Raw genomic sequence first — 144,179 nt, 5'->3', positions numbered from 1 at the left:
GCTTCCCACAATGCTACTTACCACCAGAGAACGAGCCTCTTTAGGTATTAAGTGGAGTATTTTCCGTAGCATGCAAATTAAGGCAAAGCAGACCCTGGCGTTCTTGATTGCCTGTGATTCCATCTGGAGGTCGTCATCAAACATCACCCCCAGATTGCGAACCTTCCTGACCGGTGTTAAAGGTGCCTCCTCTGGTGTGAGTCTAAAGTCAGATGGAAATTGTCTAGACATCCTACCTGCAGAGCAATATACTACTTCGGTCTTTCCGCTGTTAAATTGCAATGAGTTCCTCCTGAGCCATTCAGTCGTCTGCTGCATGCATTGTTGGAACGAGTCTAGAGATAGTGCATGGTCCCCTTCCAAAGAGAAGGCTAATTGTGTGTCATCGGCATAATTGACTAAACAGACCCCAGAAGACTTTATGATGGAGAGCAGGGGTTGCAGGTAGACATTAAATAGGATTGAGCTGATTGCAGATTCCTGCGGCACCCCATGGGTGACTAAAGATTTACCAGAGGAGAATGGTGCTAGGGTGACCACCTGCTGTCGACCTTCTAGATAGGATTGAAGCCATTGCAACGCCCGGCCTTTCACTCCTATCCTCTTCAGTCTTTCCACTAGTATGAGATGGTTCACCGTGTCGAATGCGGCCGACATATCGAGAAGTACTACAACGGTAACATTCCCGTTGTCGGCTCGCCTATGCAGATTGTCCATCACGGTGGCCAGAGCCGACTCGGTCCCGTGCCCGGGGCGAAAGTCAAACTGGTCTATGTCCAGTAGATTGTTCTCCTCCAGGAAACGCAAGAAGGACCTACTGACTGCCTACTCAAGTATCTTCACCGGATAGGGGAGGAGAGAGATGGATCTAAAATTTGCCAGTATTGACGGGTCCAGAGAAGGTTTTTTAATCAGTGGAGACACCACCGCCAGTTTCCAGCACTCCGGGACTATTGCTTCTTCCAGAGACTGATTGCATATCTGCCTCAGCCATGGAAAGGTATTGCGCCCAAGAGATTTCCACATTTTATGAGGGAGAGGATCGAGGGGGGAGCCAGAGGATACATTATCTCCCAACAAGACAAACTCCGCTTCTGTTAGAGCCTGGAAATTATCTAAATATACAGGCTGTTGTGAAACTACCTCAATCCCTTGTTCAGGATTAAGTTGTTCACCCTTGTCATTGACATGCAGGTTGCTCACAATTTTTGCAATCTTATCCTGAAAATGTATATCTATTATATCACATAATTTTTGGGAGGCTACCACTTTATTTTCCATGCATATAGGGGAGGAGAGGTCCTTGATAATTTTAAAGAGTGCTTTAGTACTATTCGGCGCCTGTGTAATAGAGCTGGCATAGAAATCTGCCTTGGCCCTGAGGATTTCCTATTTGTTTTGCAGTTGTATCTGTCTAAGATCTTTCTTGTCATCCTCATCAATGCTTTTCCTCCATTTTCTTTCCGCCTTCTTGCGGGCGCGCACGGAGCTGTTTGAGCTCCTCATTGAACCACGGAGCCGACATTTTGCTTCTGTTTTTTATATCCTTTATGGGGATTACCTGGTCCAGGATGTCATCTATGTGTTTGGTAAACACATTATAGTTTTCTTCTACGGTCAGCGTTTGTTCAAATTAGGTAACGTCCAGGTCAGATATTGGAGTTCCAGACTTGGTTAGTTTACCCCATTCCCTGCCCTTCCTATAACACCTTTGCTGAGCAGCACTATCCCCGGAGTTTTCCAGCCTAATGCTAAAATGGATAAAATAATGGTCAGAACAGGTCTGAGGTGCTATATTTAGTATCCTAGTAGTTGACTGGTTGGAGAATAGCAAGTCTAGGATATGACCCCCCGATGTGTAGAACGTTCCACCAATTGGGAAAGATTCAAGTTTGTGCATGTTTGCCTCATTTTTATTTTTTATTTTTTTAATTTTATTTTTTTTTAAATATTTTTTTATTGAGATGGATCAGAATATAAAACAAAGTTACAAATACAAACTGGATACCATGTGATACAATCAGACATTTACACATATATACTTAAACTAGATAGCATGTAATAAAATCCGACAGTTAATATATACCAATTTCTGTATCTTCATAAAAATCATGAAATATGCAAGAATGTTACAGTCCTGACAGTGTAGGAGGATCGTTCTCCCTTCAGCTCAAAAAAGTCTATTCATCTCAGCTCTCTCCAGTTCCTAAGAGGAGCCCAGATCTTTTTACCATAATCTTTCCTCCTTTTACCCTTAAAACTGTATAGGCATTCCTCTATGTTATGGATCCCTAGCAGCCTAGTTAACCACATCTGAAAAGAGGGCGCAGTCGGGTCTTTCCAGGCCGCTGCAATTAAGATTCTAAAAACAGCCACTGATAGAAAAATAAAAGCTTCAGCTCCATGTTCAATTAATAAGTTTTCATCCCTGCCGAGCAAGACAGTGGTTGGGGATAGAGATATTTGGTGCTCTAGCAGCCCCGATAAAATTTTTTCCATTTCTGTTAAAACAGGTGTAAGATTCTGACAAGAATAAAAAATATGCAGTAAATCCGCCGGGCCTTGATTACACCTGGGGCATTTATCGTTGTCTCTTAAACCCCATTGAAACAACTTTGCGGGGGTATAATACAGGTTAAAAACCATCTTGTAATGCTGCGCTTTTAAATTAGTTGCTCTTAATACCCTTTTATTCAATGCAAGAACGTAATCTACATCTATGTTTGGATCCCCTATTCTTTGAGCCCAGGCAGACTCTATTTGTCCAATATCGTCCCCCAGCCCCTTCAAGAGATAGCTATACCCTATTTTGATCCTCTTGCCACCATTTATTACATACTTCATAAGAGGATTTAACTCCTGTATTGCTAATCTCGGTCTAAATGAACTGATCGTTTGCTTGACTTGATTATATAAAAACCAATGACTGGCCGGAATACCAAATTTCTGTTGTAGGAGATCAAACCCTAGTAATTCATCCCTACACATGACATCCCCCAGACATCTGATACCCAGCATCTTCCATGTACTGCTATTTCTATTCTGTCCAAGATGAGAAAAGGGTTTTGAGCTCCATAAGTCAATCGTACCATTGATCTTCGGGATTTTCAGAAATTTCAATATTGCCTTCCAAGTGCCCCATGCGCTTAGCATTACTTTGCTTTTACTCCTTTTAAAGTATAAAATGTTAATTTCTCGTGTTAAGAGCCCCCGAGCCCTTTCTCCTACTATTAGTTCATATATTGACGGAATTCTATAAGAGCCAGGTGTGCATGTTTGCCTCAAATCACGCAGATGGCTGTTAACATTCCCATCTTCCCAGAGATTGAAGTATCCTAAGATGATCATGTTGGAATGTGCCAGTGCCAGATTGGTGATGGTTTCAAGAAAATGTTGATAGTGTACGGTCCCACCTGGAGGTCTATAGCACAGCAGTCCTGTGAGGAGGCTCCCACTGGAAGAGTGTAGAGAGAACCCCAACATTTCTAACCCCTCCACTTCATCTACCTGCAGGAGTCTAAGGTCCAGCTCCTCCTTGAATATCACCCCCACACCTCCTCCTCTGCCCGTACAGATGTGTGTGCTGGCTCGTCCTCTGGTCAAGATGATTCTGCCTTCGTATCCGAGATTTGTGCATCTGTTGTTGTTGTGTTTGATGTATGTGTGTTGGCTCTGGTATTGCTTCACTTCCTGGGTGTGCTGTTGTGTTTGTGCTGTGATGATTTGTGTAGTGTGGGTTGATGTTGTGTCACTGATGTCTGTGTGTGACTGTTATGCTTGGTAGGCACACACTGCTTGTTGTGCGTGTAGTGCTGTGTGTGTGTTGCCTTGTCATTGCCTGGTGTGCATCCCCTGATGTCTTGCAGTGTTTGCTCTGTTCTTTTGTCTGTGCATCTGTTGTTTGTTTGATGTGGCTGTGTTGTTCTGTGATAGTGAATTATTGTGTGTGGTGTGGTATGTTGTCTGTGCATTGTTCCTGAGTGGTTAGGTTGTGCACTCCTGTTGGTGTGTCCTCCCAATGCCTTTCCACAGTTTGGCTGCATGTGTGTTTCTGTTGTGGTTATGTGTGTTTTCATGTTTGGTTCTGTGTTTGTCGGTAGTTATGTTGCAGATATTTGTTCTGTCATGCCAGTGTGTGATGTTGGTGGCTAAACCCAGAGTGTGTGTTTGTTTGTGGGTGTATGGACTGGCAAGTATTGCTAGCCTTCAGTGTGTTTGGCAATGGTGTTATGTGTTGCAGGTGTGAGGGGGGTATGTGTGTACATTCCTCCTGGTGTTTGGCAGTTATGGATTGTGTCAATGGGCCCCTTCTGTTGTGCTGCTGGTGGACTCCTGTGAGGTGGTTGTGTGCACGGGTGTCTGCTCCCAGTTTGACTTCTGGGCTTTCCTTTCATCCTTGTGGCTACACATGGTTTGCCTTGTTATCTCCCTATGTTGTTGCACTGTGATGTCTGTGGTTTGACTTCACTGACTGTACCAGCCATGTGTGGTTTGATGGTCTGGGGTTGTTTGTCCCTTGTTTTACATGTGATGTACACATGCTTCTTGTGTGTCTCCATGGCCTTCCATATGTGTGCATCCGACTTTGGCTTTCCTATTGTTGTGCTCCATTGCTGTTGGCATTTGGGGTGTGTATGTGTCTGTGTGTCAGTGTGTGGTATGTGTGTGTGATTATGCAGGCTGTGTGTCCATTTGTATGTTTGTTCCTTGTATGTGTTCATTTGGTACTTGTACTCATTTTTGTTTCCATGTGAGTGATGTTGTTGTGGTGTGTGTGTGTTTCCCTGGCCCTGTGCTACTGTGCTGTGTGTTGTGTGTTCATGTGCAGCCACTCCTGCTGTGGCTGTCTCCCTTGTTGTTTGTTGTGTGGTGCAGGGTGTGGTTTGACCTGGCTTGTTGTTGTGCATGTGCCTTCATGGGGTGTGCTAATGTGTGGTGGGAGGAGGTGTGGCCCTGGGGTCTTTGTGCCCTGCCCATTATTTGGAATCAGAAAAAAGGGTGCCTCTCCACAACTCAGTTACAACCATATTCATGGAACATTGAAAACGCAAGCTGTCGTTTCCAACCAGGTACTTTTATTTATACCACTTAATTGGACAGTTATACTTCATTTGTCAAACAAAACATATTATGAGCAGACAAGACCTATGTATAGCATAAGATCAAACCAAAGTAAGACTTTTAAATACACCACAGTGTCAAAACTGAATGTGAGCAAAACTCAATATACTCATTAATTAAACAGACAATATATGGAAGACAGACAATAACATTTAAACATACATTACAATCAATGGTAAATACATTTAGGCATTTGATTAAAGCAAAAGAAAAGTAAAGAAAAAGGAAAATTAGAAAAGAGACGCGAAGTGAATTCGAGAATCTTGTGTCACCAGTGGTAGCTGGTGTATGAATTATCCTTTCCTAATTAGCCGACGCGTTTCGAATCCAGAGAATTACTTTCCAGATTCTCATCAGGGCATGGTTATTCTGTCTGTAAGTTTGCCAAAGAGAAGAAAAAATTGTATAAGCATCATGAAAAAGAGACAGTCTCCCTAAATTGTGACACTCAGCTGGGGGGACCTACCGCTTTTAGAGGAGGCTAATTCATTGGAAGTGTGGCAGTGCAGATTGAAGAGAGGGTTCAAGAATTGGAACTACCTACAACAAAGTGAGTTGGCATTAGACCGATTAAAAGGCTGGTAACTAGAAAGTGCAAAATAATTTGTTTGAAAATGCACATACCGTCAATTGTTCCCAGATTAGTATTGACGGTTTTTTCTACGATGAATGCCCATTATTTGGACTGGCCTTGCCTTCTGTGCATGTTTTCCCTTGTGTGCTCCGCGTCGGTGACGTGACCGGGACATTGCTGCAAGATCGCGGTAGATGTGTGTCCACTTTCTATCATTCACCTTTCTGCTCTTTTCTGCATCTCTGCTCTTTTGTGCCTTATTTCTGCCTATTTTCCCTTTTTTCTTTATCCCTTCTTTCCTCCCTTTACCTTTCCCCGCCGCTGCTGCCCCCGCGGCCCCTCCCCCCCAGCACGACCGGCCCAATGCAGCTCCCCTGCCCGTTCCCGCCTCCCAGCTGTCCAGCCCTCCCCGACCCCTACTTAATGGCGGCCACTGCGGGGACAGGCGAGCAAGACCACTGACTCATTGTCAGTGAAATTGCTCTCCCACCCTCGCAGCTCCACCATTAAGTGAGGTGCCCCTGCCCCTGCACTCTTGAGTGTTGGTGATCGAGGCCCTCCTCCACCCGCAGGTTTCCCTGCGCCTCATCCCTGGTGGTCCAGTGGACCTCTGTCTCCTTTCTTTCTTTCTGCTCCTTCACTCGTTTTTCTCCCCTTTCTATCTTTCCCCTTTCTGCACCTCTGTTCTTTTACGCCTTATTTCTGCCCATTTCCCTTTCTCTCCCTCTGCTCCTTCACTCGTTTTCACTCGTTTTTTCCCCTTTCTATCTTTCACCTTTCTGCACCTCTGCTCTTTTGTGCCTTATTCTTGCCCATTTTCCCTTTCTCTCCCTCTGCTCCTTCTCTCGTTTTCACTCGTTTTTTTTTACACTTTCTATCATTCACCTTTCTGCTCTTTTCTGCATCTCTGCTCTTTTGTGCCTTATTTCTGCCTATTTTCCCTTTTTTCTTCATCCAGCTCCCCTCCCCGCTCCCGCCTCCCAGCTGTCCAGCCCTCCCTGACCCCTACTTAATGCGCGGCCGCGGGCTGCGGGCGCGCCGCTGGTGCACCGAAGATGCATCAAAGGCAAGCACGTCTGCGCCCGTCTGCGACCCGTCCGCGACCAGCACCAGGAACCCTGGACCTCCGCCCCGCCAACGCTACGAGCCAGCAGCACTCCACGCACTCAACCCAGGCTGCAACAACAACTGCAAGCTAGCATCACGAGCCGACACCCATGGACCCTTCAGCTGTCACCGCTGCCGGCACACCTGCAGCACCGCCAAGAACACGGATCCAGCACAACCCGCCCACAAGAACACAACCGAACTGAAGACCCTGCAATGCATCCTCCTCAACGTCCGATCCCTCCACAAACACGCCACAGAAATCTGGGACCTCCTCGACAGCACAACCCCAGACGTAGCATTCTTCACCGAAACCTGGACCAACACCACCTCGGGACCGAACATCGCCATCGCCATCCCCCAAGGATACAAGATCTCCAGGAAGGACCGCCCCATCCACCCAGGAGGAGGAATCGCCATCGTCCACAAATCCAGCCTCCGCCTGAGCACACTCCCTGACGAGTCCACAGAACTGATGGAACACCTTCACTTCAAGATACTGGCCAGCCCCACCGCCGCCCTTCGAGGAACCCTCATCTACCGACCCCCTGGACCCCGCGGACCCTTCGCCAACTCCATCACGGACATTATCTCCCCGCAGGCCATCGCATCCATCAACTACACCCTGCTGGGAGACCTCAACTTCCACCTCGACAATCAACTGGACCCCAACACCACATCCCTCCTGGACAACCTCCACAACATTGGACTCCGCCAGATCGTGACCGAGCCCACGCACTCAGCAGGACACACCCTCGACCCCCTCTTCACTACAGGAAACTCCATCACCTTCAGCCACACCACCGAACTCCCATGGACCGACCATCGTTGCGTCCACTTCACCTTCAGAACACCCACCATCCACAGACACCAGCACCTGCTTCCACAAAGAAACTGGACCAAAATCACCGATGACCAGCTCACCTCCTCACTCAACAACTCCACCCCAACCATCGTGGAAAACGACGACCCCAACACCGCAGCCCGAACCCTGCATAGATGGATCTCGGACAGCACCAGCACCATAGCCCCCCTCAAGAAAAACAACAATACCCGTGCCAAGAAAGCCAGATGGTTTACCACCGAACTTCGAGAGTCCAGGCGCACATGCCGCCGCCTCGAAAAGGCCTGGAGAAACACCAAATCCACAGAAGCCCACAACAACTTCAGAGCCGCCACCAACGCCCACCATCAACTCATCAGAGAAACGAGGAAAAAAGCGATTGAAGACAGAATCTCCACCCACGCACACAACAGCAAGGAACTCTTCAGCATCATCAAGGAGTTCGCCCAACCCACCAGCGAGTCTACCGACATCCCTCCCTCACAAGACCTCTGCGACAAACTCAGCATCTTTTTCCACCACAAAATCAAGAGCATCTACGACAACTTCGACGAAGACAACCAACACACTGAACCCTCACAAACCACCCCCGACACCCGGAAACCAGCGATTGATGACTGGACAGCCCTCACCACCGAAGACACACTGAAGACAATGAAGTCAATCCAATCAGGGGCCCCCACGGACCCCTGCCCCCACCACATCTTCAACAGAGCCGCCAACACCATCGCACCCATGCTCCGCCAAACCATCAACCGCTCCCTGGCGACCGCCTCATTCCCCGACGACTGGAAACACGCCGAGGTCAACCCCCTCCTAAAGAAACCCTCAGTGGACCCCACCGACCTCAAAAACTACAGACCCATCTCCCTGCTCCCGTTCCCAGCGAAAGTCATCGAGAAAGCCATCAACAGCCAACTCGCCACATTCATTGAAGAACACAACATCCTCGACTCCTCCCAATCCGGCTTCAGAAAAAACCACAGTACGGAAACCGCCCTCCTCGCCGCAACAGACGACATCCGCACCTTACTGGACAAAGGAGAAACAGTAGCCCTCATCCTCCTCGACCTATCAGCGGCGTTCGACACAGTCTCCCACCGCACCCTAATACGCAGACTCTACGATGCAGGAATCCAGGACAAGGCCCTCGACTGGATCTGCTCCTTCCTCTCCAGCAGGACGCAGCGGGTCAGACTCCCCCCTTTCCTCTCGGACCCCACACCTATCACCTGCGGAGTCCCCCAGGGCTCCTCCCTCAGCCCGACGCTCTTCAACGTCTACATGGCTCCACTTGCCCCCATCGTCAGAACCTACGGACTCAACATCGTGTCATATGCAGACGACACCCAGCTCATCCTCTCCCTATCCAACGAGCCCAACACCGCCAGACGCAACTTTCGAGAAGGCATGGAAGCCGTCGCCAAATGGATGAAAAACAGCTGCCTACAACTAAACACCAACAAAACAGAAGTACTCATCATGGGCCCAAACCCCGACGCCTGGAGTGACACCTGGTGGCCCACCGCCCTCGGAAACCCGCCAACTCCCACAGACCACGCACGCAACCTGGGAATCATCCTGGACTCCGAGCTCAAAATGGACCGCCAGATCAACTCTGTCTCATCTTCCTGCTTCCACACCCTCCGCCTCCTTCGTAAGACCTTCAAATGGATCCCCCTCGAACACCGAAAGACAGTCACTCACGCCCTGGTCACCAGCAGACTCGACTACGGCAACGCACTCTACGCCGGAATAAACAAAAACCTCATCCGCAAGCTACAGAACATCCAGAACGCTGCCGCAAGACTGGTCCTCAACCTGCCAAAACACTGCCACATCTCCCAGCACCTGCGCACACTCCACTGGCTTCCCGTTGAGGCGAGAATCACCTTTAAGATGCTCACCCACGCACACAAGGCCCTCGACGGCACCGGACCAGCATACCTGAACAGCCGACTCAAATTCCACGCACCCCAAAGGACCCTACGATCAGCCCAGCTTTCCTACGCTGTGGTCCCCCGCACCAGAAAGACCAGATCGGGAGGCCGCTCCTTCTCCTTCCTCGCGGCCAAAGCATGGAACGCCCTTCCGCTCCACCTCAGACAGACAACATCGCTCCCCATCTTCGCAAGAAACCTCAAAACCTGGCTCTTCGACAGACCCCCTCCTTGATGGAATGGAACCTGCACCCCCCCAACCCCCCCCACCCCTAGCGCCTTGAGACCCTTACGGGTGAGTAGTCGCGCTTTAACAAACTCCTGATTGATTGATTGATTGAGGATGCAGAGGGGTGACTTGTTGGAAGGTGGGTTGTGCGTGGGTGCCCTTGTGGATGTGTTCCTGTCCCCAGCAGGGTGCCTGATGTGGATTTGGACCCTGTGCCAGCCTGTGTGTTGTGTTTGTGTAATTGCGTACCAGCGGTGGCGTCCGCCCATGAGTTGCTGGTGATGTAGCAGGTACAGTACCATAAAAACGTGTATAACTGGGTCCATGGCAATGTTGACTGGGTGGTGTGGACCAGGACTGGTATTGCGCTCTACTGTCAAGCTTACGCCGCCTCTGTTTGGGTGGTGTCTCCGCTGCAATGCGTCTGCTAGTTTGGAGCATTCTAATCTGTGTAGCGGGGCGGACGTCATTCCGCACTGCGGTGAGTCTCCATTGGCTCCCACCGCCGCCGCGGGTGTACTTTAATGGCGGTGCGCGTCGCACCACAGCGGACGGGAATAGGTCTATGTTTGCCAATACTAATATGGCGGACGAGAGTACCGCTGCTCACGGGCGGAAAAAAGCATTTTTCTGCACTGCCGGCACCGCAGTGGTGCCACCGCCCAACATCCTAATGGACCCCTAAGTCTTTTATTGCTCTGAAGTACAATTCCTAAAGTGTATACTCTCATTTTTATCCGGTACAATATAGAAAACGAATATATAAACTATTGCTTTTAAAAACAACTTTCCAAATCCAATATCAATTAGCACAAATAATAACCTAAACACTAACTATAAATACTGTTTGTTTCAATCCTGTCCACATTCTGTTCACATCTTCCCAAGAGGTGAAATAATGTATTCAAAACTTTTCCTTGGTGAAAATCCAATATAAACTTGTTAATTTGTGTTCACATTTTCCCAAATAGGCCGAATATTGTATTCAAAACTTTCACTTAAAGAAAAACTAATATAAATGTGATAATTCATGTTGACATCTTCCAAATAGGCTGAATAATGTATTCAAAACTTTGGCTTAAAAAATATCAAATATGAATCTTGTAAATCGAAAGGCAACCTAGATTTAAATTGCAAGTTGAAATCATTGCAAACTGTCCATCCTTTATTACACTTTAAATACACGGTATAGTGTCAAGATGTTGTAGCAGGTCCATCAAATGCGCATGCGCGGAAGCCCGCGCATGCGCATTTGGATGGAAGACGCGGTGCGAAATAGACTAGGGAGCCCCAGGATGCCGCGGACCAGGTAAGTCCCTTTAATTTACTTTTCAAGTATTTTTAAGCAGAAATTAGTTAAGTAGAAGAGGGCGGGAGGGAGGCGGGTGGCGGGCAACTATGCTCCGTCCACAGAGCGTGCGTAGTGTTGCCTACTACGCCTACTTTGCAAAATGCAAAGTAGGCAACACTATGTACACTCCGTGGGCAGATCGTAGTCATGCGCCCAGGGTTAGTCAGAGCCCGGGTGAAGCAGAAGGTACAGAACCAAGGTGGTGACCAAAAGAAGCAAGATCAAAAAGGTGGAGAGAAGGGTAAAGACCAGAAGTCTTCACAAGGCCCTCAAAAAAGCTTCTAATGGTGGGGATCCCCAATCTTCTAAGAAAGGAAAAGGACAATCAAAACCATGGTGTAAAGTATTTAAACAGAATAGCCATTGGACACGTAACTGCACCAAGAAGGATGCAGCTCCAGCCACCATTGCCCCTAAGGCAACTGTTCCCCCTAGTTTAGCTTCAAATGGTGGTTCACAACAGAAGGGTGTAGGAGGGTTGACACTGGGAACTGAGATGGGCTCTGGCCTAGTCAGAGTTCCAACTCAGGCTGTGTTAGTCTGTGATGGAGGCATGGATATGTCCTCCTCTGTGAGTCCCAGTAACCTGGGCAAGTACAGACAACGGCCTTTGATAAATGAAAAAGAGGCTTTGGCCTACAGGGACACAGGGGCAAGTGTCACAATGGTAACGCTAATAATATTTATTGGGATGATGGACTCCTGTACTCAGAGAGTAGAGACCCCAAGCCTGGTACTGCCAGGAGGTTGGTTATACCTCTAAAGTTCAGGGGCTTCCCATTGACACAAGCCCACGATATTCCTTTAGCAAGACACCTGGGCCAGAACAAGACTTGGGACAGAATTATCCCTCACTTTCACTGGCCCCACATGTCTGAAGACGCAAAGGAGTTTTGTCGCTCCTGTGTAACCTCTCAAGCCAGTGGTACGGCAGGTGGCACTGCAAAGGCCCCCCTGATACCACTACCTGTGATGGGGGTTCGCTTTGAAAGAGTGGGGATTGGCATTGTTGGATCAATGGATCCTCAGACAGCATCTGTACACAGGTTTATCATAGTGGTGGTGGACCACGCCACAAGGTACCCAGAAGCTATTCCCCTTAGGACCACTACAGCACCTGTTGTTTCAAAAGCCCTCTTTGGGAGTATTCTCAAGAGTGGATTTCCCTAAGGCTCTAGTATCTGACAAAGGTGCAAACTTTATGTTCAGCTACTTGAATGCAATGTGGAAGGAGTGTGGAGTGAACTACAAATTCACCACACCCTATCACCCACAGTGCAATGGTTTAGTTGAAAGATTCAACAAAACCTTTAAGGGTATGATTAAGGGTCTCCCAGAAAGCTCATGCGGAGATGGGACATCCTGCTACCCTGCCTTTTGTTTGCATACAGGGAGGTTCCTCCGAAGGGGCTTGGGTACGGCCCATTTGAACTTCTGTTTGGATACCCGGTCAGAGGACCAATATGTCTGGTGAAGGTGGGATGGGAGTTACCTCTCAAACCCCCTAAACTGGATATTGTAGACTATGTACTTGGTCTCCGCTCCAGGATGGCTGAGTACATGAAAAAGGCAACTAAAAAACGTGAGCCTAGCCAGGAATTACAGACAGCTAAGCATGACCAAAAGGCTGTACTGACTATTTACCAGCCAGGACAGAAAGTGTGGGTGTTGGAGCCTGTGGCCCCAGCAGCTCTCCAAGACAAGTGGAGTGGACCCCACACTATTGTTGATCAGAAGGGAGAGGTTGCCTATTTGGTAGATCTTGGAACTCCCAGGAGCTCCCATAGGGTGTTTCATGTCAACAGACTGAAACCATATGTTGACAGGGCAGACATGGGCTTGCTCATTGCTAGTGATGAAGGACAGGAGGAAGAGAGTAACCCTCTCCCAGACATGCTCTCTCAGAACCCTGATGATGGATCAGTCGATAGAGTAGCCTTGACAGGCAGCCTCACTGATCAGCAGCAAACTGATTGCAGACAAGTTCTCCAACAGTTCACAAATATGTTTTCTCTGACTCCAAGTCGGACTACCTGGTGCCTGCACGAAGTGGACACTGGGGACAGTCTACCTGTTAAAAATACGATTTACAGGCAACCTGATCATTTCAGAGACTTTATAGGGACTGAAGTACAGAAAATGTTGGATTTGGGAGAGATTAAACCCTCAGATAGCCCTTGGACTAGTCCAGTAGTCTTGGTACCCAAACCTCACACCCAGGGTGGTAAGAGAGAGATGAGGTTTTATGTAGACTACAGGGGTCTCACTGCAGTCACTAGGACTGATGCCCATCCAATCTCAAGAGAAGATGAGCTCACAGATATGTTGGCCTCTGCCAAATTTCTGAGCACATTTGATCTTACAGCTGGCTACTGGCAGATCAGATTAGCTGATGATGCAAAGCCAAAGACAGAATTCTCAACCCCTAGTGGACATTATCAATTTGTGGTAATGCCTTTTGGTCTGAAGAATGCACCACCACTTCTCAATGATTGGTGAGCAAAGTCCTAACAGGCCTGGAAGACTATAGTGCAGCATATCTAGATGATATTGCTTTCTTTAGCTCCACCTGGGAGGATCACCTGGTCCACCTGAGAAATGTTTTGGAGGCACTGCAGAAGGCAGGCCTAACTATCAAGGCTACTAATTACCAGATAGGGCAGAGTCAGGTTGTGTACCTGGGCCACCTTTTAGGTGGAGGCCAGGTTCAACCATTGCAGAGCAAAATCCAAACCATCATGGAATCGGTTGCTCCAACTACCTAGACTCAGGTCAGAGCTGTCTTGGGCCTGACTGGGTACTACAGGAGATTTGTCAAGGGGTATGGTTCCATTGTGACACCCCAGAGTGACTTAACTTCTAAAAGAATGCATAAGAAAGTTCCGTGGACAGTCAGCTGTCAAAAGGCATTTGATGACCTGAAGCAGGCCATGTGCACTGCACCAATTATGCAAAGTCCTAACTACTCCAGAGAATTCCTTGTCCAAACAGATGCATCTGAGTTGGGGGTAGGGCCTGTGTTGTCACAATTGAATGATGAAGGTCAGGACCAGTCAGTAGCTTTTATTAGCAGAAGGCTGACCCCTAGAGAGAAACGTTAGTCAGCTATTGAGAGGGAGAGCTTTGCTGTAGTTTGAGCTCTATAGAAGCAGAGGCCATACTTGTTTGGCACTCAATTAACTGTTCAGACTGACCATAAGCCCCTCTTATGGCTAAAACAGGTGAAGGGTGAAAACCCCAAACTTTTAAGGTGGTCCATTTCCCTACAGAGGATGGAATTTACAGTAAAACATAGACCTGGGAGTAACCATGCCAATGCAGATGGACTTTCCAGATATTTCCACTTAGAACATGAAGACTCAACTGGTCAAGGTTAGTTTAATGTCCCTGCGGTTGGGGGGGGGGGATTGTGTAGGAAAGTAGGATCTGCTTACTATGGTCACCCCCACTTTTTGCTGGTGTCTAGTCTGGATGGGGCCCTGCTAACCAGGAACCCAGCCTAGCTGCTTCCTCTCGAAATGGATTGCATGTACTTTAGCTACAAACCAGATTGGTTACTGGGTTACCCTTGTGAGTCCCTAGTATATGGTACCTTAGGTACCAAGGGCATAGGTACCCCAGATGCCTACCAGGGGCTGCAGCATGTATTATGCCGCCCCTGGGAAGCCTTCCAAAATGGCACCACAGGTCTGCTACTGCAGCCTGGGTAAGGTGATGCTTGAACACTTACTAAGATATAGGCTACCTATATCTACCGTTAAATACAGACACATATAAGTCACTCCTATGGCAGGCCTTAACAATCCTGAAGGCAGAGTGCTTGTTTTTGTGTGAGAAGGTGCCCAAGCATGAGCTGAGCACCTCTGCAGCTTCCGGAATCACTTCTTTGTAACTGTTCTGTGATACAGCCATACCATATACTCTTATGTGCATTGTAACCTCGCGGTAAATGCTAATTTTGGAATGGCTGCATCAAAACATGTCGTGATTGGTGTCAAACACTTTGGAATCCTACCTACCGCCAATTCTGGCGGCGGGGGTAGAATTCTACCCTTCTAGAGGGAGAAGACATGTACACACTTACCTGACTGGCAATAGTTTAGCCCCAGCATCCCAAAATGGATGCTGCTGCCACAGACACGAGTCTGACCTCCTGCTGCTGGATGAAACTCCAGCAGGGGAGGCCTGGACAATAGGTTTCCTGTCACAGGGAGGTGCAACCACCTCCCCAGACATGCTTTAGTGTATTGGGGCTGGGCAGGGGCATTCAGTGAATGCTTATCTGACAGTGCTGAGGGCACACTTGGTGTCCCTGTGCATACCCCAGTTCAAACCAGTTGCAGGGGCACTCAGCCCCTGCTCTGGCGCAAAACTGGACAAAACTGGACAAAGGGGAAGGGGTGTAACCACCCCTTCCCCAGGTCCTGCCATAGGTGGGACCCTAGAGTAAGTCCAACCCCTAAACTGAGTATAAGTGTAGGAACCCAGTCCATAAGACTTTAGATTACCCTGGACGAAACTCTGCAACATATATCCTGGAACTTCGACATTCTATTTCGACTAGAAGACAGAAGATTCTCCCTTGGGGGTCAAGGACTGAGTCATCTGTGCAAACAGGCACCAATGAAGCATCTTGCTAGTCTGCATTTCCAAGGTTACTGCTGGAACCTGAAGGTTTTACGACACAGGGCATGGACTTCCAGATATCTCTGAGGCCGACAGGAGATCCATGCAAAGCTGATACCTGTAGCCATCACGAGAGATGTGGGACCAGAACCCCTGTACACCATGCACATTTGCAATTGCATCTACTTCCAGAGCTTTCCTGAAGTTGTGAATTGGGCTACTCGTAGTCCAAGCCCTGAGCACTATCTGCATCGAAGATTGTGGGCCTACACTCCACAAGTGTTCTGTGGGCCCACTTCTAGCATTTCTGCTTGAGGCCCCTTTGCGATCCCTGGTCTGTCAACTGGGGGGTCTCCACGAAGGTAACTCTTTTGTTTCTTGGGCTTCCCTGGTTGCTCCAGAAGGGCCATGACTCCCCTCCAAAGGGTGAGTCCCTCAGACGTTGCTGGTCTGCTCCAAAGCCAATCTTTGCATTCTGTGTGGGTTGCTTTTGCCAAGGATTGTTGGGTCCAATCCGGAAAACGACATCGCAGAACTCGACATCCAACATGGGACAGCTCAAGTCCAGCTCCTGGTTGTCGTCATCACCTCCTGGTCCTCGTGGCTGAAGAGTCAAACTTCACCTTCTGCACCTGAAATCACCCAACATCGGTGGGCATCTTCTCATCGCCTTGTCACTGGCAAGTGACCCAGACTCTGTCCCCTCTGCTTTCAGTTACTTCAGATCTCTGATCCACCCTTGGATCCATACGGACACTTTCCACTTGGTCGCCTGCAGCACTTTTCTGCAGCTCGTCATAGAAAACAATGACGAAACCCGACATGAAAAGACATCTATGCACCCGGATTTCCTGGTTGAGGTACACAAGTACTTTGGTGCTCCCGTGGGTCTTGACTCTCGAACTGTCTACTTCTAAAAGGGTTTGCTTCAAGTCCACTCCTAAGTGTCCCTAATCTTTAAAATTCGAATCGGAATTTTCTCCATAAAAGCCAATGGTGATTCGCGGCTGTGTTTAGACACTGCACGCGTCCCCCGTGGGTCTCCTGCATCACAACTTGGGTGGTTCCTGGTTGCCCCAGCGGTTCTACAAGCCCTATGTCTGTTGTGGTCCTTATACCACTCACTAAGTATATGGTTTGTGACGCTCTTAGGGCTAAACGTATACTGTGCTAATTTACTGTGTGCTAAATATGTTAACTGTACTTTTGCCTCTAGCCTCATTAAGAGACTAGAGAGATGTGTTTAGATTAAATACATATTATATATATATATATATATATATATATATATATATATATATATATATATATATATATACCTGGTGTTGTTCTCCTTTCATGTGGTCATTCACAAGATTATAGACTGGTAAAACAAGCTGCTTTACATTCCTTCAAGACTTTGCCTGAAGGCTGCTCTCCACAGCTACCACTAGGATAGCTTTCTATATAGGTTGTCTTTAAACCTACCATCAATAAGGGTCGTTTGGACTGGTGCAAGGTGCCCACTAGAATAGTGAACAGCATATGCCAGGCCAACTTCTCACACCTCCCTTCCCCAAGTTACCTGTCATGGTTTGCGCCTCGGTGAGCTATATTCTGGTAGTGTGGTGCCGTTGGATATGCGGGTGTGGAGTGTCTGTTGCAGCTGCAGGTATCTATACAACTGAGTGGAATGTAGTGAATATCGGGCTAGTAGGTCTTGGAAAGTGCACATGTGATACCCTCCCCATATGTCACCATGTTGAGAGATACCAATAAGATCCCAGGCTTTAAATCCTTTTAAGATGCTGACTTCCTGTAGCCAGGAACCCTGCCAGAGCAGTGTGTATTGGGTTAGTTTATTCGACCATTGGGTGTGGTGCTGAGAGGCGTGCCAGGCCAAGAGAACTCCCCGTATCACCATAGGTAAGAGTCTGGAGCTAGGTCCCCCAAACATTATCTCCTGGTTCTTGGGTAGGCCCAAGATATTCAGTTTTAACCTGTATGCAGGGTCTGACCTGCCACCGTTGAACCAGTCATGTATTGTGAGTAGGCGGGTTGCCAAATAGTACAGGTATAGATAAGTCATGCCAATTCCACCATCGAAGGAGAGAACCCGGCATTCGGACAGGGCCAATCTAGGTTTTCGGCCTCTCCAAAGGAATTTAGTGGTCAGGCTAACTAATTTCTTGAACCAGGTTCATGGGATATGAAATGGTGTGTTTTGAATTATGTATAAAAATCTGGAGAATGTCATCATTTTGAACAGAGCAACGACTCAGGCTTTCTTCATCGATGGGGCCATATTAGGCGACCATTTTAAATTGGGTAACAGGGCCACCCAGATTCCGAGGAAACATCATATTAGTTTTAACAATATCTGTACTTTCAGGTTCATTCAGTGCTAAATATTTGAGTTCTTATAATGTTTTCAATACTCTATTTCATCTGCAGGCAAGGCCTAAACTTATCCAAATGATTCCTCTTAACTGTGAATATAAACTGGCAGAGCTCAACCGCTCCAAACATTCATAGGATGCAATCTCTCGGTGGGAAAGCATGTTCAAGCTAAAGCTGTACAATTTCTTGCTCAGAAGCATTTCCTGTGAAATTTCTTCCCACATTTCTTTCATCTCTGTCTTTTCAGATTTCGTTATATATGATGTAACATAACAAGCTACAGCAATTGAATTACCTGCAAAATATTGAATATCCATGTTTGCCTTCCACATTGTCAAAATTACTGGATTGTAGTCACTAATATACTTTGAATCTTCAGTTCTTTTTAAGTTGAATGTATTCTTTGGAGATTTCCGAGTTATTATATGTCGTACTGCTGACATAAAACTATTTGCTCTTCCTTTTGAAACTATTGGACGTGGGAATCCAAATTGAAACTTTGTATAACATTTTTCCTTAGACTTGTATTTTCTTCAACAGTATTTGCCACATTGATGACTTTGAGACCGTAAACTTTTTGTCTCAAAGTATTTTCTCCTCCTTCCGTTGGAATAGCACAGGTAACATACTATTCAATGAAAGACAAAACTCTTTTATCAATATCAGTTCCAAATGTTCGTACATTTTTGATCCATAGTAGCATGTGTATATGAGGAGCACCTCTGTATTGGTACTACTTTCTCCAGAAGAATTCAGTAACTTCTCCAAGAGGTAGATTATTTTTATTGCGGATAAAAGACATCATAGCTTGAAACATATCATTAAAATATCTGCACACATTTACAGAATCCAAGGAACATAGGGGCTCATTATGATGGTGGGCGGAGGCACGTCCGCGGTGCTGGCGGTGGCGGAAAATGTAATTTTCTGCACACCAGCAGCGGTCCTCATGCCTGCCATATTACATTGGCCAAACATAACCCATTTCCTGTCCGCCACGGTGCGACGTGAACAGCCATAAAAATGAGCCTGCCACAATGGCGGTGTGAGCCAACAGAGACTCACTGTCATGCGGAATGACATCCCGACCACCGTACAAAACATGATGCCCCAAACAGCCTGTCACACCGCAGCGGAGAAATCACCCAACCGGAGATGGCAGAAGCATGACAGAGGAGAGCCAAACCGGACTCCCAGTCCCCTCCACCCGGTCCCGAACACAATGGATCCAGCTTTACACTCCTTTCCGGTGCTGTACCTGATCCACTACCAGCAAGTAATGCACCGTCGCGGGCAACTGCACTGGTACGCAATAACACAACTCGGCACACAACCACAACACACAACTCCTGGGGTGAAATACGGTTCCTGTCCACACCAGACACTCTGGTGGGGACAGAAACACATTCACAAGTGTACCCATACATGTCCTACCTGTCACTAAATCACCCCTCCACATTCAGGTCACCCATGCACCACAAAATCACTGCAATCTCCTGGTCACCCATTAGGGAACATGCTGTCTGCCCCTCCTTTGCCGCTCCTGCACAATTAACCAGCCTGGTGTACCCAGACTCTGCACCACACACACCAAACAACCAGGGAACCTGTCTCAGAAGGTGGGGGTGAAGAGTAGACCCTGCTCAGAAGCATAGGGGCAGGAAACCCCTCCTCCCCACACCTACAATCCACTCATGTCAAGTAAACTGCTTCCAATCACAAAATTAACACTCACACTGAATATGAACAACCACTTAACTGTACACACTGCCTGTCAAGTCACCCAGACACACCCCACACTGACATACAGCCACATAGTACACATACCAGATGTCAGCAGCAATGAAGGACAATAAATGGGATAGACAAAAGTGACATGGACAGTGCTGGAAATCCATGGAGCAAGCCACAAAGCTTGTAAACATCACATGCAAGTGAAGGATCATATCACAACACCCTTAGGCCATCAAATCAGACATGGCTGGCACAGTGAGTGAAATTAAACCACAGTGACCTCTGTGCAACAAATCAGGGAGATAGCAAGGCAAGCCGTGCATTGGCACAGGGATGATCGGAAGTATCTGAAGTCAAACAGTGAGCAGCCACACATCTGTCTCAACTTACTTGACAAGTGTATGTTATCAGCACAAAACACATGGCTCATTGTCACACTCCCTGACTGTCAAAGACAAGCTGGATCCTTCACACATTCCCCTCCTCCACCCACCTCACACCTGCACAACTCAAAACCAGTGTCAAACGCACAGAATGGTGCAAATAATGTCCTCTGAGTACACTGACAAACCATCACACTCCCTGGGGTGGATCCACAAACATCACACACACACTCAGGGAAGCCTGAACCAATGCTGCCACAAAAACAATAGCCAAACACAAACTTCACAAACAACATACACAGAAGTACAACAGGCCCACATATGGCCAGCCAAACAGGCAAGGGGAACCCAGACAGAACAGGAGCACACAACATTGTCAATCAGGACCGACCAATGCAGACACACCATACCCCAACACAAACAAGAAGTTCATCATCTCAAAACAATCATGGACACAAACTGGTAGCAATGGGACAATAAGCTAACACAGACATACATATCACCCAAACCATCAAGTAAACATGGTGTTATACTGTAACAACTGCAAGCACAATCCTGACAAGTCAAAAATAGGTGTACAAACCACAAATGTGCACTCAAATCAAGCTCAGGAACAAGAATCCACCTTGCTGCATGTGACAGACACACAAGTAATGCACACTACACCTGCAACACACATCTGAATGTATCATAATGCATAAACAACTCACATACACTGTCATGAAATACATCACACACAGAGCATATGTCAGCTGAAAGAGCCAACACAGCCAAACACTGCATACATCCACAACAAAAACACAACAGATGCACATGCCAATCCATGAGATTGCAAACTCAGCTGGACATCAGGGTATGCGCACCAGGCAAGTACTTGGCAACATACACTCACAGCACTGTATGCACAACAAGCAGTGTGTGTACAACAACTACATCAGTAGCACACACATCTAAGTGTCACAACAAGTACTCCCACAACACAAATCAGCACCGCACACAGACAATACCACACTCAGGAAGGGTAGCAGTACCTCAGCAAACACACATACAGCTAACCAGTGCTTAATTTGTGCCGGTGCTTTCTGGTGCTCCGTACCAGCACTTATTGCCAACACAGGGGCTTATGACTGTCTCCCACATGGTAGTGGTGTCTGCAAATTTACATATGAGCACAACAACTTCTGTTTATTATTTCCATTTCACGTTCCAATTAATAGTATTTGACTCCAAAGCCAATCTTATAGCTTTGGGGGCCTGTAATAGTATGAATGGTCAAACCTTTAAGAGTCTGATTATTAATAAAGGGTTGGTGCTGTCATTGGCAGTGCTGCAAGGTGCAACGGATGGTGCAAGCTCCAGTGTCCTCCTGTCGAGAGCCCTGGCTCTATGTTTTTTTACACATTAAGCATTGCAGCTAACCCAACACACAGGTGCTCAACTGAGGGACACCCAGGTGCAAACACCATGCCCAGAGGACTGTGCAGCACAAACAGTTGCAGTGTACCTGAGCAGTGTGCACCTGTGTTGTTAGTTATTGGTCAGTGGCTTGGCCTTGCTGTTGGGAGCCCAACCCAGTGGTGGTTTTTCCTTCCACATCATTTAGAGGTCGTCGATATACCAACGCCACATGTGTCCATGTAGATAATGGCTATATCCGGGGCGAAGCATGCCCCCATCGCCACGCCCTTCGCTTGCACATTGTGCTCTCCCTCAAAATAAAAAATAGGTGCATAAACGATTAACCAACCAACCCGGGAAACCCATCATCTCAGGGTGCGGTTCGGTTTTAGAACCTCTCTGTAAATATATTGATGTCTTTCTAAAACCGATCGCAGGGAACACTACAGACTATTTACGTGACACTATGCAAGCCATACAATTGGTAGATGAACGTCCTTTCAACCCTAGAGAGAACCTTTTAGTAATAATGGACATAACATAGCTTTATACAAGCGTCCCCCAACTAGTAGCACTGAATACCATCAGAGTAGCACTTGATAAACGCCCCAGACCATGGCAGTTCCCCACTGAATTTTTAATTCAGCTACTGGAGATCGCCATGACGAGGCACTTTTTCTATTTTTAGGGAGAGCATTATGTGCAAACGAAGGCGGTGGCGATGGGGGCAAGCCTCGCCCCGGATTTAGCCATTATCTACATGGACACATATGAGCACACGCATGTCTTCAGTGAAGCAAACCCCTACAGAGATCATGTCTCTCTGTGGCACGGGTATATTGATGAGGTCTTAATGATGTGGAAGGGCGATGAACAACAGCTGTTGGAGTTTCACACCAGGTTAAACACTCAATTGCAGGATATCCAGTTCTCTTTGGACTCAGACAAAAGGGTGATAAACTTTCTTGACATTTCGATTAAGGAGGAGGATGGTAAACTCCATACTACTCTCTATTGAAAACCCAGTAAGAGGAACACACTCCTGTGCTACGCCAGCCACCATCCGTGCAACCTCAGGGACAATTTACCATTCGGCCAGTTCCTAAGGTTGCGTAGGAATTGTAGCAAAAAAAAGGATTTCTTTGAGGAATCAGCTGACCTCATGGAACGCCTCAGTGATTGAGGTACCCTAGAAGTCTGCTCAAGAATGCCCAGAAAGGTGCTAGGTTTTGTCACCTGGAGTTTCTTTTAGAACCCAAATCACAAAATCGATCTGCGCCCCCACGTTCTGCACCAGAAGCAGTGAGGTAAGGAAGATTGTCAACCAACATTGGCATCTGGTGTCAGACAAAATTGGCATTCCTGAACCTCCGCTGCATGCATTCAAGAAAGGCCCAAATGTGAGGGACTTTGTGGTGAAATCACTGCTATCCATAAAACCCAGAGAAAACCAGTCGATCCTGTGGAATATTCCACAGGTGCCTTACATGTCCCACACTACAAATGTGGGACATGTAAGGCATGCCCCTTAACCAAGGAACTCAAACAATGTACGTATAACACCTACACACATACAATGAGGCAGCACGCTAACTGTAACTCTGCTGGAGTCATCTATGCCATAGCATGCCCATGTGATTACTTATACATAGGACAAACTGTGCGGAAAGTGATCCACATTTTTGACACAGTGCGGAAAAGGCCTCAATGAGTACGAGGAAATTTCCAGACAAATATGCACCCTCAACAATGGGTAGTTGGACATGTTCAGAAAGCTTCAGTTTTCCAATTATCTATATAGCACTCATGTTTGCTTGATGTACCTATGATGGATCGGTTCTGTTGTATCTAGATATATAAATTTCTGTATAAGTCATGTGTTGCATTTCCAGATTTGCCGTATGAATTGCCTATATCTATATAACACTCTTTTTTGCCTGATAAACCCATGATATATCTGTTAGATATATAACATTTCTGTATATGTCATGTTTTGCATTCACAGAATTGTGTTACAAATTGCCTTGAATATTGAGACTTTGCCGCATGTGGTCCAACATATGAAGCTGTGATTTATTTTGTTTTGTATTTATTGTTTTCCAAATATGTTTGTATGTGGAATATGTTTGTACGTGAACTGTGTTTTTGCAATAGGCATTGAGAATAACCCCACTGGGCTCAGGATCCCACATGCTAATTATTTACACCCTAGGTCCAGCATCTCTCATATTGTTTTGCTAAGCCCCGCTCTATTTTTGTCCAATCTGTTTTTAATCAATAACGTGTCCCCTTTTTAATCACCTTTCCGCTTCCATGACCTGACATTTCTGTGTCATTTGGAAATAGACATCGCTCGCTGCCCAGTCTTTTTAAGCTGTAACTAGTTTCAGCGCATCACACCACTGTCAGAGCTCCTGGTTTTCACGTGCACGCCGTTACTTAAGCCGGCTGCAACCGACGATCACTCTTGCATGACTCAGTGAGGCCGATGGATGCGGCGTGCTGGCACTCAAGGAAACAACTTACGGAGAAATCTTTCACTTTCAAGGTAATTTCATACCCACTGCGAGCCCACTCTTCATTAGTTCAGCATTTTCAGGCTACCAGCCTTCGTTGTTTGGCACAGGGTGATTGATTATTTTATCATTCCCACAGATAAACAAACCTTTTCACTATAGCCCAGACGCTCTCACGCCGCTCCTCAACACAGTGGGCGAGTCTGTTTACACGTTTCTCTCCTGCCTAACTTAAACATACGATTACATGTTGTCCTAATACCCCCACTTGTATGTTTATTATTTGTAGTGCTGTGAAAACGTTCCCATAACTTGATAAACCTACAGGATTGATACTTGTTGAACCAGGGAGCCAACCCTTGGTTACTCACCAGACTATGTGCATTGGTGAGCCACACCTTATTTTATATGTTGAGGCACATTCTTCATTATATGTTTAGGCACAAACTCTTATAGAACTGCACCTTATGTTGCACAGCCACGTTTTCTGAAACAATACGGTTACTTTAAAATACCTCCTGGCCCCGTCCTGAGGAAGACTGCAGCAGAGGACCCTACTCACCCTTTTGCGCTAAAGTCGAAACATCGACACCCCTGAATAGGCCTACACCCTACATTGACTCCCTAAACCCGAAACATAGATGATGTTACACTGTGAGGAAACTAATTAAGAAAATGTACTGTTCTTGACAGTGTATACAGGGGTAGGCCTGAATGTGTAAAGGGAGACCTTCCAATTCATGCTGGATCCCTCGTGTTATAATTTATTTGAATTACCCTCTTGATGTAACCCAATTGTTTCCTTTCTTTTCTCTTCTTCGCATGAGCACTAACTTTCACACACTCCCTTCTTCTTGATGATAACCATGTGGACATAACAAATTGGGCATCCTAAGTGATGAACAGCAAGGCCATTGGCCAGTACACAGTGCAAAGTAGGCTCATGAGAACCTGTACAGGGAATGGGCATCAACAGTGATGAACAGCAAGGCCATTGGACAGTACAAAGTGCATAGTAGGTACCTGAGAACCTGCACAGGGAATGGGCATCCTAAGTGATAAACAGCAAGGCCACTGGACAGTACAAAGTAGAACAAAGTACTCTTGTGCATGAGAAATTGCCCAGGAAATGGGCATCCTAAGTGATGAACAGCAAGGCCATTGGCCAGTACAAAGTGCAAAGCAGGTACATGAGAACCTGCAGAGGGAGTGGGCATCAACAGTGATGAACAGCAAGGCCAGTGGCCATTCCACAGTTCCAAGTAGGCACATGTCTGCATGAGAGGCTGGACAGGGAATGGGCATCAACAGTGATGAACAGAAAGGCCCTTGGCCAGTCCAGAGTTCCAAGTAGGCACATGTGTGCATGAGAGGCTGCACAGGGAGTGGGCATCAACAGTGATAAACAGCAAGGCCAGTGGCCGGTCCACAGTTCCAAGTAGGCACATGTGTGCATGAGAGCCTCACAGGGAGTGGGCATCAATAGTGATGAACAGTAAGGCCAGTGGCCAGTCCACAGTTCCAAGTAGGCATATGTGTACATGAGAGGCTGCACAGGGAGTGGGCATCAACAGTGATGAACAGCAAGTCAAGTGGCCAGTCCACAGTTCCAAGTAGTCACATGTGTGCAAAAGAGGCTGCACAGGGAGTGGGCATCAACAGTGATGAACTGCAAGACGAGTGGCCAGTCCACAGTTCCAAGTAGGCACATGTGTCCATGAGAGGATGCACAGGGAATGGGTGAGACTGTGCATTGCCATGGTCAGCAACACAGCTAAAGGGATAACAATGGGCAGTCCAGCCACCGCCTGGGAAGAGACAGGTGTGTGAGGGAGACTTAGACTCATACTTGGCTGTCAGTCAGTGGGAGGTGGCTGGGTGTCGGGCCAGTTGGAAGACTGGACCTGGGAGAGAGAGGACCAGCTGAGGTAGCGGCATCAGTGGATTTGGGGGCCAGAGGCCTGCTTGGACTGGGAGGTGTAGTGGCACATGGCGGTGGCGTCATGCTGCCGTGAGACAGTGTGGGAGGCAGAATGTGGAGGGTGCCTTTCCACTTGTTGGGGACTCGATAGGAAATTATTGTCTTGGGTGGAGTGGTAAGTGGGGCGGGCACAACAGAGTCAATCTCCACCACTGTTGTATCAGGTGCAGGTGGTGACCCTCCCTCCGGGGATCTGCTGCTTTGGGTGGTACGCTTAGCTTGGCCTTGCCTTTTCCCCTCCATTCCCTGTTGACCAGGTAAACCCCTTACAGTACTCTCCTTTCCCAACTTCATAGGGGTGTGGATGGGAGTTTAGGTTGTGGGTGAGTCTGCCTTGGAGGGCTTTTTCTTCGAACTCTTAGCAGGCACCAGCTTCACAGCAGGCATAGCTACTGTCTGCTTGTCTTTGAGAGACGCTTTTGGGACATGAGTGCCCTTGGATGGGGATGCTTTCGAGGCATGTGAGCCTGAGGTCTGCTTCTTGGCTTGATGCCCCTGAGGGTCACCATAAGGGCTTTTGCCTTTGTGCTCTGGGGTGACTTTAGTTTTTTGGGGTGATGGTGTCTGTGCTCTGGCCCGCTTGGGGTGCTGCTGTTGTGTGCTGCATGTGGTGTATCTTGAGCCTGGGGTCTGAGGTGTGTTCTCATTCTCGTCAGAAGTAGCCACTGGCAGGGGGGTGGCCGAAGGAACTGGAGCTGGACTCTGAACCTGTGAGAGCTGAATGGCTGCAGTCACTGTGGAGGGCAAAGACTGTACAGTCCTGTGTAGCCCATCCATGTCTGAATGAATGTCCACCATGAAGGCAACTACCTGTGCCAACTTCTTGTCATGGTCTAGGAAGGCATTCAGGAGAGTTGTCTGACCTACAAACAGCTGGCGCAAAAGCTCCACTTCCTCAACACTGAGGGCAGCAGGGGAGACAGGGGCTGGGGCAGCTGTGCCTGGGGGAAAGACTCTCTTCCCTTCTTACTGTTGCAAGCACGTGCAGCACCAGTGGAAGTAGCTGGGAGTGTAGGCACTGGATGATGTGTGGAGGAAGAGGAGTCAGATTTCCCACTCTCTGTGCCCACTAACATAGAGGAGTCACTGCTGGCATCAGATGAAGGTGGGGTTGGTGTCTCTGGCTGTGATTCATTAAGCAAACTCCTGTCCCCCTCCGAGGTGCTGGTCACATCAGTGTCAGTGTGCTCATGTGTAGCAGTCATACCTGATGCCTCACCACTGCTGTCTGTCCCCTGTCCTTCTGTGCCCTCGGTAGTTGCTGAAAGAGACAGAGACGTAGGTTCAGTTTAGTGACATTCACACAAACATCATATGCAAGCAAAATACAAAACAATATGATGATACCCCCATGTTGCACACCACCCTGTGCAGTCACATTGTGTAACCTTAATTCCAAAGTCAAAAATTGCATTGTATCATGCAAACTTGGCATAATTGACCCATGGGATGACCATACAGCCAAATAGCTTGCCTGTGCCTCCTTGTTACCAGACATACAGATCCCTCTGAGCATACCTAGGTCTCTGTGGCTGAAAAAGATGTACCTCCCAACATGTCACAGTCACATATGGAGTCACATAGGGGACAACACAGATTCAGACTCCTAAATAATAGTTTGCAATGGCTATGAGCCCATGCTACTTTGGGGGACAACTACAGTTGCACATTGGTGTCAGATGTGTAGTTCTCACAATTTTGAGGTCAGGCACTGCACACAATGATAAAAGCACACTCAGATGAGGCTCACTGCCATGGGATGTCCTTGACTCCACCAATGAAGCTGATGCGATAAGGCCACAACTCAGAATGCAACATCAAGAGCCATTACATTAATGACACGAGACAGTACATGTAGCGAAAATGCATGACAGCTGCACCCAACACAGAGGCCACTTACAAGCCATTGCATCACACTAGCAACATCACAGAGCTCAGCACTGGCTCAGGCTTGACATACATGCAGTCACTCACAATCAAAGTCACTCTTCCCAGATTACTCACCGCCAGCATGCTGCTGATGGTTCTTTAAACGTGCATCCAGCTCTGGCTGTGTCACAGCCAAGATGCGGGCATTAGTGGTGTCATGCTCCGGCATGCCAACCTGCCAGTCCAAGGGAGCAGCCCCAGTAGCATCTCTGCCACATTTTTGCTCAGCCGGCAGATGTCATCCCGCCTTTTGTGGCAGTATGTGTGCCATCGGTTGGAAATACCCAGAGCCCACACTGTGTGTGCAATGGCCCTCCATACGACCTTCCGCTGGTGGGGTTTGAGCTGCAATCATGGGAGACAAGAAGAGGAAATCTCAGTGACACTGGGTTATGTACCACAGGAGCATGCACACACTCAGCACTACTTCACAGATATGTTTAGCAGAAACAATACAGCATAACATGTAGTACATAAGGATGGGATAATCATACCAAAATGCATGCAGCTATGAAGATGGAGACAGTACCTGCCAATCTAATTCACATTCAGAATGCCAGCACAGAAAGCAATGTGAAGGAGACCCACAACTGCTATACAGTTTGTGGGTGAGCAAGAAATACATTACATTGGAAATCCAACACTCTACACCCCTCAATGCCCTTGCCCTGTGAATGGCTCACTGTGTCATGGACGTCACATTTAGGGACATGATCTTACAATCTCACACCCTTCTGCAATTCACAGGCCTGTGTGGTAAATAAAATATTACCCTGGCATAATTTCTAGGCATTAACAATTAGCATGTATCAAATGAGAGGCAGAGAGTCCGTGGTGTCCAAGTTAAAAGGGCTTTATTCCAATAACTCGAGTTAAGGGAGAATCTGTTCCATCTCCACTGAGGATCAGGAAGGGTCTTCTAACATTTAATAACAAAGAACAGTATATATACTTTTTTTTCCTTGTACATAGGGAGCTCGAGGCAGAGCAAGACAGAAAATGAGATAAGAGCATGTAGGCGTGCATGAGGGTGTACACTTGATGAGTCATAGGTAGGTGATAGGTAGGTGTCATAGGTGGGTGGTACACAGAGGAGGAGTTTGCATGGCAGGCTGGAACTTTGCCCTACTTGTGCACGCAACTGGATCATGACGTGCAATTGACGTGTAACTGGGAGGAGAGCTGACTTTCAGTCTAGTAGAGAGATCTTTAGTGTCAAGGCGACCAGCACATCTGGTACTATCTGATATCTTGAGTCAGGGATGTATTATCTGAAGCAAAGGTTGCTCATCTCTAAAAGACAGAAAGGGCATATATTTCTTCGTTCATTACATGGGGGCTGTGAGCTTTCTGCAGGCACAAGCACTGTGATTTATTTCAATGGAGACAGAGAGGCTAGGCCCTATCTTCCGTGGACGGGTTCTGTTTACCTTCCTCACTGGGCATGCAGATAACTGTTATTCATAATACTGTCTTGGCAACCCTTCGCTCGGCTGGGCCAGAAGCATGCGAGGTCAGAGATACGTAACTGCAGCCTTCAGTGTGTCAGGAGTTATGAAAACACTATTTCAGGGACTGGTGATTCAGACTGAACCACAAAAAGGGTTCAGTACGATATTTATTTAAAAGTGCACAATGCAAAATACATGGGCCTTCATGTTAGCTTAACTTTTGGGAAACTTGATGACAGGCACATTAATGCAGGACATGATTGCAGAGGCCTTGTGATTCAGGCCACTACGGGAAAATATGCATGGATGACATGCACATACATGTAACATAGGGTATACGTAGGGGACATCTTGGTCAGGCAAAATTTCATTTTCCTCATTCCCTCCTTGTCCCCTACATTACCCTTCAGGATACATCTATATTCATGAGACCGTATATTTGATCATACAGCATCATTTGTTCGTCCTTAACCCTTTGTATACTTGGATGTGGAACACATGCAGTTGCACACAGGCCGCAAATGGCTGGGCCACACTGCAGACAGAGACAGCAACCAAATATCATGAGTAGGATCAGTCCTAGGAAGGACAACACTTTCCATCCCCAAGCAGATATCACACCCCAGAGCCAACTGGACCAAGTCCATGTGCCTGGGTCTTGATGTATATCATGACCAATCTTGTGGAGTCTTGTTATTGCTGCGTACATAGATGGTGCGTTATTTGGGATGAACAACAAGTCTCATGGCAGACTGCTCCTGGGTCAAGTTCGCCAGGGCAGATGCAGTCACATTCACTACTGCTTCCAGGATTCTTGTTAACTTGCGAATCAGTTTACTATTTTGAACGGGACCTATGAAGAAAAAGAATCCTTTGTTGAAATCTGTATATTGCTCCCAAGCTGTTTCAGTCTGATCAATCCCTGCGGAATCTGTCTCTCTTTTTTGTCTAACATGTTCTAGTCGTGAATCTCTATGATAATTGGATGGGGCCAAGAATACAGGTGGCAATAAGAATGCTATATAACAAGTCCCACCCCAGTCTAAGGGCAGATGTACATAGGCTGTCTGACCGCAAATGAAATAGGTATGGCGGGATGTTTTGAAAGAAGAGAGTCCTTTATCATTAAACTGTACTACAACTGTACACTCGCTGTGTCCCATATGTACTGAGCCTTTCTTATTAACACATAAATCACCTTTTGCTGGTAGAACTGAAATAAACGGTGGACCTGTATTTTGCTTGGGCTGAACATTTAACATTATAAAATTAACGGATGCATTTCCCTGCTCACACTCTTCATTTTCTAGATCAGTTCCTTTCCTTTGGGGAAACCCTTTTTCGTCTGGGAAACATGCTTCATTCATTACTTTATTCAGGTTTCCATATATCCAGCCACCTGGATAAGCTATGTACTTTCTATCTATTGAGGTCATTAAAGCAAACCATGCTCCACATGAACCATTGTGTGAGAACGGTAAAGGATAGAATGGCAGAACTCCCTTCGTTTTCTGATAAGGGGGCAGTTGGCCACATACCCAGCAGTCAGTTGCATTGCTGGTCTGGTGAGAATGGTGTAACATACGAATGAATGTATTGTTACGTAGTGCAAGTCGATATGACAGTTCATGAGGTGGCAGTTCACTAAATGTATGCTCTATGGTGCTGTTACTGGAAGAGTGTATATGTGAGGAAATAGGAAAGAAAACATGTAGTAATAAACTGATACATATTATAACAATGCACAGGATAAAAAGAATGATCAAAGTAACTATACATCTACTGTGTAATAACTTGCAGTATTTTGCTTTCATTTTGTTTCTCTTACTATTCTCGTCTGTGATCTTATACATGTCAGAAATCTAGTCTAACCGATTCACCACCGAGTGGACTTAGACAATTAAACTACATCTGACTTACTAGATCGCAACTTAGATTTATACTCCTGCTGTGGAGTCTTTTCTAGCAAAGGCGGCGCAAGCGGCGCAAAGTCTGTATTGTCTATAGTTTTTAATGTTCCAGATATTCCAAGATATTTTTCTCAATGCTGCGTGTCCCCTTGCGTCCTTCCACTTTCACTCCGGTCCTCGTGGTTAGTAGCGCCAACTTCGGTGTCTTCCAGCGCGGCTCAAGGGGGCTTGATCGGTCAAAATTCCTGATGAGAATATAGTCTCCTGGTGATATGGCGTGCTCCTTGACTTGGGTGTTGTCAGGGAAGGCGGCAGCAACCTGTGAACGACAAGAGAGTAGTGCAGACATCAAGGAAGCCAGGTAATCTGTCAGCATGTTACTGTCAACATCAGTTATTTTCTTTTAGCAAGTTTTTGTTTTGATTGTCTGATTATGTCTTTCTACATGGCCTGTTGCTTCAGGGTGTCTTACACAATGGAATTTCCAAGTATATCGTAACAGAAGAGACACTTGTTTCATTAATTCAGAGGAGAATGGCTGACCGTTATCAGAATATACGACCCGAGGCAACTCATACCTGGGGAAGTACTCGCGCACTAATTGCCTGGCTGTTGTCACAGCAGTATAATCTGGAATTGGATATGCTTCTGTCCATCTAGATAGTGCACACACTACTACTAAGACATACTTGTAACCTTTACATCTGTCCATTTGGATATAATCCATCTGGAGAACCTCAAAAGGGTGGTCAGGAGGATGAAATCCGCCTTGTTCCACCGGAATGCCTTTACCTGGATTGAACTGGCAACAGATCATACATGTTCGTACTTTCTGTACATCTTGAGTGGGATCCCTGACTGTCATACATGTTGTCAGTAATGGTACCTCTGTCCTTGTCGTGTCTGTTGGTGTCTGGGCTGTCTGGGCTGTCTGGGCTGTAAGTTTAGCTGTTCGGTCTGCCAGGTCATTACCCTGGGAAATGGTGTCTGTAACTTTGGTGTGAGCTTTGCACTTCAGGATAGAAATGGCTGTAGGTAAATGTATTGCTTCTAACAGGGCTTGAATAAGCGGACCATGCTGAATCTTGGTCCCATGGGAGGTCAAGAAACCTCTCTCCCTCCAAAGTACCCCGAAATCATGAACAACGCCAAAAGCATATTGTGAATCTGTATAAATGTTTACTTTCAAGTCCCTAGCTCTTATGCAGGCTTGTGTCAGAGCGATGAGCTCTGCTGCTTGTGCTGATAGTGTGTCTATTCTTTGTGTCTCTATGACCTCAGTAACTGTGGTCATGGCTACTAACTCTCCTGCACTCGTTCTCATGCATGATCCATCTACATAGAGCGTCAAGTCTGGGTCTGGTAGTGGAATATCTGTCAGGTCTTGTCTTGGTTTCGTCACTATATTCATAACTTCCACACAGTCATGTGGTGGTGCATTTACTGTACTTGAGGGCAAAAGTGTTGCAGGATTCAGAATATTACAACGTCTGATCTCTATGTGTGGTTGAAATAATGTCAGTTCATATCCTGTCAGTCTCGCTACAGTCAAATGTTGTGTCTGTGTCCTGTTTAAGAGAACCTCCACTGCATGTGGAATCTGTACTGTCAGAGGGTGTCCTAGCACTATCGAGTCACTTTGTCTTATGGCTAGGGCTGTTGCTGCAACTGATTTCAGGCACGCAGGCAGAGCCTGGGCCACTGGATCTAGGGTACTAGAAAAATAAGCGCAAGGCTTGTGTTTTCCTGCTTGATCTTGTGTGAGGACAGATAACGCTGTTCCGTCCAGTTCAGTTACGAAAAGCATAAAAGGTTTACTGTAACATGGAGTCGCTAAAAACTGGAGCTTGACATAATGCTCTTTTTAATTCCTCAAATGCCAAGGTATGTTCTTGTGTCCAAGGGAGTACAGTCGGAGTGCTGCTTCCTGAGTTGTCAATTGTATGAGTGGTTTGGCTAGAAAGGCATACTGGGGAATCCATTGCCTATAGTATGAAGTGAGGCCTATGAAGGCCCGTACTTCCTTCTGTGTTTTGGGCTGTGAAAGGTTAGCAATTAACTGTATACGATCTTGTGTTAGCTGTCTCCCCTCTTTGGAAAGTAAGTGTCCAAGGTACACCACTTGCTTTTCACAGAATTGCAACTTTGGGGACCTTGCACCTTGTGCCCCTTGTCAGCCAGAAAGTGTAAAACTGTCAGTGATGCATTTTCGCATTCTTTTTCTGAACGTGCTGTAATCAGGATGTCGTCTACATACTGTATCAGTGCTGTGTTGGGAGGCATATAAATACTGTCCAGCTGTCTTTTCAATGCTTGACTGTAAAGTGGAGAAGTGTGGCTCACTGGTTAGAGGAGGCAGACCTGGAAGCAGAGGTCAGCCCAGGACCAGGGTTCAATTCCCGGCTCGGTGGGGTCTTGAGTCCTAAAATGTCCATGGACTCGACAATTCTCGCTCCGGTGCCTACTCGATTCACGGGTTCACACTCTGCGACTCTGGGCAATAGCTTGCTTAATCTCCACAACGGCCCCTCGCGGCGGGATGCCTGGCTTTCACCTTGCGGATACCCTGCCGGGGTTATCTCACAGGGGAATACCAGGACGGGTTCCCTAAGCAAGCGCTTAGAAACCGCTTGGTGATTTGCGCTATATAAATTCCTGTACATTTACATTTACATAAATGCTAGGGCTCTCTGTCATCAATCTAGCAAAAATAAATTTCCAATTCAAAAGCACGATTTTTATTTTGGGGAAACCTCTTTCCAAAAGCTCTGTAGTTTAGAAAAAAATCCTACTCTAAAACTTGGGAATAGTATGACCATACTACCTACAATATGTTCCCTAAATGTATTTGAATAAAATCTAGATTTTTCTTGCATAGACAGAAGGGCTGGGGCCTAGCTACTCCTCGCTCCTTTGAGAAGCAGCCCCTCCCTCTAAAAAGATGTTCGCGCTCAGAGTCTTGAATCAACTCCAAGCATAACAAGTAGAAGCCGAGCTCCATTGTGATCTAAAATTGAATGACTGCCAAATGCTGAACTCATTGCAAGGGCAAAACTCCTGCCAATTATTCTGTTTACACTACGAGGGAAAAACTATTCATTTGCAAGCATACTTCATCTGAAGCCAATGAAGCTTTCAGTGCTGGCTGTAAGGAAGAGCAACTGACCCCCACCTAATATAAACATTTCTTTCGCGGACAGGAATTGGAGTATGGCCAATCATAACAAGACAGGCACTGCTGGGAGCTCCAAGAGTGAAAAGCCCTCCCTTTACATAATATCTTTCCCTGGGAGTCAGGCTACTTCAAGGTCGAAAAACACATTCTCTGTAATTCAAAACATATCTGTACCCAGGCAAGACAGCTAACCAACATTCTCTAACTTAACTGATGCAAATTTAAAACGTGATAAAAAGCATCCTAAAATCAGTAATTAATAAGGACATATTTTCTATTTAGTAACTTAGACACATGCTAGCATTTTAAAATAATTATATCATAAAATATTGATTCTAGCTGCAAAGGAAAAAAAGAAACAGAACAATATGGCATGGAAACACACCACATTTTACTTTTTGAAAATAACATGTGAAACACCATAATTTTGCATTGCATAACCAAGATTTTCATAATTAAGTGTGCAAGCTCTTCTATTCTACCTATTAAAAAGGGCCATATTGAGGGGTCCAGATTCATCATATTTCAATAGACCGTGTTTTCTAATTGACTGTATTAACTGTCACACGCTATTCTAAAGGGCAGCTTGCATTGGGAAAAATATTAATGTATATTTTGCAGAACTAATTTCTTATTTAAAAAAAAAACACTCTGTTGCATTACACTAATTAAAAGCACATTCTATGATGGGTCTGTTTTACATTTTCTTCTCAACCGTGAAAACAGTAAAGCACCCTCCGTGCAAACCCTTATCTCAATTCGACTGCTTTATTTACAGCTTACCGACCTCTGAGTCAAACACATTAAATCAAGGTTCCAAGGCAAACCCATACAAATACACGGATAGAATGTTAAATGAACACTTCTTTACTCTCCATGCAAGATGTTACCAATTCAGTCTGCAAGCTGACAAAGCACATAGGCAGACCCAGCAACCAATGAAAAAGTTAAATCAAACCATCATTCATCTCAATACTCACTGACTTTTAGTGTCAGCTCACATAACCATGCATGTGAGCTACACAGCCACGAAATCGTGCTAAAACGCACTTCCAAACTACGCCAAAAAGACACCTTCCCCTCCACCAATTTCCTTCAAACTACTTTGCCGCAAAACTAGACACTCCCAAGTTTCAGCCGATCCCGCAGACTCAGTTAAGAACTATTTAGCACACCACGAAATCTCGGCCTAAAGGCACGCACAAATCAAAAATGCGTGCACAAATCAAAACAGCTCCATTATCCAAAAATACACATTAGCCAAACACACCCTTCGGCCCAAGCCAAAAATCCCCAAAATTCAGCACATCTGGCCATCCACCTCCTCTACCGTTGATCCAACCCCCGGGCCTCTAGCGCACCTGGAACACCCCCAAAATAATTTCTCAATTTTCAGAAATACGCCCATTGGATAACATGGCAAATCGCACCTCCGCACAAAACATGCTTTTTCCACCACTTCCACAGCTCAGATCCCTTTCAAATTTGGCATCACAGTAGTCCAAGCTATTCCCTAAATTCTCACAAAAAAGCAACCAAATCCCTCCACTGGAACGGGTACGAATTTCCGCTCAAAACACACGCCCCCCGCAAACAGCAAAAAACGCCAAAATCCCTCAACACCTTGTCAAACAGCATGTTAAAACAAATACTGCCTTCTCAATACAAGATATTAACTCTTTGGCAGCTGAAGCACAATCTTTCCCCAATGACTGCAGTACATGGGAAAGTCATGAACTCATTTCTCCACGTTATCACATAACACGTACGCACATCTTCAAAACGTTTTCTCCAAGCACTTGAAAGAGATCCAGCTCTCTCCTGCCTAACGTAATGATAACAGGCTCTGCACAAACCATAACCACATGGCGCTATTCACAAGCCATATTCACAAGAAACTCAACAAATCGTAATAATGACATGCTCTTCATAAACCATATTTACAAGGAGCTATTTACAAAGAACTCCACAGTAAACTTATCTGGTCGATGGGGGCAGAGGGAAATCTGCGTTTACGTAGTCCGGTGCGGGCTCTTCTAGATAGGAGGAAATAAAAGCCTCTGATGCTGTCTGCTTTATTCTACATACTCTAAATGGTACAGGTGGTGGCGTTCGTGACCTACTGGGACTTACTGAGGTGGTCACTCTAGCTAGTTCTTCCGAGAGGACGGGATAAATACCAGTAATGACGGCATTTCTTTCTCTGTCAGTCTGTTCTGTTTTGACCCGTTCCCCCTCCTCCCGTAGTTCTTTTTCTTTGGCTTTTTCCCCTGCTTGTCTAGTTCTATCTGCTTTATTCAATTCTTTCTCTATTCTCCTATGTGACTCTTTGCGCCACAATTCAATGGCATCTTTCTGAGAGGGTCTTGACTTCCTTTTCCATAGCGCTTCTTCCACTCCCATAGTGCATTCAGAATCCCATGTTCCCGAGATTGGCCATCTATATTTCTCCTCTAGATCCTTCGTGCAGTTTACCCATAAATCTAAAAACAAGATAGCGTCTAATCCATGCTTATTATACATATAACGACCAGGTGTGTCTCTAGGCGGGATGTTAACTGACTCTTCTAGTATACCTTTTCTGGTCCCTATCTGACGCAATTTTGAAAACAGTGGCATGTTGAAACCAACACAATGGAAATACAATACACAAAAATAGACTGAAACAATCAACAATCATTCACACTAAAACATCATAACATTAAAACAAACATGATCTAAACTAATACAGAGAAATTAAACATGTACTTGAAAAACTTTGTGCACTGGAATACAGTACAACCATACCGGTCTCAGAAATGAGACACGTCTTTACCGTGCCCACGTTTACCATGGGCCCGTCTTGACCGTTTTCACGAATAACGTGAACCCGTCTTGACCGTTTCCACGAATAACGTGGACCCGTCTTGACCGTTTCCACGAATAACGTGGACCCGTCTTGACCGTTTTCATATAAAATGAACCCGTCTTGACACTTTATGCATTCCCCACATTGGTACTCACCGGGAAGCAAAAGTTGAAACTTGAAGGCCTCGGAAACTCGATACTACGCTTGCGCCTTGGAACTCTGGAAACCTCGGACCTTGCTCTCTCACGGGTGGGCTCTGGTTGGGATGATCCGCGATCCTCACCGCCTCGTGTGGACGCCTGGTCACAGTCCGTCTCCTCCGTGGGCCTGAGGGAGTAAGCAGGAAATCCCGCTGCGTGCACTTCGGAGTCCGTCACGGCTGTAGAAGGGGGCAAAAGCTGTACCTATGTCACCGGCGCATGGGGAAAGGGATAGTCCCTATTCGGGCGCCAGATTAATGTGGTAAATAAAATATTACCCTGGCATAATTTCTAGGCATTAACAATTAGCATGTATAAAATGAGAGGCAGAGAGTCCGTGATGTCCAAGTTAAAAGGGCTTTATTCCAATGACTCGAGTTAAGGGAGAATCTGTTCCATCTCCACTGAGGATCAGGAAGGGTCTTCTAACATTTAATAACAAAAAACAGTATATATACTTTTTTTTCCTTGTACATAGGGAGCTCGAGGCAGAGCAAGACAGAAAATGAGATAAGAGCATGTAGGCGTGCATGAGGGTGTACACTTGATGAGTCATAGGTAGGTGATAGGTAGGTGTCATAGGTGGGTGGTACACAGAGGAGGAGTTTGCATGGCAGGCTGGAACTTTGCCCTACTTGTGCACGCAACTGGATCATGACGTGCAATTGTCGTGTAACTGGGAGGAGAGCTGACTTTCAGTCTAGTAGAGAGATCTTTAGTGTCAAGGCGACCAGCACATCTGGTACTATCTGATATCTTGAGTCAGGGATGTATTATCTGAAGCAAAGGTTGCTCATCTCTAAAAGACAGAAAGGGCATATATTTCTTCGTTCATTACATGGGGGCTGTGAGCTTTCTGCAGGCACAAGTACTGTGATTTATTTCAATGGAGACAGAGAGGCTAGGCCCTATCTTCCGTGGACGGGTTCTGTTTACCTTCCTCACTGGGCATGCAGATAACTGTTATTCATAATACTGTCTTGGCAACCCTTCGCTCGGCTGGGCCAGAAGCATGCGAGGTCAGAGATACGTAACTGCAGCCTTCAGTGTGTCAGGAGTTATGAAAACACTAATTCAGGGACTGATGATTCAGACTGAACCACAAAAAGGGTTCAGTACGATATTTATTTAAAAGTGCACAATGCAAAATACATGGGCCTTCATGTTAGCTTAACTTTTGGGAAACTTGATGACAGGCACCTTAATGCAGGACATTATTGCAGAGGCCTTGTGATTCAGGCCGCTACGGGAAAATATGCATGGATGACATGCACATACATGTAACATAGGGTGTACGTAGGGGACATCTTGGTCAGGCAAAATTTCATTTTCCTCACCTGAGATAGCTCTTTGATTGATGGGGTATCAGACAACCCATATGTCTCACTCTGTCAATTCAGTGATGCGTCCTTGTCAAATTGGGCAGTGACTGCGCAGGCCAGGGGGGCTCACACTGAGGTTCAAAGTGGGGCATCAGAAATTTCACATCCAGGGACAATATGACAGGGAAAACAGTGCCTACACATGCGAGTCAGTACACATAATGATGAAAAGGGAAGGGGGACATTTCAAAAGTGCAACAATCTGCTGTGTCATAGGTAAATTTCCACCAAGAGTGTCAGTCAGTCAGTCAGAATACTTTATTTCGATAAATCAATATCATAAAAAGACAATGGTACAAAACAACACTTACAGTAAATACATTATTTACACATAATAAAAGAAAAAAATATTAAGCCAATTAAGAAGAGTTCTCAGCAATTTCATAGGTTAAAATATCACAATAAATAGGATAAAAACAAATTGGGTGCCCTAGCAATCAGTTTAACATCCTTATAAATTACACCCATGAACAATTATGTGCAATTAATCATCCTCCTGTTCTTGATTCTGACTGCACTCACTAAGAAGCTAGCGACATGAAAAGTGATCCGAGGAGTCTTTAGTAATTGCAAGTACAAGAGAGCGGGCTTAACTTGCAGGAACCCCGCCTCCCTAAGTATTGGGATCAAAAATTTCATTCTAGGTTCCGTAAAGTGACCACAGAACATCACAAAATGCAATGTGTTCTGGGTGGAAAAATTATCACAGGAGCACGGCAATGCATTTTCAGGTGTGCTCCATTTTGGAAAATGACCAAGATTCAAGTGGATCAGGTTAAAACGGAAGCGAGTTAAAAGAAACCTATGGTAAGGACGGTTCACCATATTGAGATACATTTCTGGGCCTAGTGAACTGGCAACAATGAGATTAGCCCTTACAGTGGGTTTTCTGAGCTCTATTTCCTCTCTTTCCAGAGACATCAGCTGTGCCATGGCTCCCTTAATTTGTGTAATGTCCCTGGAAGTTATTATCTCTGGGGAGGAGAAAAGCTCCGGTCTCCCTAGTTAAAAAAACTATTTTTAATATAAGTCAGCCACTGAATCTTGCTGGAATTTTCTAGTAGGAGACAGTCTTTCATGATAATATGGTTCAAGGATATTTCCTGGTTCATCCAGGTCTTCATCCAGCATATCACGGGAGCCATTCTTATCATGTCAGAGATGAACCCTACCCCCAACTCAGAATGGATAGTATATGAGGGAACAGAGTGTGGGACTGATAAAACTGATTTCAAAAATGTATTTTCTGTTACCTGTAGGCACTCTGTATAGACCCATATTGAACTGCCATAGGTCGCTGCTGCAATGCATTTCGCTTTATATATCTTCATCAGAGCAGCTATGGGTCTTGTACCCAGTTTTTTTGAGAATCCCTGGAGTGCAGGAGTAGTTCTAGCAAGAGAGATATTTCAGTTTTTAAGTCGCGGGCCCCAATTCCCCCTCTCGTCAAAAGTCATCCCAAGTTAGGGGAATGTGGGCACTCTGCAAAGTTCTTCTTCGCAACAGTAAAAAGGTTTTGATTGCTTCTTCCTGCTGCACCTCCCTATAATCATGATTTTAGACTTCTTTGCATTTATTTTAAGATCCAGGGATCCCATAAAGTGTCCAAAAGCATCTAGCAGCCTTTGGAGTCCGATCCCCGTCCTTGAAAGTAGGACAGCGTCGTCCGCGTAGAGGAGAACTGGAATGTCAAGTTCCACTATACGCGGAATATCAAGGGTTGCCTCCTTTAATGCTGATTCTAGGGCATTGATATATACCGTAAAAAGAAGGGGGGCCAAGATACACCCTTGCCTGACCCCCCGTTCTGAGTTAAAATGACTAGAGCATCGCCCCTCAGTGGTAACCCGGACAGATGCCAATAGTACCAAGTGTAAATCCGCCAAGAGTTTAACTAAGGCTCGATCTAGTCCCATGTCAAGTAGGATTTGCCATAGCTTGGACCTATTTACAAGGTCAAATGCCGATGAGAGGTCCATGAACCCCAGATACATTGACCCCTCTTTAGCCTTGGTGTATTTATCTAAAAGTAATTGCAAGTTGAGACACTGGTCTAAGGTACTTTTTTTTATCTAAACCCGTATTGCAGGTTCGACAGAACCCCTCTATCGTTGAACCAGACCGTTAGTTTGTGCAGAATAACACGTCCTAAGATTTTTAGTGAGGAATCTATTAGGGAGATAGGTCTATAACAGGAGGGGTCCTGCCTGTCTCCCTTCTTAAAGACTGGAATAATTATAGATTTTTTTCAAGACTCCGGTATATTATTTTGATTTAGGGCGTTAAAAACACTGCACAGGATTTTAGACCAAAATTTTGGGCCACATTTAAAAACATCTGAAGGAACCCCATCGTGGCCTGGGGCCTTATTTTTTAAGGTCTGTTCAATCGCTCTTTCTACCTCTGTTTCTTCAAAGATCACATGTAAACCCTCAGAGCCAGGAAATATATTAATCTGCTGTTTTTCCAAATCTGGGGTTGAGTAAATTTTCCCAAAATGTGAGATCCAGCCCTCATCCGGGATATTTGTCTCTAGAAGAGAGTTATCCTCGGCCGAAAATAGTGGTTGATTAACGATTTTCCAGAACTGCCCACTATTTTTTAAAGTCTCAGGGACAAGTAATTGCAACCAGGCCTCTTCTTTCAACTCATTTTTTCGATCCAAGATAGCTTTCTTATATGCAGATCTCAAATTTGCTATTTGAACTCTATCTTTAGGGGTAGCCTTCAGAGCCTTAAGTAAACGTGCATGTGCCCCAGAGCATATTTTATTGAACCATCTTTTCCCATGATGTCTTGTCTGTCTGGGGCCAGCAAGTAGGCTTTGGTTAATTTGTTTACAAATATTATTAAAGGCGATGACCACATGAGTATTTTGAGCCTGCTTCTCTAAGCATATGAAAAACTAAGCAGGGGGAACCTACTTGTAGTGTGCACTGTTCCTACGGGAAAAGAGACCCTTTTCCAAAACTTTTTATACAAATTCCAATGAATCAATGCTATAAAACTATGTGGACTTACACATTCTGTTTTTTTATTTTACTTCGTACTTTTGTTATTCAACCATTTTTACAGAAAAAACATCATAGATATAAATCTTTTTGTACATAGAAGTAGAGCTATATGAGAATAAACATTCGTTTATGCTTTCAAATTCGGTAAGTTGCAAACCAGATATGTTAATAACTCATATCTTTGTAAGTTGGGAAACCATAATCCATAGTAACTTATAGTTCAGTTGACTCAATTTTCTGACGACATGGTGCCCAATGCATTTCGGGACCTGAAGGTACCCTTCTTCAGGGGTAAAATCCTACAAAATATACAAACAACTAATCAATGAATAAAGTTAAAACGAACTATATACAATATGTTATCAAGCAAATTACATCAAAAACTGTAGTTGTCAGACACTTCAGGGGGAAAAAAACAATACATACGATGGTAACATCATGTTCTTAATCATGCACAAGATAGACATACATAGCGTGAATCCTCACATGTTTACACCTCAATACAGTATAACTGGATACTTCTATGTCATTTATTACTAAAAATCCATGAGGAAAAAAGGGAAAAAAAGGGAGGAAACCCTGAACACACATTTGAATGAATCAGTTTTGATCAGCATTAAACTGAATATAGATATAACACAATTCACAACAGAATACAAATAATATCCCTATGGTTTTCACTAATATCATAAATGCTGTGAACACATACCTCTGCAATTATATGTGGCTTGTGGAGTGGGTTCCTATGTTCAGGTATGAAAGACTAAACTCTCCTAGAAACGTGATGACTGCGAGGCTAAAAATATAAAATACTTCTGTAAGCTAAGTATTCCAAGTTGTTGGGGAGAAAAAATTAAATGGTGAGCCAAAATTACCTAAATCGCTGTAAATCTTAGGAGTACTGTCAAAATTCTGGCATTAGCCCTTGTGTGTTCAAAATTGATGGACCGCCGAGCCATTCAGCTCAAACTAAAAAAGTTGTAAAAGTGACATAATATAACGTTCAGTGATGCATAACTAATTAGCACTTGCGGCTGGCATGTGGATCAAAGATTACAAATACCGCATACCTGCAACTATCTCACTAGTATGGCGGACGGGGTCTTTGATATCGGTAGGTTATGAGCAAACATGCGTCCAGACTTCTGTGACTGCGGGATAACAAATCTAAGTACACCAATAAAATATCGAAATATTAGGGAAATAAAGAAACTCGACAATATTGCATGTTTCTCTGGTCAAATGAGAAACTAGTATTAAAATGAATTAATGTACCTCCGTAATTTCTGGCAGAAAGCCCATAGAGTGTGTCCGTATTGCAGAACCCGTGCTATGTGCGGTTGCAGGATAATTTCGAGCCACAGTCTGCTAAAAACAAAACAACGAGCATGTCTCAAACAAATGCTCTTTAATATTGCTGCAAAATGTTAAGAAAAGTGCACCTGAACAAGAAATAGTTCAGGCAAAAAATAATAATATAGCGGTACTAAAAAATCAAGTTTACCTTAGTGGTCGAATGATATACGGAGCCCCGCTGTGTGTTGAGTGTGCGAAACCAACTGAACGCGCAAGGTTACCTTACAGGTATATAAAGAGTTCCTTCGACCACACTCATCAGGGGATGCCTATCGGAAATGTAGTCCAAAAAATGTGTACTAAAGATGATAGTCGACACCTATCTATGGCAGGAAGGGTATGAGATCTAAGTGATGGTGTTAATCACGAGGTGTAAATAAACATAACGTGACAAGTCTCTAATTTGTAAACATACGGGCGACTGGGAGACCATTGTGTTATTACCTCGTGTTGCCATGTATTCACAAAATGTACCAATAAAGTATAGTTTGTAGATCCTTCCTCAAACAGGGGTACTTCCGAGTAGAAAAACGAAGTGGTTACTAAACATACTTCCTGTTCTGTATGTTAAATACACTAATATATAAAACTCATACATAACACTAGTTGCTAGTAGTAAGTATAGCTGACATTATACCCTGTCTTCAGTGGCATGATTAATAACCAACCTTCATAACACTAGTTGCTAGTAATAAGCACAGCTGACATTATACCCTGTCTTCAGTGGCATAATTGAAAACCAACCTTCAATACACTTTATGCATATATATTCACCAATCTAAATTATAATGTAATTACATCACAATTATTCATGCTCAGGAAAATATATACTGTTGTGCCTATATCAGTTCCCAACAGAAACATCACTATATCTTACATGATTTTGTATCCTGAAATATATCATTCACTACAAGTGAATAAAACATGAACAGGTAACGCTACTTTAACCCAATTGTCGTGGAACTAATGTTTGAAAAAGTAAATCAAAATCTCTCATGGAGTATCGACAATATATAACGATATATCATAGGTGTGTAAAAGGATTAAAGTGTCATATGCTCAAAAAAACTTGACACTGTGTTTATAGAAAACATCCCAAATCTATCCGATCATTAAGACCATTGGGGATTCCTGTGCACAGAAAGTGTATCCAGTATGTTTCGCGCTGCAATATTCTGGCGGAGTTATCTTGGACATCTTTTTTGGGTACTACCTCTAAAATCTGAGCACGTAATTGTGATATATTGTGGTGATTCTCATCCCAATGAGTGGCTATAGGGGTACTTTTCTTCTTAGCCCTGATGTTACTCTTATGTTCTGTGAGCCTAATTTTTAGTTTACGTTCTGTTTTCCCCACATAAAATTTACCGCATGGGCATTTAAGACAGTAAACTATATTGGTGCTATTGCAATCTGATGTATGCTTAAGTTTGATGTTTTTGCCTGTCATCGGATGAGTCACAGTATTTCCAGTAATAATGTTATTACAATGTACGCAATTTTTGCATTTCATTGTGCCTTTATATACAGGTTGAATTTGTGGACCCTTTGGTGACCGTATTATATCCATCAAATTCCGTCCTCGGGTGTAGGCAAATATGGGTCTCTCCTGGAATATACCATTGAATTCACTCTCGTTTTGAAGTAGTTGCCATCTCTTCAATATACTCCGTTTAATTTGTCTAGCAGATGTTGAATATTTAGACACAAATGTAAATGTGCTTTTAAGTGCTTTGTTGACCGGAGTCAACAATGTTTGACGATCAATTATCGCAAGTCTGTCAATACTTTGGTTTAAGATTTCACAAGGGTATCCACGCTGTTCAAATCTCCTACACTGAACTTGTATTTGATTCTCAAATAATGTCTGTGTTGCACAAATTCTTTTCATTCTCAGGAGGTGAGAATATGGCAGATTCGTGATGAGACTTCTTGGATGAAAACTGGTGTACATCAGTGTGTTGTTTCTGTCGGTGGGTTTGGTATAAATGTCAGTCATGAGTTTTTTGTTAATCTGATCATTGGTGACAAGGACATCCAAGTAATGTACAGAAGTAGAACTTATGGAATGGGTGAGCTGAATTCTTGGATTCTTCGTATTTATATCTGCAATGAGATGTTCAAGTACTGACTGAGTTTTGGACCATACCAAGTAGATATAGTCGATATATCGACCATAAATGACCAAACCTTCATTCCATTGATGTATCACAAGAAAGTGTTCATGCTCAAAAAGAGACATGAAATATTAGCATAAGCTGGGGCCCCTGAAAATCCCATGCTGGTACCTGTCATCTGTCCAAAAAATTGATCTTGCCACTGAAAGTAACTGTTATGCAAACAGAAATGTAACAGTTTCAGAATGAACAAACTTTTTTCTTGGGGAAAGTTCATTTGCAATAAAGCCCATTCAACAGCTTCCATCCCTTGTTGGTGATTGATGGATGTATATAGCGCTGTCACATCGATTGTACATAGTATCCAATCTTCTTGCCAGTATTCTTGAATAGATTCTAGTTTAGTCAAAAAATGAGTTGTGTCCTTAATATACGTGCACCAAGATTTCACAAATTGTTGCAGGAAGTGATCTAAGTATTTCCCGATGGGATCAAAAATAGAGCTGCACCCAGACACAATTGGACGAAATGGTGGGTCTGTGGGGTGTTTATGTATCTTAGGTGTCATGTAGAGAGATGGTCTTTGTGGATTCTGTGTGGTAAGGAACATTTTTTGTGACTCAGAAATAATCCCCGCTTGGCAAGCTTCTTGAAGTAATCCAGCTAAAACTGTTTGTAGAAAGGTAGTTGGGTCACTTTCAAGTGGTAAGTAGGTATTATGATCTTGCACATGTTCGTTGACTTTTCTGTTTTCTGTAATATTCTGTATCCATAATGACCAAGGCGCCACCCTTGTCTGCTGGTTTAAGGGTGAGATGAGAATGCTGAGTGATGGATTGTACTGTATGGTAGTCATGAACCGTGAAATTTTTTTGTTTCATTGATCTATACCTGATCTTAGACAGATCTCTTTTGACAGTGTCCTCAAAATAATCAAGAATCTTATGGGATGTTGGAGCCATGTATTTACTTTTTGGTTTGCATTTTAACTCTTCTAATGATTGATCTTGATCAGACTGACATTCCATAACATTCTTAAAGTAATGTCGCAATCTCAGTTTGCGCATAAATTTGAAAAATGCCACGTTTGTTTCCAATGGTGTGGTATCGGTGGTTGGAACAAAAGACATGCCTTTATTCAAAGTCATAATTTGCTTTTTTGATAATTCACAGGAGGAGATGTTTATGATGAGGGTAGATTTTTCCCACTGCGTAGTATCTTTCCCTCTCCCTCTCCTGGTGGGACGCTTGTTGGTCCTGGTAAGGCTTCTATGGTTGGTGGAGGTGGTTGTCCTTCCGTCATGGCCTGTAATAAAAAAGAACCCGATGTAGTTTTCTCAGACATCTGTACCGTTGTGGCAGACCTTGCTGGAGCGGAACTAGTTGCTGATGTGGATGGTAAACCTATTTTTGCCAAAGGTTGTCGGGATGCAGAAACATCCTGATCGGTGGTGATACTCTCTTCACTAGAAGTCATGGTTTTACGTGGGGTAGCGCGTCTCTTGGCATATAGCTCTGCCCACGTATAGACCTCGTTTAATTTATAATCTATAGTATCTCTACGATACTTCCTGATCTTTCCTTCCTGCAATTCATGATTATAGCGGTCAAGTTTTGCGTTTAATTCTTCCAATGTAGTTTCCCAGATGGTCGGGTCAATGACTGATGATAGGTCTTATTTTAGATTGAAGATTTCTTCATCCAAATCTTTGATAGTGCGAGATAATTCTTCTATAATTAGGAGAATCAAATCTAGGGAGCATTTATTCAAAATGGAGAACCATTTATCCATGAATTGTGGATTTAGATGGAATCTAAATAGCATAGGTCTTAATGCTATCCTAAGTCCCCTCGGTATTCTTTTTGCTCGGTGGTATTGAACGAGTTTTGATGCATGAAGACGCTGGTTAAGTTGTCTCCTGGTTACATATTCTAATTGTTTTAGGCGTTGGATGGTTGAACCCCCTTTGATGTCTACCAGTTTAATTTCATTGATCAGAGCATATATATCTGTGGCTTCTTCTGCTGTATATGCAAGAGTGCTAGCTCTATTTTCAGTAATATGTGTTATGCTATCAAAAGATGCCATAATTCCTCTAACAAAAAGCTGGAATTCTTTTCAGTGGTGCTTCCTCAAAACGCCAAAAGTGAAATTACAAGAATTAGAGATTGAGGAGCACTCATGTAATTTTGACAAAAATAATCTAATTTTATCCAAGGGTGCTACACTACGATATTGAGTTTGGCTTACACAAACTGATGCTAAACAAGAAAAACTAAGCAGGGGAAACCTACTTGTAGTGTGCACTGTTCCTACGGGAAAAGAGACCCTTTTCCAAAACTTTTTATACAAATTCCAATGAATCAATGCTATAAAACTATGTGGACTTACACATTCTGTTTTTTATTTTACTTCATACTTTTGTTATTCAACCATTTTTACAGAAAAAACATCATAGATATAAATCTTTTTGTACATAGAAGTAGAGCTATATGAGAATAAACATTCGTTATTTTTTTGTTTCATTGATCTATACCTGATCTTAGACAGATCTCTTTTGACAGTATCCTTAAAATAATCAATCAATATCGTAGTGTAGCACCCTTGGATAAAATTTGATTATTTTTGTCAAAATTACATGAGTGCTCCTCAATCTCTAATTCTCTAAGCATATGGCCACATCATCTTCAACCTTGCCCAGTACATCTTGCAGGAAAATTTCAGGAACTATATTGGACCATTTTAACCTGCGTCCTTGATCTTTAGCAATCACATTTAGACAGCCCTTATGCGTCACATTTTTAAAAGTTAATAAATCTGCAGATATTATGTCTACTGACACCGGGTTATGGTCACTGAAAACCGAGACCTCAGTTTTATACAATAAAACCTTACATAATACAAAAGAAGACATAAAAATATAATCAATAATGGTACCATCGACTGACCCTTTAAAAGTGGGGGTCCTAGAACCACCTACCCCGCAACCAGACTCATAAAGGTTACATCTTGCCAAAAAGTTTTCTAGGGCCTCACCCCGTTTCGAATGTTCAAGATGAATAGGAGAAGAATAAGGGGGGCCCTCCTCTTCTATATTGGCACATGGTTCATTGCAGGGATGGATGTTAAAGTCCCCTAAAAGGATTATTTCAAAAGTATTCACATTGCTTCTGTAGACTGACAAAAATTTCTCCAGAAAATCTAGGTTTAAGCTAGTTAACTCATTAGCACGTGCATTATAAAAATGAATAAATACAATTTTAGGAATGTCAGGAGAGGATAATTCAACAATTAAACAATATTGACATCCAGAGTTACACAGAGTAGGTGTGCCCTTTAGATCAAGATTAAATAAGCTCACTAAACCACCCTTAGCTCTGCCTGCCGTACTGCAGGTTGCTGGAATGCAAAAGTGACTGTACCCATCCAAAGAAAAGCTATCCGTCAGATCCCAGGTCTCTTGAAACGCTATAATGTCATAAGTTTTTAAATAGTTGATCCAAGTGTCATTCCCTGCTTTGGCCTTAATTCCTGCAATGTTCCATGTCAAGATCCTACAAGAGGAATGTAGGTGCTGTACATTGTTCCTTGGAGTGTTTGGCAGTCAATCATTTTCCTCCAGAGATGATAGAGGGGAATGTCGATTGGCCAGTGGGAGAGGATGATCAAGATGACTATTTGGCCTGGGCAGCCTGTAATGAAATGGGTCCAGCCTATACGCAGGCTAATTTCCAGTTTGCGCGGGTATATCGCAGCCGCGCCTAAGCAAAGATGGGACTAACTTAGGCAAATTAGTATGTAAGAGTGGTGTATTGCCATGGTGGTTATAGAAAAAACCAAGGGGGCGAGCACATACAGTATTGTCAACAATTGGCAGAGAGGCCGCTCTAAGCAAGACTGTGGCGACATGCTGCGGATGCCTAAAATTAACAATAATGCAATCCCCCCTGGTGGTTTTCCTCGAGGTTCCTATCCAGCTAACTCTCCGAGTAGATATTATATCATCTGAGAAGGATAGAGGGAACCCACAGTTTCTATTCAGCCACGACACTGATTTGTTTTTCAACGAATCATGAGATTCTTTCCCCGACTCAGTAAGATGAGAATCCACCCCAGGTACGTTAGTTAAAACCACTATATATGGTGCGCAATCTGGGGGAGATTAACTGAGGGTCTTCTCTTTATCTCCCTATTCCCCTCACTGTTGTGCTCCCCTGTCGGAATAGGTTGGTTTCTCGAAGTCGTTAGGGGTGGTTGAGTGACTAGGGGGGGGTGGTATAGCGGCTGGTACAATTACAGGGGGAAGTTGGGAGACTAGTGCAGATTGTATAGTTGGTACAGGTTGTGTGATCCTGTTGCCCCCATTACAAGTAGCAGCTGCGACTTTATTAGTATTATTCCCACCCTGATTGCTCTTATTTAACATACATAATTGAGAATTCAATAGGCCATCTAGTCTGGATACTTCTTTTGAGACCTGGTCTATTTTGGCCATAAGAGGTTTAATCAGAAGATGTAATTTAGATTCAATGAGGCTGGCCAACAGGTCAATTTGTTCGGAATTCAGCTTAGCCACCTCAGTCTTATTTGAGGGCTCATTTACTCCCCCTTCAATTATGGGTGGCGTGCTGGCTCTCTTAGTTTTCCTGTTCCCCCCACGCTTAGCAGGTAGCTTCCTGCAAGCCCTTACTACTCTTCGTACCGGAGATGGTACTAGAGAAGTTATCGGGGAAAGTTGTAGTGAGGTGTCCTGGGAGTTATCTAGAACTATTTGACTCAGCACTAGGGGGGCATCTATTTCATTTCCGGTTAGTAATTGGGAGCCTTGGGTGCAGCTAAAATCGGGAACAGAAATATCTGTGGGATCGCACAAGAAAGTAGGTGAAGCCGGAGGGCTTATCCGGTTTAATGAAAGACACCTTTCTTTTTTGATTTTACTTACTACTTTAACCAAGTAGTTATCCATTGTACTCGTCACCAAGGGAGTTTTTGCCGATCTAAGTTTAGACATAATTATACCAGGTCTCTGCTAAAAATACACGTGCTTAAAAACAGAAGTCGAAACATAAACAAATGTCTCACAGTTTTAAGATGAAGGAAGATGAGCCAAAGTCCGTGGCCCAGCCCAGCCTCGATCGGCCCCGGACGGCCACAGACGGTCCCGCCCTTGTCCCGGGCTTCTCCCGGTCGCTCCCGCGTGCGACTCATGTGGGCGAGAGGTGTTCCCGCAGATAAGGCGCCTCCTGTCGCGTGACCAGCGTCAGTCCTGCCGCGCGAGCCCCGGGGCAGCTGGGTGTTGTAGTTCCCCAGCTGCGTGAGGCACCGGGCGACTGGTGGCAAGCGCTGGAGCCGTTCCCCTCACGGCGGGACCAGAAGGTGAGGAGCTGGTGTGCAACGCTGTTTCCCTCACGGCTGGAATGGTACTCTGGTTTGGTTCCCCCACGAGCGCTTCGGCGCTCCCGCAGATAAGGCGCCTCCTGGCACGTGACCAGCGTCAGTCCTGCCGCGCGAGCCCCGGGGCAGCTGGGTGTTGTAGTTCCCCAGCTGCGTGAGGCACCAGGCGACTGGTAGCAAGCGCTGGAGCCGTTCCCCTCACGGCTGGACCAGAAGGTGAGAAGCTGGTGTGCAACGCCGTTTCCCTCACGGCTGGAATGGTACTCCGGTTTGGTTCCCCCACGAGCGCTTCGGCGCTCCCGCAGATAAGGCGCCTCCTGGTGCGTGACCAGCATCAGTCCTGCCGCGCGAGCCCCGGGGCAGCTGGGTGTTGTAGTTCCCCAGCTGCATGAGGCACCGGGCGACTGGTGGCAAGCGCTTGAGCCGTTCCCCTCACGGCGGGACCAGAAGGTGAAGAGCTGGTGTGCAACGCCTTTTCCCTCACGGCTGGAATGGTACTCCGGTTTGGTTCCCCCCAAGAGTGTCAACCTCTGGCATTTCACTCTTGTGCATAATGCTGACACATCCATGTTGGCAATATTAGGTCAGACACACAGTACCCTCTGGACGTAAACTCTAGGTAATGTCACAGATGAGCCTGTGATGAACCTCATGGACCCAAACATCCATTTAGTACAGGCAATTGCTGTCCTGACACCAGCTTACCAAACTTGCAGTGTCAATGTATGGCTCAAAAAAACACTGCATGTCCCTCCCATCTTGATATGCAGCCAGGGAAATGTGGCAAATAGGCAACAACCCCCTTTCCCCTGAAGTCAGCATACTAGGCAGTGTATCACACAAAGCCACACTATCAGGCACATACTGCAGCAGATCAACTTCATGTGGGCACTCCCTGCACTCCCCTACTTTCACCCTGAAACACAAACCATAACATCAGGAGCACCATATAGCCTCCCATACTGTGTGAGCACCTCGTCAACCAGGACCTTCAGCTCCTCTGTGGTGAAGGGACAGGCCCTGATGTTTTCAGTCCTTGACATCATTGGTTCCAGGAGACAGTAGCAGCAGCAGTTGGTGGTGAGGAGTGTCAGGCAGCAGTGTCTGGGTCCAGGAGACAGGAGAAGCAACAGTTGGTGGTGAGGAGTGTCAGGCAGCAATGTCTGGGTAAAGGAGACAGGAGCAGCAGCAGTTGGTGGTGAGGAGGGTCAGGCAGCAGTGTCTGGGTCCAGGAGACAGGAGCAGCAGCAGTTGGTGGTGAAGAGTGTCAGGGAGCAGTAGAAATGTGAGGCTCTCTCCCACACATATATAGCCCCCTGAGTTAGTGGCAGTGGTTCTAAGCTGCTGCAATTGGTGTTCCAGGTCTCCTTTTTTCAAATGTATCCAATGACCGGCCCCATGGTTGCAGAGCACGCCTATCCCGATTTTCACAATTGCAGTAGGTTACCGCAATTGCAGTTCCCATTGGCTGTAAGTGCTTTGGCATTGGCTATGACACACCGCAGGGCCAAGAGGTCTCTACGACGATCATTTATCTTACAATTGCATCCAATGACTGGCCCAGCGTTGACAGGGCAAACCTACCGCTATTTTCAAAAATGCATTAGGCTACCGTGATTACGGTTCCCGTTGGCTGTAAGGGCTTTGGCATTGGCGGTGACACACTGCAGGGGCCAGGCGGTCACTACCCCGATGGTACATCTTTCAATTGCATCCAATGACCAGCCCCGCGGTGGCAGAGCATGCCTACCGCTATTTTAAAAAACGCATTGGGCTACCCCGATTGTGGTTCCCATTGGCTGTAAGGGCCTTGGCATTGGTGGTGATGGTACACAGTCAAAATATCGAGTATTAAATTTCGACCTACCAAAATATCGTGTTTGAAATTTCGAAGGTACAGAATATCATTGTCAAGAATATCATAGGACAGAATATCGACCCTAAGGTAAGTAATATCGAATTTATTTATATCGATGTAAGTAATATCGATGTCACAAATATCGATATTTTTATTATTTTTATGTTTTTTATTATGTTTGTGTTATATGTTTCTGTTAAATATTCAAATTAATTTATATTATATGTGTATTATTTATATATATTAATAAATGTATTTTTAAGTAAATTATATGTTTTAGTACCGGAGCGGGTTGTGGGTTTATAGGGGAATAGGGTGGGAAGTAATTTAATTGTAAATAATTCATTATTTTTTTTACGTATAATTATTTTTTATTTAATTATTCATTGGCAATTAATTATTTTAATTGATAAATTAATTATTTAATTGGTAATTAATGTTAATTTGTATTAAATGTTATGTTTTAGTACCGGAGCGGGTTGTGGGTTTATGGGGGAATAGGATGGGAAGTAATTTATTTGTAATTAATTAATTTTTTTGTATGCATAATTTATTTTGTAATTAGTTATTAATTGGCAATTAAATATTTTAATTGATAAATTAATTATTTAATTGGTAAATAATGTTAATTTTTATTAAATGTTATGTTTTAGTACCGGAGCGTGTTGTGGGTTTATAGGGGTATTGGGTGGGAAGTAATTTAATTGTAAATATTTAATTATTTATACATTTTTTGTTATGGATAATTAATGTATTAATTAATAATTAATTGGCAATTAATTATTTTAATACATAATTAATTTATTTAATTGGCAATTAATATTTGTAATTTGTCATTATTTTTTATTCAGTAGAAACATTCATTACTTAATTGGTAAACATTTTTTTAAAATGTATTGTATTTTGTATATTGTTTCTTTATTGTTTTTTAATTGTGATTTAAATTTAAAAAATATATATTATTTTATGATAGTTAATTTTTTTATATTTATTATTTGGTGAGTAATATTTAATAATTATTTTGTATTGGTATTTGTTGTTAATTTATTGTCAATTAATTATTCAAATGTTATTGGTTTTATTAATTATTAATAGTTTTTTATTGATGTTGATGTATTAAAAAAATGTATTATACTTTATTTCAAATATAAACATTATTTATAAGTATGTTAAAATAAAATTCTACGCTATTAAACGCTTTCCCTACTGTTGCACCCTTTGGAGTTGGAACAGTAATTTTCCCCCCTACGCTATCCAAAGCTTTTCCTACTGTTGCACCCTCTGGAGTTGGAATAGTAATTTTTCCCCCTACGCTATCCAACACTTTCCCTACTGTTGTACCCTCTGGAGTTGGAATATTAATTTTTACCCGTACCCTATCCAACGCTTTCCCTACTGTTGCACTCACTTGAGTGGGAATAGTAATTATTCCCCCTACGCTATCTAACGTTCTCCCTACTGTTGCACCCTCTGGAGTTGGAATAGTATTTTTTCCACCTACGCTATCCAAGGCTGTCCCTACTGTTGCACCCTTTGGAGTTTGAATAGTAAATTTTCCCCCTACGCTATCCAACGCTTTCCTTACTGTTGCACCCTCTGGAGTTGGAATAATAATTTTTACCCGTACGCTATTCAACGCTTTCCCTACTGTTGCACTCACTGGAGTGGGAATAGTAATTTTTACCCAACCGCTATCCAACGCTCTCCCTACTGTTGCACTCTCTGGAGTGGGAATAGTAATGTTCCCCCCTACGCTATCCAACTCTTTCCCTACTGTTGCACTCTTTGGAGTTGGAATAGTAATTTTACCCATACACTATCCAATGATTTCCCTACTGTTGCACCCTCTGGAGTTGGAATAGTAATTTTTACCTGTATGCTATCCAATGATTTCCCTACTGTTGCACTCACTGGAGTGGGAATAGTAATTTTTACCCACCCGCTATCCAAGGCTTTCCCTACTGTTGCACTCTCTGGTATGGGAATAGTAATTTTCCCCCCTACGCTATCCAACTCTTTCCCTACTGTTGCACCCTTTGGACTTGGAATAGTAATTTTTACCCTTACGCTATCCAACCTTTTCCCTAATGTTGCACTCATTGGAGTGGGAATAGTAAATTTTCTCCCTACGCTATCCAACGCTTTCCCTACTGTTGCACTCTCTGGAGTGGGAATAGTAATTTTCCCCCCTACGCTATCCAACGTTTTCCCTACTGTTGCACCCTCTGGAGTTGGAATAGTAATTTTTCCACCTCATTATCCAACGCTTTCCCTACTGTTGCACCTTTTGGAGTTGGAATAGTAATTTTTCTTTTTACGCTATCCAACGCTTTTCTTACTGTTGCACCCTCTGGAGTTGGAATAGTAATTTTTACCCATACGCTATCCAACACTTACCCTACTGTTGCACTCACTGGAGTGGGAATAGTAATTTTTACCCACCCGCTATCCAACGCTTTCCCTACTGTTGCACTCTCTGGAGAGGGACTAGTAATTTTTCCCCCTACACTATCCAACGCTTGCCCTACTGTTGAATCCTTTGGAGTTGGAATAGTAATTTTTACTCTTACGCTATCCAACGCTTTCCCTAATGTTGCACCCTCTGGAGTTTGAATAGTAATTTTTACCGTTACGCTATCCAATATTATTTATATTTATTTATGTATTTAATATGTTACATAATGTTATATTTAATTAATTTTTAAAATATTGAAAGTATATTTAATTGTTTTTATTTATTAAACATAATTAATTATTATTATTTATGTTATTATTTTATGAGTGTTGATGTATTTGTAATTTATAGTATTTGTTAATATTTTTTAATTAATTAAAAAAAATATATATATATTATTAAGTATATATTATATATTGTATGTTTAATTTTAATTAAATGTTTAATATTAAATATGTATTATTTATTCATTTTAAACATTATAACATATTTTTAAATAAGTTTAAATTATATATACGTATTATTTACTTAGTTTCACTTTTTTTATTTTACAAAAAAAACCGATATTTTTAATTATGATATTTTTAACATCGATATTTTAGTTTCGATATTTTTGTACTTACCATGTTGTAGATAGGGTGTCGATATACTTGCCTTCGATATTCCAGCGTCGATATTTTGTCTGTCGATATTCTGACCCTCGATATTCTGTCATAGATTCGGTGGTGACACACCGCAGGGGCCAGGCGATCGCTACCGTAATATGGCTGCTATCCATTGGTGCCAATGACCGTGATTGTGTTTGCGGAGAACACCAACCGCAATTTTACAATATGTGTATCATTACGACAATTGCGGTGGGGTTTGGCGGTGGCACACCGCTGGGGCCAGGCAGTCGCTACCGTGATTTTGCTGCTATCCATTGGTGCCAATGATCGTGATTGTGTTGGTGAAGCAAACCAACTGCCGTTTTACAATATTTATTTCATTACCGCGATTGCGGTGGGCATTAACGGTGGCACACCGCTGGGGCCATGCGGTTTCTACCACGATATGGCTGCTAGGTATTACTATTTTGAATAATAATGCTCTCCATTTGTGCCAATGACCGTGGTCATGTTGGCGGAGCACACCAACCGCCATTTTACAATATGTTTATCACTACCATGATTGCGGTGGCACACAGGTGGGGCCAGACGGTTGATACCGCGATATGGCTGCTATCCATTGGTGCCAATGACCTTGATTTGGGTGGCGGAGCACGTTGACAGCACCTATGGACACATCATGTGATTCATGGCACCAGATAGTGCACACAATGCCAATGTAACATTTAGCCCACTGCTGACTACACATGCCATGTTGGTGTATATGATTGAAAACCTTTGCATATACTCCCTCACATGCCACTTGTGATATTGCTGAGCATGTACACAGATCAGTGTTGTGATGGACTCTCCAATGGGTACATATGTCAATGTGTGATATGGCTAAGCAACTCAAAGTGATGAATGTCTGACTACACAATGTGCATATTTGACTGTCTAGTTTGCTTTGCTCATGTACATAGTTGATCTTAATTCACAGACTGTCCTCATTGTTTTGTTGATGTGTGCCCTTTTTGACTTACGCAAGAAGGTGTGGCAAATACAGCAGATAGATAGGAGCCATTAGTGTTGCTGTTTCACACATATGCTGTGCGAACTACTGGCAGTTGTTGTTATGCAAGATGTGGACATATACCTTTGGGCATTCACATAGTCAGATTTTGTTTTGGAGGTACTCACTGTGTGGACAGTGGACATGTGTACGACTAGTATAGCTGAAGGTGTCCCTACATGTAAGTTGTGATGTAAGCTTAACTGTGATGCCAGTCATTGTTGGCTTTGTGTCAGTCAAAACGTAAGATCTTAGACACATCACATTGTGGATTGCAATGACATGTGTCCCCTTTAATCTCACCTAGGAGGCAACTAAATGTGCATCGTTCCTTTTGTGCTAGCGGACATGGCGGATGAGGATGTCATACGGAAATTCTGTCGGGATCGACCCACCCGACAAGACCTATGTGTTCTGTTTGAGCCCCACCTGCAGCCTTGCAGAACGTATCCGACTGCTTTGACACCCACGTGTAAGGTGATGGCGGCCCTGCATTTCTTTGCTACTGATTCATTCCAGTATACGGTGTCCAACGCAGGTGGGATGTCGCAACCTATGTTCAGAATGGTGCACCATGATGTCCTGTTTGCTTTGGTGACCTACAAATACAGATACATCCATTTCCCCAAGAGGCATGAATTGGCGGCTTTTGAAGGATGATTTTTATGCCCTTGGGCACATCCCTAATTTTGCTGGTGCCATTGACTGCACACATGTTGGCCTGGTTCCACCACAGGCATGTGAACACATCTACAGGAACAGGAATCTTCTATTCCATCAATGTGCAAATGGCGTGACAGGCGGATATGATCATCTTACATGTCTGTTCCAAATTTGTCCGCTCTGCCCATGACTCGTACATCCTGCGTAACAGCATTGTGCCACAGCTGATGGCTAATCTGCTTCTGGCGTGTGCATGCATTGTGGGTGAGTAAGCAGAGTCAAGTAGCGTGCTGTATGTGTGACGTGCTGTCCTCTGCCACAGTTATATCACCTAATCAGTATGTGTATCTCACACCTAGGGGACTCTGCATATCACAACCGGCTTTGGTTGCTGAGCCCACTGCGGAATCCCCGGACCCAGGCTGAAGTCTGCTACAATGAAGCCCATGAGAGGACACATTGTGTGGTGGAGCATACATTTGGTCTCCTGAAGTCACGATTTTGCTGCCTGGACAAGACCCGAGGTACACTGATGTATTCGCCCAAAAAGGTGTGTTAGATTGTAGTTGCATGATGCATGCTCCACAACCTGGCCTTGCGCAAGGAGATCCCCCTGCTCCTGGACACTGATGAGCAGCCGAGGGTCCCGCCTGCAAACCCACACCTGTCCAGTGACAATGATAGTGGAGAGGAGGAAGGTGTTGACCTGAGAGGAGGAAGGTGTTGACATGCGTCAACAGCTCATTAATCGCGTCTTCCCTTGAAGGTGAGTGAAAACGTACAACGGGCCCATTGTCTTCTGATGTTGTTGTTAGTGAAAAGGCCTAGGATAGCTTTGTGACTGCTGCCTGTTGTTGGCTCTGTGCTGGCTGCTAATGTTTCTGGGACAGGGTCGTTATGCACAGCTACAGGATGTCTATGTCGGTAGTGTTGCTCATTGTAATGTGTTCAGATAGGAGTACCTTGATGACAAGTGTTGTGTAATGGCTGTGATGCCACCGCCTGACAAGTGAATATTGTTGTGCTGTGTTTTCCTAGGTCCCTTAAGCCACTCCTTGCCTACAAACAATCCGTACTCCTGGTACATTGTAATCATGGTCAACATTGTACATCCTGTGATAAACATGGAGCAGACATGAATATATAGTTGTGTAAGGAGTGTTTATTTACAATGGGTATATGTGACAGGGAAGTGAATATTTACAAAAAGGTGACAAGTGAATGAATGAGTTGTCAGTGATGGACGATGAGACAATCGAATAGTCACCACATTAATATGGTGACCCAGTCCAACAGACTCCTGCCAACAACGTGGCAGTGTGGATAAGGACAATCAACAAAGTGAATGGCAAGGTGAAAAGGGGTGCCATCATGGCTGGCTCCTTGACTGGAGTTTGGCAGGTGCTTTGATACTGGATCCTCACTAGGATTTCTTTGGACCTCCCCTTGTTCGTTTGGCAGGGGTGGCCTCCACTGCGGGCTCAATGGGGTCTGAGGACTCCCACCTCTCTGTGGCCGCAGGGGAAGTTGGGGAACTGTCATCTTGCGGGCCACTGGAGGGAGGTGGAAGTGTTGTTTGTGCCGCAGGCCTGTCCCACAGAAGCGCCACTAGCTGGCCCAAGAGCTCCACAATTTGGCCCATGCTGGTGTCTATGGACCTCAGCAGCAGGCAGAGCTCACTGGAATTTTCCAGCATCTGGCCCGTTTGTCCCTGGGCTCGTTCATAGGCCCCAAGGACTCTGGTGATGTTGGCCAGGGCTTCAGTCTAAGTGTCCGGTTGTGTTTGACTCCCACTTGCCCTCCTACCTGCCTTGCTGTCATTGACCCGTTGCCTCACCGCTCTACGCACCTGCCTACTCTCCCTGCCCTGCTAAGTTGGTGGGCTGGGGTGGTCATCCTCTGGGGCAGGTAGAGTGTTGCAGGCAGCACTGGTGGTGGTGGAGGCCGTGCAGGTTGTTACAGCAGGGGTCAGTGCAGTTGTTGTTGCTGATGTGGTCGAAGGAGGATAGTGGGGTCCTGGGACCTGTTGCCTGATAGGTCGGCTTCTTTCTTCGCATCCTCGAAATCCAGGGAGTCATCATCAGGGAGCCCATGTTCTGTGGGTGGAGACTGGTTCTGCAGGTTAGTGCCATCTTCTTCTGCTGTCAGTTCTTGGTCACCTGTGGGAAAGAGGGGAAATGGTCATTGACTGCACCCCTCAAGCTTGGTGTTAGATGTATCTTATTTACAGGTTATGCACCACAGAGTTTACTAGTTCTCACATTTTATGTCTGCACAATACTGTGCATCGTGACATGATGTGGAGGTACATACATTACTTGTCCATGGTGTGACATGTCAATGGATATAATGCGCCACATGCAGATTTTGTGATTACGAGGACATGTTGTCATCTAACGACTAGCAGCACAACGACTTTATGTGAAGCATCTTTGTTGATTACTCTGCCTGGCAGACATTACTGCTGAGCATGAACTAGCCATTATTAACTCATGCATACCTTTTTCAAGTCATGTGCATTGCTTTATTTGTTCTAAAGACCATGCTTGCTTTGTTTTCATATGGTCCTTCATGCTCTGCCCCCATGGAACTTACAGATGGCATTCAGTGCTGTGCATGATTGTACCCTGAATTTATTCTACTTGTGATTTGGTGAGTCACACATTGGTTGCTGTGACAGATACATACGCTTATCTGTCTGAACACTGTAAGTGGCTATTGGATCTGTGTCAATTTTGGTGGGATGTGAGGGCTGGAGTTATCATGTGGCTCCATGCTTTTTTAGAAGAATGGTGGGGTGCATGCACTGTCTACTTACCGGTTCTGTTGTCCCATTTGGGTGGAATTTCAGACACATCTCACTGGATGTGTGGTGGAGTGCTACATCCTGCTCATGGGTGAGACAGGGGTCCCTGGCTGGAGTTATAGTTCAGGCCTCCCACCCCAAACACCCCTCCCTGGACGGATGGCTACCTACCTACTAGGTGAAGGTGAACAATACAATGGCTGCCATATGCTTATGTGTGTGTTTGAGTGCTACATCCTGCTAAGGGGTGGGACAGGGGTGCCTGGTGTTAGTTGTAGTGCAGGCCTCCCACCCCCAAATACTCATCCCTTTGAATATGGCTACCAACCTGTTAGGTGAAGGTGAACAGTACAACGGCTGCCACATGCTTCTGGGTGTGTTTGAGTGCTACATCCTGCTTAGGGGTGGGACAGGGGTGCCTGGTGCTAGTTGTAGTGCAGGCCTCCCACCCCCAAATACTCATGCCTGTGAATATGGCTACCAACCTGTTAGGTGAAGGTGAACAGTACAACGGCTGTCACATGCTTCTGGGTGTGTTTGAGTGCTACATCCTGCTTAGGGGTGGGACAGGGGTGCCTGGTAGGAGTTGTAGTGCAGGCCTCCCACCTCCAAACACCCCTCTCTGGGAATATGGCTACCTACCTGTTAGGTGAAGGTGAACAATACAATGGCTGCTACATGCTTCTGGGTGGGGGGAGTGTTCCATCTTGCTGAGCTGTGGCACAAGGGGACCTGGTAGGAGTTTTGATGCTGGATGCCTGTACGCATGCAACCCTGGGAATGTTGCTGGCAACCTTTGGGGAGATTCAGATGGAGTGAATGTTACATTTGTGAGACCTGTGTTGGGTATTGTCATGCAGATGAATGGAATTGGGCCTAGGAGGTGTAGTTTTGTAGTTGTGCAAGACATTACATAGCAGTGTAATGGTATATATTTATTTGTATTTACCAGCCTGCACTCCCCGGGAATTGCTGTGAGACTCTCTGGATGCAATATGGCAAGCACCTTCTCCTCCCATGCAGTGAATGTTCTGGGTGGAATGGGAGGGCCACCTCCAATCATCTGAGCCAGCTGATGGTTTTATATGTTCTTTTCTTTCACCTTGCTCTTGAGATCATACCATCGCTTCACGATTTCCTTCTTGGTGCGCGGGACAGTCTCTACTGCACAGACCTTGTTGACTATCCTTGTCCACAATTGTTCTCTGGTGGCTAATGGTGTCTGTTGGACCAGGATACCAAACAATTTTGGTTCTACTCTGATTATGTCATCTGTCATGACTGACAACTCACTGTCAATGAATTTGGGCATTTTCTTTGGGCCATGGTGTGTGATGTGCAAATGATTTGAGGTGCAGTTGTTAGGGTGGTGGGGGTGGTGTGGGTGGTGTGTGTGTGTGTGTTGTTGTGCTGGTGAGATGTGTGGTGTTTTTCCTATCCAATGTGCTACAGGGTTTGGTTCCTTCAGGGCTGGAGTATTGCAAAGGATTCTGGTTGGAGCTGGTTTTAAACTCAGCTATGTGGGTGTGTCAAACTGGAGTATTGCTGTCAGGTTTGTTGTGTGGGTTGTACTGGGATTTGTATTTTTTTAAGTTGCCATGGGGGTTAGTCATTAGGGTGTGTTAGGTATTTTGGGGGGCAGAGCTAGTTTGATGTGTGCACTTGGTGGCATTGTTGTGTGTTTTTTTTGACCGCCATATATGTCACGGAGCATCCACGGCGGTGGCTATGCAACAGCCCTTCCGCCGGCTCTCCCATTCATCTCTGTTCGCGATTGCGGTGGTTGGAAACAGCAGATCGTCCCACTGTCACCACAATGAAATTCTAATATTCCGTGCGGTGACTCCGCTGGCCTCGCAGCGGTTTTGTGTGTTTCCACCACGAATATGATCGCCACGGGCGGATTTTCACCAGCTCCGCCCGCTACGGGCAGTCTTTCGTGGCATCGTTCTGCCGCGGTTGGAAATTTCTTGCAATTAATCCTAATCGGGCCGCCGGGTTTGCTGTGGTACCATCGGATGGTTGATTTCCGCTACCATGGCCGTCGGGTTGGTTTTCCGACTGCCATCCTAATAGACCCCACAGTTCTCCAGATGTCTCCAATTCAATATTTTTTACATTTGAATTTGCTTCTCGTAGAAATTCAAGTAAATCGTACTGCATATGAAAGTGCAGGCAAATGCACTGTCAAAATCTTGGATCTTCTGAGTACAATCTTGTCAAACAGTATTCTGAAGCTGGAATCTGTACTGCTCGTTCATCATATAGTCCACCTTCTCCAATGGGGTACAACTGTGGAGAACAACGTGCTTCTAAACTTTTATCCCGTACGCTCATGAGAGTTCCCTTCACTTTCTTTGTTTGAAATATTTCAATATTGTTTCCTATCACTTTTTTGGGATGTAGAGGGTGTAAACTGTAATGTTCATAAATCTCTTCACTCCTAGACTCCACAGCTGTGGAAAACAGCGTGCTTCTAAACTTTTATCCCGTACACTCATGAGAGTTCCCTTCACTTTCTTTGTTTGAAATAATTCAATATTGTTTCCTATCACTTTTTTTGGATGTAGAGGATGTAAACTGTATTGTTTATAAATCTCTTCACTCCTAGACTCCACTTTTCCTATTTGGCCATTTGAAATTTCTGTTTCATCTTCTAATTTAATCTATATTTCCTGTTCAGCAACGTTTACATTCTTATAATAAATATTATTCTGCACCAGATACAATGGAGCCTTCTGAAGTGTGTGAACATCAACAAAATCTTTCCATATTTTTTGACTCTTTGTTGGTACAGCATTAACTAGAATAACTACAGGCTAACTTTCCTCCCTCACTATACCAACAGTATAAATATTTTTCTTAAAATCTAAAGGTAAGTACACAACTCTTCCTTTCAGACCTCTTTGTAAATCTGTTGGAAGCAGCTTATCTGTTTTAGGCTCCCTACGAACTAAAGTCTGAAATGGTTGCACAAATTGAATAAGAATAGACTCGTGAATTTAAATTTGCCAGTTCCAGCGCAATAACTATCAGCTCTAATTTGTTATTTACAGCTCAAGCTGGCATTTTGTTCTCTTATAATTTATTGTAAAAATATTTACAAATATGTTGATCAGTAGCCAACTCAAAACGACCTTCCACCAACAAATAGGCACCAAATTGCCCCACTTATCATTGTTTTCCTTTTCACTTTTTAAAAGTAGATTGACATTCCTAGTTTGAGTTCCATAGTGAGAACGTCAACAACAAATACAAAAATAGTGGGTGATTACGAGGGCGGAAGTCCTGCCACTGGCAGCCGTGCGGTGGTGGGCCCTCCGCCATCCGACAGCCATTTTCCCCCTCCCAAATTAAGATGGTGAGGGAATTGCTTTTGGACTGCCGTGGTTGCAAAGACCGCCCGCCATGCTTCCTCTACAGGCAATCGTACCGATTGCCTAGTAAAGCGGTCAGCATGCCTAAAATTGTGGCAGTGCCTAGAAGGCACTGTTCGCCAAATTACAATGCTGGATGTAGCCAGCCTTTCCATGGTAGCGAAACCGCCATGGAAAGGCTGGCAGGGAGTGGTTTCAGGGGCCCTTAGCGAACCCCCGTTGTGTTGGGGGTAGGTGGTGGTGCACTGGGGGTACCCATGGTACACTTCTGTAATTCCCTGCACTAAGTGGCAGGCACCGTGTGGTGCCTGCCACATTGTGCAGGGAAATGTACTACATGCATTTTTAGCATTGTGGTGAGTGCTGCAGCGAGCAGCTGCCACCGCAATATTAAATTGCCGGATGTGACTGCAATGTTGGTGGTCGCATCGTAATGTGGAGTGCGGGACCACTGCATGACAGGTGGTCGTCCTAATCCCTGCTATGATCGTGGGCGAACTCAAGTCCACCTGCCATCGTAAAAACCCCCATAGTTTGGTTTTTCAGATGTAAGAGTCTTCAACTTTACATTTTTCTTCTGCAAACTTGTCGGTACTAATTTCTACCACCTGTTCTTCAACTCCTACACTTATCAAGCTCTCACTTTCTCTATACTCCTCAAGCAAACCAAAGAAATGAAACCGTATATCATCATAAACTTTTTTTACATCTGATACTGAACAATGCACAAGATCTGTGTTCATTTCACTTAAACTTAATGCAGGACTTTTTTCATAATAGAGTCTCCTTTTTAACTTCAACATCTCTGAGTGGTGAACTGCTACCATTCTTAAATGATGGGAAGTACTTTGACATACTTAGCTTGAAAGGCAAGCCAGAGAATGACCCTTATATTTAAAAAAAAATCATATTTACATGGATCTAGTCCTTGTAACATCTCTAATCTTCTGGTTAAGACTTTTTTTGGCATATTCTCGTAAAAAAGTGAGTAATTTTTCAATAGATTTCTGTTGAATACTACAGATACTGCTACAATCCCACTCGGATACTCTTCAACTGTTAATTGTTCCACATTCCTAAATAGCATATTTTCTTTTGCAATTGCACAACCATCTTTCACATCATAACATCGACCACTAGTATCAACTGCATGAACTTATATATTTAGTTGAAAATAGCTTTCTTCATTAAAGAAAGGCTCAGTACTAGAAGTGTACTTCCATTCACCAGTAACAATTTTGCAAAAGTTACTCCTATTAACCAGACTTTTTCCTTTGCTTTTCTCCTTCATAAAGTGCTTTGTTTTATTCAATGTTTTCATTCTCTTCAATACCAATATAAATAATTTTCTTTTCAAATCAAATGTCTTTTCTACAACACTTTCAATCTGTTGTTTTTTCTTATAAGCTGCTGATCTTTTTTATATTTTTTACAATATTTCAATACAATTTGCAGTACTTTTTACATTCTCTTCCTAATGTCTTTATATTCTTTCAGCCTTCTTTCAACATATGTTGTTTTGCCATAATATAATTTTCTATTCATATGTCTTTTTTTCATTTCCTTCCAATTGTTTGTAGAACATTCCTTTTTTCTTTTCTACATTTTGAAAATTCATTACATACCTTTAAAGTCTTTTAACAAATTATTTAGTTTCTTTAACAGAAATTCTTTTTCTTCCATGTCATATTCTGAACTCCATCTAATTTCTGGTTTTCTCTCTTCTTTAAATAGTACTGTTTTTTGTTGTTATTTCTTTTGATCATTTCTTGTCATACTCAATCTTTCTTACTAACAATCGTGAATATCTGAAAAAGACTAAAGGTTTCTGTAAATAATTTTATATTCTTCAATGAATATATATACAAATACTCACATCTATAAATAAACAAATACTTTCAGATACTATATATGTAAAACACAAGTATACATCTATTTGTATGCTTCGTTTATTTGTGGTGGCCCTAGCAAAGGGTACAGACACATGCATGCATGCTTTTAGAAATATGAGGAGACTTACAACAGAGACATGTGAAGGGTTGCTGCTTTGTGTTCGGCTATGCTCAATACCTGGGTAGTAGAAGAATGGTGAAGCAGCAGGAGCAGAAAAGTGATGTTTAAGACAGATGGGCGAGGAGTTCGTGATTAGGCTACTTTGCATGAGTCTGAGGAAAGGTTCACTTGAAGTAGGCCGCATAAATCTAAGTGTCTGTTTGAAATGTGAAGTGCAGTCTGTCAAGTTTTAAGGTCTTCATGGTCTTGTGATTGAGGTATGTGTGTATGTGCACATGTGTTGTGATATCTGTTATGTATCTGAAGATGCTACACATAAAAGATAGGTATACATTTTTTTGGTGTTTCTTAGATATATGATGCTACTAGCAAAAGGTACAAACATATGCATACATGCTTTCAGGAGAATACTGGGACTTACAGCAAAGACACGTGAAGGATTGCTGCTTTATATTTGGCTACGCCCAACACCATAAATAGTCGTAGAATGGTGAATCTGCAGCACAAAAGTGAGGTTTAAGAGATTTTAGGAGAGGGATTAGTGGCTGGGCTACTTTGTATGAGTCCGTGGAAAAGGTACACTGTAAATATATCGCATAGTTTTCAGTGTGTGCTCGAAATGTGAAGTGCAGTCTGTCACGTTTTAAGGCCGTCCTGGTCATGTGACTGAGGTATGTCCCTACTTGCACATATATTCTGATCTGTGTTATGCATCTGAAAATGCTAGATGTATAAAACACATGTCCGCCCGTCATCCTAATGACCCCCTATGTCTTTGCACAATGGCGAGGTGCAGCTCAAAAGTGAGGTTTAAGACATTTAAGGAGAGGGATTAGTCATTAGGCAACTTTGAATGAGTCTGTGGAAAGGTACACTTTAAATATACCGCATAACTTTCAGTGTGTGCTTTAAATGTGAAGTGAAGCCTGTCAAGTTTCAAGGCATTCTTGGTCTTGTGGTTGAGATATATCTCTACTTGTACATGTATTCTGATATGTGTTATGCATCTGAAAATACTAGGTGTATAAAACACAAGTATACATCTATTTGGATATTTCTTTTATATATGATGCTGCTAGCAAAAGTTACAGGCATATGCGTGCATGCTTTCAGGAATATGGTGAGGCTTTCAGCTGAGACATGTGATGGGTTGCTGCTTCATATTTGGCTAGGCCCAACACCCTAAGTAGTTGCAGAGTGGTGAGGTGCAGCACAAAAATGAGGTTTAAGACATGTTAAGAGAGGGATTAGTGATTAGGCTACTTTGTATGAGTTTGTGGAAAGGCACACTTTAAATAAACTGCATCATTTTCAGCGTCTGCTTGAACTGTGAACTGCAGTATGTCAAGGTTTAAGGACTTCCTGGTCTTGTGGCTGAGATATGTCTCAACTTGCACATGTATTCTGATATGTGTTATGCACCTGAAGATGCTAGACATATAAAACACAAGCATACATCTATTTGGATATTTCTTTTATATATGATGCTGCTACAAAAAGATACAGATGCATTCATGCTTTCAGGAATATGGTGAGACTTACAGCTGAAACATGTGATAGATTGCAGCTTTATATTTGGCTAGGCCCAACACCATAAGTAGTCACACAATGGTCAACCGCCAGCACAAAAGTGAGATTTAAGACATGTTAGGAAACTGATTAGTGATTAGACTTAAGTAGTCACACAATGGTCAACTGCCAGCACAAAAGTGAGATTGAAGACATGTTAGGAAACGGATTAGTGATTAGACTAGTTTGTGTGAGTGTGTAGAAAGGTATACTTAAAGTATGCTGCATAAATGTAGGTGTCAGTGTGAAATATGAAGTGCCGTCTCTCAAGATTTAGGGTCTCCATGGTGTTCTGACTGAAGTATATCTCTGTCTACACATGTATTCTGATATGTGTTCTCCATCTGAAGATGCTAGATGTGTAAAACACAGGTATACATCCATTTCAATGCTTCTTTTAATATATTGTCAGTAACAAAAGGTACAGACACATGCATGCATACTTTCAGAAATATGGGGAGACTTATAGCAGAGACATGTGAAGGGTTACTGCTTTGTTCTTATCTATGGCCAATACCTGAGTAGTAGTACAATGGTGAAGCAGCAGCAGCTGAAAAGTGATGTTTAAGATATGTTAGGTAAGAAATTAGTGATTATGGTACCTTTTAGTAGTCTGTGGAAAAGTTCACTTGAAGTATGTCACATACATCTAGGTGTCTGTTTGAAATGTGAGGTGCAGTCTGTCAAGTTTTAACATGATGATGGTCTTATGACTGAGGTATGTCTCTACTTGCACATGTATTCTAATACGTATTATGCATGTGAAGTTGATAGATATAAAAAAAAGGTATATATATATTTGTCTATTTCTTTTATATACAATGCTGATAGGAAAAAGGCACAGACATACCTATACATACTTTCAGGAATATGGTGAGACTTGCAGCTGAAACATGTGATGGGTTGCTGATTTACATTTGGCTATGCCCAACATCCTGAATAGTCACAGAATAGTACAATTGCAGCACAAAAGTGAGGCTAACAACATGGTGTAGACTGTTATGCTACAGCTTCTCCGACTACACAGAAATTTGGCCTACCCAAATATAAATCACCAAACCTTCACATGAGTTTGTTGTAAATCTCACCATATTCCTGAAAGCATGTATGCATGTGTCTGTACCCTTTCGTAGTATTACCATATATAAAAGAAACACACAAATAGAGATATATTTATGTTTTATCAGTCCAGCATCTTCAGATGCATAACAAATATGAGAATACATATGCAAGTAAAGACATACATCAACTGAAACAGACACCTACATTCATGCTGTGGACTTCACGTGTACATTTCCCCAGACTCATACAAAGTAGCCTAATCACTAATCCCTTTGCCAACATGTCTTAAACATCACTTTTGTGCTGCAGCTTCACCATTCTGCAACTACTCAGGATGTTGCACCTAGCCAAATATAAAGCTGCAACCCTTCACATATCTCTGCTGTATCACCAGATTCATTAAAGCATGCATGTATTTGTCTTTACCTTTTGCTAGTGACACCATATATAAAAGAAGCATACATGTGCAAGTAGAGAAATATTTAAGTCACAACACCATGCAGACCTTAACTTTAAACAGACTTCACTTCACATTCCAATGGTAGCTTTCCACAGACTCATACAAGTAGCCAAATCCCTAATCCTTCTCCTAACATGCCTTAAACCTCACTTTTTTGCAGCACTTCACCATTCTCCAAGTACTTAGATAGTTAGGCCTAGCCAAGAACAGAGGCTACATTATGCAATGCCTTTTATTGCAGTCTCCTAGCAGCCACATATGTCATAATACAAAGGTTCCATAAAGAACATTGAAACAAGGTAAATGGTATGGCATGACGACAATCTGCCTCTTTTAAATGCGGCTCAGAGCAGATGAGTATCTCCTCAGTTTATCTTAGTAGATTTTAATCTGGTGCTTTAACTCGCTTATTTGCCTGAATTTTGATGGATTTTGACATGTTTAATGCTTATTTAAACGTGACTCTTAATGGTTTTTGATATGTTTCATGTACTATGTTTCATGTCCTACTTGCGGGCTAACCCCCCCTCTTTCATCTTTTTTCCTTACACTTCCTTACTGACCTCCAATTTACAGAGATCCCCTACCTTCTAATCGCTTTCCTCATACTTATTAACAAGCCTTCCCTTTGCAGGTCGTCAGGTAAGTTTAACACGTACTTACTTTACAGGCGGGCTTCGCGAGCATGCAGCCTCCTTCAGGGAGTGCCAGCGATGCGGGCAGTGCCTCCTCCTGCGAGCGCGCTTGGAGGCGCTGACCCCCTGATGCGCTTTAACAATCCCTGAACTTGCCATCGGAGATTCCTTCTCCCTTCAATGCGGGCCTCACACGGAAGATGACAGTACCTTGGCAGCAGGCACGTCACGCGCTAGGGCTGCCAAGGGCCTTTCTTCTGCCGCCACGTGCAGCTATGAGCCTGGGGGATTGATTTCTAGCATCCCCATGACAACAAGGCTCACGATCGTCAGTTAACTAGATAGGACGATTTTGGATGCTTTTTTTGACGGAAATCGATTTAATACCTTTCTTTTGCCCACACTAGCCCCCCCCCAAAAAAAGAGTATTTTGATGGATTTTGACTTGTTTAATTGTAGTGGTCACTTTAAGTGGCGCGTGCTATTCGCGCAGTGTGTCGCGCGAATAGACCACGCGAAATGTATTATGTTTTAAATGTGTGGCCACGAGTGTTGTGGTCGCGTGTTATGTTTACACTTGATGTAACACCCTCGTGCGATGCAGCCGTTCAACCAGATCAACCTAACGGGCGAGGACTCTCCGTTGGGATCTGAGAGTGAACGGAGGCATCGCGCATCGGGTGGAGTTGTTTCCTTAATACTTGAATTAAACAATCTACTGATAATCACCGCTTCTGTGGATCCTTTCAACATAACATTTGGCAACGTTTGGGATTAAACTCCACTCCACACCCACGCAAGATTTTTGTTTAAACGGATGAATACTGTTTGTCTAAGCGTACCTCATCATCGACAGAAGATCTCACTGAACTTTGATCTCCTCACAAGGTACGTCGATCTGGTTTATGCGCAAACGATTAAAGATAAGCGCCAGGATAAACGCCAGGTTGAACCAAATTTAAAGCCCTTACTTAATTGGTTATGAAATCCTGCGCTTCATTTTAAAATTTCAGGATTGGCTTATCGGAACCACGTGATAGAAACTACCTCCAATTCGCCACCGCGTCTTCCAATCACAGAGACGCTTCATTTTGGCCAGCCTTCGTCTCCCGGCGGTGAATTTAACGTTGATCCGCCTGACCAAAGACTCGCACCACTCTATTATTTCTTGGCGATGGGCTGTTTGGAAGGAGAATTTACGGTAAATGTTTGTCTTAGCGCATTTGCCACAGCGATGCGCACGCTTTAAAATATCTATCCCCGATTTTGCCAAATCGTTTAATTAAACTGTATTATATACCTAACTGTATTTTACAGCGCATTGCTTCAGCGATACGCACGCTTGGTAACTAAAGATACGGAGTTAACTAGACTTTGCCTCGGACACCTCAAATTTAATACCTATTTACTTACTTTAACGTGTTGGGAGTGATCCTTGTGACATTTTGCTTCAGGCATGTACACGCTAGGATTATAAACGCTTCTGTTACGTCAGTGATACGCACACTAAGAAATCTACATCATTCCTGCGTGTCAATTCAGCGATACGCTCGCTATAAAGACTTGGCCATTTTAATTCATTGAAAATTGGTTTTTAATCATTTACAGAGCATCTTTCTAGTTACATTTCGGAGACATTTGATATATATAGTAGATTCATTTTGGGTTTTATTCAGTTGTGGGTTATTTACAAGTTGTTTTTAGAAATGGCGAATTTACAATTACAGCACATTACTCAACCACCACATTTTTTGAGCAAACCCGGTAGTCCAGAAATAATTTGGAAAGAATGGTTTTCCTTATTTGAAAATCACCTCATCGCTATAGACGCTGTGGGATTTTCTGCTGAACGAAAATTTGCTATTCTTTTTGGTTGCCTGGGCCAAGCAGCTCAACGCATATTTAAGAGTATTCCCCCAATTCCTCCTCCTGCTGGTCAGAGCGGTGACCGCAACTGGAATGTTTATTTGGAAGCAATAGCCCGTTTAAAAAAACAGTTCGCAGAAGAACCAAATATAATGTTAGAAAGACATAACTTTTATGCCAGGAAACATAGAGAAGGGGAAAAGGTAGAGGAATACATATCTGCACTAAGAGTTTTAGCAACTACATGCGAATTTGGTCCCCTGTGCGATAATTATATCAGAGACCAGTTCGTATTTAGTTGTTCCTCTAGAAAGATTAAAGAAAGAATTCTAGGTTGCAAGAATCCAACCTTGAGTGAAGTTATTGAACTTTCTTTAAGCATTGAACGATCAGCAATTACAAGCAAGGTCATGGTGTCGTGTATTTCTATAGGTTCTGAATCAGTCCCCCTATTCCTGACCCTATTCTGGTTAAACTAACTATCAAGTTAACTAACAGTCAGCCCATGAGGCAAGAAAACCCCCATGATGCAGATACCGTTATCTGACGCAGTCACACTCCGGCACAGGAACGTGTTATCTGATTAGGTCATAACGCTTGAGATCTAATTAGACAAGCGACATTCCTCCAGCCCCTGATAAGGCATACGACGTTCTCATAACAAATCAAACCTATGACAACCTGGAAAATCCGTGCGGCCGTTGTTTTGATTTCACAGAGAACTTTAGTAAAGAATGTGCTAACGAGCAAGTCATATGACATCTTTATTGACGTATCTATGTCCATCCTTACGTCAATCTCGGCACCTTTTAAGGTATAAATATTGCCGACCTTGCCCTATGCAAACACACGCGTGGTGACAAGACGGAGCAGCCATACTTGCCGAAGCCGAGAGCAGAAGCAGACCCCGCTGGCAGCAGCCCCGCCTTCCTGACGCGCTGAGAGACGCGCTGCTATCTCAAGCCGAGAGACCCAGCACCGGCGCTTCTGGGCAGCCCTCGCAGGCAGCCTGGAATATCGAGAGCAGAGAAAGAGATACCATTCCTCATTCATCCTAACTTCCAGGTACAGAACTGAATAACCCCTCACAGAGAATTCTTTAGTTATTCACTTGGCAAAAACAAACTTAACTTAAACTGTAACTTTCTATTCCCGCCCACGCATTAGACTTAGGTCAGGTACACGGGGTAGGCGTATTTAGAAACACCAGTTGAGTACGTTTAGTCAAATGTATATGTGTATGTAAATATATTTTAATCATTTTAAACATCATATGGCTCAGAAACCATATCAATGTTTTTACAGTATTATTTTATACTATTGCTTTTAATGTATGCACTTTACTTAACTATAAGTATTGCAATAATATCGATCCATTTCTCTTGTACGAGAAAAGAGACTGATCAATAAATAACACCTTTTTATTGAACACGCCCGTCTCTTCCTTTTCTCTACATTCTGATGAGACTAAGAATGCACGTACTGACTGAGTAAAATAATTGCCTTGTGCTCACACGACTCTCGAGATTGACTCTTGATTAGGGGAGAGCAAAGTTGTCATGTTCTATGGTTGTCAGAAACTAAATCCCTTCTTGTCTAATCAGGGAAGTTAATCCTTCCTTGAACATTCGAGAAAGTTTCTAGCGAACTCTGAGCTTAGCTGGCAAACCCAAAAATTAAGTCTAGTATCGACAGTAGTAGACCTAGTTAACGTCTGGCCTAGGCCTTTACTGCTGTAGGTACTATTCCAATGCGCAGAGCCTATTGGGAAAATAGGAGCTACACTACATGGCGCCCAACGCGTTTGGAAAGGGCGATAAAACTAACGTAAGACATTTAGAGTAACTCAGTCGTGCTTTCTCACTCAGACCCCTTTTCCCAAATACTCCAAAGACGTCTGGAGTGGGTGAAAGGTTATATCCTCCAAAACCTCGCAGGAGGGAACTCCTATGTAGGGTTCTTGGTATAGTCAACGTTGAAGGATAAACAGTTCCAAAATATTGTGCATCTAATCTCTGTTTCCATAAAGAAACCTGATCTGCAAACAAAAGACATAAGCTTCCTGTCGGTAAAATGGCAGAGAGTGATGATGAAAGAGAGGCAGTTAGATTAGCAACTGAACTCGCAGATGCTGATGCTACCATGCAAGCAGCAGACGCGGATATAATACTCATTCCGGTCATCAAAAGGAGATCTATAACCTTAAAACTTATAGAAAATGGACTGACACCTAGAGGTGGCACAGTCATATTCGTAATCGAGGCACACGAATATCGGCAGACAGAGGTATACTATTAATGGATACATTTTCCGGCAGCAAATGCTGTAACAAAGTACTTCCACTATTACAAAGTAGAGGAACCTCCTGAAACGTACACTCCTTTCGAGGAGGTGGAAGTACCACTCAAATTCCAAGAGCATTTGCTCTTATTTGATGGCGCCCTAAAACATAATAATCACATTACAAGGCTCGGTCCTTTAGGAAGACCAGGAGCAACGTGGCCGGTCTTAGCCGGATACACACCACATCCAGACATCGAAAGAATGCCTGCAGCAGAGCTATTAATACAGCTAAAACAACTACTAAAAATTCATAGACAATTAGTTCAGTATGTAATGCGGACTTCAACAATTCAGCCAGCGATTAAACTTCCACAGCTGACCCCTCACCAGGGGAACACAAATAAAATTACACCACAGAACATCCAATCCTGCCTAGGTAAAGTTCCAGCTAAATGGGAACAAATACCATTCTGGTTGGCACAGAAAATCACCCAAATAGAGGCGGTGTTTCCTGACACCACCCCGCTGGAAAAACACAGGATTCTGACTATATGTCTCCCAATGGGAAGCGCACCACACATTGAGGACTGTGACACTTGGGGTACAGTCTTTGCTTCCATCTACACAAAAACGCACGGTGTTCCATCCATTTCGGTAATACCAGATGTGCTAAAACAAATTCAAGATGAATGCGGTCCAGAACCTGCTTTAACTCTTGGTATGAAATTACTAAAAGACTTCAAGCAGGTCTCGGCTATATTATTAGCCAACATAAAAGGTGAAGCAGCAAACGTGGCGATCTGCCAGAGGTTAAAAGAGACAGATATAGCAGACCAACCAGCTGAAATTGCCAGAATCATAGAAAAATCCTATGAAGAACTAGGCAGAGATAGTCTAGGTGGAATACCAGTAAAACCGCAACTGACTACAAGTCCAGAAAAAATATTTTTTAATAATAATAATTCACCAAAAAAGAACTGGGATGGAAATAAACAATCCAATCCTAAAGAAAAGAAATTCCAGTCCAGAGGAAGGTCTCCGAGGCGAAGAGAGAAATCTCCAAACCAAAGACAGAGGTCACCACAGAGTGACCCCTCTGGGAATAGATATAACCTTAGAAATAGGGATAATATTAAAAAACCTGATAGATATCAAGACATTGATACACGTCCCTCTCAATCTTTTCAGAATTCCTCGCAGAAATCGGAAAGAAGAGGACGATCAGAAGAGCACGCCAAGTCCAAAGACAAAGAACCTGCTCAGCTAAAAAAGAAATTACAATTTCCAAAAAAGAAAGTAGCCAGTATCAAGGTAGTTAACAATGCCGAGAATACTGAGGACACAACTGAAAAACGGAGAGTGGGCTCAGACAATGCTAGACAGCGCAGCAGAGGTGAGCATAGCTCGCAAAGTCCTTATGAATCATCTGGAGACAGTGGACACGAATGAATACCTTCAAGTGGAAACTGCAGACACCAGAGTTAGCAAGCCCCACAAGATATACGAGATAACATTACGTATAGAGGGAGATAAGACTAGGAAAATAAGGGGACTATTTTGGGATAACCTCTCCAAAGGCTATGACATCCTTCTAGCTGAAAAAGACTGGCCACCAGAGTTTGTCAGGGAGTGCCCTCATGGCGAAGAAGTAATTATGCCTGCCTTCTCGAATCAAATACCGATTCATAAAAAATACACACTTGCTAGAAAGTGGGCAGTGGCCTTAGCACCTGCTTTATATAAAAATCATGTAGGATGGGATGAGGATTCTCCTCCTCACAAAATCCAGTTAAAATCACAACCAACTGCACAAAGGCAGTACCCAATTAAGCAAGAAGCTAAAAAACAAGTAAATGAAATACTAGATCAGCTAGAATACCAGGGGGTGATTGAAACTTGCACCTCACAAATGAACAATCCTTTGTTTCCGGTCTCCAAACCAGACAATTCATATCGTCTAGTTTTGGATTACCGACACCTTAACACATGTTGCAAAACCTTTGCAGTGCAAAACTCACACAGTGCTGCACTAATGAATAACATAGTGCGCAAAAAATACAAAACAACCTTGGACATCTCCAATGGATTCTTTTGTCAAAACATAGCACCAGAGAGCAGATATTTAACTGCATTCTCAGTAAATGGCACTCAAAAACAATTCTGTCGGTTAGCCCAGGGGTACAAGAACAGCCCGGGGGTATTCTCAGCGAGAGTAACATAATTACTACAACTATATGATGATGAAGCATTATCTTATGTTGATGACATTTACCTAACAGATGATGACTTGGAGACTCACTTGAAAAGAGTGAACACCATAATACTTGGGTTCGCTGCAGAGGATTACAAATTCAACTTCAAAAAGTCCAGAATTGCCCATCTGACGGTCCTATTCTTAGGATATGAGTTATCAAGTGAAGGTAAAAGCCTGGCAGACAATTTCCTAGAGAAATGTGCCGTAATCCAAGCTCCTAAAACACTAAAAAACCTACAGTCAATTCTAGGCTTCCTAAATTTCGGAAGAACATACATTGCAAATTACGCAGAAAGGGTCAAACCCCTTTATGATCTAATTAAACCAGACTTTAAAAGATCCAGTTGGACTCAAACACACACAGAAATTTTGAGATCCTTACAAACAGACATGCTAATTAAAACAAAATTAGAAACACGTGATAACACACGCAATCTTGTGATCCGAGTCATCCCAGGGAGATGCGGATTCACATACCTGACCTCTAATGAGGGAGAAAAGGTACCAATTGCATTCAAATCACACTTGTACACAGAAGCTGAACAGAAATTCAGTAATACAGAAAAAATCATTCGTGCAGTTCAAACCGCAATAGCTAGAGAAAAAGACATAGCTGACGGTAGACATATCACAGTCAGAACAGCAGAATCAGCCTTTGAGGCACTAACAGCACCGTGTAATTTACCAACAACAACATTGAATCCGGAATGGATACAATGGGTGAATTCAATCACAATGGACAAAGTATACTACTTCTTTGATCCAGAACTAGAAGAATTAAAAAATCTAAAATATGAAAAGACGTATCCTCTGCCAATCGACATTCTTCCTCTACGACATTACGCCTGTGTAATCTATACAGACGGACATGCTCAACCCTCCGTTTGGGGAGAACATGCATACAACCCCACATGTGAGATTACAAAAGAAGTGTGGCGCGGAGGTAAACTAAGACCTCTATTAACAAAATCACACTCAGTAGAAACTAATTCAGAACTACAAACTGAAATAATAGCTTTGAAAATGGCGCTAGATAATGCGGATCGCGAATTCCCGACGCTTATAGTGTCAGATTCATATTACTGCGTCACGGCATATAACAAGGATTTGCAGACATGGATTCAGAACGGTTACAAAGATGACACAGATGCACCAATAAAGCAGAGACTGCTCTGGGAACAAGTAGCTCTTTTGAAAAAAGAACTACCAAAGACTCACGTGACTTACTCACTGAGTCATCAACGTGATGGTGTTCACGTTGTAGGGAATTCATTGGCTGAAACAGCCGCAGCGGCAGCCACTAAATCGGCTCCCGTAGATCGAAAAAAGCGTACATTAAAATACATTGACGGTGAAACAATGCTGGCGGTGAAAACGTCATCAAAAGGCGACTGCTCAGCGTTACCGATCAACTATCCACTCAATTATACATACATAATCGATGCAAACTCCGTCCCTTTTGCTCGAATCCCTGGAGTGGGGGATAGAGTGATTCCAAACATGGACAGGAGAAACTTGTTAATCGCAGACGCACACATGGGCGAGGGTCACAGACACCTTAAATTAAAAGATTCTCTGGAAGAATTACAATCACGGTACTGGTGGCCAGGCATGAGCCTGCACTACACCATGTTTGTAAAAAACTGCCCAAACTGCAACAGAGATCGCAGTGGGGAGAGAAGCAGTTTAATACCTCGTCGTATCAAGGCAGATAATATTACCAGCAAAAAGAATGGCTTGCGATTAACATATACAGGCTAGTTTCCACTTATAATGTAGATCACCAGCACTCGGCTGACGTCCGGACTATTATACAAGATTTGCGAGTCTAAATGGCATATACGCTAAGAGCATGCTACGTTCGACCATTGTTTTCACTCAGGCAATCCAGCCTGGGGGGGAAACATGGCCAAATGAGCACAGCCCAGCGGGAATCTTCTCACTTCCTTCCTGAGGGTACGGGATGGTGTAAAGAAAAAACCAAGGCAGAAAGCAATCTATAATGGAAAGGATATTAGGTTCGGGAGCTGGGGGGGGTCAAACATCTAATAAGTGTCCAACGTAGTCTAAATAACTTGCCAAGAAATTCTCTGAAGGGATTCAGTCCGTACGAATTATTATTCGGAACTAGGATGTTGATCTCTGACCTTGATAGTCAGACTTCAGTGGTAATAGAAAAAAGCTTTGATGTCAAAGACCGTTTGGCTATTTTGCAGGACTTAAACAAAACAAGAAAAGACCTGAGCAACATACAGTTGAAACAACAGCCAACAACCACTGAAGAATCACCACCTGTCCCAGCAAGACCTGTCTGGATTCCAAAAGTCGGGGATCTAGTAAGGGAGAAGATCGCGGTAAAGAAGGAATTTGGGCCTTCTTACAGAAAAGCAGTTCCTGTCTTGTCTGTCAACGGGACAAGATCAGTTGTACTACCGCCACTTGCTGGAAAAAAGGAGAACCGAGTTGTATCCATCGACCTGGTAAAACCACAACATGTGGCCGATAACAAACAGTAGGCCAAGTGGACTCCCAATAAGTAGCAGAACACCAAGGTTTGCTACCAGCACAGAGGTCCTATCAAAAAGGCTCATCACATTCGAAACGCCTGCAGAAGAACAAGAAGGACTATGCAACACTGCAATAGAACTAAGACCTCTGAAAACCCAAATAGAGACATTTAGCAGAGACACACCAATCTATACTGAAGTACCAAGTGAAAATGCAAGGAACAAAAATCCTGAAGCAATTGGAACAATTGACAGAACTGCATCCGGGTACTTCATCAACTTCGATGATTCCTCTGACGGCTTCAGTGAATCAAAGACATAGCCATCATCAAAATCCTTTAAAGACAAAGCTAAGGAACTTTTGAAACATCTGAAAGAAACATATCTGGTTTCTCCATGGATTGAATTTTGGGTGGGTTTTGGTGCATTTATCCTCATACTTTGGCTCATCATGGTATTTACTTTGGGACGCTTCATTGAGGGAAAATATGCTAAAATGGACACAGCAAGTCAGAACATCAACTTGGTCCTCAAACCACACACATCTTCACACGTCGAGAAAAGAGAACTTTCTTCAGAACTTTCGTCAGCCAACTTCACAGCCAATCCTATACCTGGTGGGGTAGCCTGGGACAACACTGACTATGAAATTTATGGTCCGGTCGAGATCCTGAAATATCCACACCAAATCAAGATCTCTTTGAGTGACTTTGCAAAACCAAACTCATTTGCTGATGATTGGGACTTCGAGAGTATTAACAACATGATGTCTGACTTAGTAATGTCTGCTAAATTTACAAAACATGATTATTTGCAAGGTTCTACAAATTATGATAGTATGTATTGCTATAACCATTATGGTAACCATTTTTTGCATAAATCTGCACAACCTAGAAATGTTTTAAATTATAATCAATGGGAACATTGCGCTACACCTCCAAAAGGGAGCTCTAGATCCGTGTATGACAAATATTCATATTTTTCAGGTTTTAACATAAGTAATGCTGAAACATTTTATTTTAAATTGTCAAACAAGACAGGGATGAAAACCATGATAACCAACACAAAATTGATATATTCAGATTCATTCTTTGAAAAAATGAATACATTTGGATTTGATTATTGGGACAAAAATGTTGATTTGAAAAGTGTTTGGGGTACAAAAGAATGGCAAGTACGGGGTTTAGAAGCTTTGTTTAGAGCCTGCATGATCCCAGAACAAATGATATTTTTAAATGACACTGTTCAACAAACCACCTGTCTTGGCTTAGCCAAAATCAAAGATTTAAATAATCCGTCTATTCCAAAGCCAACAATGTTTAGCAATAACTCTGATACAGATGAAGAGATAGACGTAAACCATATATTAAACAAAAACAGAACACATCCTGATTGGAAACAATGGTTGATCTGGCCCACAGATACAAATAACTGTCAAGATAGATTCCTGAATAAAACACAGGGTTTTAAAATGACCAGGCCAGACCCTAGATATCCCCAAAGACATCACCCAGGGATAATAACAACCTACAGTGTGGGCAAATTATGCCTTCAATGGCTACAGACTTCCACACTGCCTGAAATTAAGCAACACCTAACTTTACTTACTGATGGTGCTGACTTGCGTGATTTCATAATGGGACCACGCAAACAGCGTCAAAAGCGTTTCGTAGCAGCCTCTGTATATGCAGCATACAATGAGGCCTGGAAGGTTACTCAAATTGAAACAGCAGAAAGAATACGGGAAATTGACCGTATCAATTTGGAAAAATCACTTTCTGTAGTGGACAATGGGTTAATGACTCTGTCCTCCAGAATTTTTTCATTGGACAGCATTGTGTCTTCAGCAATCGATATATTATCGCAAGACTTACTGTTATTACAACATGGTCAGTCACAATTGCGTTCCATTGTACAGCTTGGCTGGACGTTACAAAATCTGCGTTCAGGCTATGTGCCTTGGCGTTTAATCAACACAACGTCACTATTCCAAATCTTTAACCTTACTGATAGACAAATCGGTATGGCGCAAAAGGGTGCTGATTATACAATCTTGAGCATTGAAAAACTAGAAAGATTACCAATGACAATGTCAGAACGACCTGTCAGTGAATGGATAATACACGGAATCATAAATATTCCAATCTCAACCTTCAGGTTTCAATACTGCCAAAAATATATACAGGCTGGCATGTACGAGAAATTGGGAAAGGGGTACCTTAAAACAACTTGGAACCTGCCCTATTCACATGCATGTGTCAGTAATAAAGGACAGAAAGTGTTCCTTAGTGGCAACAATTGTGCTATGTCACTAAGCGGCACGCTTCTGTGTAACGGAATTAGTTTGCATGGAGCCTGTGAAGGGAATTCATACAACCTTTCATGTCACCAGCAAGGCGCACCTGCAACTGAAATAGAACCATTCTTTCAAAGACTCTATAATGGGAGTTACATTCTTATTGTAGACCGCAGATGTTGCAGTCTTATGCCCGGGACTCCTTATCTAGTAACTACAACGGCGAAGGTCAAGTGCTGTGGACGCTCTTTATTCCCCAGCTCCTTTCCAGACAGGGAGGCAAGGGCATGGCCCAGTTTGAAAATTACTTCTATTCGAATAGACACTTTAAGCAGAATGAAAACAGTGCTTCTTCAGACGCCTACAAGGCTCATGTCATCAAAAGAAACGTATGATCTACAAGTCGCAAGGACGACTGCAGAGATACATACATTATTATCAACTAATTCCCCCGTACATTTCGCGGAAATCCTAAGCGAAATCTTAAATATTTCTGATACCACTGGGGTCTCAAAGGTATTTAAGACAGTATTTTCGATGGCATTAACACCATTCAAAGCCATACTGGGTATTTTTCCAGATTTCGTCCATTCGATTTTTGGCGGACTTCCCCTGATCCTGGGACTAATTGCAGGAATCCTATTCCTAGTCCTTATTTTTCGTTATGGCAACCCATGTCACAGATCAAACTCTCGCGACAATGGAAGATACGATCCTAGCCATTGGATACCGGGACCGGATATCAAAAATCCTGGGACTCTCCCGGCTTAGAGACCTGAACATGACTTGGTTTCTATCATTTCGACCAATGTGGCAAAGGTGTGTTTTACCTGTACTAAGGTGTCTGCTATGCGGAGAAGAATGCGTGTTAGACACCTGTCTGACGCTACAATCGGATGCGCCGGTGGATGCAGATACACTGTTGGTTCCTACCAAGGGTCACGCTTTGTGCTGCCCTCAAAGGCTGCCAATCCTGATGACGGCATTCCTGGAATCTTCACCACTGCGATTGAAGAGTAGTGAAGTTCAAGATGAAAGCAGCATCGAACAGGTACGACCTTCTGTCAGCAATGCGAATCAGAATGTCAATGGAGACAATCATGCGCACGAATGCATGGTTACACCTATTTCCGACTTAGTGGAACTTTCCCATGAAGCTGTTGACAGTTTTTTCGAAAGCCTGAATGATATGATGTTCTCTCCAGAACAGAAATAGAGACTTTTGAGTAAACTCGCACACGGCGTTCCCTGAATTCGGCCTTCAACTTTAAAAATAAAGTCACATGAACAATTTCACTCCAGTTCACGGACAGCAATTTTTTCAGCATGCCCCTTAAAATATTTTTCTACATATTTTTTCCCGGGACACTGATCTTCTGCTTAAAGTAAGAAACTATTCCTAGAGAACTAAAATTTCTATTTTTAGATACTTTATAGACTTTAGCTGCCCGCTGGTAGGTTCACAAATATTTTATTATGTGATGAAATGGTCTCGGACTTCCTTTCTGTATAGCCATATTAAGAGCCATTTCATGTGTATTTCTCATATACCGATAAGCAATAATGCATAAAAATGCGTGTTTACTTTTGCATTTAATTCATAGCTTAAGTGCATACAATATATATGACTGCAATTTTTCAGTATATTTGAAAATTTCGAAATGCATTTATGTATTTTGGGGTGGTAAGGTATACACTATACTCTATAGTATGTTGTACTATGTTATACTATGCATAGATTAGTAGATATGACCATAGTTAGCGTGGAGTGGGTGTCGTGTATTTCTATAGGTTCTGAATCAGTCCCCCTATTCCTGACCCTATTCTGTTTAAACTAACTATCAAGTTAACTAACAGTCAGCCCATGAGGCAAGAAAACCCCCATGATGCAGATACCGTTATCTGACGCAGTCACACTCCGGCACAGGAACGTGTTATCTGATTAGGTCATAACGCTTGAGATCTAATTAGACAAGCGACATTCCTCCAGCCCCTGATAAGGCATACGACGTTCTCATAACAAATCAAACCTATGACAACCTGGAAAATCCGTGCGGCCATTGTTTTGATTTCACAGAGAACTTTAGTAAAGAATGTGCTAACGAGCAAGTCGTATGACATCTTTATTGACGTATCTATGTCCATCCTTACGTCAATCTCGGCACCTTTTAAGGTATAAATATTGCCGACCTTGCCCTATGCAAACACACGCGTGGTGACAAGACGGAGCAGCCATACTTGCCGAAGCCGAGAGCAGAAGCAGACCCCGCTGGCAGCAGCCCCGCCTTCCTGACGCGCTGAGAGACGCGCTGCTATCTCAAGCCGAGAGACCCAGCACCGGCGCTTCTGGGCAGCCCTCGCAGGCAGCCTGGAATATCGAGAGCAGAGAAAGAGATACCATTCCTCATTCATCCTAACTTCCAGGTACAGAACTGAATAACCCCTCACAGAGAATTCTTTAGTTATTCACTTGGCAAAAACAAACTTAACTCAAACTGTAACTTTCTATTCCCGCCCACGCATTAGACTTAGGTCAGGTACACGGGGTAGGCGTATTTAGAAACACCAGTTGAGTACGTTTAGTCAAATGTATATGTGTATGTAAATATATTTTAATCATTTTAAACATCATATGGCTCAGAAACCATATCAATGTTTTACAGTATTATTTTATACTATTGCTTTTAATGTATGCACTTTACTTAACTATAAGTATTGCAATAATATCGATCCATTTCTCTTGTACGAGAAAAGAGACTGATCAATAAATAACACCTTTTTATTGAACACGCCCGTCTCTTCCTTTTCTCTACATTCTGATGAGACTAAGAATGCACGTACTGACTGAGTAAAATAATTGCCTTGTGCTCACACGACTCTCGAGATTGACTCTTGATTAGGGGAGAGCAAAGTTGTCATGTTCTATGGTTGTCAGAAACTAAATCCCTTCTTGTCTAATCAGGGAAGTTAATCCTTCCTTGAACATTCGAGAAAGTTTCTAGCGAACTCTGAGCTTAGCTGGCAAACCCAAAAATTAAGTCTAGTATCGACAGTAGTAGACCTAGTTAACGTCTGGCCTAGGCCTTTACTGCTGTAGGTACTATTCCAATGCGCAGAGCCTATTGGGAAAATAGGAGCTACACTACAATGGCTGAATCTCCTAAATTTGGTGTTAATTTAGTAAATCCTTCAGAATCTAGTTTTGACAATGCTGTTTGTGCTGTGAATTTTAAAAACAAAAACGTAAAATTTGTACAGAAGAGACAATCTCCTACTTGTTATAGATGTGGATCTAAAAATCATTTAGGTAACTTTCAAGGATGCCCTGCACTGAATAGACGTTGCGTCATTTGCAAAAAAATGGGACATTTTCAAGGGGTTTGTAGGAATGCAAAAAAATCTGTTTCTGTGAACTTTGTTGAACCTGAGATGTTGGATGAATGTACAAATTCATTTAGTAATATCGTTGTTACTTTAGATGATGATGGAAAGGTAAATGATATAAAAGGCCCTCTGTGCTCTGCCATAATTGACAGTATTCCCTTACAGGTCATGGCAGACTCCGGTTCCCCCTATACCATCCTGAGGGATTCAACTTTCTATGATTTGTGGAAAAGGAAAGTTGAATTATTGGATTCAGATGTAAACCCCAAAGCATTTGGGGAGAAGAATATTAACATGATTGGGTATTTTGAAGGCCTAGTACAATGTTTAGGGAGAGAAACGGTTACCAAAATTTATGTGGCCGAGAAGGGCAAAAATATAGTGGGCTGGATGGATCTTGCCCGCATGAGGTTATATTTAGTCCCGGGTGATGAGAACCCAGTTAAAGTGGGAGACTTACGGAAAAACAAAATGGAATGCATGTCAATTGAGCAACCTTTAGACACAAAGCAAATAATGGAGGAGTTTAAGCCTGTATTTAACAACAAGGTAGGGAGTGTAGAAGGATTTGAGCATAAAATAAGATTGATTCCAGGAGCACAACCTGTAGCTCATAAAGTCAGATCAGTACCCCTAAGTGTTCGTGCTGAATTGGATAAGTCTTTGAAAGATCTGTGTGAGCAAGGGATAATTCAACCAGTTAATTCCTCTCAATGGGTCGCCCCTATTGTAGTAGCTCGTAAAAAGACTGGCGAGATTAGACTCTGTGCAGATTTACGCGGATTAAATAAAAATATTATTGTGGATCGCCACCCTCTGCCAAAGATCCATGAGCTTCTCGCCAATCTGAGTGGTGCAAAGTGGTTTTCCTTGATAGATTTAAAATCCGCCTATCATCAAGTCTCTTTATCAAAGGAGTCACAGGAGTTGACCACTTTCATCACCCCGTTCGGCGCATTCAAGTTTTTGTGCCTTCCCTTTGGTCTAGCTTCGGCTGGAAGCGTCTTTCAGAAGCTCATGGACACTCTTTTTCATGGGATAACTGGGGTACAGGCCTATCTAGACGACATTTTGATATATGCCAAATCATTAGAAGAACATGATGTCATTTTAAAACGTGTGCTCACCATTTTAATGTCTAGAAAAATGACTGTCCGCGGAGACAAATGTAAGTTCGCAGTCAATGAACTGGATTATTTGGGGCATACAATATCCAAAGAAGGGATCAAGCCAAAGTTTTCTGTAGTGAGAGCTATTGAGGATGCCAAACCTCCATCAGACAAGGATTCTCTCAGGTCTTTTCTCGGTTTGGCCGAATATTATGCTAGATTCGTCCCAGCTTATTCAGAATTGGTAGAACCCTTGCGTAAATTGTTGAAAAAGGGTAGTAGTTTTGTATGGACCAATGAGCTGGATAAAGTTTTTATAGATGTGAAGAAATTGATTGTGTCGGCTAAAGCCCTCCACGCATTTAGAGATGATTGTTTTCATCCATAACAGTGGACGCAAGTATGACTGGTTTAGGTGCAGTTTTGACTCAGAGAGTAGGTGGAAATGAACAGACAGTAGCTTTTGCATCACGCTCATTGAAACCATTCGAGACCAGGTATAGCACGATCGAGAGAGAGACATTAGCTTGTGTATGGGCTGTACATAAGTTTAGAACATACATCTGGGGTAGGAAGTTTGAGCTTGTTACCGATCATAAGCTTCTCGTTTCCATTTTTGAGAAAGTTGATTCTTCTAGTATGTCCGCTAGGCTCATGAGATTAGTCAGTAAATTACAGGAATTTCACTTTGAGGTCAAACACATTAGTGGAGGGAGAAATTTTAGAGCGGACTGCCTTTCCAGACTGTCTATGGTCAATGATGATGATGAAGATATTTCTCACAAAGATATTGAATGTGTCCCTCTGGTGGATGCTGTCGGGAGTTTGACTCCAGTTTTGTCCGAAGTTGGCTGGAAAGAAGCATGCGATAGAGATCCAGTACTTTTAAAAGTTATACATTACTCAACACACAATTGGCCTGAACCTAGGAACCTAGAAGGGGAGTTACGTAGGTTTTCGCAGGTAGCTAGCGATCTTTCGGTGGAGAACAACATTGTTCGTAGAGGTGACAAATTTGTGCCCCCTTTTAAACTTAGACCTTTAATCATTAATGAAGCACATAGAGGCCATTTAGGAATCACTAAGACTATTATGAGAATTAAGGAACATTATTGGTGGCCCTCTTTGGATACACAGGTCAAGGGTTTAATTGATTCAAGCCCTGAATGCTTAGTGTCTGATAAACATTGGAATACTACAAAAGTTCCATTGTCTCCTACCGAATTTCCACGTACTGCTTGGGAAAAAGTCGGTATTGATTTTTCAGGACCTTATTCAGTTCTGGATCAAAAATGCAAGTACGTCATTTTATTGGTAGATTATTATTCAAAGTGGATGTACCATGATTTCGTCGAGTCACCTGATTCTGATTCGACTATCTCATTTTTAAAAAGGATTTTTGACATTGAAGGGGCACCTAAAGTTCTGGTTAGTGACAACGGGACACATTTTGTATCTGATAAAATGAAAGAGTTTCTCAGTAGGCTGGATATTAAGCAACTTAAAGTCGCCTTGTATACTCCATCTTCTAATGGTTTGGTGGAGCGGGAAATAAGGTGATTAAAGAGGGGGTACAAACTGTGTTGGCTTGTGGGGCAAATACTATTCAATTCGTTAAAAACAAAGTTTGGCATTACAATACCTCCCCACATTGCACTACAGGAGTGTCTCCTTTTGTTTTGTTAAGAAACAGAGGTTCACATTCCAAATTGTTTCCATCATGGCTGGAAAAGTTATCTGGTGGGAAGAGTATCGACGTAGATGCCGTTCACAAAAAGGTGATTGATAACCAAAAGCTTATGAAAGAGAAATTTGGGCCTAAGTCTAACGTTCCACCGGTGGATATTTCCACTGGTGACTGGGTTTTAATCAAGAATCCTGTAAAGGGTAAGAAAGGAGAGTCGAAATTTCTTCGCCCTTTAAGGGTGCTCAAGGTCAGCAGAGGCGCGGCCTTTGTGGATAATAAAGGTTGGTGGAACAAACGTCATTTAGTGAAAGTTTTACCACACCAAGCTGACATAATTAAGAAATTTAAGAAGGAGCCTGTTGAAAATCTAGAGTGGTGTCATTGGTTGGATGACCCAGTTGGTGTCAGCAATTGTGTTAATGATCATGTACAACCATCTACCAGCCATGTTTTACCTCCTGTTTCCAACTCAAGGAATGTTTTTTCTTCACAGGCAACCTCACGTGGAAGAGTTATCAAAGAACCTAGGAAGTTCAATGATTTCGTAAGATATTGAATTGACGTTGACTCATTTTATTTTCTTTGTTTTGTTGTTTTTGATTATTGTAAGGGGGAAGGTGATGTAGTGGTCACTTTAAGTGGCACGTGCTATTCGCGCAGTGTGTCGCGCGAATAGACCACGCGAAATGTATTATGTTTTAAATGTGTGGCCACGAGTGTTGTGGTCGCGTGTTATGTTTACACTTGATGTAACACCGTCGTGCGATGCAGCCGTTCAACCAGATCAACCTAACGGGCGAGGACTCTCCGTTGGGATCTGAGAGTGAACGGAGGCATCGCGCATCGGGTGGAGTTGTTTCCTTAATACTTGAATTAAACAATCTACTGATAATCACCGCTTCTGTGGATCCTTTCAACATAACATTAATGCTTATTTAAACCTGACTCTTAATGGTTTTTGATATGTTTCATGTACTATGTTTCATGTCCTACTTGCGTGCTAACCCCCCTCTTTCACCTTTTTTCCTTACACTTCCTTGCTGACCTCCAATTTACAGAGATCCCCTACCTTCCAATCGCTTTCCTCATACTTATTAACAAGCCTTCCCTTTGCAGATCGTCAGGTAAGTTTAACACGTACTTACTTTACAGGCGGGCTTCGCGAGCATGCAGCCTCCTTCAGGGAGCGCCAGCGATGCGGGCAGTGCCTTGTCCTGCGAACGAGCTTGGAGGCGCTGACCCCCTGACGCGCTTTAACAATCCCTGAACCTGCCATCGGAGATTCCTTCTCCCTTCAATGCGGGCCTCACACGGAAGATGACATTAAAGGAAAGTACCTTGGCAGCAGGCATGTCACGCGCTAGGGCTGCCAAGGGCCTTTCTTCTGCCTCCACGTCCAGCTATAAGCCTGGGGGATTGTTTTCTAGCATCCCCATGACAACGAGGCTCACGATCGTCAGTTGACTAGATAGGACGATTTTGGATGCTTTTTTTCACAGAAATCGATTAAATACCTTTCTTTTGCCCACACTAGCCCAAAAAAAAAAAAAGAGTGTGATTAGGAGACATAATTATTATTATTGAGAGTTAAGAGGGATATAGAGAGAATTGTATGGGGTATACAATCAGACCCTTGCCCCCCTCTGATATATATTTATTTTCACTTAATCACTTAAGGAACATCTATAAAAAAAATTAAAAAAGAAGGTAAGCTATGTCTGACTCTGATTCCGAGCAGGCTAGCGCTTTCTTTCCTACCTTTGATAATGAGAGCTTTAGGTTAATGCTTCAAAATTAAATGAGATCATGTATGTTAGAGACCCTTGGTCAGGTCATCCCCAACAAATGACCTCTTCCTTCTCAAGAGGATATATCTAATGGAGCATCTGATTTAAGGGGCAAACACATTAGGAAATCTTACAATATAGAAATGTCCACCCCTATGAGCACTGAAGGTCCCACCACCTCTTCATAAGTGGGAGGTTTTAACACCTTGAATCTAATTGGAGGTCCTCGCACCTCAATTTCAAAAGGTGTCCCAAGCGGCACAACAGCGGAAGGTGCCCTTTGCGGCACGAGTAACTCGGATGCCCTTAGCGGCACAATATCTAATAGTGCTCAAGACAATATCAAAGATGACCAATATACTCTCAATTATGAATTTTTTGATTTACCTGACGAGTACATATTAGATCCAGATGAAGAAGACAATGACCCATTCAGAACAGAGGAGGAACACCTTCCATCCTCAAAAGACAACAATCTAGACCCTTTGGGGAAATAAATGTTTTCGCCCTTACACTTAAAGCATCCTAGATCTTCACAATGGTCGCCACAGGACCACATTTCTAAATTCATTAAGAAATGGCTTTGCAACCTGCTGGAAAGGGACATTAGAAATATTCTTGGAGCAGAATGCTCAAGACCCACCATCGAAGATAAGACTTGTCAAACTCCTAATCTTGACCCAGTGCTTATTAAATTTATTTTTAAACTTGGTCGTGACCCGAGAAAGGGCATAGAAAAATCATTTAAAGGTTGCCAGGAACGTCTTCTAGACGTCCTTGGCCCCCTAACAAGAATCCTTGAATCGGCTTAGGATAGTCATATCCACAGGACTCCCCTTGATTTTAATCTTATTAGAGGCTGGAGTCAAAGGGCAATAATACTCTTAGGCAACGCTAATGCTAGCGTTAGCGCTGGGAGGCATAGATTGATTCTCTACTAGATTGACCCCAAGCTTTCCGATATGGCCCTCAAAGAGCCATCTTCGAATCCAAAAGGACTTCTTTTAGGTGAAGAATTAATAAAGTCACTTGGAAAATATGTCTCAACCATTACAGCCCTAGACAAGGCCCAACAGAATATGGAAAGAGTCTTTAATGATAACCTTTTTGGAAGGGTTGGGAGAAGTTGCCTTTCTTCTGGCCGATTTAACCAGAGTCCCTATCAACGATACCGTGGCTTTGGTCGGGGATACAAGCAATTCAGCGGATCCACCTTCTACCCCCAGTGTGGGAGAGGAACTCGTGGTTCAAGAGGACCGAGATCCCGTGGGGCATTCAACTCCAATCCACCATGTAAGTGCTCATCCCACCACTGCCCCTTCTCTCCCCTTAAAGGTGGGAGGCAGACTCATGTTTTTTTTCCAGAATTGGAAGATGATAACTCAAGACCCAAGGGTCCTGAACACAGTCAAAGGCTTCATGATAGATTTTGTTCAGGTTCCCTTTCAATCTTCCTTCCCAGGAGACATACCTCTCTCTTTGGAAAAACCAGAAATAGTGGAAGAGGAAATATCATCTATGCATAAGAAAGGTGCAATAATAGAAGCTCCTTTGGACACTTTAACATTCATAAGTACATTATTCCTCGTAGAGTAAAAAGAAAAAGGCTGGAGACCGGTAATAAATTTGAAAAGTCTCAACAAATTTCTAGTCTACAGACATTTCAAAATGGAGGGTATCAACCACCTGAGTGACCTCCTCTTGAAAGAAGACTGGTTGGTCAAACTGGATTTAAAGGATGCGTATTTCACGATTCCTATGGCCGTAATCCATCAGCCTTTCCTCCAATTTATGTGGAAAAATCATCTTTATCAGTTCCAGGCACTTCTGTTCAGACTTTCCTGCGCCCCATGGTGTTTTACCAAGGTTATGAGGATGGCCGCCTCTTTCCTGAGAGAAAGAGGTATTCGCCTTATCATTAATCTCGACGACATTCTGATAATGTCTCAAGACCTTCAACAGATTCTCCTAGACCTAGAGACAGTCATGAATCTTCTAGAAAGTCTAGGTTTTATTATAAACAAAGAAAAGTCTATCCTGACTCCCTCAAAATCACTGGAGTTCCTCAGTTTTACCCTAGATATCTCCAAGTGACTCCTCCTTCTTCCTTCCACCAAAATATCAAGAATCAAGAAAGATATAAGACATATTTTGAGACAAACAGACCTTCCACTGAGGGATCTAGCCAGACTCTTGGGTCTTCTCTCTTCTTCTATTCAAGTGATTTTTCCAGGCTCCCTGAATTATCGGACCTTACAAAGGATAAAAGGCAGAGCTCTGATATCAGGCCTCTGGTACGAAGATCGGATTACCCTGGATCAGGACGCCAAGGCAGAACTAGTCTGGTGGTTGGACAACCTAGAGACCTGGAATGGCAAGGCAATCTTTGGTTCGGAACCAGATTTTGTTTTGGAATCCGATGCTTCCCTTCACGGTTGGGGTGCATGCCTATTGGACCAGAACACAGGAGGGATCTGGTCTCAGGAAGAATCATCTCACCACATCAATTTCCTGGAACTTATGGCTGGGCTTTATGCTCTTATGAGCTTCAAACATTCCCTCCAGAGGAGGTCGGTCATTTTAAAGATGGACAATTTGTCTGCGGTAGCTTACATCAATCGTTTGGGCGGTACCAAATCTGCCGATCTTTCCAATTTAGCCAGGAAACTCTGGATGTTCTGTCTAGAACACAAAATTGCCCTCAGAGCGGAATACTTTCCAGGGAAATCGAACATCTCTGCCGATTGAAATTCCAGGTTCCTATTGGATCACATCGATTGGAAACTCAATCCACTTGTCTCCAATTCCCTGAACAAGATTTGGGGTCCTTTCGAGATAGACCTTTATGTGAGCCGTCTCACGTCTCAACTAGAGAATTACTTCAGCTGGATGCCGGATCCCAGCGCCCTAGCAGTGAATGCCTTCCTGCAACCATGGTCAGGAATCAACACATATGCCTTTCCTCTCTTTGCCATGATCCAGAGGGTCTTACAGAAAGGGAGACAAGAAGAGTGCTCTCTGGTCCTGATAAGTCCTTTTTGGCCATCCCAAGCATGGTTCCCCACCACTCTGGAACTAGCATGCGACATTCACTTTCTAATCCCTTCGCTAGAGAATCTCCTCACAGACGTAAACGGAGATTCCCATCTCCTAACCCAAACGGGGAGTTTGAACCTTCTTGCTTTGAAAGTGTCAGGAGATCTAATGAAATCTCAGGACTTTCGTCCTCAGCTGCAACTCTCCTTAGAGAGTCTTGGGCACCAGGTACCCACTACTGATACAATAACATTTGGAAATTCTGGGTACGTTGGTGCCTGGAAAGGAATTTGGATTCCCTTCAGGCACCTATCGTTGATGGGGTAAACTTTCTGGTTGAATTATTTGATAAAGGTTTAAGTTATAGATCTATCAATTGCTATAGATCTGCTATCTCCGCTGGTCATGCACTTGTCAATGGAAAAACTGTGGGGGAAAACGTTATTGTTTGCAGAGTAATGAAGAGCATTCGTTTGAAGAGACTCCCAAAACCCAAATATGATACCCTATGGGATGTGAACTTAATTTTAGATCTTTTCAACTCCTGGCCTGAGAATTCCCTTCTGAATAGAAAACTCCTCTCCATCAAACTAGCAACTCTTCTTTGTCGTATTTCATGTCATAGAGTCTCTGATGAAAAAGCCCTGGAGATCTCTAATAGGTCTGATAACATATTTGGTGTCAAATTCGAGGTTTACAGAAGAACCAAAACCATTGCTGATTCTATCTTCTATCCGCATTTCGACCCTTGCCCAAAACTTTGCGTGGTAGAGTGCATGAAAGTATATGATCAAAGAATGTCCAGTTTATGTTCTTTCGATGAGAAAAAACTTCATATTTCCTTTATTAAAGAGCTATAACCTCTACTTCCATTGCTAGATGGGTTAAGACAGCCATGAACTTGGCAGGAATTGATTTGGCAACATTTCAAGCTCATTCTATTTCAGGTGCTATGGCCAGTAAATCTCTATGGTCTGGAGGTAAGTTAGATGATATTCTTAAAGTGGCCGACTGGTTGAACGCTATTACCTTTGCTAGACATTATTGTGAACCTATCGAACATATGTCTAATGTTGTATTACAAAGCTACCAACATTCATAATGTAGAGTCCGTTCTTGTAATGAAATTGCGATTCTCCTATTACCATGTTCCCAATTGTTGGGCCTAGCCAACTATAAAGCAACAACCCATCATATGTCTCAGCTATAAGCCTCACCATATTCCTGAAACCATGCATGCATATGCCTGTACATTTTGCTAGCAGCATCATATATAAAAGAAAATACAAATAGATATATGCCTGTGTTTTTCAGATGTGGTGCACAGACCAAACATCTAGTTTAAAATGTCGACGTACACAAATATTGTGATACAGAAATATCGACAGGAAGAATATCATTGTCAAGAATACCAACTGGTAGGTAAGAAATATTTTTGGGGGAAATATCGAAGTTGTTGATATCGTTTGCAAAAATATAGTTCTTTAAAATATCAATGTTTTAATTAGTGTTATGTAGTTTAGTATGTATTTTAGAAGTATGTGATCTATTTTTTGTAAAAAAAATAGGTTTTTTTGTATACATGTTACATTTTTAGTAGTTATTCATTTTATCCTAATTAAATTTTGCTTTCTTAAGTTCTGTAGCGGGTTGTGGGTTTATGGGGGAATAGAGTGAGGAGTAATGTACTTATAATGAATTAATGATACTTTTGTATGTATTAGTATTTATTGAATTTAGATTTTACAGTGTTAATTGTGGAATTAATGTATTACTAAATATTAATTCGTTGTTAATTATTTTTATTAACCATTTATGTTTATTGTTTCATTTCTTAGAGGAGCAAGTTGTGGGTTTATAGGGAAAAGGGTAAGAAGTAATTTAATTATAAGAACTTAAATTAAAAAAATTCTGTATTTGTAGTTATTTAATTTAGATTTTATAGGGTTAATTGTGGGAATTAATGTATTATTAATTATTAATTAAGTGATCTTAATTATTATTAATTAATTTATTATAAATAATGATGTTAATTTTGTAATTTTTTTTTAGGAGTGGGTGTTGGAGTTTATAGGAGACTAGGGGGCCAATTAGGATGGAGGGTGGATTGCCCCCGCCAGGCTGGCGGTAGCCACCGACGGCCTGGCGGGGGCAATCTGCCCGCCATCCTCTCCTAAATGCCCCCCCCCGCCATATTAGTATGGCGGGGGGACCACGGCGGATGGAAAGACCGTCCGCCGCTTTTCCGCCCGGTCGCCTTGTCTATTAGACACCACCAGCCATATTAGTATGGGCCAAAAGAGATGCCTTTACGGAAAGGCATGCGGTCTTCACTCTGGGGGCCCCCTGCGTGCCCCCAGAGTGAAGGAGAGGTGGGGGTACACACTGGGGGTACCCCTGCATTTCCATAAACAAAGCAGCAGGCACCGTGTTGTGCCTGCCGCTTTGTTTATGCAAATGCATTAATGCATTTTTAGCATTGTGGCGGACGGTGCTGAGCGCACTGCCCGCCACAATGCTAAAAATGCTGGATGCGCCCGCCACTGTGGCGGGCACATCCTAATACCCCCCCCCCGGGACCCCCTGCCCTTATAGCGGGCGGTCCCAATCCACGGTAGGATGTCCCCAGTAGGACTTTGTCCGCCCATCATCGTAATGACCCCCTAGTATGGAAAGTAATGTTTTCATAATGAATTAATCATTATTTGTTAAATAATGATAATGAATTAATTACTCAAATATAGCAATTGTGTAATTAATGTTTGATGTAAGTTGTGGGGTTTATAGTGGTAAAGGGTGGGAAGTAAAATCTTTTAAATTAATATTTATTTATTTTGAGTGTGTATTTTGTTTTTATGGGGGCAACATTTGGGGAGTAAAATGTAATTTTATTTGTTTTTTATATTTTTAAATTAACAATATTTGTTTAATTGACAATTAATTATGTTAATTCTGGAGGTACATTTGAAAAAATGTGGGTTGTGAATCGTGTTGTGTTATAAGGTAGGAAATAAATAATATTACATTTATGTAATAAATAATATTTTTGTTTATAAGAATTCTCCATCAAAAAATATTTTTTTGTTTTTAAATTATTTGTTAATGTTTAAAAATGATTTTCTTGGTATTTGTTACATCTTTTTAACAGGCACCAGAGGCATTCCCTTCACCCCCCAAGAGCCTCCGGAGCTGGGGAAGAGCTTCCCAACTCGCAAAGGCCCCCCCCCCCAGGGTTTTCCTAAAATGACGATCTGTCCGCACATCGCGCTGACGTCAATTCAGCGAAAACTAAATTGAAATGAGCCAAGAGGCTCATTTCAGTTTCCCTTTCTACGTGCTCAGCACCATGAGCACGTAGAAAGACTGGCGATGTAACGTGGGAAAGGGTAGGTTCTCCCCTTTCCAATGGTACCCCTCCCCAGTGGATCCCTGCTTGAGGATTGCCCCAGGAGGGAGATCCCCAAGCAGGGATCCACCCAATAGGCACCAGGGAGGGAGAAGCGGCCCCTTGGGCAAGGGCCTTTTCTCCCCCATAATAAATTGGGCAAATTTAGTTTTACTGCCCCCCCCCCCCCTTGGGGACAGCAGGGGCAGTAGCCCCCAATGTGCCCCCAGGGGGCAGAAAGCCCACTAGATGCCAGGGATTTTTCTTTCCATAATAATTAGGGGATGGAGACTGCCCAATATGGGCATGCCAATGCCCCCAACCCCCCTGGCCACAAACTTACACTCTTTCTGCCCCACCTGGTGGGCAGCTGGGGGTAATAGCCCCCAATCTGCCCCACTGGGGTTAGAAAGCCAACTAAATACCAGGGTTTCTTTTTTCAACTATAGTTAGGGGTGGAGGCCCCCCCATCCGCCGCAAAGGTACAGTGTCTCTGCCCCAGGGGAGGGGGGAGGGGGTAGAAAGCCCACTAGATACCAGGGATTTGTTTTTTAAAACTTATAATAAGGGCATGCCAATGCCCCCCCCTGCTACAAAGCTACATTCTCCTCCCCCCCCCCGTGGAGGCAGATTGGGACAGGAGCACCCAATCTGCCCCAACAGGGGGGCAGAAAGCTCACTAGACACCAGGGTCCCGATTCACAGAACTAACTTAAGACAAAATCCTAAACTTACTACTTTTGGTATTCACAGAAGTTAGGATTTTGTCTTAAGTTTGTCTTAAGACAGACCTAAGACAGACTTAAGACAAAATCCTAACTTAAGTCTGTCTTAAGTCTGTCTTAAGACAAACTTAAGGCAAAATCCTAACTTCTGTGGATACCAAAAGTAGTAAATTTAGAATTTTGTCTTAAGTTAGTTCTGTGAATCGGCCCCCAGGTTTTTTTCTCCCAAAGAATTTAGGGGTGGGGATTGCCCAATAAGGGCATTCCAATGCCCCCACCCCACAAAATCCCAGTCTTTCTGGCCTCCCGGGGGCAGATGGAGGCAGTAGCCCCCAATCTGCCCCCTCAGGGGGACAGAGATCACCCTAGATGCCAGGGGTTATTTTTTTATAGACCCCTGGTGGGGGCTGCCCAGAATGGGCATGCAAATGACCCTACCCTCAAAGAAAACAAAAAACGTTCTGACCCCCCATGAGGCAGATGTGGGCAATAGCCCCTGATCTGCCCAGTTTTATTGTTATATATAGGTAGGGGTGGGGGCTGCCCAGAATGGGCATGTCAATGCCCCCACTGAAATAAAAAATGCTAAATTCTTTCTGCACCCACCCCGGGAGGCAGATGGGGCAATAGCACCTAATCTGCACCCCCGTGGGGGCCAAAAGCCCACTAGCCACTAGGCATTATTTTTTCTCCAAGGTTCGGGGTGGGGCTGCCAAGAATGGACATGCCATTACCCCCACTCATACCCAAAAATATGACACAGTCTTTCTGCCCCTCCCAGGAGGCAGATGGGGCAGAAGACCCTGATCTGCCCCTAGGGGGGGCAGAAAGCCCACTATGCGCCAGCGAGTATGCTGGCTTTATTATACGCAGGGGTGGGGGCTAACCAGAATAGGCTACCCAATGCCTCCAACCCCCCAAAAGAATAGCCACAGTCTTTTTGCCCCCCTCGGGGGCATATCGGGGTATTAGCCCCTTATTTCCCCCCTTCCCAGGGCGGCAGAAAGCCCACTAGGCACTGACTTTTTTTTGGGAATGTGCCTACATGTGGATTTTAGGTCCTAGCGCAGCAGGCAACTAGGGAAACATAGCAAACCTATATATTTTTGGAAACTAGACACTGAGGGGAATTTAGGATGGGGTGACTTTTGTGGCTCTCACAAGGTTATGTTACCCAGAATCCCTTGCAAACCTAAAAATAGTTTTAAAAAACACATTTTCCTCACATTTCTGTGGGGGAAAGTTCTGGAATCTGCGTGGATCCACAAAATTCCACCCTGAGTTCCCCAAAGTCTTCCAAGAAAAATGATACCTCACTTGTGTGGGTAGGCCCAGCATCTTCGACAGGAAATGGCCCAAAATGCAACATGGACATGCCACATTTTCACAGTAAAAACAGCCCCTTTTTTGGCAAAGTGCCTAGCTGTAGATTTTGAACCCTAGCTCTGTCGGCACGTAGGGAAACCTAGCAAACCTATACATTCTTGAAAACTAGACACCCAGTGGAATACAGGATGGGGTGACTTGACTGGATCTCACTAGCTTCTGTTACCCAGAATCCCTTGCAAACCTCAAACTTTGTTAAAAAAACCAAATTTTCCTCACATTTCTGTGTTGGAAAGTTCTGGAATCTGCGTGGATCCACAATATTCCACCCACCCCCCATTCCCCAAAGTCTTCCGAGAAAAATGGTACCTCACTTGTGTGGGCAAGCCGAGAGCGTGGATTCACAAATTTCCTACCACCCAGCAATCTACCAGGACTCCCAATATAAATTATACCTCACTCGCATGGGGGTCAAGTACCCGTGACAGGCAAGAGCCCAAAACCTATTGAGGTGACATCAAAACGACCTATCACAAAACAACCTGGTTTTGCAAGGGGGGTCCCATGAGTTTTTGGCCCCATGCTCGGTGGCCATCTAGGGAAACCTACCAAACCTGCACATTTCTGAAAACTAGAACCCGGGGAAGTCCAGCAAGGTATGGCTTTCTTGGGTCCCCCAACATTTTCCTACCCAGATTGCCCTGCAAACCTCAAATTTTGATGAATAAAATATAAATGTTCTCACATTTCTGTGTGGGAAAGTTGTAGGATCACCGGGCTGACACAAATTTCCTACTACCCAGCGTTCCCCCAGGTCTCCCGATAAAAATGGTATCTCACTTGTGTGGGTCGGCATAGTGGCTGCAACAGAAAATGGTCCAAATCGTACAGTGGAGACTTCAAAATTACCTATTACAAAATTTCCTTGTTTTGAGGGGGGGAGGGGGCACCTGGGTTTTTGGCCTCGGGCTCGGCCGCCATCTTGGGAAACCTACCAAACCTACACATTTCTGAAAACTATACACCCTGGGGAGTTCAATGAGGTACGGCTTGTATGGATCCCCCATCATTTCCTTACCCAAAATCCCCTGCAAACCTCTGATTTAGCTGCAAAAACACATTTTCAACATATTTTTGTGTGGAGTCACTATGCCAGCACAAACGTCCTACCCGTTGCTTGCCCCAAGACAAAAGGAGTCCATAGGAGCAGAGTCCCAGAATAGCCCGGTGAGTTAGGGCTTGGCTTGGCACCTTATTAGTGCCTATTTTCTGAGCGGACCCGCAGGAAAGCAGATCGCTGCCATGTTGGGGGCATATTTGTTAAGAGAGCCCCAGAGCGGGGCTCCAGAGCACCACACCATGTTTCTTGCGCAGCTGCACCGCCATAGTGTGCAGCTGCACCAAGGGGGCACCTTTGTTATTAAAGAGTCTCAGAGTGGGGCTAATGCGGCACAGTGGTGCCAGTACTGATTTACTTTCCCCAGCTGCGCAGCACCAGTGTGGGCTGCTGCAACGTTGGCCACATTTATTTCACACAGTCCCAGTGGGGACCCAGAGGGCACAGTGAGTGACAATGCCTACAGTTACTTTCACAGCTGCATCCCAATTAATGGCAGCTGCACCATTTATGTCATATCATTTTTAGGAGTCCTAGTTGGGACCCAGGTGGCACAGTGGTGCCAGCGCAATTGCATACTTTTGGTTCTACTGCAGTGACAGCTAGCCCTGACATTTTGGGAGATAGGGCATTTGAGCCCTCTGAGAAGGCCAGTTGGCCAAGGGGTCAGTGTTCGGTTTGTAGGGCGCTTGGCCCTAATGTGATTTATATTGTGCCTATGATAAAAGTGATTTATGCACCCTGATTTTTGCCTCTAATGTTATTTATGTTTATGAGTTTATTGCATAATGTGTTTAGGCTAATGAGGTTGGCGCATAATGTGGTTTACGCCTAATGTGATGCTGATTGCATAATATGATTTATATTGCAGGATATAATGCTGAGTACAGTGTTTTGCCAGTACTTACTGGTTGTGTTCTACATTTACTATTTGTGTTTTGTGGTGGCCCAATTGGCCCTGTCATGTGTATCTAATCCCCTGTAAATATTGCCAATTACAAGTTTTTGAATATATACAACTCTCAAACTTATGGGGTTCAATTTACTAAGACTAATTCTATGAACCAAGACTACTTACTGTTCAAGCCCTGAAGAAGTCTGATAGAGGACGAAACATGTTGGCTGTTTCAATTTCAAGAACATGAATAAAGAATAATTCATGAACTTCAAAAGCTTTCATCGACTTCTTTAATTGGGAAAACAACTGTGTACTGTAGATCGTTTGTAATATGGATACAGCAAAATGAGATGTAAAATCCTACATATGAACCTTTTTGAATTGAGCGGGGCTAGCTTGTGTATATTGTTTTAGAGTGATAAAGGGAATTTACCTTTTTGTCTCTCTATTTGGGACATAGGGGATTGTGTCCTAAGCCCCGTTGCACCTTTTTGTGCTGTATATTACCTTTTGGGATGTCAGGACTGGTGCAGGCAATAATGCTTGTAAAATGTAAATTGTATAGCGCACTACTCACCCGCAAGGGTCTCAAGGCGCTTGTACGAATACCGCTGTGGAACCCATCCTGGCTTTCCCTGTGAGGTGTCCACTCCTGGGTACCCCCAAGGTGGAGGCCAGGCATCCTTAGGGTTGTGGGGGCCATTGTGGAGATTAAGCAAGCTATTGCCCAGAGTGGGACTCCATAATTGCAATAGGCACCGAGGCGAGAATTATCAGGTCTGTGGAATTTTTTAGCTCAAGACCCGCCGAGGCAGGGAATTGAACCCTGGTCCCGGGCTAGACCTCTGCATCAGGGTCTGCCGCTCTAACCATTGAGCCACACTTCTGCTTTGATCCTCATTTTTGTGTGCTACCTTTTTCAGGCTTATATGTTTATTATTTTTGTTAAATTTGGCATAAACTCCGATCTCACTGACTGACCAAAGTTTTAAGATAAAGAAAAATAGCATAAACTTTCCGAAACAATTTAAGTCTGGCATATAGTCAGCTTTAAATATATTTAGAACTATTGTCATAAAGAAAAAATACATAAACCCTACAAACCAAATACACAAATTGGTTTGAATGAAGTGTTTTTATGTTGCAATTAATCAGGGGTTAATGCTACCTCCCTTTATGGAGACGGTGCTGGAGTGTTAGAGTAGGGTTTGCATGAACGATTTAGGAAGTGCACATCACTCAGAGGCAGACAGACTGGGACACTGCCGGGGTAAAGGAGTCTGACTCTTCAGCTGCTCCCAAAACACATCGAGAAAGATCGTTTGAGCGAGTGATATGCCTGTTGTGCGCGTGGGAAACTTAGGTAGAATGCTTGGATTTGTTGATGGAAAAGATTAACCTTGTAACAATCGTTGTCGAGCTTGAGGAAAAGATATGTCACGGTTATCTAATAGCTATCAAATCTAAGCTTGACGGCAGCATCATGTAATGTGGTAGTTAAAGAGACAGTTTTTAATGTGAAAGTGCATCCTCGTTTATTAGTATGTTGATGTGCTTGTGGTAATGGTTTAATATGAAAATTAGCCAAAACGTGGATGAATGAATAGATGAGTGAGTGCATGTCAGTATAATTAGGTGCATGTGGATGGATGAGTGAGCTCAATTTTGAGTTAATGAGCAGCAGAGGTAGAGATCAGCCTCATGCCAAAAATGTGATGGCCACAACCATGAGGAAAATGGTCTCAAAAATCCAAACACTCATTAATCATTTTACTGTTCATCATTCCATTTGCTCACTCATTGATCTTTTTTATCCATCAATGCACACACTTACAACTTCATCTGTCCATGCATTTACCTACATGTTCATTGTACCAACCAGTCATCCATGCATTCAATCGCCATCAATCCAATCACGCACCAAACAATTTACCTATTGATGTATCCAAGCACAGTCAATAAGCCTTTGGTCCCTACGCCGACTCATAATTGCATTCATCCACTCATTCTACCATTCTGTCATTCCTCCACTCAACAATCCACACAAATAAAAAAAAGGCAGATATATTTGTTTTGCAATACTTGTTCCATGCTGTTGCCTAGCTGTTATCATGCATTTTGCTGATTAAAATCAAAACGTGAAGAAACTGTTTTCATATTTTGCTTAGAAAAGCATCACATTGCCTCACCCTTTGATGCAGTTCATTACTATTACTCATCCCAATATGATCTCTACCTAATCCCAGATGTACAACTAATGAGCAACTAGATAATAACATGCTACATTCTCAGCAATTACATTATGGAAGCAGAACATATATATATGCCTGTTGAACACATCTTAAACATCTTTCCATCTGAGCAAGCTTGGTGATTCAATAGGAGGTAGGTGAGACTTTCAGTGTGAGTGGATGATGCTAACTGCATCTTCCTATGTACTTATCTTTATGATACTTACAATTCCCACAATCTGCTCTAATCTTGCTCTAGTTACCCTTAAAACCATTAACCTGTCTCTTCACTCCAGTGGTGAGCCATTACATCATCGTTGCTTCCAAGAACATTTTGACATAGATTGTCCTCCTTGCTAGTATCCTTTTTATTTGCTTTTCTGGGTGAGTCTTGCAAATGAGTGAAGAGCGATTAATACTTTGCGCACAAATTGTAAAGAACTTGTCAAATCATTTGGTCCATTTCAGTGTTTTGTGTAGTTTTCACTCTATGGTAGGAACTGCACGTTTGTGGACAGGATAACTTATTCCATACACCCCTTTAGGAAGTGTTGTCCAATAGCTAGCTCACAGTGCCACTGTGAGCCCCCTAAACCCCAGTCAAGTAAGAAATGGCTATGGCAACCACTGAATATTACAACCCTGATCTCCACTGAATTATGGTAACAGATCTATAAACCTTTTGCTCAGTCAATTGTGCTTTCTTTCGCTCAGAGAAATATACAAGGACTACACCGTGGGACATTTTCAATATTTATTGAATCAACGTGATTCTTGTATAAAATATATGTGCTGCAATGATCAATAGCCAGAAGCAAATGAAAGTTATTAGAAGTACTAGGACATTGATCAGAGTGAAAAGTTCCATCATTGTGCTGAAACGATGTATACATTTCAAGCATATAAAACAATATAGAAATATGGTGAACCTCCTACTATTCGTCCCCTAACCTAAAAGTCTAGGGTGTGTGTGTGAGTGTTTTGACAGGAATCTCCACACTGGATTTTCCAACCCCCATTACCTGCAGGGAAAGAAGAAGAATGTAGGTCCCCATCATGGTCAAAAACCGGGAACCCCTCGTAGAGATATCAGCAAGCTGCTGGGCAAAAGCATCAGCGTGTAGCGACATCGCAAATGACAGCAAAGTTGTCATCTGCCAACAGCCAGAAATTGATGATTATTTATAACAAAACAACATCTCCAATGATTCAGGGTGACATTTGCATAAAAAGACTGGATTTATCCACCCTACAAAATAACATAACGCATGAAAAAGTGCAAATTTATATATTATGGTACCCACGGACAACACCTTCTTGAAAAAAGCTTTTTGTTATTGAAATAACTTATTACAGAACATAAAGTAGATTACAAATAGTACAAAGATGGTGCTCATATAGTTACACATGTTAGAGATAGGAAAAAACAATTTACAGTTTAAACAAAAAAAAACATAATGGCAGAGGAATGATACACAAAATGTCTGATAAAGCACAAGATCAAAAGTATATTGAATGCGTCCTAGTTTCCAAAAGGAATTTGGACTGTTTTTCGACCTTGTCAATTTAAAAGGTCATCGTTAGGACACAAGGTAAGGATTTTGAAAGCAACCATTAGAAAACAATTTGTAATTTGAATAATAACATTTGTGATTGGCACATTGTTTAATTGCTATCTATAACATAGTTCTAGTGTGAAACGTTTTATGTGTTATGAATGCAGCTAAACTAAGAAAAGCAATAAGTTCACTTTGAGTAGGTGTGTTGTTAATAACATGCCTTGACACCTTGAGACCACCACAAGAAACCAAGGCATAGATGCATCAAGCTAAACACTGCTCGCAAAGGGGCAGATTCTGAGAATCTGCCCCTTTGCGACCGGTAGTTTTGCATTTGGGATGTATCATCCCAAATGCAAAAATCTATATTTAAGAAATCACAAAATTGCAATTACTTAAATTGCTATTGCATTTAAGGAATGCAATGCTTTAAAGTTAAAAAGTTAGTGATTTCGCTAATAGGGGGAGCAAATTACCATGAAGTTGAACTTCATGGTAATTTGCAAAAACTTTGAAAAATGCACTAAAGTGCATTTTTCAAAGTTCCATTTTACACACAAACATGCCCTTAGGGCATGTGTGTGTTTAAGATGTACCCATATGCAGATTTCAGGGGTGCAACAGGGTGTCATTTTGACCCCTGGCACCCTTGAAATTGCAATCTCAATTTGCAATTCTCTAATTGAGAATCGCAAATTGAGATTGTCTTCCCATTCATTCCTATGGGCCTCTAGGCCCATAGGAATGAATGGGGAGGTATTCCTTAATTGCGACGTGCAACTTGCGAGTCGCAATTAAGGAATTTTAAGAAATCGCTATGTTTTAAGTGAGTTCTTTATGCATAGCCTTTTGCTATTCCTTATTAGCGAATCCTTATTTTTCGCTAATAAGGAATCGCAAAATGAATGCTTGATGAATCTGGGCAAGTGAAATAGCTAATCCCCAAACCTCATCGGTCAAAACTTGAACAAAGTCTTCATCCTGCAAAACATTACAGACGTGATACTGCTCCGCGATTAATGGATAGAATGCACGACAAATAACAACGAAACAATATTTATTTGAAAATGCTTAAATACTACAGTACATTTGGCAACGATGAAACCTGACCTACACAACCTCCACTTTTGAGATATTCACAGATAATGAAAACCACTTAAGAGGATCTAAAGAAAGATGGTAGATAAACCTGCACGTCGTAATAAAAAAATGAAAACTTAGATGATCCCATACGCCCTTCTCAATGCCTCAGAGATAAACTTAATTTGTACTAGATAGATCAGTTCTGAGTACATAATAGGATATAATTGGTGGAGTGTTTCTGAAATCAGGCCTGAAGTGCTTTCTGGGAAGGATACATTGAAATGAGCCGTAGAACCACATTCGGAATAAATTCAAAAGCATTCTGGTTGACCAGGGAAATTCTTCTATTCCCACAGTTTATTGAAAGTTTATCTGCACTTGAAGAATAAGGGCTGTTTTTTTATCTATTCGTAGATCTTAATTGCAGCTGTTATATTGAGTGCCACTTCATTTATGTATATGTGAATGATACCTTCATGTTGTTGGCACAGGGTCCATTATATCGTAATGATTTCAAGTCAGCATCAGAATAGTAAATAACATTCTATGTTATTTCTTTCAACTATGGTTCAGACGCCTGCAAACAGTCCTTCTCCTATTGCAACATCACCTTAACGGCTTTTGGAAATTTACACATGATGGTGCCTTGAAATTCAGATTTTTAAGCAAACACAGTAAACAAAACGGAATTCGCACACAGATTTTTGCAGTTTATATGTAGTGCAAGTTTGAACCTAAGCCATTATAGCACTTCACATGAGCACCAGGTCACATTTCACAAGGACAGATTGTATGTTTTTTTTTTTTTAGATTTACCCGTAAACACAAGATGTTGAGGACTTAAACCTGGCTCCCCAGTTCCAAAGGTGGCAGCTTTGGCCTTAAGATCAGTTTATCTCCCTTTTAAGTAGACATAGCATAACATGAATCCCTGTATTCATGTTTTCTTTGCAGCTTTTTACCCCTGGCTGTACCCTGACCCTCTGAATTACAGGGAAGCGCTGCAGACTCACCTGTTGTGCATAAGGATTAAATGGCGCAAAATACTTACAAAACATTTTTGACTAGCACTATTTCATCTTCTTGATGGTAAGTAAGGCAGTTCTTCTTTCAAACACCTTTTTCCACGGTAGAATGAAAACAGTCTTGTGGAGGTGGTGATGTGCATTTTGCTGTGTTACATTTTGTGAAGTGGCAATATATGTAACTCTTTTTTCTGTTGCATTGTGGTTTTTAGGTACGAGCGCGTATGGGATGCTCTGGGATACCTGGTGCCTCTACTGTATGAACTTTGGCCACGCATCTTGCACACCCTCACTTTAAATTGGTTCCTTTCAGAGCCTATCTAAATATGTTTTTTTTAGTGGTTAATGGTCCCATCAGTCCATCCTTCCCTGGCTTGGTTCACGCCTATGGCGACTTGCCCTCTTACGTGTGTCAACACTCCAAGGCAGGGGCATTTTAGTTAATTTGGCAGGACCATTTCCTTAATTTGTTTTGGCTGTAGATTCTGGTTTGTTGACTGTTCGGAGTGGGGAAATAATCTGTGCTTAAGCCGAGGCAATTTTGCCCATACCATCCCCTCTGCCGTGGCCGCCCCACTGCTATCACGGTGACTCTCACTGCGACGGCCGCTTCCAGCTCCCATTCATCATTCCCCGATGCAGTACTCGTTGGCTGCCATAAACCCGGTCCTCTTTAAAGGCACTCTGTGTACATTGGAAGAGGCACCATATCAAGTATCCGGAGCAACTATACCGAGAGCGCCATTTGCTTTCTTTCTGTCGGGCATGACTTTCAGTGCGTTTGTGCAGGCCAAGCTTCAGGTAAGGTTGTTACACAGGCCGTCAGTTGCCAGGCACACTGCAGCTTTTCACCCTTAGTGATGCACAAGTGTTTGCAGATTTTGTAGTGTGGTGCCGGACACCATTGTGGCTGTATGCGGGAGGCAGGGGAGGGGGGCTCTTCCTCAGACCATGTCTCAGAGTGATGTATGCGAAGGGGGAGGGGTGTACGTTCCTCGATAACTGCCAGTAGTTTCTTCTTTTATTAAAGTTTTGAGAGACCAATCAAATAGGAAGTCGCCATTTAGAGGTCAGGAGCCTTTGTTCACACCCCTGCAGTGCTTTGATGTTAATTGCGCGTGCGGTTTAATTAATGTGCAAATCTAGATGCGATTGCTTTTATTGACTTGCATTCCTTGTGCTGTCTCCACCAGCCCCCCCTCCTTCTTTTTGTCTGTCTTTCTCATATCTTGCGAATACTGTATCTCTTGTTAGGCTTATCAGCAGCCATCTGCCGCTGGCGCCAGGCGATGTAAAGTAAATAATTCGAACACTTTGTTTTAATTTTACAAAGTTCCACCTCTATTTAAAACAAGCATTGACATAGCCAATAGGTCTCACCTTTGGGACCTTATAAGTATTTAGTTATGCAGAAGGTTCCAATGGCGAGACCTATTGGCTATGCCAATGCTTGTTTAGACGTTTGATAATTATATATGGTACACAGGTCTTGATGCTTGTTAACCTGGTACATGTTTATGCACCGAATGTATTTTAGGGTGTAACAGAAGTGCTCAAATCAATGCTTTTCTAAGACTTTTCTGCTTAATTTTTCTCTGCTGAACTATATTTGCTAAATTGTCTTGTATTTCTACCACTCGTACTCAATAGACAAAGTGGCATTTTTCCATTCACTGCAGCATTTCAGGGAATCTAGAAATCTACACGCAAGTTGTCCTTGTGCAGGTTCTGTGTCAGAAGAATTATAAGATACAGTGTCAAGCAGACCAGTCAGTGGTATGGAAGGGGACTGGTGCTGGAGTGCTTTGACTACTGCAACACTGGCTTGAAAGTTTGCAAAAGCAGACCGCACATGCCAAAATCCGACCAGACCAACTAAAACCAGCCCAGAAGGTACACCGGCGACTCCCGGGGAATGTAAGAACCGAGCTTCAAAGTAACGTGCGGTGTACGTAGGGCTGCCTAGGGTAAAGGGTGATCACACCAGCGCCGCACCCGGAACCAAACTCAACACCAACCACAAGTCGAGCACCTATATACGAGGAGGCACGTCCGGTGGGGAAGGGGGTACAAGGGATAACTGGAATCAGACAACGTCTCAAGCGACACCGCGCAAGTAAACACCTGAATCCATAAGTCAGGTCAGACAGGCCTTAAACCGAAATTCAAGCAAACCCCTAGTCACCATGGAAGAAGGACTACTGCCTGTGAGTGTTTGAGCGAGGGAATCCTGTCGTACTAAGAGTATAGGAAAGAAAAGATGGCAGACCTTATGTTATTGGCCAGAAGATGGCTGGGCGAGTCCATATGCCCCCGAGGTGGCTAGAGATAATGCTGAATGGAGTGTGAACTCGTAAGGTCTGACCCCAGAGAACACGGACCTGTGGCAATGCCTCCTCAGAGCAGTAACATTCAGCCCCGGATGAGCTGTCCTTTCCAACCCAGAGCCTGGGAGAAAAAAGCCCGGGTGTTGTGTGTGCGCATGACCTGAAAGAAAAAAAAAGCATGCGAGAGGTGCGTGTGCGCGCGCCGGCAAAAGTAAAAAAAAGACAAGTGTGCGTGCCTCATGCTACAAGTTAAACAAGCAACAGAACATTGGAGAGGTGGAGCGAGGCGCGCATGCTTGTGCGCGTAAGAGTAAGCTGGTGGCTGACTTTGGCAGCACTTTAAAAACCCTCTTACTAAATGTCTCGCCAGACCAGCACATGCGCTGGCTCTAGCGAGACCTAAAAAAATCACCAGTTCCAGTACTTTTCCCACCTTTACAATTGATTTTGGAGTTTACTAATAATAGCCTTTCAGGCATCTACATTTGTATTTAAACCAGCAGGCGCTGCTTTCATTTAATCAGCACATTACTTTCATTCACTTGTTTTGCCTGTTACTCGTTTTAACTTCCACCCAATCTTTCTCTGTGTGCTGGCCCCTTCACCTCACCCTCTTCTTCTGTCCATCTAATTTCTGACAGATAGCAGATCTCTTATCAGCCCATCATCTGCTGCTAGCCCAAGGCGATGTAAGGCAAGTAATTAACACTTAGGGGTCTATCATTGTCCGCCCTCCATCACATCAGGAAATGGGACCACCCGCTATGTGTGCGGCGGTCCCACACATACAAATAGGATGTGCCTGCCACACTGGCAGGTGCATCCTGCATTTTTAACATTGCGGCGGATGGTGCTTTCAGCGGCAATGCCGCCGTGGAGCAAGGTACCCCCATGGGCAGGGTGCATTGTATGTAAAAGGTAGGAAATGCCCTGGTGTGTGTGTCAGGTCCTGATAGTGAATCACAGCGTTGCTCCGCCCATGGCCTATTGGTGTCTGTTACCTGCACAGGATAACATTAAGTATGGGCAAAATTTGCTAATTTGCGATCCGCGAATTCGCGCGAAAGCGAATTCGCGGTCCGCCAAATCCGCGAATTAGCAAAATTTTTTTGCGTGTCTGCGGGGCTTTTTGCGCGTTCGCGGGCCTTTTTGCATGTTCGCGGGGCTTTTTGCGTGTTCGCAGGATTTATAATTGCTCTGTGGAGAGAAATTAACCTCCTACGTAAAGGTCTCCCCAGGTTCTATATTGAAGCTTATCAAGCATTTTACGACATATCCCTTTGGTTGTCACCGGTAGTAGCGGGGAGCGACCTAGTGGCAGCCTACGGGAATACATCAGTGGCACCTGTCCCAGGCGCGCCAGCCACTGCCATGCATTCACTGTGTAGTCCACCGTAGACGGGTCACGTTCCCGTTCTTTGGTCTGCATAAATAGATATACCTCCGGGGGTGTCGGGCCATATACCCGTCCTCAATTGCCAGGTGTGGCATGAAAGGAGGGGGATGAAACCAATAAACTGCGAAGTGTGCCTGTGTGCAGTATTAGTACTGCTCAAAATTAGGCACATTGAATCCACCCTGATGATATGGCAACATCAATGTGGCTAGACTAAACCGTGCCTGTTTTCCCCCATATGAGTCGTATGAGTTGTGTTCTCAGTGTGTTAAAAAAGAATCTGCCCGGGTGGTAAGGGATATTTCAAAACAAGTATAGGAATTTCGGCACTATCGTCATTTTGATTAGGGATTTACACCCTGCCATTGAAAGGGGGAGCCTTATCCACTTGGATATGCTATCAGTCACCTTGTCTATGGCTCGCCAAAAATTTGTGCGCATTAGCTTCTCTTTATCTCGTGTGACATATATTCCTAAATCTTTAAAATCTTCTGTCTCCAATACCAGTGGATAGTCCAATTTGTGATGAGCGGTGTTGGCCGTCAGGGGAAAGACTGCAGAGTTGGACCAGTTCACCTGTACTCCAGATATAGCTCCGAACTTAGTGATTTCAAGGAGCACTGGGTTTAGGTTTTCTTGTGGTTTATGCACATAGAGTGTCATGTCGTCTGCGTATAATGAGATAAGCAGCTGCTAGCCGGGTATACCAGTGCCCTTTGATTATGGTGCTGTCTATTTTTCACTGCAAGGGGTTCAATTGCTAGAGCAAAGAGTACAGGGTAGAGCGGGCACCCCTGTCTCGTGCCCCTAGGTATGGCAAATGTGTCAGACTTGGTCAAATTTAGTAGCGCCGTGGCTCGTGGCCAGCTGTATAGCAGTTTTATCCAGCCTAAGAAGGAGTCTGGCAATCCCATGTATTGGAGCGTCCCCAGTAGGTAATCCCATTCCACTGAGTCAAACGCTTTGGTGGCATCCAAAAAGACTGCCACCGCAGCGCTATTCGGGTCGATGTCCTGTAGGATCACGAAGAGCGTTCTAAGGTTGTGGGACGTGGCGCAGTTGCGGACAAATCCTGCCTGATCAGACAGTACCAATCGTTCTAGTAGGAGATTAAGGCGGGCTGCCAGTACTTTCGCTAAAATGTTAGTGTCGCAGTTCAGCAGCGACAGGGGGCTGTATGACTCACAATGGGTCTGAGGTTTCCCAGGTTTGAATAGGGAAATTATTTGTGCTTCTCGCATGGTCATGGGTAGTTCCCCCTCTTCTTACGCTTCGTAAAACACTGCTTTCAGAATCGGCGCGAGGGTCTCCACATATGTTTTATAAAATTCGGCCGGTAATCCGTCAGGTCCTGGCGCCTTCCCCAACTGCATATGCATAATTGCCTTCGTGATCTCGTCCCCTTCCAGCTCCAAGTTTAAGAATTTGCACTGAGTGTCTCCCAACCACATCAAGGCTGTGTCCTCAAAATAGGCCTGCAAATCCAGAGGGGACCCTCTCTGCGAGGCATATAGTGTAGTGTAGTAAGTTACAAAGGTATTCAGCTGCACTGCGGGGTTCGTATGTACCTGCCCCTGCGCATCTTGAATTTCTGGTATGTAGTTGGCAAACTTGGGAGGATGTACTTCGCTAGCTAAAGCCTTTCCTGGGTGGTCTCCTTCCCCATACACCCATGCCATGTGAGGTGTCCCCCGAAAGTTACCTTCCCTGTCTTTTGCTACCCCAAATTCTGTCACTTTATCTCGTAATTTGACCCTTTTACCGCCTACATCACCTCCCTACTCTATTTCCCTTTCAAGCACCTTTATCTCTTTCTCTAGTTTGCGCAGCTCTCTGCCGAGGTCCTTAAGGATCCCTACCCCCTTTGATAGACACCACCCCCTGGCTGTCACATTAAATGCTTCACATACCGTAGTGATACTTGCGACTGAATCTATATTCCTGGCAAAAAAGTCCTGAACGTTCTGTTCAATTTCCGCTTTGAATACTGCATCCTGTAAGTGTAAGGGGTTAAGTCTCCAATTAGCAAAGGGTGCCTGCTCTACCGGGGTCTGCAGCGTCATCTTAAATGGGGAGGGCCCGAAATTGTGCGAGCAAGGTGGGTGAACTTTTCTAGCCAATGGGCCATGCCTACTGACACTATCAGGTAGTCTAATCTGGCCCAAGTCATATGTACAGCTGAGTAGTGTGTTCCTTCCTTCTGTGTGGGGTGTTTGTACCTCCATGCGTCCAACAGGTAGTTTGAGTCTATCATATCTCGTAAAGTTCGCTGCACATTGGTATAGTACGCAGAGGAGGCACAGGAGCGATCACACTGCAGATCCACAACAGTATTAAAATGTCCCCCCCATATAACATAGGCAGAGCCTATCGCTTGGAATTTACTCCACAACAGGAGCAGGGTATGTGTGTCAATTGTATTTGGCCCATAATAACTGGCAATGGTCACTTCACGTGAGTTCAATCTACCCCACATCAGACGGTACCTCCCATTTGCATCAGAGTCCGTCCCACCCAGCACAAACCTTACCCCGCGTTTAACAAGAATGGCCACCCCTCTAGCGTACCCCGAATAGGACGCAAAGCATCTATGAGATGCCCACTTTGCCGCAAAGTGGGGTGTGCTACTGGGGTGCATATGTGTTTCCTGCAATAGGGCCACCTTAACATGCTGTCGGTCTAAATATCCTAATATCTGCCTCCTTTTCCTCGGATTATTCAATCCCCTTACGTACCAAGATAACACATTTAATTCCTGCACATCACCTGTGTTGTCTGCCATTCCATGTAGTTATACAAATCACGCACCTATGTATACCGCTTCCGCCCCCCCTATGATGCATGCATTTCCCTCTCCCAACTCCCTTTCACCCCTTCCACTCCGGCTCCCCAAAGATGCTGAGTAATGATTCCCTCCCCCCAAACTTAGGTTCTCAATCAGTCTATTCTCTTCCCTCGCCCCAGAGTAACAACAGTAAAAGGGGGGTTCGCCTGATTGGGGGTGACGCCAGAGGCTCGCACCTTACCCACTCAACATCCCTATCTCACCCACCCGCTGCACCGCTTAACTAAGCATGCCGCATTCAGTGGGATGAAGGCGAGCATCTGCGCAGAACAAGTTACTTAACTGTAATCAAACTGAATACATCTTCAACATTGAGCTGTGCTTTGTGAGTCTTATCATATTAGTAGTCCTCAATGCCATTCTGTAGTTGGCTGTCATCATCCCGGGTCCGTCAATGGTGAATGTGATCTGGATCTTCTGCGCACTGTCTCCTCTCGGGATGCTGCTCGTCGTGTTTGTCGGAGGTAATCCTCTGCCTGCTGGGGGGTAGTGAAAAAGTGCTGATTCACAAGATGAGTGATCCGCAATTTTGCAGGGTATAACATGGCATATGATGTGTCCTGCTTTTTGCTTTTTCTTTACGGCTGAGAATTTGCGACTGGCCTCCTGTACCGTTTGTGTGAAATGGGGGTAGAAGGCTAATGTGGTATTTTCATACCTCACTTGTTTTTTCTCTCGGGCAAGCTTCAGCACAGTTTCCCTGTCGCGGTAATTCAGGAATCTTACTATTACCGGGCCCGGCTGCTCTCCTGGAGGCGGGCGCGGCGCCAACGACCTGTGGGCCCTCTCCACCATCATGTGTGCTGAAAACGAGTCTTTGCCAAATAGTCCCTGCAACAGCTTTTCCACAAAATCCTTCACTCGCCCGTGTTTGTCGTTTCGGCAATCTCTAAAATGCGAACATTATTTCTTCTGGAGCGAGCTTCCAATTCTTCATTCTTGTCTGCTATTATTTTGAGTAGTTTATCTATTTGTTGTACATGCGTTTTATTCCGCTCCATCCTCCAGCTCTGATACCCTGTGTTCCGCCTCTTTGATTCGTGGGTCATGCTGGTCAAGCTTGGTCACCACCACATCCAGCCTGGTGTTCATGGTATCCATCTTTGCGTCGATGGATGCTAGGCTCCGCTTCATACCTACTAGCAAAACCTTCCAGTCCTCCTCCTGCTGCTCTGTCGAGTCTGATCCCACCAGGTCCATTGACTTCGAGCTGGGCGCCTCGCAGGAATCAAATGATAGTTTGACCTGTTTAGCGTCCGTTCTGCCCAAGATGGCAATCCGGCATATTGCTTACACTTTCCATGAGGGTGGGTGGCCCCTGCACCCACAGTTGTTACCTTCTCAGTGTGCCCCGTCCTGGTCAGCTACCCACCGCTCTCTGGTCACTTGGTGCTGAAGTGACGCTATGGTGCATCAAACTCCTGCCTTAAAATGGCTGCCTGATAGCGATAATCTTCCTGCCTGCAACCAGCCACTGATTATGCCAATCTTTTCCCTCTGTTCACTGGGTACACTTTTTCATGATGCCAGGGCTGGGCTCTGTCCCCCGGTGTGAGGCTTGCTGCCCACCAGGGCCTGACTCCTTTGGGAAGGTGCAACGTGTATGCACAAAATGGCACCCTCGCTTCTCTGCCTCTCTGCCGCCACTAGACTTTTGTAATGGTGTCCTCCCGCTTCCGTGTGCTCCTTGCCGTGTCTCTACTGTCTAGATGCGGGTGCGCCCACGTCTGCGTGCTCCCTGTTGTTTATATGACTAGCTGGTGTATCCTCTTCCCACTCGGGCCCCTAGCGCGCATCTCCCTGCCCAATCTCCGCCTCCGTTTGCACACTCACTGCAGGGGGTATGCCGCATCGGTGTTGCAGCGGCCTCGGGGACTCATCAGTATCCTTCCCGTTTATTCCGGGTGTTGTGTGTCCTCACGAACCACGTCTCGGGGCTCTGGCGTGTCTCTGGCCCACGGAGTCTCTTGTATGCAATGGGCATAGTCCGCCCCTGCCTTTCCTAGTTACTGCAGCTGGCCCAGTTCTCCAGCCAGTCTCTGCCGTCGGCCGCGCGGAGGAGTTCTGCAATGAAGGTGCTGAAAGGCTCAGCGCTGCTACCCATTCGTGGTGTCGCCGCAATCAGCGAGCATTTCGCTCCTCGATGGGATGCTTTTGGGGTTGTAGATTCAGTTCAGGATGGGGTAGAAGTTTGTTCATCCGCCCGGTCCGGTGAGAGCCTCATGGGTGAGCGGCCATCTAGGTCGCCGCCACCTAGTGCCCCCCATGGGCTCATAAAGTTCCCTCTGGTTTCTATGCTGATTGTGTGAGGGGGGTAGCCTCTCCCTGGAGTTAGTCTCCAATTTGCTACTGTATTTGACCATTTTGTGCACTGCAATCCGGTGGGTCTAGGCAGTGAGTGCACTCTCTGTTTGCTCCCCCCTTCTGGACCACTCATCCTGCCACAAGGCATCCCCAGTTGAGTGGCCTTCCTCCTGCACACCACCCAGCTTATGTGCCTCAATAACCAACAAAAGTACCCCTTCCTATACGCCTCGCCTGCTGTCCAGCACTGCAATAATGATGCTGTTAGGTGTGGGTGGGTGCATCTCAAAATTGCTCTGCGCACTGTCCACCAGCTCCAAAAAGTAACCTGTGCTGGGGGAGCAGTGCACGTATAACCCACACGTTCTGGCCAGCAGCTGCATTACCACTTGGGGGGGTTCAAAACATTTCCTGGCACCCCCATTAATTAGGTATTTTCTCGTCACCTTTGTGCAAATTTTTACCCAGGGAGAGGGTGTGGGGGAGGACCCCCCCTTTGTAGTTGGGCATGCTGTGGCAGCCCAAACCTTTTTTTCTGAGTCCCCGGTGGTCGTTATGGTGCCAGTCTGTGAGGCCCATTTTGGGGGCGGCCTCTGCTATAACCCTACACCAGTACCACTCCAAACTGCCATACTTGCGATTCCTTACATACATTCAATAAAGTTTACCAACACATGTTGGTCCCAGTTCATTTGCATAATATGTATGAAATACTTCTTACAGTACAGTGCCATGGTCATACCCGATCTGACCAGGCTATAAATCAATATCACAGGCTGTCATAAACAACAGTCATAAATCATTCTGCTAATCTTACAAGCTCATAAATAATCAACATGACAGCTGGTTAATTAGTCCTTTTTGAAGTCATAAATCTTTTTTTGCCAGGATCACAAATCATCTGAGAGTTCATACTCCCAATGTCTGACAAATCATAAATCATTTGTAACATCTCCAATCTGGTTCAGTTATCTGCTTTCCCTACTTGTGACACCTGTTTGTTTGCTCAGGCCATCGTACAAGCCGTTTTATGGGGGTCATAAAGTTCCCTGTAGGTTTTCACGCCGATTGCGTAGGGTATAGTCTCTCCCTGGAGATAGGCCCCTAATTGCTACCTTGTTTGTCCATTTGGTGCCCTGCCATCCGGTGGGTCTGGGCTGGGACTGCTGTCTCCATTTGCTCCATCTTTCCAGATTACTCACCCTACCGTAAGGCATCCCCAGGTGAATGACCTTCCTTCTGAACACCGCCCTGCCGGTGCGCCCCATAGCCAACAAATATACCCCTTCTTATCCACCACCCTACAAGAGAGGCTTCCGTATCCTGGTGGCTCCCCTGTCCTCCTTGCATTTTATTTATGCCTTTTTTTTCCTTTTTTGATGCAGCCTGTCAGTGCCATGGCTCCCCATAGGTTGGCCCAGAAAACTTTCATCCCTTCTTCTGACACATGCACCACATTGTGGGCATAAAACTCTGGGTGCCCTGGGTTGATCAGGCCATGCCTTATGCTCTTCAGGCCAGTGATCCTGAAAAATCTGCTGAATGAAATGTTCAGTTTCCACCTCGAGTTATCAATAGCACTATTTGATGTGGCGCCTCACCATTCCAGGATGGTTATTATTTCAGAGCATATGATAGTGGTGCTGCCAAATAGCTTGGTCGCCTCTATAAGCCTGTCTGGATGGCATGCAGGAGGCCCCTTCTCCCCAGCTGCGTTTATAACCAAGACGTCGGGGCGCCGGGTGGCCGACACCTGTACCCCCCTTTAGGGTTGCCGAAAGCTGGTTCCATATCATCCCTGAGTGGCCCCACTACCTGACACATTTGTCTACTGCCTGCCCTTCTGCCTGTGACCAATGCGTAAGGACCATGTATGAAGGTGGGTTTATTCTGTGCATGCCCACTTCAATGAAGCATTCCACTGACTTGGTGGTGTCCTCTGAATCTCCAAGTGTCTTAAGCCCACTTCGACCTGCATTACTGTCTCTATGTATTTCCTTTAATGGTTTGCCATTCCAGGGGTGCATGCCTGTTGAACTAGGACTAACAAGTCTGTTCTGCCAGGCCCCATAAATCCTCTGGGAAAGGGGTCATCCTCAATTCCTTTTCGGGTGCCAAGTCTCTGATTTTGTCCATATGCGCTTGTGAGAGTTCATCCGCTACAGAATTCTCCACCCCTGGAACATGCCATGCCTTCAGCTCTAGGTTTCCCTCCAGCAGCAATTTAACCATGCAATGCATTAATCTCAGTATGTCGGGGCACCTTGCATTACCTCTGTTGATTACCTGGACTACAACTTTGTTGGCTGCTACATTGAAAAGGGCTCTAGGTCTGGCTGTTACCCAGCATTCTCTCCATATTAGTGGCCTATGGAAGTCTGTGATAAATGAGTCCCACATGAGCAGTTACCTTTCTACCCTGCACCTAGCATAACGTGGTGGTGCTGTTCATTGAGCCCTGCCCTTAGTTGCGTCTGACAAAGACCCGCCATGCCGTGTGGACTCAAGCGGAAAAGTTGAGCTTTCCATTCAACCTTTGCAGCTCGCGAAGTGTCACTTTCTCCCTGTCACACATTGCCCATATCTCTTCTCAGAATTTATTTATTTATTTGGACATTTTTTGAGCGCACTATTACCCGGAGGTGTCCTGGCGCTAACTGAAGGCTAGTGGAGGTGAGCAAGAGACCTAAAGAGAGAAAAGCCAAGTTTTGAGAGCCTTCCTGAACTTGAGTAGGTCGGGGGTCTGTCTTACACTGCCCGGTAATGCATTCCATGCCTTGGCAGCGCCTAGTGATAGGCTTCTGCCTCCCCAGCGAGATTTCCTAATTCTAGGGACGACCACCAGCCACTGCTCGGCTGATCTAAGTGCTCGGGCTGGTTTATACCACTGAAAGAGGGGAGTCAAGCAGTGGGGGCCAATGCCGTGCAGGGCTTTAAAAATCACACAAAGTGATTTAAACAGGATTCTTTTCCGCACTGGCAACCAATGTAGCTTAACCAGGTCTTGGGATACTGAAGCGAACTTGGAAGTGCCTGTGATCAGACGTGCCGCCGCATTCTGCAGGATCTGAAGTTTGTCTAGGAGGCCCTGCTGGGCATTAAGAAGGAGTGCGTTGCAGTAATCTAACCGAGACATGACCAGTCCCGTGACTACTGTCTTTTTATGTTCCAGCGGGAGGAATGGCAAGACCTTCCTGATAGTCTTGAGCACAAAGTGCGTCGCAGAGGATAGAGCATTAACTTGGGGCCTGAAGGATAGGGCATCATCCATCAGGACACCCAAGTTTTTAACCTTTGTTACTGGGACCGGTGGCACTCCCATTTCTTCTGGCCACCAGCGGGGGGACCAAAAGCTATTTTTAGTCCCAAACAGTAGCACCTCTGTTTTGCGGAGTTGAGCTTAAGGCAGTTTCCTGCCATCCAGTTGCTCACTTCGCGCATACAGCATCTAAACCGATCTGCCGTGGTGTCTAGATCTCCCTGGCGCAGTGACACCACAATCTGGGTGTCATCAGCGTAGGATGTAAGATTAAATCCAAAGGATCTAATCACTGGCGCCAAGGTAGAGACATAGACATTAAACAGAGTCGGACTCAGGGAGGACCCCTGGGGGACTCCGCAAGGGAGCACAAATGGTTCGGACTCGAAGTCCCCCAAGGCCACCGACTGAGTCCTCCCAGCCAAAAAGGCTTTCAAAATCTCGAGCGCCTTTCCCTGTATCCCACTGGCCTTCAACCGGCCCACCAATAACTTATGGTGGACCGTGTCGAAGGCCGCAGATAGATCAAGCAGGATCAGGGCGGCTCTACCCCCAGCATCCAGCACCATTCGAATGTCTTTGGCAGATTTTATCAGCACCGATTCTGTGCTGTGCCCAGCCCTAAAACCATGTTGGGATGAATCCAGCCTCTCTCCAGCGCCTAGAAAGTTGCTGAGCTGTTTATTCAGTATGCCCTCCATGATTTTGGCAGGGAGGGGGAGCCTAGCGATGGGACGGAAATCCTTCACTTGGTCTTCTAGCAGCCTGGGAATTCTGCTTCTGAGTCTAGTTCTATTCCTAGGAATGTGAGCTTGTTTGCAGGACCCATTGTGTTTTTCCTTTCCCAAGGTACTCCTAAATCCCTGGCCTGCATCTTATTTGCTCCCCCAGCCTCTGTGCCCCTGCTAGTGCTTCTCCTTTTCTTTCTTATCCGCATGCTGTTTGCTACACCTGCATCCTGGAGATGGGTGACCCTCACGCATAATGAGGATATGTGCTGAAATTTGCTCGATGCATCCTGTGTGCATTCATTGGCTTCGTACATTCAACAAATAGCTGCTGGCCTCCTCTGGGTTGGGAATTTCCAGCTTCTGTGTGATATAGCTTTGTAATAAGCCTTGTGCCTCCTCTGAAAGGGGGTGTTCCAAAATGACTCCAGGCCCTTCCCTGCCCAAGTCCTGACCTTCTTTTCTACCAACATCTTGAGAATGAACCCGGACACATCCTCTTCATTCCATTTCAGAGTTTGTCTGCATTTTTAATCTAAAACTTTTATTGTATTCCAACCAGACATCCCCAGGGAACTACCTATGTGCCCCATGGATGTTCGCCTCATACAGCCAGAGGTGCACTGCACAATGTGGACACTTCTGTACAATAATGCATGCCATTTTTCTGAAGGCATACAGCCAATTGTCCAAACTTCTCTCCTTTCTCACCCCTTTCCTTTCCTTCCTGTCTTCCTCTTTTTTGTCACACAGTTAGAGCCAACCCATCTAACTGTATTTCCAGTAGTGAAAAACTTTTGATAATTCCTTCCTCCGGGTACTTTCCTGTACTGCTAGCGGTATGAGGCTTGCCATTCCATCTCTCTAGTGGTCATTGATAGCAGTCCTGTTGAGGGCCTTGCGTATTCCTCTGCAGCTTGCCCACTAGTGCCGGGTTGCCTGCTCTGCTTTTACTGCCCCAGGCTACCAGAGGGGACACTAATCACCCGCTGCTGCCCTGCCCTGTAGCCTGGCCATTTGCCAGCCCTGGTCTGCCAACTTCCCCAGCTGGGCTGTCCTGCTGCCCCTGCAGCCATCCTAGCCATGTGAACCTGGGTCCAAGAGGTACCATGGGAGCCCAGACCTCCCGTGGTTCCCGCATGCCTGCTAAGCCCTACCTTTGCATGCCTAAGACATTAAACAACAAGCGAGAAACTGACTTTCAACATTCACGTACTATTGCACCAATATGCTCACCGCCTGCCACTGTGCTGCTGGTTTAGCAGCTGGATCCTGCCATCAATGGGATGGTTACAGGCAGAGGGTCCATCTGCCTACACCTTTTATTTGCCTCTGCCTTCTTCAGTGCTTTCTGTGTGGGTCTCTGGTGCTTCCTGGTAGCTAGCATTCTGTTGGTGACTGGTGATTATCCCCTATGCCGGCCGCTTGGCCCTTCACCTGGGTCCTCGACCAGATGCAGCTGCTGCCAATTCACCTTGTATTCCGCGTGGGAGGTGTTGTCTTCCAAGAGCTCAGTCGCATCATTCCAAGGAGAGCTGCCCCTAGCCCTTCCAGCTTTACTGACGCTTGCAGAGACCGGGTCGCATCGCTCTACAAGAGCTGTCCCCAGCCCCCTCTAGCCTACTGCTTCTACTGATCCTCAACACCCTTTCGGCCTCACCACTGTCCTGTGAGGACTTGTGCCACTAAAGAGCACATGTTTTACTGTTGCAGGGGCTGGGTCATGTCATCCTGAAAGGAGATGTGCCTAGCCTCTTGTGGCCCAGCTGGACCTTGGGCAGATTTTCCCCTCGTCTCTACGTCTTATCTTCCTCCCACCCCTTCACCCTATCCCCTTACCCTTCCTTACGCCATTCACCTTGTCCGCTACGTTCTTTAAATGCTTTTCTTGATACTTATCTAATTTTTAACTGATGTAAATTGCAACATTATTGGTCCTCATGTAAAGCGCTCTGTTTCCTTCGAGTCTAGCCAGCGCTATATAATAACTCATTAATTAATTATATTCCCATTTAGTACACTTTCTCTCTTTGTCTACTTCCCTGCTCCTATCCCCTCTCCCATGAATCTCTCACTTTGCCTGCTAGTCTGCCTAGCCCCCTGTCCTTTGTGCCCTTTGACTAAGCACTCCTTCTCCCCTTGTCGGGGAAAGATCCAATATTTATACTGTGGAGTCTCAGCAAACCCGCGGAGAGAGTTCACTGCGCCAAGGGAGCCACACACAGCTGAGATATGGTATGGTACACACAAGAGAGGTGAATACTCGTGCATGTATACACAACAAAAATAGAGAGGGCCCCAATAGGGCAAATCACTCTATTTGAAAAAACTGCCCTCACTCACATACCAAGGTATGTGACATGCTTCATCATCGGGCCTGCTTACAATACGCCCTGGTGTACCCCACACAGGGCGGAGCATAAGGGCAGAGTCTGGCAGTGGTAGGAGGGATGCCTTGAGATTCCTAATTATTTCTCAGAGGCTTATTCCCATCCTTTTTCATCTATTTTTTAACCCTGGTAGGGGTGTCAAGAAAAGTTTAATAAAGGTTGTTTTTGGTTGACACCTTTAATCAGTTTTAATCACTCCTTATACTGCACCTTTTTGTCGAACTCCTCGGTTGAGATCACTTGGTGTTTGCACGACTTTCACCAATTTATGTGTTCAGTGTTGTCTATGTCTATTTGTCTCGACTATATGTCGTGTTAAGTCGTGTTAAGTGAAATTTATTATTTTTTCGCCCTCCCTTATGCTCCGCCCTGTGTGGGGTACACCAGGGCGAATTGTAAGCAGGCCCGATGATGAAGCATGTCACATACCTTAGTATGTGAGTGAGGTCAGTTTTTTCAAATAGAGTGATTTGCCCTATTGGGGCCCTCTCTATTTTTGTTGTGTATACATGCATGTGTATTCTTATGTTACTCATTTTATTCACCCCTCTTGTGTGTATAATTGAGGTCATTGGGGGTCTGGGGAGGTAGAGTTTAAACTAATTTGACCCTCTCCCCTCTTTTGTGATTGAATATGATATGGTACCCCTTGCCAAAGCACTCACTCTCCCCTTTTTGAGGAAGGATCCAGTATGTAGGCATTGAAGTCTCAGAGACCCTTCTGAGAGAGTCCACTGCGTAAAGGGAGCCTCCCTCAACAGAGATAGAGAAGTGATACCACTTCTCCTGGGATCACAGCTTACTGGACTTTGGTCGTTGCTTTGACTCGTCTACCGGTTTGTGTCCCCGTCGCCCTTCCATACTGTGTCCTTCACCCTCCCCTCCTCTTTCCCACCTTCATTACCTGTCTACTACCCCAGCGCCTACCCCCCTCCCTTGAATCTTTCCCCTTGCCTGCTTTGCCCCTTACATATTTGTGCTGTTGGTTTATCTTGACCTTACAAGTAACTATGTTGCCATGCTCTAATAACTGTGTAACCTTTGTAATGATGTAACCTGTAACTATTATCTGATGTTCATGTAAAGCGCTCTGATACATTCGGGTCTAGCCAGCGCTATATAAAACCTTTAAAATAAAATAAAATAAAATAAATACATAAGGATGCTACTGCCTCTCTTCTGCACCAAATATCCTGTCTGTGGGGCACGAACACGTTGAGATGCAATGTCAAACTGTTAAAGCCCTGTTTAACATTTTACCACCATAGCATGCTTTTTCAGTTTTGGCCCGATTTTAACCCTTGTCCTTTCAGAGCCAGTGCAACCTTAGGCACCGGATTTACTATTGAGCTATACTTCAGAGTCTCTTCCTTTTTCTGCCCACCTCCGAAGCTCTATCTGGCCCACTGTAGCTAAGCGAGATGAGTGTCTTCGCTGCAGGCACTCGCGCTGCACCTTTAACTCGGCTTCTCTGCCCAGCCGAGCACTCCAGTGGGTCGACGGGGCTTACGGGGGCAGTATAACTCTTCATTTTGCACTGGCTGTGTAGATTTGTGTTGCCACAGCCCCTGCGCCCTCCACCGGCTGGTTTCTTTCTATGCCCAGTCCTTCTCTGCTGCAGTCGGGGTGGGCATGGCTTTCGATTGTCCATTCTTCCCTGGGCCATGCCGGTTACTGCTCCACTACACAGTTGCAAAGCCTGGCCGAGGCAGTGCACCGAGCTGGATTCTTACTGCTTACACCAACTGCAAGGCTCCAATTACACCCTCGATGGATGGTTGTGGACCGCTCCTTCACACAGCTGCAAAGCCGGGTAGCGGCGGTGCACTCGGCTTGATTTTCTGCCCAGAGGGGAATTACCGGGCTGTGCCATTGTGCAGGTTGATGACGGCTCATGGTGAGCTGCTTCCACTGACTGAAAGGCTCCACCGACACCCTTTCAGGACATTTTTTTGAGTCGGACTGCTGTGGGCAGAAAGGAGGTTGCTCGCTGTTGAGATGCAGTGGTCCCTCGACGAATGGCCCTTCCTCAAACGGCGATCCTTAATGGGTATCTCCTCTCGAAAGTGCTCAGCACACCTCTCCCCAGCTCCAAAATCCAGCCTGTGTTGGGCAGCAGTGCACTTTTATAACCCCCTCATGGTCCCTTCTGGCTGGCTGCAGCATCCCCCTTTGAGGTGTTCAAAACACCGCCTTGGCCCCCTTTGGCCAGGTATTTTTGCGCCACCTTTGGCGCACCTTTTTCTTCAGGGAGGGGTTGTTGAGGAGGACCCCCCCCCCCTCGTTTGTAGTTGGGCACGCTGTGGTTGCCCTAACCATTTTTTCTGGGTCGCCAGTGGTGGTTATGATGCCAGCCTGTGAGGCCCTCTTCCGGAGTGGCCTCTGCTAGAATGCCAATTATAGGAGTTTGTATATCTGTCTAGATTTTTAAAATTTCAGTGCTTTTTAGTGTATGTGTTAGTAGTTGTATAGCACAAACCTAGTTTTAGAGGAATTGAATACTCAAAAGAGAGAAAGTCTCCTGAAAAGATAGATCATTGAGGGAAGGTTTAGGGTAGGCTGTTGGGTCAGGACTGGAGTCCTGATTACTCATGATAACCCTCATTACTCCTAGTCCTTGATGTCACTGCGGTTACCATATGATCAGTATCTGCTCCAGAGACAGTGCCTTCCGAGTGTTACCTATCTTTCTATCAACTTTCCAGATGCCACAAGTTTGTTGACCTCTTCCCATAATTTCAATTGTGTATGATCAAGTATATTAAGGAAGCCAATGGATAGATGACATTTATGACCACTCTAACTCTATAAAGGAAGCAAGTATGTTAGCAATGAAATGCCCCAAACTTGGGCTTCTCCAGCATGTAGTAACTTGAAATTAGAGACTTGAAAAGCAGAAAGAGTCTAGGGATAATCAACTTCTTCTAACCTAACAGCACTCGACTTCCATAAGGCTAAAATCTACCTAATTCAGATAAAGTAAGTTGAAAAAGCCTGTCATAACAACGTGATTTTACTTCCTCGAACTGTAGCATATAAATCTCTAACAAGCTCTAACCAATTACACAGACCTTATTTAAGATTTCGAATATAAAGAGTCTCTTTAAAGTCTTTCACAATAAGATAGCTAATAGCAGAGTGGGTATTATTGTAGAAGCTATTCTGTAAACTTCAGTCCACAACGTTCTCATGATCAGTTCTGCTAAGCTGTGAAGCTATCTCTTAAGAAGTCTTGATGGAAACATTCGAAAATAGCAATTTTTGTGGTTCTCCACTTGATCCCTGACCATTCAAATAGCTCTGTTCCCTTAGTACGTTAAATGCAGTTCACATGCTATCTTTGATGTTCTTTTGCGCTCTGACATTTTGCCAGGGAGTTGAAATGTATCTCTAGTAAAACTGTTGTAGAAAAACCTTCTCTTGATCCTATTGACCTCAACGATTTTAGAACCATCTCACTGCTGCTCTTCTGGTCTAAAAGGTAGGCCTAGGCAAAATTAAAATTACAACTGTATATAGGAGGCAGGCACAGTGAGAGCAACTACGAGACGGGTACCTGACCACCTTTTTAAAAAGGTATACTTGTGACAGATGTAAGTCATTGTTTTTAAAAATTGCACGGGGCGATTTAGCCCGAAATAGCAGCGGCATACTTTTTTAAAACTCACTCACTACTCACCCATAGTCCTCCTGCACCCTTGGACACCCAGGCTCCCCGCGCCTCCCCGGTCCTCTACGGGATTTTCCCGATTGTTGTGGAGGGAGGAGCGGAGCGCGGAGAACTTCCGGGCAAGAGGGGAGGAGGGGGCGGACCTTCACTGGCAGCACCCTACAAAGCCTGACACTCCGCGCTCGCATAGCGGAGGCAGGCACAGTGAGAGCAACTACGAGACCGGTACCTGACCACCTTTTTAAAATTGTATACTTGTGACAGATTTAAGTCATTGTTTTTAAACATTGCACGGGGCGATTTGGCCTGAAATAGCAGCGGCGTTCTTTTTTAAAACTCACTCACTACTCACCCATAGTCCTCCTGCACCCTTGGACACCCAGGCTCCCCGCGCCTCCCCGGTCCACCACGGGATTTTCCCGATTGTTGTGGAGGGAGGAGCGGAGCGCGGAGCACTTCCGGGCAAGAGGGGAGGAGGGGGCGGACCTTCACTGGCATTACCCCATTTTACCGGATGATCTTCACCACGCGCAGCGGACGCACGCAGCGGGCGCGCCACCTGCGCGCCGAAGGCGCACCAAAGGCAAGCCCGTCTGCGCCCGTTCGCGGCCGGCCGGGGCCCTGGGGCCACAAACCCTGGCCTGGCGGAGCATCTAACACAGATAAAATACACCAAAGAGGTGCTCTTAAAATGGATTCAACTAAATAATGCTAACTGCAGACATACAATACAACTTGACGCAGGGGAAACTACATGCAGGCACTGTAATACCACATTCAGCGGTCAAGCACACCCACGGGCAAAGTAAAATTAAAACTGGCGCTCCTAAACTGTAGATCCATGGCAAAACACAAATATGAAATCCACGACCTACTAGAGGAGAACGAACTAGATGCCTTGTTTCTGACTGAAACATGGCTTAATGACGCCTCAATACCTGATGTGATAGACGCCATCCCGATTGGCTATGGCCTAGTAAGACAAGACAGGAGAGGTCAGAGAGGAGGAGGAATCGCCATAATCCATAAGGATAAGATAAAATGCGAGGTCCAACAAAGTGACCTAGAGAGTTGTGAGGCCCTCTTATTTACGTTAACAATAACAGATGACACCACTATTACAGGGTTCCTTATTTACCGCCCACCTGGACAAGCAACTACATTTATGACCAGTTTGGGGAATAAAGTGGTCCACCCAGCATTGAGATATAATAAATGTATTGTTTTAGGGGATCTAAACATACACTTTGACAATGAAAATAATAAAGAAGGAAACACTATCTGCAAAGACCTTCTTGCATTAAATCTTACACAGAAGGTAGAATCACAAACCCACCAAGGGGGACACATCCTAGATCCACTATTCACCAACTGCCCTGATATTGAAGTGGGAACACCACACCCACTCCCTTGGTCTGACCACTACCTAGTTCCTTTCACCCTACCGTCTCAGAAAATGGAGGCACAGGAATGTACCAACCCAATCACTACTAGAAAATGGGCAAAATTCAACTCTGCCTCTTTCTCGCGCACTCTCATGAAACAGAAACCCATACTGGACCAGGACATTAACATAGCTAATAACCAGTTAGGGAGCTGGATTACAAATGCCCTTGATGAAGCAGCACCCTGGAGTACTAGATTCCCTAAGAGACCTAAAACAACAGCACCCTGGTACAATGATGATTTAAGGAAAGCTAGGAAAATATCTAAAAAGGCAGAAAGAACCTGGAGGAAAGACTACTGTAATAAAGCCAAGGAAGAGTACAAAAAAGAACTTAAAAACTACCACGCACTTATCAAGAAAGTTAGACGTGAATTCTACACACACAAAATAGATACTGCCGATAACTCACACAAAGAATTGTTCTCCATCCTAAAATCCCTTAAAACTCAAAAAGAAAGGACAGCTGATATTCCAGACACCAAAGAAATCTGTAACGAGATAGCCAAGTTTTTTTCGAGTAAAGTAACAAAAATATACGAGACCTTTCCAGCAGAGCAAGGCTAGGGACTACCGAACAGGATGACGAACCTGTAGCACTAATTAAGTCCCCTCTAGAGAGCTTTAATATACCAGAAAGCACGGAATTAGATGCCATAATAAAAGGAATAATATCAGGCTCACCAAGAGACCCAGCACGACCAGAGAAAATCTTGGAAGGGCTAGAAATCATCCAACCTTATATTGAAGAACTCATTACTTACTCCTTCAAAACAGGCGTAGTCCCAACAAAATGGAAGCAAGCAATTGTTAGGCCACTGAAGAAAAAACCCACCCTGGAGTACACTAGGCTGGACAACCTGCGCCTGATCTCACTACTTCCTTTTGTGGCAAAAATCGCCGAGAAAATTATTAATAAACAAATAGTTGAGCACATAAACGCTAACGACCTATTACATCCATCACAGTCAGGGTTCAGGATGGCACATTCAACAGAGTCAGCATTGCTTATGGCAACGGAGGCTCTGAGGTAATACGTTGACGAAGGTCAAACGGCCGCGCTGATTCTATTAGACCTCAGCGTGGCATTTGACACCGTCTCACACAACAAAACTACTTCAGAGACTGGAATCCTGCGGCATTAGAAGTACAGACCTGAAATGGTTGGCCTCATTCCTAGACAAACGTAGCTTCCAAGTGGCCCAAAAAACACACCTGTCCGAAAGCTACCCCCTACCCCAGGGAGTCCCTCAGGGATCAATTCTGAGCCCCACACTCTTTAATCTGTATGTGGGGCCACTAGCGGAATGTGTGGAGAAGCATGAAGTGACGATAGTATCCTATGCGGATGATACGCAACTTATTGTCAAGCTATCCCAAACCAAAAATCAGGCAGCCGCCCGCTTTGGTAGTTGTCTTAAGAAAGTAGCTGACTGGATGTCAAATGAACTGCCTTCGTCTAAACGGGGATAAAATGGAGGTACTAGTGGTAGGAAAGTCACCTACCATTTGGTCATCTGCGTGGTGGCTGGAAGAACTAGGACAAGTCTCCCTCCCCAAGCAGGAGGTAAAGAACCTAGGCATATGGCTAGATCACAAACTATCCTTCGATAACCAAATACAGAAGGTAACCGGGAAATGCTATGGCATCATAAAAACTCTTAGGAAAGTCATAGAGCTACTTCCAGCAAAAACAAGAAAGACCATAGTCCATGCAGTCAATACATCTCAACTGGATTATGGAAATGTTCTGTACCTTGGGGCCTCAAAACAAGGCCTAGCCAAACTGCAACACGAGCAGAATGCCGCCGCACATTTGGTGCTCAGTCTCCCTAGGAAAACGAACACTAGGAAGGCTCTGGAGAACCTTCATTGGCTTCCAGTGGAAAAAGGAGCCAAATTCAAGGCATACTTGCACAAAAAGGCCCTAAATACCTGCAACCTCTGCTGACAAAATACGTTCCTGGACGCAACCTTAGGTCCACGGACTTAGCACTGGTAAAAATCCCCAGAGTCTTCAAAGCCCGCACAGGAGCCCGCTCTTTCAGGTTCCTGGCAGCAAAAAATTGGAACGCCCTACCAATCACGTTAAGACTAGAACCCAGCGAGAAAGTGTTCCATAAACAGCTAAAGACCTGGTTATTCTCCAACACGGAGGACAAAATGTAAAAGTACCCAGTTACCGCAGTCTCTCTTCTGACCATGCCTCAGCGTGGGGATACACCGTTGGTGTAACCATGCGCTCTATAAATGAATAAATAAAATGAATATTTTTTGTAATTTCACGATATGCACACAATCCCTCATATTACGCCATTACACCTCTTCATGTAACCAGCTGTCATTCATGGTAAAAATAATTACCGCACACACATTGGAACAATAGAATACAAGCAACCATTGTTTGTGGTGCTTTTTATTTTTTGCGTATGTTTCCAGTGCAAAATGCATCCTCTTGTAATCAAGCATAATTTCATAAACCCCTAGTCTAAAGTACTCAAGAAGCAAAGAATTCATCATACTTAAAACTATATGGTAGGCATTGGTAACTTAGACTCTTTTAGTCAGGCGTTAGACCAGTAGGAAGTGCAGTCATCATCTTGGTCACAGTCTTAGATGACTTGGACAGGCTGGGCAATAAAGGTGCAACAGTCTTCTTAGAGCCATTAACTGCTTTTACACGCTTCACTTCACAATTCTAATTTCCAGACTTGAGTCAGCGGAAATCTCAGACATGGTAAAACACTTGTTAATGTTGTATACCTGATAGGCTGTTAATAGGTAAATGCACTACTACTACATAGGTCCAAACTTAAAGCTTTGATCTACAATGCCCCTCAGGGCTCTATATTGTCACCCCTTTTTTGCAATATCTATATGCGAATGCTTAACAAACTACCAAATTCAATGGAAGCAAGATTTTATATGTACACTGACGACACCTAAATGATCTTTAGATTTCACTATGGCTTTCATCATCTTCTACAAGGTCCCCTAGACTCCATCTGGCAAGTGGTGAATGGCTAGAAGTTTTATAAAGCTGAATACCACTAAAACAGAACTGTTTAACATCCTTTGTGAATTGCTGGACCCACGTCACCTCTTTTCACCTACTGATATGTGCCTTTGCCATGCCTTTTCTCTGGAAATTCGTAACATGGGGGCATACTACCAAGCAATAGCGATAATTATCGCTATTGCTTGGTTAGAGACAAAAATGTACCGCTGAGCTGCGGCGATTTTTATCGCAGATAAACCTTGGTATTACCAAGGTTTATCGCAAATGCGATAAAAAACGGCCGCAATGCATGAATATCGCTGAAAAGTTCGCGATATTCATGCATTACCGAGCTAATGCTCTTAGCCATGTTATCCACCTCCCATTGGATAACATGGCTAAGAACTGCTCAGGGCAGGTGTTAGCTTTTGGAGATATTTGCGCTTAGCGCGAATATCTCCAAAAGTTGGTAATAGGAGATAGCGATGTTAGCGGGTGTTTCCAGTTGCTAACATCTTGGCACGCCCACTTTGCATGTCATTAGTGATAAATATCACTGACATGCAAAGTGGGGCCCAAGATGGTCGCTATCTCCTACTAGCTGTCGCTAATAGGGAGATAATTTTATCTCCGCTTTCTTGGCTTTTAAAGCCAAAAAAGCAGAGATAAACCCCCTTGATAATATGCCCCACGGTTATTTATCTGGATTCCAAAACATTCCTTCCTAAGACACTTTGTAAAATCCTTCTATTCATTGAAAAGAGGTTTGATGTTACTGTCATGAAGTTACTTGTTCAATCAACCCACTAAAACTATTAAACTATGATTCATCTTTCTTCTCTAAATGGATCACTCTTCAGCTGATTCAAAAGATAGGCGCCAAAAGAATTCCTCCTCATTACCCAACCCAACCATAATCTCAAGATCGATCAAAGGATGAAGTATCTAACGGCCCGTAACTGCTCTCCTCACATTGTAGACTCTGCAAGAACCTTGGGAATTATCTGAAACAAAAAACTGAACATGCAGAATCACATTAGTTCTGCCACAGAAGGAGCAAAATATAGAGCATTTTTTTGGCCGACTTTAAATCTGCGGTCAAATCTATTGTCTTGCCCAAATTGGACTGTAGAAGTGCTACACGCGCGGGCTTGCCTCGATACAAGCTGACCACTCTAAGGGCCTCCCTAAACTCTGCTGCAGGACTCGTCATTGAAAATAAATAAATAAGCACATCTCCCTGGATCTAAAATCCCTGAACTGGCTCCCTTATGAGGAAAGAATGCAACCAAACATTGCGTGCATCACTCATGAACCCTTACATTTCGATATGCCTAGGAATTGGGCACAAAAACTAGACCTATTGCCAGCTGCAGATCATCGTAAAGTTCAAGTACCTGCTGCTGAAACCACAGATTTACCATAAAAAGAAAACATGCAAAAGAGCCTCTTCGGGTATCTGCCTGCAAACCTGGCACTCTCTTCCGCCACAAATCTAATTTATTCTATCTATTGCCACCTACAAAAAAGAAGTGAAAAAACTCATGATGAATACATCTTTACCCTAAGATCACTCCTGTTGTTTCATGATCTTTTATCGGTGGCTGTGGCTCGTTTGCTTACCAAGACCACTGTATAGCTGACTTGCTACAGAGATCAAATTTATCAACCTAATATTTGTTTTTTCTTGCACCTCTCTCATATTTGTGACTGTTTGTCTTCTCCGCCACTTATCTAGTACGTACCCTAATGTAAAGTGCTCGGATATCCTCAGGTGTAATTTTTGCGCTATAGAAAACTTAAAAAAAACAAAAATTGTGATATTGCAGACACCAGCACATCTCTCCTTTAATAATTTACATTCAAGTTTATGGTCATCATCAACAAAGCTGTGCCTCAAACTTTCTCTGATTTTATAGTATATAAATATAGTTGGCAAAAGTCCATGCATGATAAACATCTGCTCACAGTTCCAACAACTAAAACTGTGTTCTTTAGTGATTGTTTCTTTTCTGTCTCAGCAGACAAAAGGTGGAACTCTTTACCATCATCTCTTCTATCCAATTCCTCACTGTTAGAACTGGCTATTTCTGGTAGGCGACGGCTGACGCCAAAGTCAGGCAGAAACCACCATTCTAGTCAGGGCAAGGGAGTCACACGCCAAGATAACCCCAGGTCACCCCCATGGTAGCTTGGCACGAGCAGTAAGGCTAAACTCGGAGGCAATGTGTAAAGCATTTGCGCCAGCACACAATAGCAACAACATCCTAGGCACACCACAAAAGGAACTCCACACAAGGTTATATGAAAATAACGTCTGTATTGTCAAAATCACATCAGATAAAAATCACACATGTACATTGTGCCAACTGGCACGGGCAATATTCATAAGGGATTATTTACAGGACAGGGCCACATGGGCCACTGTCAGAATCAACACTATTAGAAATAGCACTTTTAGAACTTAGAATAATTATAGCACAAAATAACAGTTATAAATCACATCCAGTAACTACTGGGAACAAGTAAGTACCACCTACGCAACCCTAAACACCTTAGGAGAAAATGTCACGCAGGGAACCAGGACCTCACTAGGACCACCTGTACTGGAAAGAACAACCACCTAAGAATAAACTACATTTAGGGGTGTAAGCAAGAACACATTACACATGATGCATCAAAAACACATTCAGAGGTGTAGGGAAAGAAAACACATGATGCATAGAAATACATTCAGCGGTGTGAGAACAAGGAAGACACATGATGCATTAAAAACATTCAGAGGTGCCAGGAAAGAAAACACAACTCAATAGCGAAGGAGACACATGATGCCTAAAACATTCAGTGGTGCAAGGAAAAACCACACAATTGCGCCAAACCTTACATAAGCCACCACTTGTGGCAGTCCCTAGGCCACTAGCCTTGTTGGGGCTAGGACGCCCTGTGTCTCAATGTCAGGGCTAAACGGTGCAGCTGCCCACTAATTGCTGGGCAGCTGGGACAACAATAAACCTATGGCATGGGCTCTCACCAGCCCTTGAGCAGAACTGCGCCAAAAGGTAGGAGCCACACAGGCTCTTGCACACATATGCCCCCATGAGCCTCTCGGGGCTCGTCTGTACATGTATTATCAGGAAGTTTCTTAATAAGAATAGTCTCAAGTCTCTTCAGTTCAGTAGTAAAATAATAATGCTACTGATCTACTTGAACAAATGCCCTTAATATGCTCTGTGAAATAATATCAGCGCGTGATCTCCCTCAAGGGTCAGTCCCTCGACCTGATTAGCCCCAGGCACTCTCAGCACGCCTCACCGTTGATCTTTGCACCAGCAGTGCAGACTTTCTCTCTGCCCCGGTCGGTCCCAGCAACCCTCCGCCCGCTCTCAGGTCCTCGGGGAGAGGCGGGGAGCTGACTCAGCGCTCCAGCGCAGGGACACAGGCCAGGGGGCAGAGATCACACACACTGGATACCTCGGCGAGGTCGGGTCGGTCTTCCCGGCTTCGGCCCTTCTCTCACGGCTCGCGGGTGCTTCCTGAAGGTCCCGGTCCCGCCAGCCAATCCTGTCGCAGCTCCACAGACGAGCCTCCTGATGAGGTCACACAGCTTCCAGGAGTCAGCCACTCGCAGCGCGGCTCCTGGAACAGGCCCCTATGACGCGGGGCACTTGCAGGACGACTCGGCCAATCGGAGCGCGGCTCTCAGGGCAGGCCTACTGCAAAGGGCCAATCAGAGCGCGGCTCTCCTCGGGGCTCGGCCAATCAGGTCGGGCCTCTTCGTGTTTGTTTCTTCAGCTCCGGGAACCACTCGGATCAGTTTCATGCCCCCGGGCCGCGGCGGTGAATTGCAGGCAAATGAATTTAATGCGCCCAAGGACAGAAGGGCGATCTGAGTATCGCAAATCCCCCACAAGGATTCCTTCGTCCTGGAAATGCTTTCGGGCGCACTACCACCACTTCCCACGTGCCGATGAGCACGTCGATATCCCGGCACAGCAGGGAATGGGCAGGCAATACACAGCGCGGCGCTCTCAAGCCAGACAGAGGGCAGCCAGCGCTCCACACGGGCAGACGATCGACAGTTTAAGTAAACAGCTCACGATCTCTGCAGCACACAGCAGGGCTTTGTTGTCTTCGGTAACCTTTCTGTTCCTGAGTTACCAAACAGGAGGCCAGCTCTTCTCAGGCCCTTGGAGATTTAGTTCAGGAGACACAGCACACAGCAAAGTCTCTTTGTGATCAAGTAAGCAGGGTCACAGCACTCAGCAAAGTCCCTATTCTCCTCAGCTTCAGTTGGTCAGCAGAACAGGTCAGCCCTTAGAGCACACAGCAAGGCAATCTTCCTTCAGTTCTTCCGCAGTCCTTCTTCCAGCAGAGGTTCCTCTTGATTGTAGAATCTAATCTTTCTGTTGTCAGGGGTCCTTCTCTTATACCCCAAAAAGTCTTTGAAGTCCTTTGAAGTCTTTGTGCAAGTGGGCCCTGAGCCCGGTCTAAACCAGTTCTGGGTGTTGCTGGAGCACTGAGGCTTTCTTGGCTTCCTTCTTCCTCTCAGTATCAGGGACAGAGGTGACAGTCGCCCAGCAGGGAGGTGGAGCCAGCATTGTGGTCAGGCAGGCACAGCCCTATTCACTATCAGGTGCTATCTCCTCCCACTTCCCTGGCAGCAGATGCTGCCTTTCATCCACGGGCTGACTCAGACAACCTCCTGGGGGCTCCCCAGCCCCTGTCATCCTCAAACCAGACAGTCAATCCACAAGCAGGCCCAGGCACTCCTAGGCCAGGCTCACCAGCCAATCACACGCCAGGCACAAATTACACAAATATGCCAACTTCTAAAAGTGGCACTTCTAGACTAGACACAATCATGCCGCATACACCATTACGCAGCATTCAATCTCACGAGGTCGCACATATCAAACTCGACCCTGCAATCCCCACACATCAGGAACTACCATGGGCATACATATTCCCCATTCATTCCTATGGGAGGGCAGGTCACTCACCACACATACACAGAGAGCTTACGCACTTTACACTGTACCACAGTGAAAAAGTGCGCCAAGGCCTAAAATCATCAACACTAGGTTCCAGAAACAGGCTTGGAAAAAGCAAAAAGTTTCGGGGTGAACCTGCCAAAAAGGGCCAGGCCCAACACTCACTAATTAGACTTTTTATTAACTGATTAATCACATCACCAGCATTTGCTTCAGACTGGTTATTTCAGCAGCACAAGACCACGTGGGTATGCACTTCGAAAATAACCTAGGCCTGTGCGGAATTTCAATTTTGCAGCAGTAATCGGAATAATTTCAGTAATTTAGTGTTACTTTTGATGCAATAATTACATGATGACTCCTCCTTGTGTAACTTGGGGGGAAAACTCCTACTGTAAAAGCACATTTAGCTAGTGTGAGCAGCCAATAACTCTCTCTATTCATTTTCTGCTGGAGTTAGTGCTATTTCTTAGCAACAAAATGCATCCGTACTTCCATTATGGATGCAAGGATGCATTTTGCACTAAGATAATAGTGCTAAATGCTCTGTGGCATTTAGCACTATTTTGCAGCTCACAAATGACCCCTCACATTCAAAATGGATGCAAGTGGGAATTTTTGTGCTAGGAAATAGGACTAAATGCAGAATTGCTCTTCTCTCATAATTTTGCATAATCTTGTGGAATTCTCAGGTCATTCTGCATCATCTCGGTGTTTGCTTTGTTTGCCCGGGATGCTTGTTTAGGGTCTAGGGACGACCTGGCTTGGCAGTTCAGGATAGACTGTTCCCATGAGGAACTGGGTCAAGACTGATTTGCATATGGCATATAAAGAATGTTGATGGATTTGTAGTGTAGTTCCTATTATCCCAATAGGCTCTGCGCATTGGAATAATACCTTCAATAGTATAGGCCTAGACCAGACGTTAACTAGGTCTACTACTGTCGATATTAGACTTAAAGTTTTGGGTTTGCCAGCTAGCTCAGAGTTCACTAGAAACTTTCTCGAATAATCAAGGAGGAGTTGAACCTCCCTGGATAGACAAGAAGGGATTTAGTTTCTGACAACCATAGAACATGACAACTTTGCTCTCCCCTAATCAAGAGTGTATCTCGAGAGTCGTGTGAACAAAAGGCAATTTATTTTACTCAGTCAGTACGTGCATTCTTAGTCTCATCAGATTGTAGAGAAAAGGAAGAGACGGGCGTGTTCAATAAAAGATGTTATTTATTGATCAGTCTCTTTTCTCATACAAGAGAAATGGATCGATATTATTGCAATACTTATGGTTAAGTAAAGTGCATACATTAAAAGCAGAAGTATAAAATAATACTGTAAAAACATTGATATGGTTTCTAAGCCATATGAAGGTTTAAAATGAATAAGATATATTACATACACATATACATTTGACTAATCGTACTCAACTGGTGTTTCTAACTACGCCTACCCCGTGTACCTGACCTAAGTCTAATGCGTGGGCGGGAATAGAAAGTTACAGTTTAAGTTAAGTTTGTTTTGCCAAGTGACTGACTAAAGAATTCTCTGTGAGGGGTTATTCAGTTCTGTACCTGGAATCTAGGATGGATGAGGGATGGTATCTCTCGTCTCTGGTCTCGATATCCCAGGCTGCCTGCGAGGGCTACCCGGAAACGCCGGAGCTGGATTTCTCGGCAGGAGAAAAGGCAGCGTCTCGTTCTCAGCGTGTCAGGAAGGCGGGGCTGCGCCAGCGGGGTCTGCTCTGCTCTGGGCTTCGGCAAGTCTGGCTGCTCCGATCTCGTCACCACCGCGTGTGTTTGCATAGGGCAATATCGGTAATATTTATACCTTTAAGGTGCCGAGATTGACGTAAGGATGGACATAGATACGTCAATAAGGATGTCATACGACCAGGTCGTTAGCACATTCTTTTGCTGAAGTTCTCGGTGAAATCAAAACAATGGCCGCAGGGTTTTTCCCAGGTTGTCATAGGTTTGATTTGTTTTGAGAACTCCGTATGCCTTATCAGGGGCTGGAGGAATATCGCTTGTCTAATTAGATGGCAAGCGTTATGACCTAATCAGATAACACGTTCCTGTGCCGTAGTGTGGCTTTATCAGATAACGGTTCCTGCATCATGGGGGTTTTCTGCCTCATGGGATGGCTGCTAGTTAACCTGTTAACCAGAATAGGGTCAGGAATAGGGGGATCGATACAGAACCTATAGGAATACATCACACCCACTCCACGCTAACTATGGACATATTTACTAATCTATGCATAGTAAAACATACTGTAGAGTATTGTGTATACCTTACCACCCCAAAATACATAAATGCATTTTGAAAATATCAAATATACGGAAAACAGTCACATGTAATGTATGCACACAAGCTGTAGAATAATGCTAAAGTAATCACGCATATCTATACATTATAACTAACATGTATATGAGAATTTACACATGAAATGGCTCTTAATACAGAAAAAAGGTTCGAGACCATTTCATCACAGAATAAAAATAATTATGAACATACCAGCGGGCAGCTAATGTCTATAAGCTATCTAAAATCAGAAATTTTAGTTCTCCAAGAATAGTTCTTACTTTAAGCAGAAGATAGTGTCCCGAAAAATATGCAAAAATATTTTGGGGCTGCTGAAAAAAGTTGCTGTCCGTGAACTGGAGGGAAAATTGTTCATGGTATTTTGTTTTTCAAGTTGAAGGCCAAAATCAGGGAACGCCGTGTACGAGCTTGCTCAAAAGTCTCTATTTCTGCTCTGGTGAGAACATCATATCATTTAGACTCTCGAAAAAGTTGTCAACAGCTTCCTGGGAGAGTTCCACTAACTCGGAAATAGGTGTAACCATGCATTCGTGCGCATGATTGACTCCATTGACATTCTGATTAATGTCGCTGACAGAAGGTCGTACCTGATCGATGCTGCTTTCATCTTGAACTTCACTACCCCTTAATCGTAGTGGTGAAGCTTCCACGAATGCCGTCATCAGGATTGGTAGCCTTTGAGGGCAGCACAAAGCATGAGCCTTTATCGGACTCAACAATGTTTCTGCATCCATTGGCGCATCCGATTGTAGCGTCAGATAGGTGTCTAACACGCATTCTTCTCCGCATAGCAGGCACCTTAATACAGGTAAAACACATCGATGCCACATGGGTCGAAATGATAGAAACCAAGTCATGTTCAGGTCTCTAAGCCGGGATAGTCCCAGGATTTTTGATATCCGGTCCCGGTATCCAATGGCTAGGATTGTTTCTTCCCTTGTCGCAGGTGTTTTGTCTGTGACATGGTTTGCCATAACGAAATATAAGGACTAGGAATAGGATTCCTGCAATTAGTCCTAAAATGAGGGGAAGTTCGCCAAAAATCGAATGGACGAAATCTGGAAAAATACCCAGTATGGCTTTGAATGGTGTTAATGCCATCGAAAATACCGTCTTAAATACTTTTGAGACTCCACTGGTATCAGAAATATTTAAGATTTCATTCAGGATTTCTGCGAAATGTATGGGGGAATTAGTCGATAACAATGAATGTATCTCTGCAGTCGTCCTTGCGACTAGGAGATCATACGTTTCTTTTGATGACTTGAGCCTTGTCGGCGTCTGAAGAAGCACTGTTTTCATTCTGCTTAAAGTATCTATTCAAATAGAAGTAATTTTCAAGTTGGGCCATGCCCTTGCCTCCCTGTCTGGAAGGGAGCTGGGGAACAATAAGCGTCCACAGCACTTGACCTTCGCAGTCGTAGTTACGAGATAAGGAGTCCCGGGCATAAGACTACAGCATCTGCGGTCCACAATTAGAATGTAACTCCCATTATAGAGTCTTTGAAAGAATGGTTCTATCTCTGTAGCAGGTGTGCCTAGCTGGTGACATGAAAGGTTATTTGAGTTCCCTTCACAGGCTCCATGCAAACTAATTCCGTTACACAGAAGTGTACCGCTTAGTGACATCGCACAATTATTGCCACTAAGAAACACTTTCTGTCCTTTATTACTGACACATGCATGTGAATAGGGCAAGTCCCATGTTGTTTTAATGTACCCTTTTCCCAATTTTTCGTACATGCCAGCCTGTATATATTTTTGGCAGTATTGAAACCGGAAGGTTGAGATTGGAATATTAATTATCCCATGTATTATCCATTCACTGACAGGTCGTTCTGACATTGTCACTGGTAATCTTTCGAGTTTCTCAATGCTCAGGATTGTATAATCAGCACCCTTCTGGGCCATACTGATTTGTTTATCAGTAAGGTTAAAGATATTGAAAAGTGACGTTGTGTTGATTAAACGCCAAGGCACATAGCCTGAACGCAGATTTTGTAACGTCCAGCCAAGCTGTACAATAGAACGCAATTGAGACTGACCGTGTTGTAACAACATTAAGTCTTACGATATTATGTCGATTGCTGAAGACACAATGCTGTCCAGAGAAAAAATTCTGGAGGACAGAGTCATTAACCCATTGTCCACTACAGAAAGTGATTTTTCCAAATTAATACGGTCAATTTCCCGTATCCTTTCTGCTGTCTCAATTTGAGTAACCTTCCAGGCCTCATTGTATGCTGCATATACAGAGGCTGCTATGAAACGCGTTTGACGTTGTTTGCGTGGTCTCATAGTGAAATCACGCAAGTCAGCACCATCAGTAAGTAAAGTTAGGTGTTGCTTAATTTCTGCCAGTGTGGAAGTTTGTAGCCATTGAAGGCATAATTTGCCCACACTGTAGGTGGTTATTATCCCTGGGTGATGTCTTTGGGGATATCTAGGGTCTGGCCTGGTCATTTTGAACCCCTGTGTTTTGTTCAGGAATCTGTCTTGACAGTAATTAGTATCTGTGGGCCAGATCAACCACTGTTTCCAATCAGGATGTGTTCTGTTTTGGTTTAATACATAATTTACGTCTATCTCCTCATCTGTAGAGCTATTGCTGTTCATTGTTGGTTTTGGAATAGACGGTTTATTTAAGTCTTTGATTTTGGCTAAGCCAAGACAGGTAGTTTGTTGAACAGTGTCATTTAAAAATATAATTTGTTCTGGGATCATGCAGGCTCTAAACAAAGATTCTATACCCTGTATTTGCCATTCTTTTGTGCCCCAAACACTTTTCAATTCAACATTTTTGTCCCAATAATCAAAACCAAAAGTATTCATTTGTTCAAAGAATGAGTCTGAATATATCAATTTCGTGTTTGTTATCATGGTCTTTGTCCCTGTCTTATTTGACAATTTGAAATAAAATGTTTCGGCATTACTTGTGTTAAAACCTGAAAAGTATGAATATTTGTCATAAACGGTTCTTGAGCTTCCTTTTGGAGGGGTTGCACAATGTTCCCATTGATTATAATTTAAAACATTTCTAGGTTGTGCAGATCTATGTAAAAAATGGTTACCATAGTGGTTATAACAGTACAGACTATCATAATTTGTCGAACCCTGCAAATAATCATGTTTGGTAAATTTAGCAGACATCACTAAGTCAGACATCATATTGTTTATACTTTCAAAGTCCCAATCATCAGCAAATGTGCTTGGTTTTACGAAGTCACTCAATGAGATTTTAATCTGGTGTGGATATTTCAGGATTTCAACCGGACCATAGATTTCATAGTCAGTGTTATCCCATGCTACCCCACCCGGTATAGGATTGGCTGTGAAGTTGACTGAGGAAAGTTCTCTTTTCTCGACGTGTGAAGATGTGTGTGGTTTGAGGATCAAGTTGATTTTTTGACTTGCTGTGTCCATTTTAGCATATTTTCCCTCAATGAAGCGTCCCAAAGTTAGTATCATGATGAGCCAAAGTATGAGGATAAATGCACCAAAACCCACCCAAAATTCAATCCATGGAGAAATTAGATATGTTTCTTTCAGTTGTTTCAAAAGTTCTTTAGCTTTATCTTTAAAGGTTTTTGATGATGGCTGTGTTTTTGATTCAGTCAAGCCTTCGGAGGAATCATCGAAGTTTATGAAGTAGCCGGATGCAGTTCTGTCAATTGTTCCAATTGCTTCAGGATTACTGTTTCTTGCATAGTCGTTTGTTACTTCATTATAGGTTGGTGTGTCTCTGCTAAATGTTTTTATTTGGGTGTTCAGAGGTCTAAGTTCCATTGCATTTTTGCATAGTCCTTGTTGTTCTTCTGTAGGCGTTTCGAATGTGATTAGCCTCTTTGTTAGGACCTCTGTACTGGTAGCAAACCTTGGTGTTCTGCTACTTATGGGGAGTCCACTTGGCCTACTATTTGTTATCGGCCACATGATTGTGGTTTTACCAGGTCGATGGATACAACTCGGTTCTCCTTTTTACCAGCAAGCGGCGGTAGTACTACTGATCTTGTCCCGTTGACAGACAAGACAGGAACTGCTTTTCTGTAAGAAGGCCCAAATTCCTTCTTTACCGCGATCTTTTCTCTGACTAGATCCCCGACTTTTGGAATCCAGACAGGTCTTGCTGGGACAGGTGGTGGTTCTTCAGTGGTTGTTGGCTGCTGTTTCAACTTTATGTTGCTCAGGTCTTTTCTTGTTTCATTTAAGTCCTGTAAAATAGCCAAACGATCTTTGATATCAAAGCTTTTTTCCTTTACCACTGAAGTCTGACTGTCAAGGTCAGAGATTAACATCCTAGTTCCAAATAATAATTCGTACGGACTGAATCCCTTCAGAGAATTTCTTGGCAGGTTATTTAGACTACGTTGGACACTTATTAGATGTTTGACCCACCCAGCTCCCGAACCTAATACCTTTGCCGTTATAGATTGCTTTATGTCACGTTTTTTTCTTTCAACAATTCCGTTCCCCTCAGGGTGAAATGGACAAGAGTACCGCAATGTCACACCCATGCTGACCATGGCCTCCTTATAAGCTCTAGAGCTAAAAGCAGGACCATGGTCCGAATGCAGCATGCCAATTGCGTATGTGCCGATAAAGACTCGCAAATCTTTTATAACAGTTCTGGCGTTAGCCGTTCGCTGGGGCCACATCCATATGAATCTCGTACATGAGTCCACTGCAACCAAGATATATTTATAGTTACCATCCCTTTGTAAGGGACCACAGTGGTCTAGGTAAACACAGGCTAATGGTTTATCCGAGATTAGAAGGGGCGTCTGCGCTGGGCGTCTCACCGTTGATACTTTCATTCTTTGACATATTTCACATTCTAAAACATAGTTCCTTGTTTGTCTTCTCATTTGTGGCCACCAGTATCTCTGTTTTAATAATGATACTGTGGCTGAGACGCCAGCATGTATAGAAGCAAGCCCTTCGTGTGCCGCTATTATCAGTCCTAACCTATGCTCCATGTTTGGAATTGCCCTATCCCCCACTCCAGGGATTCGAGCAAAAGGAACATTGTTTGCATCAGTTATGTATGAGTATTTTACTGGAAAGCCTTTCGGGAGTGTTTCTATCGAATCCTTTTCTGTAGCGCTGACAGCCTGTAATATTTTGCTGTCTATTTTTGTTTTTGACCGAGTGATGGCAGCTACGGAAGCCGTTTGCACAGCTGCCTTCGCGGCCTCATCATCCAATGAATTCCCTGCAACGTGAACGCCATCACGTTGATGACTCAGTGTATGTATCACGTGAGTCTTTGGTAGTTCTTTCTGTAAAAGAACTACTTGTTCCCAGAGCATTTTATGCTTGATTGTGCCACCTTTCGCATCCTTGAAACCATTCTGAAGCCAGATCTGCAAGTATTCATTGTAAGACTGAACGCAATAATACGAATCGCACACTATGAGTGTGAGGAATTCTCGATCGGTATTTTCAAGCGCCATCTTGAATGCCAGTAGTTCAGCTCGCTGAGCTGTACAATCTCCTAGAGATTGTGTTTTAGTGATAGCTGGTTTAAATTTCCCTTCGTGCCAGCGACCTTTAACGATCGCGCACGCAGCACTGTAGGCTTGTTTACCCCCTACTGCGGGTTGTGCTGATCCGTCTGTGTATATTATACAGCCGTAATGGTCTAGAGGCAGAATTTCGGTCGGCGGAGGACATTCAAATTCATATTGGAGAAATTCTTGTGTTTTTAAGTTAGGATCAAATTCGTATGCCACGTCTGTTGCAGCAAGAGAATTAGCCCATTGTATCCATCTCGGATGGAGCGCTTTAGCATTTGGAATGCTTGCTTTTGTTACAGCCTCTAGGGCTGGTATTGGTGTCACGATTATTATTCGTTTACCTTGTGCCAGGGCTCGTTCTTTTGCTATAGCTGTCTGTGTTGCAGTAAGAATTTTTTCCGTTGGGCTAAATTTCATTTCAGCCTTGGTGTACAAGTGTGATTTGAATGCAATTGGTACCTTTTCTCCCTCATTAGAGGTCAGGTATGTGAATCCGCATCTTCCTGGGATGACTCGAATCACAAGATTGCGTGTGTTATCACGTGTTTCTAATTTTGCTTTAATTAACATGTCTGTTTGTAAGGATCTCAAAATTTCTGTGTGTATTTGAGTCCAATTGGTTCTTTTAAAATCTGGTTTTATTAGATCATAAAGGGGTTTGACCCTTTCTGCGTAATTTGCAATGTATGTTCTTCCGAAATTTAGGAAGCCTAGAATTGACTGTAGGTTTTTTAGTGTTCTAGGTGCTTGGAGTACGGCACATTTCTCTAGGAAATTGTCAGCCAGGCTTTTGCCTTCACTTGATAATTCGTATCCTAAGAACAGGACTGTTAGATGGGCAATTCTGGATTTTTTAAGGTTGAATTTGTAACCCTCTGCTGCGAACCCAAGTATTATGGTGTTCACTCTCTTCAAGTGAGTATCCAAGTCATCATCTGTTAAGTATATGTCGTCGACATAAGATCATGCTTCGTCATCATATGTTTGTAGTAATTCTGTTACTCTCGCTGAGAATACTCCCGGGCTGTTCTTGTACCCCTGGGCTAACCGACAGAATTGTTTTTGAGTGCCATTTATTGAGAATGCAGACAAATATCTGCTCTCTGGTGCTATGTTTTGACAAAAGAATCCATTAGAGATGTCTAATGTTGTTTTGTATTTTTTGCGCACTATGTTATTCATTAGTGCAGCACTATGCGAGTTTTGCACTGCAAAAGTTTTGCAACATGAGTTAAGATGTCGGTAATCCAAAACTAGACGATATGAATTGTCTGGTTTGGAGACCGGAAACAAAGGGTTGTTCATTTGTGAGGTGCAAGTTTCAATCACCCCCTGGTATTCTAGCTGATCTAGGATTTCTTTTACCTGCTTTTTAGCTTCTTGCTTAATTGGGTACTGCCTTTGTGCAGTAGGTTGTGATTTTAACTGGATTTTGTGAGGAGGAGAGTCCTCATCCCATCCTACATGATTTTTATATAAAGCAGGAGCTTGAGCTACTGCCCACTTTCTGGCAAGTGTGTATTTTTTATGAATTGGGATATGATTTGAGAAGGCAGGCATAATTATTTCTTCGCCATGAGGGCACTCCCTGACAAACTCTGGTGGCCAGTCTTTTTCAGCTAGAAGGATGTCATAGCCCTTGGAGAGATTATCCCAAAATAGTCCCCTTATTTTTCTAGTCTTATCCCCCTCTATACGTAAAGTTATTTCATATATTTTGTGAGGTTTGCTAACTCTGGTGTCTGCAGTTTCCACTTGAAGATATTCATTCGTGTCCACTGTCTCCAGATGATTCATAAGGACTTTGCGAGCTATGCTCACTTCTGCTGCGCTGTCTAGCATTGTCTGAGCCCATTCTCCATTTTTCAGTTGTGTCCTCAGTATTCTCGGCATTGTTAACTACCTTGATACTGGCTACCTTCTTTTTTGGAAATTGTAATTTCTTTTTTAGCTGAGCAGGTTCCTTGTCTTTGGACTTGGCGTGCTCTTCTCTTTGTTCTGATCGTCCTCTTCTTTCCGATTTCTGCGAGGAAGTCTGAAAAGATTGAGAGGGACGTGTATCAATGTCTTGATATCTATCAGGCTTCTTTATATTATCCCTATTTCTAAGGTTATATCTTTTCCCAGAGGGGTCACTCTGGGGTGACCTGTGTCTTTGGTTCGGAGATTTTTCTCTTCGCCTAGGAGACCTTCCTCTGGACTGGAATTTCTTTTCTTTAGGATTGGATTGTTTGTTTCCATCCCAGCTCTTTTTTTGTGATGTTGAGTTATTATTAAAAAATATTTTTTCAGGACTTTCAATCAGTCGTGGTTTTACTGGTATTCCACCTAAACTATCTCTACCTAGTTCCTCATAGGATTTTTCTATGATTCTGGCAATTTCAGCTGGTTGGTCTGCTATATCTGTCTCTTTTAACCTCTGGCGGATCGCCACGTTTGCTGCTTCTCCCTTTATGTTGGCTAATAATATAGCCGAGACCTGCTTGAAGTCTTTTAGTAATTTCATACCAAGAGTTAAAGCGGGTTCTGGACCATATTCGTCTTGAATTTGTTTTAGCACATCTGGTATTACCGAAATGGATGGAACACCGTGCGTTTTTGTGTAGATGGAAGCAAAGACTGTACCCCAAGTGTCACAGTCCTCAATGTGTGGTGCGATTCCCATTGGAAGACAGATAGTCAGAATCCTGTGTTTTTCTAACGGGGTGGTGTCTGGAAACACAGCCTCTGTTTGGGTGATTTTTTGTGCTAACCAGAATGGTATTTGTTCCCGTTTAGCTGGTACTTTACCTAGGCAGGATTGTATGTTCTGTGGTGTAATTTTATTTGTGTTCCCCTGGTGAGGGGTCAGCTGTGGAATTTTAATTGCTGGCTGAATTGTTGAAGTCCGCATCACATATTGGACTAATTGT

Source organism: Lissotriton helveticus, chromosome 5_1, assembly GCF_964261635.1.
Source record: "Lissotriton helveticus chromosome 5_1, aLisHel1.1, whole genome shotgun sequence".
In the NCBI taxonomy this organism is placed as follows: Eukaryota; Metazoa; Chordata; class Amphibia; order Caudata; family Salamandridae; genus Lissotriton; species Lissotriton helveticus.
Note: the sequence above shows the minus strand (reverse complement) of the source record.